Genomic DNA, 144,179 nt, shown 5'->3' on the forward strand with positions numbered 1-144,179 from the left:
TTACTTCCGCATCTCTACCAGTGATGTTTCACTGCCACCAGTTTGCATTCCTTCAGTTCCCAATTAGGACAAAGGAATTCTCACTGCTCTCCCCCTCCCTCTGTCCACTGCCATCTCGGGGGCCAAGTGATCCCCTAATGTCTAGAGTTCTTTAAAGTGCATTGTTCCCTGGAGGGAGTAGAAAGATATACAGGATTCTTTCCAGGAAACTTGAGTCCATGTGTATGTGAACATATGTACCCATTTTTTGTCTGACCTCCTAGATCTGATTTTAAGTCTTCTGGCTCTATTCTCCCTTTTAAAGTCCAGTAGAAAGGTAGATAGCCCAGGTATAAGAATTGGTCATGAATCAATTAATCATTGATAATTAGTGATACCAATGGGACAACTCAGGACAAGTCAAGGAATTCACCCCTTATCAGAGACATCAATGCCAGAACAAAGTGTGGCAGATGTGTCCCATTCATATATTAATTATTTTAATCAGTTTGAGGAACTACATTTTAGGAAGGACACTGATAAGCTAGAAAGGACAGGGAGAACAGGGCTATGTCATATTAGGATCAGCTGAAGGAAAGGGGGATACTTAGTCTGACTTCAGAGAACATGAGAGTTGTCTTCAAGTACGTGAAAGATTGACATACGGAAGAAGGATTAAATTTGTTTTGCTTGGTCATGGAAGGCAGATCTAGGGGTAGTGAGTGGAAGTTACAAAGAGACAAATTTAGGGTTGGTATCAGGGGATGAAAAACCTTCCTAGTGATTACAGCTGTCCCAAAGTAGAGTGGGCTACCTTAGGAGATAGTAGGGGAACCTGTCTCTCAGTGAGAATCTACAAGCCCAGCTGCCTTTTGGTGAGGCAATCAGGGGTAAGTGACTTGCCCAGGGTCACACAGCTAGTAAGTGTCATGTGTCAGAGGTCAGATTTGAACTCGAGTCCTCCTGACTCCAAGTCCGGAGCTCTATCCACTGTGACACCTAGCTGCCCCATAAGGGAATTGTCTTTTAAGTATGAGTTGGACTAGATTGTTGCCAAGATCCTTTCTAACTCTGAAATCCTATGATTCTGTGACTTTTCACACCTAATACTAGGTATTCCATACTTAGACACTTGGACACATCTTCCACATTTCTATGTTTACACATACAAACATATAAATATATATATATACATATGTAAATATGCATAAAGGTATATATGCATATATCAATTTCTAGCTCCATTCTGAGCTAAATAAATAACTTTTTAGTTGTTTGATTATCTCAAAAAAGAAATTACTTTCCATCTCTCTTGTCACGAATAAAGCATATTATTCATTTGTCAGTATGGTCTAACAGAAAGAACACTATACCTGAGTCAGGAGAATCTTGACGCTGATATTTACTATCTGTGGAAGCTTAGGCATATCACTTAACTTTTTCAAGCATCAGTTTCCTCATCAGCAAAATGGAAATAATACAATATTTGCAATACCTACCTCATAGGGTTGTTGTGAGGACAGCACTTTGCAGATCTGAAATTGCTATGAAAGTGTGTAATTATTTTATCTTAATCTAACCTTGTTTGTCCTTATTCTGGTCTAAGGAAAAAAAACTTACTAGCTTTCCTAGGTTCCTTTAAATCTCAGCAAAATTACCCCTTCTATAAGAAGCCTTTCCTGGTCCCCCTGAATGCTAGTTTCTTCCTTCTGTTGATTATCTCCAATTTATCTGTATATAACTTATTTGTACAAAGTTGTTTGCATGCTACCTCCCACATTAGAGTATGAGGTCTTTGAGGGCAGGGACTGGTTGTTTGAGGATCTTTTTGTGCCTTTCTTTGTATCCCCAGCACCAAGCACAGTGCCTGGCATGGTGCTTAATAAATGCTTATTGTGGGGCAGCTAGATGGTGCTAGACTACCAGCCCTGGAGTCAGGAGGACCTGAGTTCAAATTCAGCCTCAGACATTTGATACTTAACTGGCTATATGACCCTGGGCAAGTCACTTAACCCCAATTGCCTTGCCAAAAAAAAAAAATTTGTGTAATGATTAACTTATTGTTCCTCTCACATATAGTCAGTGCTTTAGATGTTAAAAAAAAAACCCTTCAGATTTGCCTATACTTTCTTAGCTATTTGAAGATAATGTGACCTATATTATAATAATACCCAAAAAAGACTTTAGGTCCCTGAACTCTTTGATCCCTTGAATCTTCTATGCATGAGAGATATGTCTGTCCAAAGGAGAGTGACAAGAAAGGTGAGAGCACTTGAAACTCTATTATATAAGGACTGATTGAGTAAGGCTAGGGAAGAGTGACTTAGAGGGCACATGACAGCTGTCTTCAGATACATGAAGACTTGTCATGTGCAGTCATGTTTGGCCCCTAGGTAGAAAACTAGGACCAAAAGGTGGAAATTGTAGGGAAGTAGATTTTAGTTTAATATAATAAAAAAGGGGTAGCTAGGTGGCACAGTGGATAGAGCACTGGCCCTGGAATCAGGAGGACCTGAGTTCAAATCTGGTCTCAGACACATAACACTCACTAGCTGTGCAACTCTGGGCAAGTCAATTAACCCCAATTGCCTCACCAAGAAAAAAAAAAAGATATATTGGTATATAGATATAGATATATAATGAAAAACTTCCTAATAAATTATGGCTGTCAGAAAATGGTATGCTCTACTTTATGAGGCAATGAGTTCTCCACCAGTGGAAAATTTTTAACAGAGGTCGACCACTGTAGAAGATGATGTAGAAGGAATTCATATATCGTAAATGCTTAATGCATGCTCATTGGTGAACTGATTGAACTAAATAACCTTTAAGATTCCTTCCAATTCTAGGATTTTAAATGTGCTATATTTCCCCAAAAGATTATCTTTTTTCATCAAGAAATTATTTTTTTCTTTCTCTGATTCCTCTCTTACCTGATTCCCAAACCTTTGAAAGTCAAAAAGCCTGTGTAAATCCTACTGCGAATCAAATACAAAGATATTAACCAACCTAGCAGATTTCCTGCTCACTTCCGTCCCAGGGCTGTCCAGGGGAAGGGCAAAAGGAATAAGCATTTTTTAAGCACCTACTGTGTGACAAGCACTGTGCTAAGCACTTTACATATTATTTCATTTGATCTTAATCCAAAGGCTTTAGTCTTATCCAAACTGGGTCTAATCTTAGGATCTGATCTCAGTCTGACCAAGTAATTCTTACTCTTTGCTTCATTTTCCCCCAATTGGGGTACTCCAGGAAAAGCCCTACATTTACGCATGGCATATATTTCATATCAAATATGGATAATAGTGCTCCTAACTCTTAGTATCCAAGGTACTAAATTCATAAAGGTATGTACTATATTTCACACATATATGTACAGTTTCTCTCTCTCTCTCTCTCTCTCTCTCTTTCTCCCACACAGAGACACTACTATATATATATATGTGTGTATACATACATATATATATATATATATATATGATGCTTTCCCCAGAGTATTCCCCAGAGTCCGTAAACAGGTACAAAAATACTTAATCTACTGAAATTACCCATTAGATTCCTTTAGGAAATAAAACTTAGAAGGAAGTTTAGAGGTTCTCAAGTCTTAATTCCTTCACTTTGGAAATAAGGATACTGAGGCCCAGAGAGGTTTGCCCAGATTTGCTCAAGGTCACATTAGTAATAGGGAGCTGAAGTGGGATTTGAATTTATAATCTGGATGGGAAAACAAAGATCTATGAAAAGTCTTGAGCCCTGCCCTCATAATCAGGGGCAACTCCAAACTGGGCCTGCAAGGATGGTTCTCTTCATCACCTGCCTCCTCCACCAGTTTTAACTTCGTTCACCTTCTCCAAAACCTGCCATCTTAGATAACTTTTGCTTTTCTTCTCTTCTGCAACAGAGCCACCAAAAGCTATTAAAGGAAGACACCTAAGTGAGCAAGCTTCAGTTGTTACAAGTTCACGCTATATAACTTCAACTTGGCATTTGCTCCTGTTTGAACATGCCATCCGTGTCTGATGCTGCCAGTTCTCTTCTCATGACAATTATCCTTTCCTTTGTCATCAATCATTCAGTCTCTCCTCTCCTCTCCCTCTCCCGCAATGGATGACTACGCCACTTACTTTCTTGAAAATATACAGTCAGAGACTTGGGTCTCCTCAACAACTCTCAGCTTCACATCATCATCTTTATAATCGTTCTCCCTTCATTCTTTCCTACCAATTTCAAAGAGGTACCTCTCAGTGTTCAGATTTCATTATGGGTCTTGCATTCATTAGACAGTTACATTCTTGACCACTTCCTCAAGGACCTTGCCCCTCTCCCTATCCATTCTCTCCCTAACAACTTCAGTCTCTCCCTCTCTGCTGGCTCCTTCCTCTCCACCATTCCCACAGACTTCCCTCCTCTGGATTTCTCCATCATGCCCCAGAAACCTCTTCAGTCTTAGAACTCACATCTCAGAAGAACCCTATGCCCGTGGGGCCCATCCCTCTGGTTGGAAGGTAGAGAGTTCCTCTCTGATTCTCCACTTAAGGAGGAGGCTCAGGCAAGCCATTTTATAATCCCCCTCCCCTTTTCAGTGTCTTTCATGTACTGTCTTCTCCATTAGAACATAAACCCCTTGAGGGCAGAGACTATCTTTCTTTTTGCTTGTATTTACTATATGCCTAGCACATAGTGGGGCAGCTAGGTGCACAGTGCCAGGCCTGAAGTCAGAAAGACTCGTCTTCCTGAGTTCAAATCTAACTGTGTGACCCTGGCCAAGTCACTTAACCCTGTTTGCCTCAGATCCTCATCTGTAAAATGAGCTAGAGAAGGAAATGGCAAACAATTCCAAAATCTTTACCAAAAAAATTCCCAAATGAGGTCACAAGGAGTGGGATGTAACTGAAGCAACTCAACAACTAGCACACAGTAAGGTCTTAATAAATGTTTGTTGACCAACTATCTTCAACCATGTATGGGTTACTCCATCAAAAAAACAAAATTCCTCAAACTGTGGAAGCATATCCACTAAGGCTTCTTATTCTTTGGGGAAAATATTAAGAAATAATATTATTACTGCTCTAAAATTCTTTGTTTCACTTAAAGGCCTAATCAGTTTCAAAAGGAAGATTTAATAAATTACAGGGAGGAACCTTGATTCCCTGAAACTATGAGACTTAGACATGTTTAGGAAAAGTGGGAATATCTTTAATTTTTTAAATCAGAGGCATCTTTTAAAAGGGGAATCCTTAGAGGGAGTGGTTTAAGAGGAAGTAATGATTTGGGGAAGGTTTCTCCAAGGTTTCTCTAATATTGACATTATTGTTGTTCTGTTTAAATAAATCAAAAGCTTGATAATGCCTTTGCTTTTGAGATTACCTTCATCTATTGTATTTATCTTGTATTCACTCGTTATTTACATGTCTTCCCTATTAGAATGTATAACCCTTGATTGCAGGGACTGTATTTCACCTCAAACCTAAACTTTGTACCTAGGTTTTATCTTGTTGTGGAATTTTGCATTTTGTTCCATTGTTATTATAAATCATAAGTAAACATTGATTGGGACAGAGAGATTTAGGGGGATATTAGGCTCATTTGAATCTCTTTCTTCAAACAGTAACACTTGGATAGTAACAAAGTGTTTCTGACAGATATTAGCTAAAAATGTAGGGAACAGTTTTTCTTCCACAAGACACCAAAAAACCAACCTTCCCCACCAAATAATATCCCCTTCCCAATTCCTCCATTTCTATTAAGTATGCCACTCTTAGTTTCTCATCTTTAACTCCCTTGCTCCACTCCTTTCATGATGCCTCCCAGATTTACGCCTTCCTGTCCAAACTATCATGTGGTCTACACCCTTATGAACTCTTTCCAGCTGCTGATATGCCTCTCCCTAACTTTCATCTATTCTGGATATATTCTGTGTTACTTATTTATATGTTGCCTTCCCCATTAGAATTTACGTTCCTTGAAGGCAGGAACTATCTTTCTTTGTATCCCCAGGACTTTGCAGTGGCTAGCACACAGTAAATTCTTAATAAATAAATAAATAAACAATAAGAGTGCTTACTGATAGATTGATACCTACGGAAATTCTAGGTGTCCTGTAGCCTGTGTCCTCCTCAATCCCACCCCGACCAAAAGGGAAAGTAACAGAAAACCCCACAGACAAGCCTGGCTTTGCCTCCTATACAGGCAAAAGCTGGATTTCCTCTTCTAGTCCCAGACCCTCACTCCTTCTTCCTCTAGCTAACCTTCTCCTTCCAGAGTCTGAGGGTCAGCAAGGAATGTGGATGGGAAATGCTCAGCCACCAGCACCTAACCACGCTAGAGACTGTAAGTGCTCCATCAAGAAAGAAAAGGTCCCGGACATCATTTTCAGATTTTCAGCCTTTTTATGAGATCTACCAGACTGTTAATGAGTAAAGTAAAATCAAAGCTGGCTCAATATTGCCCCCAGGTGATTGTTATAAACATCCAAGGCCAGAGAAAAGAGATTCCATCATTTACCACCTGAGGAGTTACACTCCTACATTTTTAAATTGCACATGATGAAATGCACTTACCTGAGATCAACCACAAGTGTTTATAGGAAAAGACAACGAGGATAAAAAGCCAGCCAAAAGACAATCAGAGAATAGATTGCTAAAGGTTTGCTCGACTCAGCAAACAGATAGTTTCAGGAGGAAAAAAAGTTAGAGAAATAACAAGCACAGAGCTTCTCCAAAATCCTTGCAAATACAGTCAGAATTCCTTTCTTTTACATTAGGAGTCCGAGGCTAGTGGGCCTTTATAATCCCAAACACCAGTGTCCTCTCAGCTTTTCACCCCTACCATGGTCTCAAAAAAGCCATCCCAACTTCTTGCCATTCTCAAGCTAGATGGAGTAAATCCTTCACAATCTCAAGGTCTTGGCTAGAAGGCTGAGCAACAAATCCAAATCTCCTTGAGTTTAGCTAAGTAAACCCTTCCTTCAGGTCTGGGAGAAAGAGGGACCTGATGTCACATGGAAACTACTGTAATTGATTCCTTCCTCATCAGTCTTTCTGTTTCCCTATGTTATTTCACTCAGGATTAATCTTCTTAAAATACCCCTTGTATCATGCTACTCCCCTACTTAAGAACCTACAACAGTACACTATTGCCTATAAAATTAGCTCTAAATTCCACCCCCTTGTTTTCAAATATTTCCATAATCTGGTCCCACCTTATCTCCATTTTTCACTACTTATCAATGTCAAGACAAGTTGGACCAGTCTCCTTCCTGTCTTCTCTGAGCCCCAAACTCATTCCCACTCATGTGTTTAACTCATGCTGATTTGGAAAGCTCTCTGTCCTCTCCCCCTAAATTGACAAGTCCTCTGTCCTCTCCTTTTATGTATCTCGCACTCATCCTTCAAAATGAGTCTCACCTCTTCTGTGAAGTTTTCACTGATGATCCCAATCTACATTCCTGCCCTTTCTCTAACTCCACATAGACTTATTGTCTGTAACACACAATTAGCATGTTATATATTGCCATGTTCTCTAATTTTTTATACTACATAATTGAGTATTCTGTTATAAAAGTTTATGTAATGCTGTCATAGATCACTATCATTCACTAATGATGTTATGTTCTATGACTTGTTTGCCCAGCTAGAAAAGTTATTTGTGGGTAGGACCTATTTTATGTTTCTTTCCTATCCTATAGCAGTTTGTACTAGGCACATAGTTGTTGCTTGGTAAATACTTGCTGATTGGCAAGCATTTCCAAAAAAGAAGGAAAGAACATGTTAAATGATGCTTAATGCTGAAAAAATTCTTATTCAAAGAAATGTTAAGAGTTAGGCGAGGTGAACTGAATGTCATTTGAAAAAAAGAAAATCTCAATGAAGAGTTTTGTTCTGTTTTAATGGTCATAGGAGAAGACAAAAATGAGAGCAAGAGGGGACTGTACTAGGCCAGAAAGAAGGAAGAAGGAGAGAGAAATAGCTAATGCATAAGATGAAGAATATACAGTCATAGAGGAAGAGCTGGGGGGAACAGCAACCCATGGGCCTTACTTTTATCTGAACTGGATTAAGGAAGATTGAACATGAGAGAGAGAGAGAGAGAGAGAGAGAGAGAAATTTGGAGTAAATACATTAAGAGGGCAGGGACAAGGGAGGGGATAGGTAAAGGAATAGTCACAAGAAAAAAATAAACTCAATTTTGGGAGGGAAGAACATGAGAGGGGATTGAAAGGAATGGAAGAAAGAGTAAAAATCTGTGTTCAAATGCAAGGTATGGAGAAAAGAAGAGTTGCAACAGAGAGGAAACAGGTTATTTCATTTATAAGATCACAAGCATCAGGCACACTCCATCTCTTTTACCACCTTATTTGCAAACTGAGGAATGAGAGCAGAGAGAGAAAAAAGTACTGGAGGACTGGATAAAGGGAAATAAGCAATTAACAATAAAACTAAATGTGACTGGAATAATTCACCCATAAAAAGAAGGGGATAGTAGAATGGATTAGAAAATAATCAAATAATAAACATTTATTAAGGACCCACTATATGCCAGGCATTGTGCCTAGCATGCTTCGGGGAAGCAGGATATGAGGGGGGATGGAAGAAGGAGCATGAGAGGAAACAAAAAGACAAAAGATAGTCTCTTTCCTCAAAAAATTACATTAAACAAAGGCCCCTTGAAGAAAAAAAAATGTAGTAGAAAATTAAATAACAGAATTCTAAAGAACTGGTATGTCAAAGAACAAAGTATAGAAACAATAGAAAAATTTTAACAAAGAAAATTATAATGAGACGCATAACAAAATTTATGATTCAGCTAAAGCAATTCTGAGAGAGAAACTTTGTATTTCTAAATGTTTTCATTAATAAAAGAAAGAACAAATAAATGAATTAGGCATGAGATCAAAATAACATGAACAACAACAGATCAAAAATCCCCCACTAAGTAACAAAATGAAAATTCTAAAAAATTAAAAAAGAGCAATTAAATTTAAAAGCAAGACCATTGCATTGATAAATAAAACTAGGAGCCAGTTTTTTGAGGGACAAAAATTAACAAAATAGATAAAGTTAGCTAATCTGATTTAAAGAAAGAGGAAAATGAAATAGATGAAATTACCAGAAATTATTTGCCTAATTACATGCTAACAAAACTGATAACTTATAGGAAATAAATAAATATTTACAAGAATACAAGACAATTCATTCAAAGAAAAATTACTTCCAATGTTATATAAATAGGTGGCAGAAAGATCTTTTAATTTATTTCTATCACACAAATATGGTCTTAATACCTAAATCAGGAAGAGACCAATTGGATCAATTATCCCTAATGAGTAGTGATATCTAAAAAACTGTAAATAAAATACAGGCAATTAGGCCTATTAGAATATTATTAGGGGGCAGCTAGGTGGAGCAGTGGATAGAGTTCTGACCCTGAAGTCAGGAGGACCTGAGTTCAAATCTGGCCTCAGACCAAACATTTGACACTCACTAGCTGCGTGACCCTGGACAAGTCACTTAACCCCAATTGCCTTTAAAAAAAAGAATATTATTAGATATTAGAAAGATTTTACACTATGACTATGTTGGGTTTATAACAGGAATGCAGGTTTGGTTCAACATAAAGAAGACTATAAATGTAATAAACTATGTTAACAACATAAATAATAAAAGCTATATTATTAGATCAATAAATGCTGAAAAGATTATTGACAAAATCTCATAACTGTTTCTATTAAAAACTCCAGAAATTAGAGGAATAAATGGACTTTTCTTATTATAATAAATAGTAATCTATTTAAATTCAAGAGCAAACATTATATATAATACAGAAAAGTTAAAGGTCTTTCCAGCAAAATCAGGGACAAAGCATCACCACTACTATTTAACACAGTATTAGAAATGCTAGATATAGTGATAAGACAAGGAAAAGAAATTGAGGGGATAAGCATTGGCAAGGAGGAAATAAAATGATCACTTTTTGTAGATAATACGATGGTAGATTTAAAGAACCTTAGAAAGTCAATTAAAAATTGAAATAATTGATACCCTCAGCAAAGTTGCAGATTATAAAATAAAGCCACATAAATAATCAGAATTCCTATATATAAAAAAGTCAGTAGAAATAGAAAGACAAATTCAATTCAAAATAACTACAGAAGCCATAGAACACTTGAGAGTGACTATATGAATCCAACTATAAAGCACTCCTGGCAGAAATTAAGACAGATTTTAAGAAACATTAGTTGCTCAGGGGTAAGTTTGAGCTAATATTATTAAAATGACAACACTACCTAAATTAATTTATTCATTCAGTATTATGCCAATCAAACTACCAAAGGAATATTTTATGGAGCTAGAAAAAAAATAATGAAATTCTATGGAAGAACAAAGGATGGAGAATCTTGAGGGAAATAATGGGAAAAAATGGGAATGAAGGGAGTCTATGAGCATCAGATTCCAAACTGTACTGCAAAGTAGTAATCATTAAAACAATCTGGAACTGTTTAAAAAAGGGAGATAGGTTAATCAGTGGAACATCTTAGGCGCACAACATTCAGAAACAAAGAAAACACAATAGCCTTATGTTCAAAAAGCCCAAAGAACCAGTTACTGGTGAACTGATGAAATATTTGACAAAAAACTCCTGGGGAAAAAAACTGACAGCAGTTTGCCAGAAATTAGGTTTAGACTAGCACCTCACACCATATTCCAAGATAAACTCAAAATGGATTATATTACTTAGATATGAAAGGTCACATCATTAACAAATTAGGGGAGAAAGAAATAAAATACTTTTCAGTCATATGGATAGGGGAAGAGTTCACCATGAAACAAGTGATAGAAAGGACCACACAAGATAAAATGGAAAATTTTGATTATATAAAATTCAAAAGTTTTTGCACAAACCAAACAAATATAATTGAAATCATAAGGGAAATTGGTAAGTAGAAAAAAATCTTTGCAGCGAGTTTCTCTAGTAGAAGGTCTCATTTCCAAACTATATAAGGAACAATGAGGAACAGATTCAAATTTATAAGAATAAAGGCCACTTCCCAATACATAAATGGTAAGAGTACATGAAAAGACAGTTTCAAAGGCAAAAATCCAGTCTACCAACAACCATATGAAAAATGCTCTAAGTTACTAATGATTAGAGAAATGCAAATAAAAGAATTTTGAGGTTCCATGTCACACCCATCAGACTGTCAAATATGACAAAAGAGAAGAGTAGCAAATATTGGAGGGGCAGTTACAAAATAAGTGTAACAAGTGCATTAGTGCTTTATTGGTGGAGCTGTGAATTGGTGCAGCCATTCTGAAAAGCGTGTTGAAACTGTCCCCTAAAAATTATTAAAATGTTTATACCCTTTAACTCAGCTACACCACTACTGGGCCTATATTCCAAAGAAATCAAAGAAGAAAAAGACTTCAATATAAAAAAAATTCAGAGTTTTTTAACAAAAGTTAAAAAATTTGAAATTGAGGGGGTGTCCTACTATTGGGGAATGGCTAAACAAATTACAGCATATGAATGTAATGGAATATCATTATGCCAGAAGAAATAATGCAGTAGACATTTTCAGAGGAAACTGAAAAGACTGCAATGAACAGAGTAAATTGAGCAGAACTAGAAGACCAATTTATAGAATAATATTATTATAGAGGAGAAAAAACTTTAAAAGACTTTAGAACTTTGATCAACACAATGATAAATTGCGAGTCCAGACGAATTAAGATGAAAATACCATTTATTTTTCACAAGAAAGTCAACAAATCAAGTCAATTAACATTTATTAAGCACCTACTATGTGCCAAGCATTGCGCAAACTTCTGGTGATAGAGAGAAAGGCAAAAACAGGCCCTGTTCTTCTCAACGAGTACAAACAATCTAATGAAGGAGAAAACATGCAAACAAGTTGGTACAAACTAGATAAATACAGGATAAACTGGAGATAACCTCTGAGTGAAAGCATTAGCACGAAGAAGGATCAGAAAAGGTTTATTGGAGCAGGTGAAATCGTAATTTTTAAAAATAAATTCGTTATTTATTTATTTTTAACATTCTTTTTTTTTAAGTTTTGAGTTCCAAATTCTCTCCCTCCATCTAGTCCCTCCCCTATGCACTGAGAAGGCAAGCAATATGATATCAATTATATATGTGAGATCATGTCAAACATTTCCATTTTAGCCATGTTGCAAAAAAATGCAAGAAAAATAAAGTTTAAAATTACACTTCAATCTGCACTCAAGATTCATCAGTTCTCTCTCTAGAGGTGGATAGTATTTTTCATAATGAGTCCTTTGGCATTATCTTAGATTATAATACTGATCACAGCATCTGTCTTTCACAGTTGATCATCATTAAAATATTGCTCTTACTGTGTACAATGTTCTCCTAGTTCTGCACCCTTCAATTTGCATGAGTTCATATAAGTCTAACCAGGTTTTTCTGAAACCATCCTGTTTGTCATTTCTAACAGCAAAATAGTGTTACATCGTAATGCTATATCACAATTTGTTCAACCACTTAAAATGCCAATTTTTTAAAACCAGTTTGATGCAGAGGGAAGTGTATAGAACCAGCAGAACAATTTTTACAATTTAACCAACAGCAGTATTGTAAAGACACACAATTTGGAAAGACAGATCAACAAATTCAACAACCATGATTTTGGAAGACTCATGATGAAACATGCTAATCACCTTCTAACAGAGAGATGATGGACTTAGTGTGAAGGTGAGACATATTTTTTGGACATAGACAATGCTAGAATTTGCTTTGTTCGCATTCGTTATGAAAGTTTTTTTTTTTCATCTTCCAATTGGGGTGGGGAGAAGTGAGGAGAGAAAATAGATTTCTATTCATTGAAAAAAATAATTTTTAAAAAATTTTAAATGAAATAAGAAAAAATACTAGCTTGTTCTCTGCACCTAACTTTAACAGGAGAACTAATCTGAGACACTAAGAGGTGCTGTTCAATCTTTGGCCTGCCAGTATACCAACTTACCAGGTGTCCATGTAGAATTGATCTAATCTCTTAATTGTATAGCTGCCAATTATTCTGCCCACTTTTCCTGATACTGTTTTTGCAATAATGCTTCACCATCAAGGGCAGATAGGTACTCTGTGCCTTTACTTATCTTGGGTATAAACTCCCTGTTAGCCATTTTTATAGTCTTCTTGGAAGAATAAAAAGAATCATAATGATAGTTAAACAGTTCTGATTTCCCTTTCTCTTCTATCATTGTCCCATTCACTTGAGCAATAATTCTATTTTTTTCTTTGATTCTCATCTTTTTAGTACAAATTAAAAGATCTTTTTGTTATTCTTCACTTTCCTCATCAGTCTCAGCACATTCTAAGCTTCAATATTCCTGAAACCATTTTTTCCCAGAGCTGGGTAACATATTCCTTTTCATCCTTGTCCATTACTTGTCCTCACTTCCATCTTCTGGTGTACGTGCTCTCCTTGGTCTCCTCCACCTCTTAAAGGATAAAATGATCGTTAAGGCAAGCTAAGAACGGTTAGCCGATCTGCTCTGGTCAGAGAAAAAGCTCCAACAGATGTATGCATAACTGAAGTCCCCCATAACTACTACATGATGGCACCAGGCCAGGAGTGTGATGTTTCCCAAACTCCTCATCTATTCCCTTTCTGTCCTGGTGGTCTACAGTATACTCTGATGATAATGCTACTTCTGTTTCTGCTTCTGTTGATCTTCATCCAAATACTTTCCACACTATGTTTCTCCCCCTCTTTCTCATATATCTTAATATGTCATACCAATTCTGTTCCTTTTGAAAGTAGTTTAGCCTTCCAGATTCATATTTCTACCAAGTCTCAGGAAAACCTACAAGGTCAAATTTGCCTCTTTCCATAAATATCTCTAGGTCCCCTCGCTTCCTAACCATTCTTTGTGCATTGTGTAAAGAAAACTGATGCCACCGAGGTTTTGGAGACTTCTTTCTTGGGTTTTGTCTCCTGTGAATTTCTAGGCATCTCTTCAGCCAGTCTCCTTCCTATATTTTTGTTTTTCTCTACAGTATTTAGCAAAGGCAGTTTCTGACCTCCCTCTTCCTTTTTTAACTTAAAATCCTTTTGATTAAATTTGCATGAAACTCTTACTGGTAGTCCTTGTTAGGTACATCCTATCTCCAACCAGGAGCACGTCATTCATCTATTTTAAGCCATAGTTCAAAAATCCAAATCCTGTTCTCAGACACTTTCTTAACTAGCTGTTTGTTTCCCAAATCTCTTTTTCTTCTAAAGTCCTTGCCTTTGATCAGTAACAGTGATGAAATTCACCCTAAGTTCTCCAATTTCCCTCCTAGGACTTAATAATTTTTTGACATGATTTCCAGATTCCGTCAGGCACTATCGCTTGTACCCATATGAATGACCAGAAGTGGGATGTGGTCTGACAGATGACTTTTTTTTGCAGGGGAGATATTGTTTTGAGACTGGGACTCCCTATCTCACCCAAACGGGAAACATAGCACTGTTGGTCAGAACAGAAGCTATGGCAACTCTATTTCTAACCTGAGTTGGTTTACTCCTTCCTTAGGCAGCCTGGTGGTTCTGCTCACCATATCGATCCTGTGCTTCCCAATGGGCATTAGCTCAATACTGCTCAAAACAACTAACCCAAGCAACCTACTAGCCTCAGTCTCCTTAGCAGCAGTCGCGATAGGCATGAGACCCCACACCCAGCGAGTCTGCCAAATCTGTTACTATTAGGATAAATGCTCCTGGGAAAGCAACATGCTTCTTCATTATTATTACTGGATTTAAAAAAAAAATAACTTCTTCAATATCCTCAGCACACAGAGTGAATGAAATCAACAACCACGGAGTTGACTCTGTCCTTAAATATAGTAAGCCTTTCTCTCATAGGATTTACAGACTTTTTTAAAAATGGCATAACCATTAAGTATAAGGTTTCATTGAGTCAGAAACATGATAAAAAAATTGACTAAACTGGTTTGTAGGACAATGATAAAAATAACTGACATTTATGTAGCGCTTAAGTTTTTTAAAACACTTTACATGCATTACATCATTTGATTCTTACAGCCACTCTGTGAGGTAGGTGCTATTATTATCCCCAGTTTACAGATAAGAAAACTGAGAATCAGAGAGCTTAAGTGACTTACCCAGCACCCCATAGCTAGTAACTGTATGAGGTCAGATTCAAAACCCAAGGAATTCCTAATTCCAACTCTATCCACTACACCATGCTCCCTCATGATGTATGTGCCTTAGAAAATGCTATTTCAATGGGGACAACACCTAATGGCATCTTCTTCGATTCAACAGTAATTTATTAAGTGCCTATTATGTGGCAGACACTGTTCTAGGCCCTGTTAACACACACACACACACACACACACACACACACAAATTAAAACTGTCCTTGCCCTCAAAGATCTGACATTCTACTGGCAGTAAACAAGGTATTAATAAATAAGTAAATACAACACTAGATAATTCGGGGTGAGGGAGCACTAACAGCTGAAGGGATCTTGAAGGAGGTAGCATTTGAGTTGAACCCTGAGGGAGGCCAGGATTTCCAAGAAAGGGAGATGAACATTCTAGATATTGAGGATAGCATGGAGGTATGAGTTGGAATGAATATTGGAGACAGTAAGTAGTCAGTCAGCTAGCATTTACTAATCGATTCCTATGTGCTGGGCTCAGTTTGCCCATAAAGTAAACAATTTTGGAAAGATAAGCTGGAGACAGATTTTGACGGACTTTATATGCCAAAGAGAGGAGTTTATATTTGAGCCCAGAGACAACAAAGAATCACTGATGTTTCTTTAGCAAGGGTGAGATATGGCCAGAACTTTGCTTTAGGAATATCATTTTGGTAGCTGTGCAGATGATAGACTAGAGAGAACAGCTGGAGGAAGGGAAAACAAATAGAAGTTTCCTGCAATTGTCCAAATGAGTGACATTCAGGGCCTATACTCAAGTAGTGGCCATCGGGATGGAGAGATGCTATGCTAAAGCAGGAGATGCTATGGAGGTAGAATCAATAGAGCCACTTCCATGATTTGTCTGACTGGATGCCTGGCATCTGGTTTCAGAATCATTATCTAAAGAATGCTGCAAACTACAGGTGCTCAGGGGGAAAGAAACCTGCATTTCACTTAAAAGCCATAAATCACAGGTGTGACTACTCATGCAGAAAAGCAGAATTCATCTACTCTACTCCCCCAGGCACATGGAAAGCGTTAAACTTCACCACATTATTCAGGCAGGCCAAGTCAAAATAGGCCCCATTTAATGTAACAGAGCTCATTTAAATGAGCAACCTTGTGTAGTAGGTTTATAAAGTTTCTTAAACAAGCTTCAGTACCCTGCCCACCCCCCAACCTTTCAGCGAACACATTTCTTGGCTCCCAAAATAATTGCCTTTTAGAGTGTTAGGTAAAACAAGACAGGCAAACACACTCTGCCCCGTCTACCAGACAGATTTAAAAGGAAAAATACCTCTGACCACAAACCACCTGAGCTACAGTGCTTCTCTCTAGCCTCCAGTCCTTCCAACTAGCAGAACTTAGGCCTGTGGAGGAGACTGGACACTGAGAGGTACCCACAGACATGTTGTTTGCAGACTCATAGACTGAGGACTGGAAGAGATCTCAGAGGCCATCTAGTGCAGCCCACACCTGAACAGAAATCCCTTATACAACATAGCTCCCGAATCATCATCCTGGCTCCTCTTTATTTCTCCCAAGCTATGATCTTGCCTTCCTTTACAGTGTTCTGTCAAAAATCTGGAATGACTTAGGACATTTACTTTGGGGTATGTAGATAGCTTAAGAAATGTGTACTGCACTTCCCCCCAGAAAGCAGTAAAAGTTTTTACTTTGTAGGCTGTTAAATAAGCTGACCCAGGACACAGTTTTAACTCATCAGAACATTGACTTGTGCCCCAAGTATTAGCAGGAGGGTCCCAGAGTTCCAAAGTCATGACCTATGCCTCTCTCCTCACTGACAGCCTCTCCTACATTGATCAAACATATGACCCTTTGATCCAAAGCCTTCCAAGATAGTTTACCAATATTCAATGCTCAAATTTCCCTGCCAACACAAGTTCTAGAGGAAACTAAATAAAAAAGGAAGGGAAGGGATATCGTATATGCCTAAAAGCAAGTTAAGGTTTAAATAATTGAAAGTCTAATTTGTAGAAACTCAGGTTATTATATCAACCCTTGGTACCACTCCCCAGATTCCCTACTCTCTTCCCTGCCTGTGGTTATATGTACAGTCATACGAGGGACTTGTAGAAGTTGAATCGTCTGCCTCTGGCCATGCAAGCCAGGGAGGTGTCTCCAGATTTTAAAAAAATTTTTTTTATCCTGTTTTAGAAAATCATGGACAAACATGAACATTTACATATTCAAAGAAGGACCGAATAGGATGATTTTATGTAAAGCCACTTCCCAGTGCTTAGCACAGTGCCTAGTGAGTAGTAAGAGCTTCATAAATGCACTTTTTTATACATTTAAAAAACTTAACCTTGTTGATTGGCTTCAGGGGTATAGAACCCTTTGCCTTGTAAAAGGAAGACAGATAATTGCATCTTAGAGTTTTTAAAACTTTAATGTTAAAATTAACATAATAGTACCACCATCACTCTGCTTATCTGTACCTTCTCCAGTTTCTTCTATGTATTTTTAAATGTTTCATTGATGACTGCTTTGTAATGGACTAGGCCCCCTTCCAACTTTTTTTCATTATCTCCTTTGAAATTCTTGGTATTTTGTTCTTCCAGATAAATGATGCTGTAATTTTGTCTAGTTCAACTGGCACTGAACTTATAAATTAATTTAGGAAGTATTGTCATTTTTATTCCATTAGCAAGGCTAAACCAAGAGTAATTAATTACTCTCCAATTATCCATCTTCCTTTTGTATGGGAAATATCACACCACAGATCACCCTTCATGAGGTGAAAATCCTTCTTTAATTGGATTAAAAAGGGAATAACTTCATTGGATAACCAAACAAACCTATGAGGATTTCAAACAAAAGGAAAAACTTTAGCAGTTTTCAGTTAAGCAGTGGGCCAAGCTAAGAGTTAAGGATTTCAGTTTCAAGTATATTAGCTAGGCCCCTAAGGAATCACTGTGGGGAAGGAAAGAAGGGGGAACATGGAAGGGGAGGAAAGTTTTTCTCTCTCTGTCTCTCTGTCTCTCCCCTCCTCCTTCCAACTCCCTTCTTCCCCCCAACCCCCTCTCTCAAGAGTAGGCTCCAAATGGGATTCTCTGATAATAAGTTACAATGATGCAACTTCTTTTCCAATATGGTATGTATTATAGAGCTCTGGCTTTGGAGTCAGGACAACCTGAGTTCAAATCTGGCCTCAGACACTTGACACTAGCTGTATGACCCTAGGCAAGTTGCTTAACCCTGATTGCCTCACCAAAAAGCAAAAAAAAAAAAAAAAAAAAGATATGTATTTCCAAAATAAATGTATCATTTCTTGAAAATTGAATTCTGTGAATAATACCGTATTTATACATACTAGAACTTTTTATTTAAAGGAACTATGTAGTAAAACCTTTTACATATTAAAAAAAATCCTTTTGTAAACAATTCCCCTCATCCTCCCTGCGATTAATCTGTTTTGTGAATTTATAATGACACAGGGTTTTGAATTTTTTTAATTTTGTTTTTGTATTACCTAGCAAGTGAACCATTCCTTATAACAAAGATTTTTTTTTTAAAAGTTAGGAACTTACTTTAGCAAAACTAACCAACATATCAACCAAGTCCAACGTTATATGAAATGTTACACATCAAGTGACTCTCACCTCTGCAAAGAAGAGAGGAAGAGTTATCGTTTACATCTCTTCTTTGGAACCAAGGCTGGTCATTAGAATCACACAAAATTCAGTTTTGAATTTTTGTTGTTATTTCCATCTACATTGTTTGCAGTCATTCTATATATTGTTTCCCTTCACTTCACACTAGTTCATACTGGTTTTCCCATGCTTGTATAGTCTTCATATTTGTCATTTTTCCAGTGCAATAATATTCTACCCCATTCATTTATTCAGCGTGGAGCACAGTGCCTGGAACATAGTAGGTGCTTAATAAGCATTTACTGTCAATAAATTGACATTTATTGACTCAATTTGATTTAGTCATTCCACTAATCAATGGGCATCTTTATTTCCAACACTTTGCTATTGCAGAAAGTGCTCCTATAAATATTTTGATATACATGGGGCCTTTTTTCTATTTCTGACCTCTTCAAATATACACCAAGCAGAGGTATCTCTATGTCAAAGGACATGTAAATTTTAGTAACTTTCTCAGCATAACCACTCACAATGGCTGGATCAATTCATAACTCTACCAACAGCATGCGGTCTTTTCCACAAACTCTCCAACATTGATTACCTCCATCTTCTATCATTTTTACTGATCTGTTAGGTATGAAGTAAAATTCAAAACTGTTTTAATTTGCATTTTCTTTTTTATTAGTGATTTGGAGTGATCTTTCATACAGTTGTTATAGTTTGCAATTCTTCTGAAAACCAGTCATTCACATACATCCTTTGTCCAGTTATCCATAGAGAATAGTTTTTGGTCTTATATTTTTTGTTTGTTCTCTATATGGTTCTCAGACCCTTATCAGAGATGTTTGATGTAAACATTTCCCCCATTTGACCATTTTCCATCTTATTTTAATTGTATTGATTTTGTTCATACAAAAGCTTTTCCATTTCATGAAGCAGAATAAGCCATTTTATATTTTATGATGGCCTCTATCTGTTTTGTAAGAATTTCCTTCCTAACCAAAGTTGTGAAAGGTATCTGATCTAGCTCTCTTCTAATTTATTTATTGGTATGTCTTTTAACATGCAGGCCATATTTTGAACTTATTGAACAAATAGTATATGGTATACAAAAATTTAAACAAACAGCATATGGTATAAAAGCACTGGTTTAAGACTAATTTTTGCCAGACTTCTTCCAACATCCTCAGTAATTATCAAATGAAGAATTCTTCCCCAATTTATATTCTCTGGTTTACCAAAAACTGGGTTGAGTTCAATTGTTTCTAATTCTTCCTTACCACATCTGTTCTACTGACCTACTTTTCTATTTTTTTATCCAGTATCAAAAGTTTTTTGGTATTTTTTTAATTACTGCTGCTTTATAGTACAACTTGTGATTTGGAAGTGCTATTTCCCCTTCATTTTTACTTTTTTAAAAAATTTCCCTTGAAATTCTAGACCTTTTGTTCCTCAAAATGAAGTTTATTTTCTTTAACCCTGTCAAGTATCCCCTTGATATTTTGATGGCTACAGCACTACATCTGTAAATTAATTTAGGCAGTTTGGTCATTTTCATTAATTATATTGCTGTGGTTTAGCCATGAACACTTAATATCTCTCCACTTACTTAAGTCATACTTTATTTCTTTAAAGATTAATTGTATCTATATAGGTCTCGAGTGTATCCTGGTAGATAGATTGACTCACAAATATTTTACAGATATAATCAAGTTTTCTTAAAGTAAGCCACAGCTGTTGGAACAGTTTCATCTGTGAAGGCAAGGGATAGTGGTTAGCTGTACAATCACTGTATTATTAATTTATTGCTTCCCCTAGAGAGTGTCAAAGGACAATCTTACTGAAGGCCTTTAGTCAATCAAAATCCAGTTTACATAAAAAATGTATGTGTGGTCTAATTTCTGAGAATGTGGAGCTATCCTTGGCTAAAGCTTGAACTTATAATTGAATTCTCACAGGAAAAATAAATGGCTGTCTAGGAATCTGATTAAATTAAGATATGTTCCATCTGAGATAACCAAGGCAAGAATTTAGCACCTTTCCTATTACTGCAAACACCACTGGAGACTATTATTTTTATGCAACTGCTTCCTCTCTGCTTTCAATGGCACATGTGTTTTGCAGCTGTCCTCACTTTAGCCAACAAGAATAAAGAATAAATTAAGAGGAAAAGGTCAAATCATCAAGCTGCCTGAATTACACATCAGATGTTTTTTTTTTAACTTTAAAATAAGAACCACATCAAATACATTAAATAAAATGACAAGATTTCAAGGCAAGTTTTTCTCTTTGGAGTTCCCCCCCTTATGCTTTTTAAGTTTAAGGGCAAAGTTCAAACACACAAACCCTTCTTTTATAAATCCACTTTTATTTTATAACAAAAATCACCTTATGATACATTTTATCTGATAGGCAAGACTTTTACTATGTGAATTAACCCAAAAAATTACATCATTTTAAATAGAATTCATAGTTGTAAAAAAAAAAAAAAAAAGACCCAAAGAATAGAGCTAAGAATTTTGGAGGCAAGCTTTTAGGTAGACTGGATGTTTGAGGGACTATATAAACTTTTAATGTTGAGTCATTTCAGTCATGTCACTCTCTGTGACCCTTTTTGGGGTTTTCTTTGGAAAGATACTGGAGTGGTTTGCCATTTCCTTCTCCAACCATATGAACACATCTTTCACTTAAGCGGCTTGATGGCTGAGACTATTTCTTTTTTGTCTTTGTATTCCTAGCACTTAGCAAAGCCCACTAGTACAATGGAGGCAATTGAAAATTTCTTACTGAATGGAATTATTCAAACAGGATGGTTAACATGCCAAATTGTTGTTATTCATAGATACTAATAATATTTCACATGACTTAAGAAGAATTTAAATATTATATCATTTATGTTATTTACTAACTTTGGTCCTCAATCAAGCAAAAAACATGCAGTTAGTCACTGTTGGTTAGTCCCATTCCTTAAAATGTATTGGATCATGGATGTCATGTTCAGATAAAAAATACTTTCAGGAAATGTTCCCCTGAGGTTTAAAAAGCTGGTCTCTCTCTCTTTTCTTTAATTTTCAAGTAACTAGTTCAAGTAAGCTTCCACTACAGTCCTACTCTGATAACTTATCTTTGCATGGAAGTATTCCTGGGTTCTTGGAAGCTATGTCAGAGAGGTTCAAAGTCCAATCGGTCCTATCCTACAGGAAAGGCTCTGGACACAGGCATGGCAATGACCCCCAAAAGGGCTGTATTGGGTCAAGTACAATTAATGTCTTCAGATATGTAAATATGTAAAAAATTCCATCTTTATTTTCCTGATCATCACATACAAGATGTTACTGTTGACTTCACTGTTTCAAAATTGGAAAATGCCCCCCTCCCATTTCCAAAAAGCAAATCCTACTAAGGTGCAGTGATTTAATGATCTAAGCTAGTTGTTCCGCCTTTAATGAATCCCTGAACTTTTCATCTGTTAACTGTGATAATTCACTGATTCACAAATTTGGTGATGGTAGACTAGCAAATGGAAAGCTATTATTGGCCGTGAAGAATGATGCCCCCATGGCATCCTTTGATGAAGTCTGAATTTAAAGTTCTTAGCACCTAATTGTGACTGATAAGGATGGAAGTGTCCCTCCAGGGGCCCCTTGTAATTCTGGAAAACTCTCTTCTGGTATAAACAACTCAAAAAACTACTACTACAGGCTGTGGCACTTCTTCCCCATGGGTATATTCGGGCTTTGGACTGTCCCAATGGCCCCCAAACTTGAGTCAACTGTCTTTCCACCTTTCTATTCTTTAATAAAAGGGATTAATATCACTTAACCTAAATAAAAGTCCTAGAATAAAGCTCTAGACAGGAGATTTCCTAGAATTTTTTTTTCTTAGTTATTAAATAAGCATTTATTGAGTGCCTGCTATATACCAGGCACTGTTCTAAGTGCTGAGGATACAAATGAAGTCTCTGCCCACCAGGACCTCACTGTCTAATTGGGGCACTTTTTCACTCTTTGTATTATATACCCCAGCACAGGACCTGGCACATAGTAAATGCTTAAAAAAAATGCTTGTTTATTGATAAAGAGAACCCAAGACATCTCCAACTCACTCTGGAATCCCCAGGATGGTCCCGCAGCTTTGAGTACCAGGCAGGCAGATATGTATCTGTTGCCTAACACTCAGCCTAGTTTAGTCCAGAGTTACTCATATTTAGAGGCTGATGATCAATTTTTTTGGTCAAAGAAATTAATGAAAACTTGTGTGGATTATCAGTGTTGGTAGAGAGAGTACCAGTATCATTAAAGTCACAAATCTTTTGAAGTAGTGAATGAAATTCAAGTAGTGAGGTTATTTATAAATGCTAAATATGTGGCCTAGTGTAGCTTGCATTATCCCCTTGGGCAAATGCCAATCATCCTTACAATGGGATTTTGCTTTTTCTAATTAGGTGCTTTCAGTATTCTAAAACACTAAATTAAATGCAGTCACATTTCTGTTTCACTAGGCAAATACAGAGAACAAATCAATAAGTTCTGTCCAAAAGCTGGAAAACGCCTAAATGGCTCCCAACTCTCAGAAAAGATATTATACTTGAGAAAAACCCTATGTTCCAAGCTAGTTGATAGAGTAATGTCTCTGCTCATAATGTAGATTCCATCATTATGAAGCGTGCAAGTCAAGTTAAGACCTGATTTGGACGTGTTCTCCTTGAGATAGAGCCATTCCCGGGTAATCGTATTGTAAGACCGCACTGTTAATTGGTCCTCACTTTGGCTGGTCCTTTTGTCGGGTCCAAGTTCATGGAGACAACCTCCCACCAAGTAGATGGTCTCCTCCACAGATAGCATCTGTTGTTTGCGAATGTGGACATCACATACTTCGAAAATAGTCCAGGCATCAGAAGAGGGACAGTACTGCAAAACGTTCATATTCCTATCTAAAATAAAAGAATAAGCAAAATTGTAAACATTACAGATATTGCTCACCACCCACAACACATCCCCATCTCTCTGTACCGAGGCACTTTATTAAAGTACTGGAGTAACTTGGGACAAATCTAGTAAGTTCATTACTGAATCTACACAGCTCCAGCTAAAAAGTATGAGGAAACTCTATTTCCCTCTCAGAACTAGACAAATCTATAAGAAAGATAAAATAAATTATAGAGTGGAATAGAATTGTTGGAAAAATTAGATCTGACTAATGATTTATGGTGACTAATAAATAGAAACATTTTTTAAATACATATATTTCTCAGAAACCTATAGTACCTTTACAAAAACTGATCACATGATGAGCATAAAGGAATCATAAGCAAACGTAAAAAGGCATAAATAAAATATATTAATAAATAAATAAAATATGCTTTTATATTTGCTTCTTTAGAGACAATAAAAATAGTAATTAATACAGGATATATGAACAAAAGATACAGATCAAAATGAAGACTAAGTAATGATATCCTGAATAATGAATATGTGACAAAGGAAAATATTATATTGAAGATAATTTTAGTTATGAGACAATATACCAAAATTTATGGTTCATAACTAAAGCAGTCCTCAGAAGAAAATTTGTTTCTCTGAACACTTATAAAATAGAAGAAAGTATCAATTAACTCAGCATATAATTTTAAAGATTAGAAAAATGAATTGGCAATCCTAAGATAATCACAAAGGAAAGAATTTTGAAAATCAGAAAAGTAGAGAAACTTGAAAAGAAAGGGACTACTGAACTAACGAACAAAACTTATGATTAAGAAAGAGAAAAGCCAAATTACAAAATAAAGAAAATAAAAATGTGAATTCAGAAAAGAGAAATAATAAAGAGAATTATGAGAAAGTTTTATATACAATTATACACCAGCAAAACTCAGAATTCAAATGAAATTGCTGAATATATAGATAGATAGATAAAACACCCAAAGTAACAAAACAAAAAACAGAAATCTTAACCCAAACTCAGAAAAGGAAATAAAGCAAGCCATTTATGAACTACCAAAGCAAAGACTTTGAACCAGATGGATTTACAAGTGGTTCAACATTAATTAGCAAGCATAATTCATGATATAATCCACAAAAATAACAAAAGCCATATGATTATTTTAATAGATGCAAGAAAAGCCTTTGACAAAATATAGTACTCATGTTAAAAGCCCTAAAAGCATAAACATAGAAGGGACCTTCTTTAATATGATCAAAAACATATATATAATGCCAAGACCTAGAATTATCTGTAATGCAGAAACATTAAATGTTTCCCTCCAGTGGCAAAGGATGCTTCTACTCACCACTAGTATTGTATATAATTATAAAAATATTAAAGATATAAACATTGCATAAAATTATTCCTACTTGCAGATGACATGACATGAGGGCATATTTTGAAAATATTAGCAATCAGGAAGAAACTAGATTCAAACTAGCTGAATATAAAATAAATCCATAAAGTTATTAGTATTCCTATACAGTACAAACAAGAACTAGGAATAAACTATGTAGTAGGACCTAATTGGGCCCATTAATGTTAAGTGGCAGCTAGGTGGGCCTGGAGTCAGGCCTGAGCTCAAATCTGGCCTCAGACGCTCACTACCTGTGTGACCCTGGGCAAGTCATTTAACCCTGTTTGCTTCAGTTTCCTCATCTGTAAAATAAGCTGAAGAAGGAAATGGCAAACCACTCTAGAATCTTTGCCAAGAAAACCCCAAATGAGGTCACAAAGAGTCAGACATGACTAAAACGATTCAATAATAACGATGTTAAGTGACTCCTCTGTGTTGCTCAAAGATCTCTAAGAGCAATTGCTTCTTTTTTTTTTTAAGGTGCAGAACCACAGTTTTAATTAGCTAATTGCAGCTACTAACTCCCAAATCTCCTCAATGTTGGAAACCCCCTCAATCCTGGAGCTTCGTCAATTATTCCACTCCCTAAGAGCCTGAGTCATTAGTCTGGGAAGGATATCCACACATTGGAGCCTCAGTGTTGCCCAACGTGGAGTTGGGGGCATTGGGGCAGGTGAAGAGCACCCTGAGGACAACCACTTACTGCACTAACTCCAGCCACCCTGTTCTCCTTGGGAAAGAATGCCTGTCTCAGAATGAAAATAAGTTTAAATACCTGTGCTGGTCAGAATGATCTGCCTTTCTGAAATGAACAGCTATACCTATTGTTTGGACTAGATGTTTGAGAAGAACGCGGCATGCCAAGGATAAATGATACCAGGAATTTCATTTTTTCTTTTCATTATGAACATGATCAACACAAACATTCCAATGTTTTATATATGAAAAGAGGGTTTTACTTGAAACTATGAGCTTCTGTTACATGCTATTCTGTTTTTTAAAATGATTTAAAAAGGAATAAAACTGCCATGTGTTCCCTTCTAAATTTTTGACGGTTTTCCCTGTGTACTTTTTTTCATTACTGATGTTCTTTTCCTTCTTTTTCTTTTGCACCCCTTTAAGTCCCACTAACCCAACCCCCATAGAAGCCCTTCCTTGTCTCAAATAAGATAAATCAAGCAAAAGAGATCAAAGCATTGGGAATACGTGAAAATGGATGTCTCATTCTGCATCTCTCATCTATCACCTCTCTGTCAAGAGGTCTTCTGAAATTGTGACTGGTCACTGGATGGTTCAGATGTCTGAAGTCCTTCAAAGATATTATCATTTATATTATTGTGGTCCTCCTCTAATCTCTTCTTCTGGATCTACTTATTGTATTCTACATGAGTTCATTTGTCTTTGCAACTTCCTCTTTTTTTTTTTTTTTTGGAGGCAATCGGGTTAAGTGACTTGCCCAGGGTCACACAGCCAGTAAACGTCTGAGGCTGGATTTGAACTCAAGTCCTCCTGACTCCAGGGTCAGTGTTCTATCCACTGCACCACCTAGTTGCCCCCCTGATTTGCTCTTAATTCTTCATTTTTTTTAGTTTATCATTTATTTTTAGCATTCTTTTCTTTTAAAATTTTGAGTTCCAAATCCCCTCCCTTCTACCCCACCACATATTGAGAAAGCAAGTAATATGTCAATTATACATATGAAATCACACAATTTCCATATTAGCCATGTTGCAAAAAAAAAGCAAGAAAAATAAAGAGAAAAAATTATACTTCAATGTGCACTCAGAGTTCATCAGTCCTCTCTTCCTGAAAGTGGATAGCATTTTTTCATTATGAGTCCTTTGAAATTGTCTTGGATCACTGTATTGATCAGAGTAACCAAGACTTTCATAGTTGGTCATCATTACAATATTGCTACTAACTGTACACAATGATCTCCGTGTTCTTCTCACTTCACTTTTCATCAGTTCATATAGGTGTTGCTATGTTTTTTTCTGAAACTACCCTCCTTGTTATTTCTTACAGCATAACAGTACTCCATCACAATCATATACCATTCCCCAAATGAAGGGCATCCCTTGATTTCTTGATTTCTAATTCTTTGCGACCACAAAAAGAGCTGCTATAAAAATTTTTGAACATACAGGTCCTGTTCCTTTTTCTTTGATCTCTTTGGGATACAGACCTAGTAGTGGTATTGCTGGGTTAAAGGGCATGCAGTTTCATAGCCCTTTAGGCATAGTTCCAATGGTTGAACCAGTTCACTACTCCACATTTTTCCCTCATACCCTCCAGCATTTGTCATTTCTGATAGGCGTAAGATGGTACCTCAGAGTTGTTTAAACTTGCATTTCTCTAATAGTAATTTAGAGCATTTTTCATGACTATAGATAGCTTTGATTTCTTCTTCTGAAAACTGCCTGTTGATATTCTTTGATCACTTATCATTAGAGGAATGAATTTTATTTTTATAAATTTGATTCAGTTCTATACTCACTATATATTTGAGAAATGAGTCCTTTATCAGAGAAACCTGCTGTAAATTTTTTTTGATATTACTTCATTGTCTGTGGTATCTCTTTAGCAAAATGCAGTTTCCCTGATTATCTCTTTTAAAAAGGTCTGTTTTCTGTTTTTGCTTTTGCTTTGTCTGAGATTATGACTGCTATCTCTACCTTTCTTACTTTCATTGAAGCATGTAAGATTCTGCTCCAGCCCTTTATTTTAGCTGTGCGTGTTGTTCATTTTCAAGCATGTCTTTTGTAGAGAACATATAGCTGGATTCCATTCTGCTGTCTGCTTCCATTTTATGGGTGAGCTTATCTCATTCACATTCACAGTTATAATCACTCACTGTGTATTCTCCCTCAATCTCATTGTCTTCTATTTATTCTAGTCTCTTTCTATTTATCCTGTCCCTCCTCAAAACTCTATTTGCCTTCTAACCACTGCCTCCCTTAATCCAACCTCCCTTCTATTATCCCCTCTCCCTTTTTCTCTTATTCTCTTCTCCTCCTATTTCCCTATTGGGTAAGTTACATTTCTATACACAACTGGGTCTAAGATATGTGGGCAGTTTTCCTTGATAATTTCTTGAAATATGGTGTATAGACTCTTTATTTGATCATGGCTTTCAAGTAGTCCAATAATTTTTAAACTATCTTCAATCTATTTTCCAGGTCAGCTGTTTTTCCAATGAGGTATTTCACATTTTCTTCTGTTTCATTCTTTTGACTGTTTTATCGTTCCTTGATGTTTCAGGAAGTCATTACCTTTGACCTGCCTAATTCTAATTTTTAAGGAATTATTTTATTCAGTGAGATCTTGTATCTCTTTTTTCATTTGGCCTATTCTGCTTTTTAAGTTCTTTTCTTCAATGAATTTTTGTGTCTCTTTTACCATTAGGTCAATTCTGTTTTTGAAGTGCTATTTTCTTCAGATTTTTTATGTTCCTCTTTTACCAAGCTGGAAATTCTCTTTTCATAATTTTCTTGCATCACTCTCATTTCTTTTCCCAATTTTTCCTCTACCACTCATCTCTTTAACTCTTCTCTTTGGTTTTTTTTTGTTTGTTTGTTTGTTTGGTTTTTGCTAGGCGATGGGGTTAAGTGACTTGCCCAGGGTCACAGAGCTAGTAAGTGTCAAGTGTTTGAGGCCAGATTTGAACCAGGTCCTCCTGACTCCAGGGCTCTTTCTGTATCCACCGTACCTCCTAGCTTCCCCCATCTCTTTAACTCTTCCAGAAATTCATATTGGGCTTGGGTCCAATTAGCATTTTTCTTTGAGGCTTTGTTTGTAGCTGTTTTTTTTGTTATTTGATTATTTTTCTAGCCTACTTCTTGACTTTGAACTTTATGTTAAAGTTGGGCTCAGCTCACCTAGGGGTGGAGTGGCACTGTCCTAAGTTTCAGGCTTTTTCATGCTACTGTTTTCAGAGATAGTTCTTGGGATCTGCAAGTCTTTGGTGCTTTGAAAGTGGTGCCATCCTAGGAGAGGTGTGGTCACCACTTTCCTGGTCTGCCTTCTGGTCTTTACCCAGGAAGGGCTCCTGGTCCTCTGCAGCCCAAGGGCTAGTGTTCTCTTTGTGTTGGAACTGTGACAAGGACCCCTACTCCCTTGTGACTGACCCTCCCCCAGCATTCCTCTCCACCTTGGAACTGTGACCCAGAACTGCTTATGCACAATAGAGTTGCCAATCAGTGCCAGCCATTTCCAGTGTCAACAAAACATCCCCTATAATCTCTTTCTGACCAGTTGTCCATCCCCTTTACCATTTCTGGACTGAGAGCCCCCAAAGTTGCTGCTGCTACAGCTACTGTTTCCACTGCCACATGTGTGGCCTCCACATGGGCCTCCACCCCAACATCAGAGACTTCTCCTTTGACCTCTCATATTTTCTTAGGCCAGAAAAATGTCTCATTCTGACTTTTTGTTGGCTCTGCCTCACCAACATTTTATTTGGGGTGTTATTTTAAAGTTGTTTGGAGAGGAATGTTGGGAGACTTCAGCTCACTGATATTGAGAGGAAACGTGAGAATATGAGGTCAAGTCAGTAGCATCAGGAGAACCCTACTGCCCCCAAGAGTACCCCTAGACCCCTGAAGGGGAAACATATCCAGCTGCTCTCTGGGAATTCAATCTGGCATGGAGTTGGGGTCAATCTCACCAAGATACCTGAAGTCAGAACAACTGCAAACAGCAACCACATACCCCAAGAACTTCACCTCCTGAGGAAGTCTAGCCCACATTTGTACAGCTCTAATTGTTAAGAAGTGTTCTGTCAACTGAATCTAAATTTGCTCCCTACAATTCTACTCACTAAAACAAAACAAAACAAACAAACAAAAAAAAAACATTCTACTCACTGCTCCTAATTTTGCCCTCTGGGCCAAGCAGAAAAAAGTCTAATCCCTCTTCTACACAACACCTCTTTAATGACCTCAAGATAGCTATCCTATTAGGGGCACTTAGGTGATGCAGTACATAGAGTGGCAGCCCTGGAGTCAGAAGGAACCGAATTCAAATTTAGCCCCAGATATTTACTAGCTATGTGACCCTGGGCAAGTCACTTAACAGTTCCCTCATACGTAAAAAGAGCTGGAGAAACCACTCCAGCATCTTTGCCAAGAAAATCCCAAATGGGGTCACAAAGAGTTGGACATCACTAGACAACAACAAAGCTACCATATTTTTTCATTAAGTTTTCTTGTATGAGAAGTCTTCTCGTTTAAGACAAGTTGAATATTTGGACATAATTCTTCTAAGACAGTCAGTCTTACATGATGGGGACAGCATGCAAAGCATAGCTTTTGGTGGTTTAGAGGAAAAGCACTAGATTAGAAATCAGATGGCCTGACTTTTACTTAACTATCAAACTTTGGATATGTTCCTTAATCTCACGAGAGATGGATGTTGTAAGGAAAAGATTTGTGTTATGAAAAAAAAATTAATCATAAGTACTTATGAAGACAATGGATTGGTCCAAAGAATTCTTATGAAGTATTCACAAAAAACAAATTATATAAATGGAGGTAAGAGCTCCACGAACCGAGTAAGGCCCATCTCTCTTCTCAATTTCATAACAAAACCCTTAGAAAAAGCTACCTTTATCACCTCCCCTTCTCCTCTCATTTACTTCTTAATAGTTTGCACTTGGGCTTCTGACATCATCATCAATTAGTTGAAAAAGCTCAAAGTTATGAATATTCTATTAATTACCAAGTTCAATAGCTCTTTTTCAATACTTATCCCTTCTTGACCTCTCTGAAGCATTTAACACTACTGACCATTTCATCAGAAATTGGTGTAGTCTTATTAGTAGAAGTCACATTAAAGAGGTTGGATTACCATCTGTTTTGCCACTGCATCCTAAGAACCATGGAGCCTTTCTCTGATTTGCAGCTAAAGCCTTCTATATGTATTATTTCCCCCTATTAAGTATAACAAGGCTGAAAAGTAAGTTGAAACCAGGTTATGAAGGGAATTTAATACCAAAACAGAAGAATTTGTATTTGATCCTGGGGGAAATAGGGAGCCAGTAACAATTATTGAGCAAGGGAATGGTAGCCATAGTGGTAGATATGTGAGTAGTGAGAAAGGGACTGATGCAAGAGATGTGGTGGTGGTAGAACTGACAAGACTTGGGTCCAATTAGCATTTTTCTTTAAGGCTTCGTTTGCAGCTGTTTTCACACTGTTGTCTTCTGAATTTATGTCTTGCTCTTCTTTGCCACAATAGTAGCTTTTTGTGGTCAGATTCTTTTTTTGTTATTTGATTATTTTTCCAGCCTATTTCTTGACTTTGAACTTTAAGTTAAAGTTGGGCTCAGCTCACCTAGGGGTGGAGCGGCACTGTCCTAAGTTTCAGGACAGTGAAACTGGATAATTACTCTTTTACTTTTACCTTTTAATGCTTCTCTTCAGTCTTGTGTTGGAATGTCAAATTTTTTATTCAGTCTTTTCATCAGGAATGCTTGAAATTCCTCTACTTCATGAAATATCCATTTTTCCCCTAAAGGATTCCACTCAGTTTTGCTGGACAGTTGATTCTTGGTTGTAGTCCCAGTTCTTCTGGATAATTTTTCCTCTCTAGATTTTCATGATATGACTGTCTCTTGGTTCTCCCCTCTGACTGCTCCTCAGTCTCCTTTGTGCAGTCATCATCCATACCATGAATGAATGAAAAAGCATTTACTAAGCACTTACGATCTGCAAAGCACTGGGGTACAAAAAGAAAAGGAAGGCAGCTCTGCTCTCAAGGAACTCAATTGTCCCATTGCTAAGTTTCTCCATGAACCTCCATTTTGAAAAAAGACCCAGACCTTTCTCACTGCCTCGCTGTCCAGACCCTGCTTCAGCTGCTTTCTCCCTTCATTCCTGGGACTTCTTTCTCCCTGTGGTGAGTTCCTCCCTGAACCTCCATTTCGAGGAAGCACCCAGAACATCCATGTCTCACTTTCCAGACTTTGCCACCATACTCTACACCCCCCAATTTTTAGCTCCCTTTTATGCATTATCTTCTCCATTAGAATATAAGCTTCCCCAATAGAATATTAATATCCCCAGCACTAAGCAGAGTACTATGCACATGGTAAGTGCTTAATTAATTGACTTAATAGGGGGAAATAATACATACAGGAGGGTTCAGCTGCAAATCAGAAAAAGGCTCCATGGTTCTTAGGATACAATGGCAAAACAGATGGTAATCCAACCTCTTTAATGTTACTTCTACTAATAAGAGTACACCAATTTCTGATGTTGAACCTTCTAACCAGGTCAAGGACGTCTATAGGAAGAACTTTCTTTTCTGGACTTTCAGTCACTGTGGCTAATAAGGAGGCAGAAGATAACTTCTAAAGCAGCTGCCAGGTTGCATATCTACAAGGGTTGATTCTCTGAATATGGCTGTCTGGGCCAGGCTAGCAGTAGGGCCAGTGGTCTTGGGTAGGCAGTAAGGGGAGGAGCGACTGCTATTTCCAGGGCTCAGGGTCCTTGGCTGTCAACACTGGAATCTGAGGAGAAGCAGTAATGACAGCGGTGGCGCTACGCCTACCAACTTTAGGTGAACCCCCAAATTCTGTCCCAGACTCTCTTCTCTCCTTTTTCTATACTCTCCCTTGGTGACTTCATCAGCTCCCATGGGTTTAATGATCATCTCCATGCAAATTACTCCCAAATTTACATTTCCATTCCTAGCATCTCTCCTGAGCTCCAGTGCCATATTCTAATTACCTTACCTATTTCAATCATGGGCATCACCATTTTTCCAGTCATACAAGTTCATAATCTCAGTGTACTCCTAGAATCTTCCCTCTCTTTCAACCCACATAATCAATCAGTTGCCAAGTCTTGTCAGTTCTACCACCACAACATCTCTTGCATCAATCCCTTTCTCACTACTCACATAGCTACCACTGCGGCTACCATTCCCTTGCTCAATAAATGTCACTGGCTCCCTATTTCCTCTAGGATCAAATACAAATTCTTTTGTTTTGGCATTAAAATCCCTTCAAAGCCTGGCTCCAACTTACTTTCCAGACTTGTTATACTAATTAGTCCCCTTCACACAGTACATGGTCCAGCCAAATCCTTACTGATCCTCATTTATACAACACTCTATCTTCTGTTTCCATACTTTCGCACTGGCTATCTCCCATTTCTGAAAAGCATCGGTACATACCCGCTTTAGCTCTGTCTCTTAGAATCATTAGCTTCCTTCAAAACTCAGATCAAGTATTTTTACTGGTGCCTCTATCCTAGCAGCTAGTACCTTCCATTCCCCTACTCAAAAAAATTACCTTAGATTTGTTTTATGTGTATGTGTATTTATGTATATATATATATATATGTGTGTGTGTGTGTGTATGTATATATGTATACATTTATCTAAGTATATGTCATATCCTCTGATCAAATGTAAGCTTCTTGAGGGCAGAAACTGTTTCTTTCCTTTGTAGCCCTACCTCCTAGTATGGTGGCCTGGTACATGGTAGACATTTCATACATGCTTGTTGATTCCGTGGGTAACAATATGTGTGAAATTACACTATGGCAGCAAGGTTCTTACACAGAAGACACTTCTATGATATGGTAATCCCTCCAGCTATTAGGAGAAAACGATCCTTCCATATATATGCCCCTCCATAACTCTCTCTGAGTCCCAGCCCCCACGAAAGTATATGCTAAAATTACATAGGGAGAAACAGAAGGAGATCAGGTCATAGTAAGTGCTTTGATGATGTCAGGAGTTCGATAAAAATCAATGGAGAAACTTCCCAGTTGTTTCAGCTTTTTAAATTACATTATCTTTCTGATCTCCTTATAATATTAGTCACTAAATAATATAGAAAAAGATTGCTCTCTTTGGGAACTCACGTGAGGTAGATCAATTGCAAATGTGCTGAAAAGATCTCCTTAATTAATAAGACTATTTCTCAGAAGAGGAATTTCAAAGAAACATTATACTTCTCAATTCTAGAACTTAGCATATCCTGTAACCCACTGAAGCTATCTGACCCAGCAAAATGTGGAGTCTCCAAAAGGGTGTTCTGAAATTTAATCGCATATTGTAAAAGAGACTGGGTTATTGATTATTTGCTGAAAAATCTGACCCAGCTTAAGAAGGTAGCAGGACATAAACCAGACTTCCAGATCCTGATATTTTTGCTCGTCTATGAAGGATTACTTTAATAATTAATAATTCTTGGTTAAGTGCATGTAATTACCAGAACTGCTAGGAAGAACAACTAAGCATAGGGGATTTCTGAAGGAGTACAAGAGAATACCCGACCCTGTCATCTTTACAAACTCGTATTCAAACCCCCACATATTTATCCACGGCACCAAACCAGACCACAATGGGTGTTCTGGCCTGGAAATTCCAAAACCGAAATCATAGTGGGTGGCCCAGGGGAAGCTAAAGGTACATTGGCAGAAGCAGTGTGAAGCTAGAAACACACCAGCAAGTGTTTTCCAGGTCAAATTTAAGGGACATTTGCTCAGCCAAGGTGGTGGGGAAAAAAAAAGAAAGAAAAGAAATTTCTCAGTGGATCATTTGCCTAGTTTTAGTGCTAGCCTGTCATCTTATATTTTTATGGACATATTTAGCAAAAGGAAAGAAGAATATTTGACATCACTTTAGGAAAATGTAGATTAAATGTCAATGTTTGCATTCTTCCAATTCACGTATGATGCATTGCTGGCTGGTACCCAGCTTGAAAGGAATTAGAATTCTTGGAAATTCACTTACATGGATGATTCTGAGTATTCCCTTTCCCATGAAAACATATTTGCAGGAATCCTTTGGGAGCTATGGACTGTTTTTAGAATACAGAGATGACTACTGCAACCTTACCCCCTAACTAAGCTGGAGGTAAAATGAGTGAGCGCTGGGCATCGTATTTTAGAATTACATATAAAGGAAAAATTGGGGATTTTCTTCTCTACAGTACAAAGACACACTCCTAATGCAACCCACCTGGAACAGCTTCACGAAAGGAAGGGACCACGCTGTTGATACACTAGAGAGGAAACAATTTTACTACTAATATACAGCCTTTGATGCCCACCTCCCTGCAGTACACAAATACACATACACACATCTCACTATCCTCCCCAAGACACACAAACATTTGCATATTCACACAACTAAAGCATTTTAAGTTCTTCCAGGGATCCTTACTTCAGAGGATTACTTCTCCATAACCAAGAAATGTCAATCCAACTCAGAAAAGAAGCTCACAAAATAGACAATTTTTTTCCCCTTAAAAAAAAAAAGCACCACAAAAAAAACCACTTTACTTTTTGAGGCAAGCAGCACAATTTCTCCCACCTATTTGGTGAAAATACAAATATACAGAACAGTGTTCTACACACAGAAGGTTCAACAGAACTTGCTGACTACCCACTGGGAGAACTGCAAGTTAATTAAAAGTTCGTTTCAGTGTTGTCACCCACAACCAAGATAATGCCATTAGGATGGCATTTCTGTTCTATCTGTTCCATACATGAAACATTTAAGAAGGTGTTCTGTTCTCTCTTTCCGATTATGTCAAATGTGTCCTACCTCTGTGACCAAAACTCTGAATGTCCTGCCAGTCCAGTTGTACATTTTCAATGAGCTTTTGTCTTCCAGTGGCATGTAACCAGAAAGAAGTACTCCCTTTGTCAGAGAAGCAATCCATTTCATATTTTCCTTTCATCCTCCATCTGGACACCACCAATTTTATGTTTTATACTTAAGTTCCTACGGGTGGGTATCCCCTGAAAGGCTCTATCATGGGCCCTCTTTTCTTCTTACTCTAGGAGCCTTCATCTGCCTCCATGGGTTTAATTGTCATCTCATGCTGATGATTCCCAGATCTTTAAATCACTCCCTAGCCTTTCTCCTGCGTTATTGATATTGTTTGGTCAACTCTTTGTGATCCCATTTGGGGTTTTCTTGGCAAAGACACTGGAGTGGTTTGCCATTTCCCTCTCCATGCCATTTCCTTCTCTATGCCATTTCCTTCTCTATCTCATTTTACAGATGAGGAAACTGAGGTAAACAGGGTTAAGTGACCTGCCTAGGGTCATACAGGTAATATCTGAGGATGGATTTGAACTCGGGTTTTCCTTACTCTAGGCCCAGTGCTCTATTCACGGTACCACCTAGCTGCCCAGTCACATTATTCTACTAATATACATATTTCCATTGGACTGGAATCAATGATCACATTTTACATAATTATAATTTAGAATAGTACAAATTCAAATGCATGCAACCAATTCACAGAATTCGTTATTTGCACTAATAGGAACCTATCTGTATGTCCTGATAAAGTTTCCAGAGGCAGTAGATATAAAGCATGGTTTCCCCCACAGTTCCCCAATTAATGCCCAGTTTGTTCTACAGAATTGTTGACCCTAATTATAGGGGTCCCACCACCTCCTTGCCCTATAGACTAACCCTATTTCAGTCTTTGCATTCCTATGACCTAAAACTGTGACTAGCACACAGTAGGTCAGTAATAAATATTTTTATTCCTTCCATTGTGACTGGCAAGCAAACATTTGGGCACATCTGGACACTTCTTGCCAGCATCCTTTGCCCCTCTCTAAGCCACAGGTTCTTACACATGACTTTTTTTTTAACCACCTGGCTCACTTGACTTACCTCTGGTAGTGTATCCTCCTATGACATAAATTTTTCCCTTACACTCACAGGCAGAGAATTCAGCCAAAGGATTTGGTAACGGGGCCACAAAATTCCACCAGTCCTGCTCAGGATTGTAACATTCAACGTTGGAAACAGACTGCCCACCAATGGCATACAGTTTTCCACTCACAGCCAGAAGCTTGAAGCTGGACCTGAAAGACAGAGATGAAAGACCTGGGAGTCACAGGAACGTATATGTATGACTAAGACACAGTCTGGAATCTCCTGTTGGGGTTTTAAGAAAAGGCTCTTTTTCTGTGATGGATTGAGGGGAATCCTAACTCAAAAGAGAAAGGTGAACTGGTTGATTTCTTTAAGCTCCTTTCTACCCTACATTTCTACAGGAAAGGAACATCTCCAAAGTAATATTTCTGAAAACATTTAATGAAAGATAATATTTGAAGGCATCATTTCAGTAAGTATCTAAACATTTTTATGTCTCCAGCTCTGTGCTAGAATCATAGGGCCACAAAGCCATAGATTTAGAGATGGAAGTAACCTTGGAGGTCGTCTACTCTCTCTCTGACATTTTACAAATAACAATAGCTAGCATTTATATGCATATATACGGAAAGAGAGAAAGGAGATTTACAAATTGCTTTTCATATAGTTAATTCATTTGATCCTAGCAAGAACCTGTAAGGTAGGTGCTATTATTATTTATAGATGTGGACACTGAGACCTACAGAAGTTAAGTAACTTGGCCCGGGTCATTACACAGCTAATAAGTATCCGAGGCAGTCTTTAACCTCAGATCTCCCTGACTCCAAATCCCAAGCTCTATCCATTGTACCACCTAACTGCCTACCTGTCACCTACATGACACCAAGTAATTCATTGACTTTCCCAATGTCACACTGACGGTAAATAATAGAGTCAAAATCTGAACCCAGGCCTTCTGACTCTAAATTCAGCATTCTTCCTGTTCCATTGAAGACATGCTCTCAATCAATGTTTAGAACTTATGTTCTCCCCATTCACACTGGTGAGTGTGTTGGAAGGGGAGAATTTCCTTCCTCTCTATTTCAAAACCAATCTCTTCATTCAAACCAGTTTAAATACAGAGATGTATATCACACTCATTTATGTAAATGTGTGTGCATACATACATACATATTCACATACTTGCATACACATAGCAGAATTAGCTATCAACTAAGCATGTGGGTAAAAGGGCACTGTTGAAAATTATAAAACAGACCTAGAGACAGTTAATATTGAAACATAAATAGGGTTAAGTTTCCTAGAAATCAGTGAAGAGAACATTCCCTTCACTGAGACTTGCATATTGTGCTTTAGATCCTGAGAACAATTTTGTATGTCATTACACTTCACCTGGGTGGCTGAGTTAGTAGGGGGTCCCTTGGCATCATTTTGGTGATATTTTTCTGATGCCAGCAATTCATAAAACCTGATCATGATGTCATTTTTGTCCATGAAAAATAGAGAACTGAAAGAATTAAGGCAGTCTTGTAAATAAGCTTAAGATTTTACCAGCCCACAATTTGTTTTTACTCTCTACTCCCCAAAGGTACACTGGCAGTAAAGTAAATAAAATTAACAGACATTTTATTACTCATCCAGCAGAATCACTTGCCCTGGGCAAATAGGTGAGTAGTTATTTTCAGAGCTAAATCAAAAGGCAGCCAAAAAGTAAACAATCCTTCTACCTAGCCCCTAAAATGCTCAAGTGCACTTTGGCCTCTTATGAAATGCTTTTTCAAGTTGTCAAATTTGATTTAAGATGAACTCCACCATATGAAAATAGTCCATGTAATTAAGCAGTAATTCTCTAATGGGGAGAGTTAAGAATAATACCACTTGCATGGTGTAGGTTTAGCTTAATTTACTGAGGTCTTACCCTAACACCAAATCCATTACAGTGCAGAACAATGGGAAAAATTGGAGATCCAACAGGAATTCTCAGTCCCCCGGGGTCTTAGACAATAAGGCAAGTACTATATTGAGTGCTTTAATTTTTTTAACACAATATTATTGAAGAGACATTTAACAAATGTTTTTGGCAATAATAGTGATGGTGATGACCCGGCAAGGTCAATGACCTCAGGAATAAAGAATTAAAAAGCAGCAGTGTATGTTTTCCTGATTCATAATTCTGATGAACACAATAACCATGATTTCAGAGAACTAAAGATCAACTCCTGACAGACAGGTGATGGACTAAATGAGAAACATTTTTAGACACAGCCAGTATGGGAATTTATTTCGCTTGACTTTGCATATTTATTTAAAGGGTTTTGTTTTTCTTTCTTTCTTTAGTGGTGTGGGAGGGGAAAGAAGAGAGAGAAAATAAATGCTTGTTAATTGAAAACATAAAATTTAATCTTAAAAAAGTAGGGTGTTCTGGTCACCAGAAGAACTTAACCACGACAATAAGCAGGATAGGGACCACGCTTTTCAAATAACTAGGGATGTTTAACTCGGAGAAAATTTAAGTGGCACATAAAAGCTGCCTTCCATTATCTGAAGGGCCATCATGCGGAAAAGACATCAGATTTGGCCCCAGGGAGTGGAATCAGCTACAGAGACACAGATTTTAGCTAGATGGAAGGAAGAGTTTTCTAACAATTAGAGCTGGCTCAGGAGATGGTGGGATCTCCCTCAATGGAAGTGTTCAAATTGGGACTGGATGATTCCATTGTTGGTAGTGTTGCAAGAGGGGATTCCTGGTCAAGTCTGAGTTAAGACAAGATGATCGGGGGTTGGATGGGGGGAATTTCCAGTTCTAGGATTCTCTGACTAGGTAAAAGCTAATCTTATGTGGAAACAATATCAGCTGTGAAGGTTATTCCCAATTAAAGTAGTAAGGAAGAAAGTGAATGACTAGTTTACAAAGCAAACACAAAACAGTCTAGTGATAACCTGTTTTTCTGAGTTCAAATCCACATTCAGGCCACTAGGCGGTGCTGCCTACCTGTTATCCAGAGCTCCTGCTAGAGCCGAGAAATTAATTCTTTTCAAAGCAAACAGTACACTTAAAATACTGATGATTTTGAACTGGGATTTACGGAGCACAAAAATCTTTATTCATTGCTAGTTATGTGACACATAACTTGTGTTTGGTTGGTGGTCTTTCCTTCCTTCTTTTACATCACTGTCACTTTGCAATAACTTGCTGTCCTCCCCCTCTGACATGGAGCCCTCCCTCATAACAAATTAAATACAAGCAATCAAAACAAATCAACACATTGGCCATGCCTGGAAAAGTGTGATTCATACCACCTTTTTTTCCAGGGTGCAAAGAGTTTGATGAAAGCCACCTTATTTTATGTCCAAACCAACCCGGGTAGAAACAAGCTACCTTGTTATTTTAAGATTCCTAGGATTTCTGCAATGTGTTCAATCCCTGGGGGAAATCAGCTACTTTGAGTTCAATAACCCTATTGTCAGATTAAAGGGCAAACACCAGTGGAGCCCAAGGGGAACACCTTCCCTCTAGACCAAGATAGTTTATTATAAAGTACTATGTGATTTCTTGCTTATTTGAATTATTGACCCTCTGATTACAGCATCATAATCACTCAAGGTTCCAAGTTCTATTCAATATATAACATATGGGACTTAATTAACAAGAAAATACCTTGTGACCCATTAATTTTGTTGAAGGTGTGTGGTTAATGTGTGGTAGTACAACTCTAGACTCAAAACATCTGAGACTATTTTATGCACTTTTTTTTATTGCTCAACTGAGGTATTAGCATTAGCATCTGAGTTTAAAGAGAATTCTTCAAAAGGTCTAATTTGTAGTTTGATAGAACGAAACCAGGTGTTTTCCAACTAGGACCTGCCCAAGAACATTTAGGGTACAAAGGACTGCTGGCCTCCCCACTCCTGCCCCACTCACACCCCTGGCTTCCAGGTAGGGGACTATGGCTGTACTCAAGGTGGAGAAAGGGGATCACAGACGAAGGGTGTTGCCTGACAAATGTCTCTGATGACTTGAATTCTCTCACTTTAGAGTATGAGCCAATCCTGAGGCAGGCCTTTTTCTTCTCTCCAATCTTTTATTTCTATTTATCCTACTTTGCTCCCTCTTCCTGGGGCAGAGACCTAGGCTGGCAAACCTTAAACTGACCAGCATCAGAAGAAGCTGAGACACTTTGAGATCCAGCCTCCAGGGAAACCACCATTAGAGGGAAGGAAGTCAGAAAGTATGCAACTAGGAAAAATCAGGAGAAAAAGAATGAAACTATTAAATATCTCAGGAAGAAGAAAACTCAAAAACCTTAAAAATAAGCAGATAAATCAAAAGGAAAACATTAACAACAGAAGGAAATACGGCCTCCAGATCTAGTAAATGAGTTCGGGGATCTACGAATAAATATTGTAAAACAAAGGAAAATGATCCAACACTTGAAGAGACAAGGACCCTGGGAAACTTGAGGAGAACATGGGACCACAAAAGCAATGAGAATTACGAAAGCAGAATTTAGGACCTGCAGAGTAAAAATAATTGGCGGAATAGAAAAATTTGAGTCTCACCAAAGAAACAAAAAAGAGAATAATTGATTGGGAATGCAAATACTCAGAAGTGGAGAACAGTCTAGAAGAAGAGAAGGAAATAATAATAATAATAATAATTTAGAATATGCTCACTATGCAAGTAAAACATACTGATTTCAAAGACAGAATGTGTAGAGACTACCTTAGGTTCATAAGTCTCCCAGAAAAACATGACAGGATAAAAAACCTTAACACCATAATTCAGTAAATAATAAAAGAGGACTGTCCAGAACTTCTGAACACAGAAAATGAAATATCAATTCAAAGAATCATATATCAACTCCAGAAAAAACACAGGCCTGCAAACTCCAAGACATATAGTGGTTAAATTTAACAATTCAATTCAGAAACAACAAATTTTGCAAGAAAAAAGACACTCAAATATAGAGGAAAGGACATTCAAATGATGCAAAACTACTCTAGGCCCACCAGAAAATGCAATGGGGAATGGAATAATGTGTTTTGAAGGGCGATAGAACCCAGAGGGACCTACTCTGAAATACGCATTTGAAACACTCTTATGTACTTCTCAAAGACCCCAGACAACAGAAGTGCAGTAATGCAGCAGCCGAGAACAGCAACAGAGAGAGAGGAGAGAGCAGAAGACAAGTGACTTCTTTGCAAAGGTACACAAGGAGACGGGGTGAAGACAGCAGTCAGGTGGAGATGACAGTGGAGAGGCAGGTCTGTGACAATAAAGAATTGTGGGGCTACACTGTAAAATGGGAGGGTGCATGAAAGGGGGGTGAGGAGCAGGGAACAGAGGGGAAGGTTATGTGCCAGTCAAATCAATGGCTAACAAGGAAGGGTAGATTACTCCTATGGACTCTGAGGAAGAGAAGAGCCTTTAGCAGAGTGGGTAAGGAGGAAGGGGAAGGGTTAAAAAAGGGGAGGGAAGGGAAGAGAGAAGTCCTGTTCTGGTGGTGGTAGCAAGTTCCACTGATGAATGCTCCTATGGGTGAAGAGAGATGTTCTTGACAAAGGGAGATGAGACCTTGTGCTGGGTGCTGTCTAGATTTGGTACTTGAAAAGACAACCAAGGGGCAGCTAGGTGGCGCAGTGGATAGAGCACCGGCCCTGAAGTCAGGAGGACCTGAGTTCAAATGTGGCCTCACACCAAACACTCGACACTTACTAGCTGTGTGACCTTGGGCAAGTCACTTAACCCCAATTGCCTAAAAATTTAAAAAAAAAAAAAAGAAAGAAAAGACAACCTGTCCTACCTCAGGAGGCAAGAAGGGGGAGAAAGGGAAAGTTGGAACGCCTGGGGGGAACTGGCACCTGGGAGAATGGGAGGTCATAAAGCCAGGGAGAAGATTTTGAGGCAAATGAGGAAAGAAGGTAACCAGGGGGAGAATCTAGAACAGTGGTAGGCCAAATAATCAAGGATGTGGTGGGGTCCTACCAAAGGGCAGTGACCTCTCTGTCACCTGCAGGAATCTGTACTGCTCCGTGAGTGAGGCACAATGAAAGGGGGAATCTGTGGCATAAGCTCTAAAAGGCAGTGGCGGCGAGTGCCTAGAGGGGAGTGCCTAGGCTGGATATCTCAGAAACTTTGGTTGCAAGAGGAATATAGAAAACACAAAGAGACTAGAAAATTCAGAGGCATGAAGCAGAGAATGAGGGTCTAGAGTAGACAGATGAATAATGAAGAAAGTGAGAGAAATCCTCTTTGGAAAGGGGCACAAAAATGAAATTGAAAAAACTAATGAACAAGACTGGTTGACGGGGAAGAGAGGAAGGGCAATCTACTTGACAGAGAGGAAAAATTAAATAACCAGCTAAAACAGGAAAGAAAAAAGAACTAATAAGCAAAACTCCAAAGGGAGAAGGGAAACAAATGGGAGATCAGGAGTGAGGGGAAGAGAGCTAGTAAGAATAAGGCCACCTTAAAAAAAGATGATGTTAAAGTTACTGAAGAGACATAGTATTCTGTTAACTGTGGAAGAGAGAAAAAAAAGTTGTAAACTTGAAAAAAACAACACTACAGACAAATGAAGGAAAATATAAACTTATTCTTATAACCTTAAAAGTGAACGAATGAACAATCCATTAAAATAAAGTGACAGATCAGATTTTAAAAAAACAAAACCCTACAATCCATTGCTTACAAAAAAACACCTTTTTAAAAACAAAGACATACCCAAAATAAAACTGTATTATGCCTCAAATGAATCCAAAAAAAGCAAGAGTTGCAATTATGCTATCTAACAAAGCAAAAACAAACTTAAAAAATAAAGAGAGGGACAGCTAGATGGCTCAGTGGATAGAGCACCTGCTCTGGATTCAGGAATTCCTTAATTCAAATCTGACCTCAGACACTTGACACTTACTAGCTGTGCGGCCCTGGGCAAGTCACTTCACCCCACTACCTCGCCAAAAAAAAAAAATTAAAAAGAAAAATAAAAAGGGATAAACAAGGAAATTACATTACACTGAAAGGAACCACAGACAACAAACCAATACCAGAAATAAATGTATATGCTGCAAATGCCTTAGCATCTAAATTCACATAGGAAACATTAACTGAACAAGAAGACATCAACAGTAACAACAGCGACAGGACACTTCAATACAATTCTCTCAGTTTTGGATACCTAACAGTAAGATAAACAACAGGGCCAATATGGAAATGAGTTGCTGTCGAAACTAGAGTTAAAAGACTTATGGTATGTTCTACAAGGGACTACAAAAGAATATAAATATTTCTCAACACTACATGGAACTTTCACCACAACTGACATTGTATTAGGGCAGGGGTGGGGAACCTGCAGCCTCCAGGGGATTTGTTCTGTGAAGTTTGGGTTCAGTCAAAGGGCAGCCCTTGAGGGCCTAGAGGCCCACATGTGGCCTAGAGGTCATAGGTTCCCCACCCCTGTATTAGGGCATAGAAATACTGCAAACAAACGTAAAAAGGCAAAATCAGCAAATGCATCCTTTACAGACCATAACCCAATGAAAACAGTCATTGGCTCAGGGACCACAAACAAAAGATACAGACCCAAAGGAAGACTTACTAATAAGTGGATCAAAGAACAAATCATAGGAATAATTACAAATTATGTAAAAGAAAATGATAATGATAAAACAATACATCAAAATTTCTGGGATGCAACTACAGCAGTCCTTACAGAGAAAATTACATCTCTACAAACATACATTAAGACAATAGAAAAAAAGAGAAGTTTAATAAACTGAATGTATATATTTTTTTAAATTAGAAAGCCAACAAACCTAAAATAAGCATAAAAAAGAAGATATTAAAAATTAGAGGAAAGATAAACTATCTATTTTTAAAAACAGAAATGATAAATAAAACTAAAAGCTGTGACTATGTTATGAAGCTATGTTTGAAAAGATTAATGAAATTGATAAATCTTTGGCTAATCTGGTTAAAAAGAGAGTAGGAAATTAAATCAATAAAATAGCAAATAAATAAGGTGAAATCACAACTAAACCAGAAGAAATAAAAAAAAATTAAAATACATTATGCCCAGTTACATGCTAATAAAACTGAGAACACAAAAGAAATAAAGGAATAGCTTCAAAAATATAAAATATTCAAACTATCAGATTTCAAGATAGATATCTTAAATAACCCAATATTAAAAAAGGAAATAGATTACACCATAAAGGAATACCAAAGAAATAAACTTCCAATGGATTCACAGAAGTATATCAGACTTTTAAAGAACAATTAGTACCCACACTTCACAAATTATTCCCCCAAAATGAGAAAACACCCTATCAGAAACCTGTCATGACACAAAAATCATCTTAATACCTATCCAGGGAAAGATAAAACATAGAAAGAAAACTGTAAATCAATACTATTAATGAATGTTGACTCAAAAATTCTAAACTCAACTTTTTGACTCAAAATCCCATTAAAAAAACTACAGAAATTTTTCCAGGAAGGCATTCATTATGAGCAAATAGGACTTATACCAGGTAAGTAAGTAGGATTCAACATTAGGAAAACAATCAACATAATCATATTAAAGACCAAAACATCCCAAACCACATAATTATCTCAACAGATACAGAAAAAGCTGTTGACAAAGTACAACACTCATTTATGCTTAAAAAAAACTACAAAATATAGGCATAGAGGTTACCTTTTTTAATATCATAAAAAGCATCTTTGTAAAACCAAAAGCAAACATCATATGCAATGGCAATACACTTCAGGGTGAGGAATTTGCAACCTTGAGGCCACATGTAGAGGTCCTCAAGTGCAGCCCTTTGACTAAACGCAGATTTCACACAACAAATCCCCTTATTAAAAGGATTTGTTCTGTAAAACTTGGACTCAGTCAAAAGGCCATACCCAAGGATCTACAAGGCCACATGTGGCCTCAAGGCCAGGTTTCCCACTCCTGCAACTAGATCCTTTCCCAATAAATATGGGAGTAAAGTAAGGATGCCCACTCTCCCCTACTATTATTTGAGATAGGTCTGAAAACGCTAGCAACAGCAATAAGACAAGAGAAAAGAAATTTAAAAAATAAAGATAAGGTAAAAAGAAGATAAAACTATCCCTGTTTGCTGATATGACGGTATACTTGGACAATCCTAAAGAATCATCAATGATACTAATTGAGACAATAACTTCATCAAAGTTGCAGGCTACAAAATAAACCCCCCCCAAATCAACAGCATTTCTATATGATAATAACAAAACACAAGAAACAATAATATAAATGGAAATCTCATTCTAAATAACTACAAAATGCATAAAATATCTGGGGAATTGATCTACCAAAGTACATAACAGACTTGCATAGATTCAATTACCAAGTTCTCTTTAAGGGATAACTAGGTGCCTGCTAGGTGGCATTGTAAATAGAGCACCGGCCCTGGAGTCAGGAGGACCTGAGTTCAAATCTGACCTTAGATACATAACACTTATTAGTTGTGTGACTCTGGGCAAGTCACTTAACCCCAATTGCCTCACCAAAAAAAAAGAAAAAAAAAGTGCTCCTTAAAGAAAAAATAATAATGCAGACAGCTAGAGGAATATTCAGTACTCATGGCTAGGCTGTGCCAATATAGTAAAAATGGCAAAACTACCAAAGTTAATGTATACGTTCAATGCTATATCAATAAAATAACCAAGGGGATACTTTATAGAATTTGATAAAATAATAACAAAATTCATTTAGAAAAACAAAATATCTAGAATATCAGGGGAAATGATAAAAAAAAAGCAGTGATAAGGGGGACTAGCACTTTCAGGCTTCAAACTATTATTATAAAGTAATACTCATCAACACCATTTGGTATTAGTTTAAAAATGGAGAGAAAGATGAAAAGAATTCTATAACCCAGTGTCTGATAAAGTGGAAAACATAAGTTACCAAAGGAAAAAAATTCTTATTTGATAAAAATTGCAGGAAAGCAGTCTGGCAAAAATCAGGCTTAGACCAACACTTTTACAACATATTCTACAATACATTCTAACTGGATACATGACATTATTAAAGATCATACCATTAAAAAAAAAACTAGAAGAGAAGCAGATCATGTACTTCTTACAGCTATAGGCAGGAGATGTATTTTAAACAAGAGACAGAAGCAATGACAAAAGATAAAATAGATAACTTTGATCACATGAAACTGAAAAGCTGCACAAACAAAATTAATGCACATAGAATAAGAAAGGAAGAGGTCGAATGGGAAAAAAATCTTTGTATCAAATTTCTCTGATAAGAGTTTGGTATCCAAGATATTTAAATAATAAATATATGAGTCTAATAGTCCTTCTCCAATAGATATTGGTCAACAACTATGAACAAACAGTTCTCAAAAAAAAAAAATTGCAAAGTGTTTCACAACAACATGAAAGAATGCTCCAAATCATTAATAAGAGAAATGTGAATCAAAACAACCACGAGGTTTCACCTCACACTCTGTAAATTGGCAAAAATTTTTTAAAAAATAGCAATAGTCAATGTTGAAAGGGTTATACATACTAATACACTATTGGTGAAGCTGTGAAATGGTACAACCATTTTGGAAAGTAATTTAGAGTTACGCAAATAAAGTGACTAAAATGTCTATATCCTATGAACCAGAGATTCCATCACTGTGTTTATTCCCCAAGGAAGCCATTAATAAAAAAAATTATCTCCACATAAACCAAAATATTTACATAAGCATTTTTATGATAGCAAAGAATTATAAACATAGTAGATTCTCATTGATTGGAGAAAGGCTAAATAAATTGTGGTACATGAACGTAATGGAATATTCCTGTGCTTTAAGAAATGATATAGTATATTAAGATCTACAAGAACTAATGCAGAGTGAAGTAAGCAGAGTGAAGAAAACAATATACACAATGACAATATAAAAGAAGAGAACCACATGCAAAAAAAATCAACATGAATGTAACTAAATTATAAACCTCAAGCATGATGCAACTCAAGAGATATGCGAGATTGTCCCCAACCTGTCCACAGATGTTACACGTTGCACATGTTTTGGGACTTTTTCAATGTTAATCAATTCTGCTCATTTTTTTCTTATTCTTAATCTCCCTTATCTCCTTGTCTTTCTGTCTCCATCTTTTTGTGTCTAAAAAATATTATTTATTATATAGGATGCGTTTCTGGGAGGAGAAAGGTGAGAGATGCTGGGGATAACTACAATGGTGTCAAAAACAGAAGACATCAATAAAAACTTAACTTTTTAAGGAAACGTATGGGTAACAGTAATAAAATTCTAATGTGTTTCCTAGTAAGCATTGTGGTATATATGGGACAAGTAGGTTGCCCAATGAATAGACTACTGGGCCTGGAAGTCAGGAACACATATTCCTGAGGTCAAATCCAGCCTCACACACTTACTAGCTGTGTGACCCTGGGCAAGTCACTTAACTCTGTTTGCCTCAGTTTCCTCATCTATAAAATGAGCTGGAGAAGGAAATGGCAAACCATTCCAGTATCTTTGCCAAGAAAACTCCAAACGGAGACATAAAGAGTCGGACAGAACAACAATAGTATATTAGATGATCTGAATTTGAATCCTCACTGCCATTTACTCCCATACATGTATGACTGACCTTAGGCAAGTCATTAAACTTCTCCAGGCCTTAGTTGCCTCATCTGTAAAATGGACTAGATCACCCTGGTCCTTTCTATTCTCCTGGAAGATGATTCTACCTAGAGGCCTACTCACTAATCGGTGAGTCCCAGCCAGGAAGCACCATATCATGGGCAACGCCAGCTGTTACTTCATTTCTTGCTCCACCTCCTTTCCTTCCCTTCCCTCCCCTACTGCTCCTGGTCCCCCACCCTTTGGCGGTTCCCCTTTATGTTTTGCCCTTTTCTATTAGATTATAAATTCCTTGAGGGCAGGAGTTGTGCTCTCATTACAGTGCATGCTTTTTCTATTTACCTATCTTGCATCTACATCAATGAGCCTATGAACTATATGTTCAGGCTTTCAGAAGATCCTGAATGATGGAAGAAATAATCCCTTGGGAATTTCAGATAAATATAACCTATCAGACTGGTCATGTGTGGCTGCAGTGACTGTAAGAACCTAAATCAAAGGAAAATCTAAACTTTTCTCATGAAATGTCCTTCTTGGAAAGTGTGGCTGGGTGCCTCCTTCTTGCATAAATAGAAAGGCCAAGTAACATTAAGGTCCTACTGTCTAGCTGGTTTAGCTCATGTGTCTTACTGCCCCTGGCTTGTTCCTCCTAAAGTTAAGGGAATAATCCTGATCTCCAGGGCCGATGAGCAATGTGCCAATCACAGCAGAGAAATGAGTTGATGAAATATCCCAAGGGCGGCATCTCCAGTTTATCACCATTCTTTGCAATGCCACCAAGGGCTGATAAGTTCTATGGGAACATTTGGATCTGGTGCTTACCTCTTTTGGTTCATCGAAGCCACCTGACTCCACTCATTTTTGCAAGGGTTATAGCAATGGGCAGCAGAGATCTCCTGGCTGGTGATCCTATAACCTCCCACTATGAAAAGGTAGTTGTCCAAGATGGCAGACCCATAACCCCTGACATTCACCAGATCAGGAGGCAGCTGGTTGGCCAAAGGCAACCACCTCAGGGCAGCCTCATCGTATCTAAGCATGGACCTCGGCTCTCCCTGGTGGGGATGGGGCGCCAGGGGCCCCCCTAAGAAGTCTCCCAGGGCTATGAGTACGGCTCTTCCTTTCATCCTGCCCTCCCTCAGCTTCTGCTTGAGATTGGCCTCCCCTGGAGCCTCTGGAGGGGTGACCAAAAGGTGGAACTGGGGTCTGCGAAGCACCTGGTGGTAGTGGGCAGCCATGAAGCTCAGGCAGGCCCCCTGGAGGTCTTGCAGCCCATACACCTGTGCCAGGCGGTGCAGCTCCAGGCAGTTGTCCAATCGCACCTGGGACAGCAGCAGCTGCAGCAAAGGGGTGACCTGCAGGAAGGAAGCCACTTCCACCAGCTCCTCCAGCAAGCTGCCTTCCTCTACCTCTTCCTCCCCTCCACTACCCTTCTCTCCCTGCGGGCCCAGAAACCAGCCAGACCCAGTTCCTCCAGTGTTGATGAAATCCAGCACGAGCTGCAGGCCCGGGGCACTGAGCCCCCGCAGCTGCTGCACCTCGGGGCCCCCCGAGTCCGGTCCCCCAGCTTCCCGCATGCCCGAGCGGTACAGGGCGCGAAAGTAATCGCTCTGCTCGATTAGCTTCTTCTTGCTCACGGGGTAGCAGCGGCCCTCCAGCAAGATCTGCACCATTTCCTCGGCAGACATGGCCGAGGCAACCGCCGCAGGGGAAAGGGGGGTAGGGGTCCCCGTGAGCCCGAGGCGAAGGCCCTCCCCCCGCCCCCACCTGCCCGGTTCCGGGTTCGGCGCGGGGAGGGCTCGGGAGAGCCCTGGCTCCGCCCGGGAGGGGAGGGGAGGAAGTGCAGCTTTCCGACGAGGGTCAAGCGGGAGGATCCGCGACAGCCCCTCCTCTCCGCTCCTCCTCCTCCTCCTCTCCCCTCCTCCTCCTCCTCTCTCCTGCTCCTCCTCCTCCTCTCCCCTCCTCCTCTCCCCTCCTCCTCCTCCTCTCTCCTGCTCCTCCTCCTCCTCTCCCCTCCTCCTCTCCCCTCCTCCTCCTCCTCTCTCCTGCTCCTCCTCCTCCTCCTCCTGCTCCCCTTACTCTTCCTCTCCCCCTCCTGCTGCGCCTCGTCCTACTCCTGAGGCTCCTCCTCCTCCTGCTCAGGCTCCTCCTGCTCTTCCTCCTGCTCCTCCCCCTAGCTCCCGCTTCTCCTCCCCCTCCTTCCACTCCTCCCCCTCCTCCCCCCTTGCTCGGCCTCCTTGCAGCTCCGACGGCTAGTTCGCTCTCCTCCCCCAGCTTGTTTCATCTCCTCGCTCCCTAGAAGGTCAGGTTCGGCTCGCACCGCCGGCCCCCCGTTCCGAACAGCCTTCGTCTGCCTCCTCCCCCAGGACCCTGGCTGACAAAACCCTCGAAAACTCTGGACCTGCCCACGTAGGACCGGGCTTTCCTAGGAAAGGGAAGCAAGGACTTCCAGGCGAGCCTCCACTCCCCGAAGCTGCATCCAGGCGCCCCATTAGCTAGTGCCCGGGAGAAAACAGTAGTAGCGGAACCGACCCGCGGCATCTACCTCTAGTCTGCGGGGCCGGCCTTGGCAGGCGTGCTTGCCCAATACGTGCCTACGCTGTGCCCCCTAAAGCCCCCAGAATCTCTGCCGGGGTGCAGAGAGAAAGTAGGTCTGTGGAGTATGAAGGGGCAAACCTCTTTCCTAAAGGAGTAAAAAGGAGGAGGGGGTAGAAGGAAGAAAGGGGGTAGGGAGTCAGTAAACACAAAACAGAACCGAACCAATGTAGGCATTGAGGTGGGACCTTGTGCCACAGGATTTGGGTCCTTGAACACAGTTTCTCAGAGGGACCTAATATAGTCCAATCTGTGCCTGTACGGGAATCCCCTCCAGTATCGTCTAAGACGTCTACAAAAGCCCTAACAAGTCACCATCCAGCCTTTGCTGAGGATCTCTAGTGAAGTCCAGAGGCAGCCAGTTCCATTTTAGGACAGCTCGAACAGTAAAAATATTTTTCCTTAGATGGGGCTGAAATCTCTCTGGAACTTCCACCCCTTTCCTAGCTGGCCTCAGACTCAGCAGATAAAATCTGATCCCTCTTTCACATGACAATACCTTAAACACTAAAGACCAGTATCCCCAGGCCTTCTCTTCTCCAGGCTTTTCCTGTTCCTTCAAGTAATCTTTAAGCACTTTCAAAATCCTGGTTGGCCCCCTGGCTTGTCAATGTCCTTCTCCAAATGTATCACCCAGAACTGTCCACATTCGCCTTATTTTGGCTGCTGTACTGCACTGGTTGTATTGCACAAATGTGTTAAGTCATTTATATGTGACACTCTGCCTTCTGATAGACCAGGTAGTGAAGACTGTTACAGGGACAAAGGACGCCAGGGGTGCCTGTGGCATCCAAAAAGACATTTGCCCAAAGCCATGGAAACAGGGAAGTTTGACTTTGGCACTGTGAACTCTTTTTTTTTTCCCCAATCAGTAAGCATTTTTCCCATAACATAGTATTAATTTTTAAAAAATGATTGCACATGGAACTGCAAATCTATCATGTACAACTTACTATTCCTTTTAAATATATAATAAAGTTATCATGTAAATTTCTTCTTTTTCCTTTTTTTCCCTCTCCTCCCCAGAGATGGCTAGCATTAGACACAAATATGTGTGTGTATGTAAAATGTAAAATCATTCTATCCATACTTCTATTTATCAGTCCTTTCTCTAGATGCAGATAGCGTCTTCCTTCCTATGTCCTTTATAGTTAATTTCGGTATTTATAGTAGTCAAAATGTTCTTAAAGCTGTTCTTAAAGCAATATTGCTGTTACTGTATTCCACGTTCTCATTGTTCTGCTTATTTTTTGCTCTTCTTATTTCCTGCAAGTCTACCCATGTTTTACTAAGATCACCAAGCTCATCATTTCTTATAGCATAGTAGTATTCCATTACAATCATGTACCACAACTTAAGGCACTGAGAACTCTCAGAAAGAGACATGACAGAGAGAGTCCCTCTTGCTGAGCCCTAACAGTGGCTAACAAGAAATGTGGAGCTGGGTACTCTCCCTGTGCATCAAACTTGTGGATTTCTGCTGCAGATGATAGTAATAATTATTAATAATAGTTGGCATTTATGTAATAATTTAGGGTTTGGGAAGTGCTGTGCATATTTCATTTGATCCTCACAACAACCCTGTGAGATAGATGCTATTATTAACCCCACTTTACAGATGATGAAACTGAGGCAGGCAGAGGTTAAGTGATTTACCCAGGGTCACACAGCTAGCCAGTGTCTAAGGCTAGATTTGGACTTGGGTCTTCCTGACTCCAAGTCTCTGGCTGTATCCACCAGCCTTCTAGCTGCGTAATCACTTGACTACAAGTTTGGGAGTGACAACCCTCTCCCAACCGTAGGAATACTTATGTGACACCCCACCCCATCCTGACCTCTTTGCTTGATAAAAGCTTAAACAGACTATGGAGTGATCTCTTCTTGATGGGGAAGTAGAATTAATACTAGAAGGACCAGGTGCAATAATTGATGCAAAAATGTTATAATTTTACTTTGAAATAAACATTTTCATCCTATCTCTATTTCCTTTGCCTTACGGATAAAATAAATGTACTGCGTCAGCTAACACATCTTGGTCCTTCAGGGTGTTCTTGAAATAAGATCTTTCTTAAAGGAGAGAAACCCTCTCCTTTGGCTGCCAGCCAAAAGGGGCCTGTGCTCACATTTTGTCAGTGATACAACCCTTCCAATTCCAATGATATTCCAGTTGTTTGACATTAAAAAAAAAAATCCATAAGTTTGTAGCCACCAAATCCTTTTTGGTGTGATTTAATACAAGTATCTTGCGGTAGCAAATGGGAAGAATTTTTTTTTCCCCTTTAAAGAGACAGGAGATATTATTCCTAAGCTTTGTGAGCTGATGTGGTCTGGGGAAAGAGGCCCCTCTAGGTCTCCACAGGGAAAAGAGCATGCAAAACAAATGTCATGCTCTAGATTAGTAAGAGACAGTAAGTCACACATTATCATTATTTTATTGCCTTGAACCAATACATAAATGCATGAACACCCTTTTCACAAGTAAGGGCTGGAAACTCTTTTCTTGCTATGGATGCCTTCATCAAAAAATCATAGGTAAAAATGTTAGAACTGAACCTTAGAAATCACCTAGGCATAGGATCATAAATTAGAGTTGGAAAAAGCCATCGGGGTCACCTAATCCAACCGCTTCATTTTATAGATGAGGAAACAGAAGTCAGCTGATTTGCCCAAGTTCATACAGGTAGTAATTAGCAGTACTGGAATCTAAATCCAGGTTTTCTGTCTCTAAATCCACCAATATATCACTGTATCATACTAACATCTTTAACCCAAATTTCACATTTTAAAGATGAAGAAACAGCTTCAGAGAGGTTAGGTTAAACCCAAGATCATATAGGTAGTAAGTAATTAAATTTTGACTTTCTTACTCCAAGCCCAGATGACTGAAGCCTTCCGATATGAGGCTCCCCAATCAGTCATCATGTCCATCAATATGAAGAAAGTTTGGGATGACATGACATTGTGGTAGAAGCCAACTGTGAATTTGGGGAAAACATCTTCTCTCCCAAAAAATTAACCTTAGAGGTCAAAGAAACAGAGTTGTGGGGTTGTATAGAGACAGACCCTCAGGCTGTCAGGTAGGATAAGCCTGACTGATTTCCATCTTGAAGGAGGCTTCCACTCTTTTAAAGATTTCTCGCCAATATATCTGACAAGATTAACTTTACAGAAAACAGCAAACTTGATCTTTGGCAACTTCTTAGACCCTGTGATTAACAGTTCTAACCCCAAGGTTAACACATCCTCCTCCAAATCATCGAATATCCTGTCAGAGCTCCCAAATAAGAAATGTGGCTGAGCAGCCTCAGCCTTTTTTTTTTTTCTTAATTTTTTGGCAATTGAGGTTAAGTGACTTGCCCAGGGTCACACAGCTAGTAAGTGTCAAGTATTTGGTCTGAGGCCAGATTTGAACTTAGGCCGGTGCTCTATCCACTGCGCCACCTAGCTGCCCCTAGTCTCAGCCTCTTTTTAACTACCTGTAATATAACCCTAAGGCTGTATAAAACCCTCCAAATGTATGTATCTGCCTGTGTTCTGCGGGTTGCTATCCAGCTGACAAGTGACCATCAGCTGATGCTAATTAAACTTTTTATCTTTTAGCCTTGCCTCTTGATTTACTGACCTCCAGTCAAATGTACTGAAGGGGGAGGAGTTATTCTTCAAGAGGATCTCTGGATTGAGAAGTTCCCCAATGACGTTTTGGAGGCAACAAAACTGAATTTGTGGTTCCTTGTTCCTCAGAAATGTTTAGCTCATCTCACCTTCAAGACGGGTTGTATCAGAGTCTGTAGGATTGTAAAGCATGTATATTTACTACTAACCGTGTGCTAGTGTTGCAGGGGGTGGTATGTGTTTCTTTTTTCATGTAATAATGTACCTCAAAACTTCTTTCAGACTTCAGCAGTCTACATTCAAATATTTTCATATGTCCAAGAATGCAGTTAAGCTGGAGAAGAGGGGGCAGCTAGGTGGTACAGTGGATAGAGCTCTGGCCTTGGAGTCAGGAGGACCTGAGTTCAATTCCGGTCTCAGATACTTGATACTCATTAGCTGTGTGACCCTGGGCAAGTCACTTAACCCGATTGCCTCAACAAAAAGAAGAACAAAATGGAGAAGAGATAGTGTTCTGGGTCCCAGGACTTAGCTTTGACTCTGCGCCTTCCTTTTTCCTCCATTTCTCTACATGGAAGATTTATATTTTACATGTGATTAGAACTTTGAGGGGCATCTAAGTGGCTTAGTGGATAGAGTACTGGCCCTGAAGTCAGGAGAACCTGAGTTCAAATCTGCCCTCAGACCAACACTTGCCACTTACTAGCTGTGTGACCCTGGGCAAGTCACTTAACCCCAATTGCCTTATTTAAAAAAAAAAAAAAAAAGAAGAAAGAAATGAGGTAGAGGAGCCCTCTACTACCAGAGATTAGGGGCAGCTAGGTAGCACAGTGAATGGAGCTCTGGCCTTGGAGTCAGGAGGACCTAAGTTCAAATCCCACCTCAGACACTTGACACTTAGTAGCTGTGTGACCCTGGGCAAGTCACTTAACCCCAATTGCCTCACCAAAAAGCCAAAAATACAAAAAAAAAAAACTTTGAATAGTAAGAATTTAAATAATGCAACCACTTCACAGGACTCATAACTTGCTCTTAGGGGGATTTAGCTGTCTAGTAAATTACCTTTAGCCTCAAAACTATACAAAAATTCATTCAGAAACAGTGGGGGCGGGCCTCTACTGCTAGCTCAGGACAACAAGACGGGAACCTCCCAACATGACAGGCCCTGAATCCTAAGGCAGTGAGAGCACAGGTCTCCTCTGAAAAATCTTCAGGGTGATTGGAAATGGATATCACGGATAACAGAAGTATCAAGGACTGGGAGCAACATGCTTAGGTAAGGTACTGCCTAGACTGAGATAGGCCAGATCCTTGTCAGATCAAGTCAATTACCATTTATTAAACATCTACTGTGTATTAGGCATTGTGCTAGGTCCTGTGATCCTAAGCTCCCCAGCACTCTGTCCTAAAACTCCATAAAGGACCTTGAAGATCCTAAAAAATCCTATGAACCTAAAAAATCCAAGGTGGATAGGTAGGGTGGGGTGACAAACCCCAGGAGGTAGATGCCAAGGCAGGAAAATAGGTAATCCAAGTCAAGGCTAAGCACAAAGCCTCATTTCAGGAACTAAAGCTGGAGAGATGAATAAACAAGAAGACAAAGGCCACTACAAAGAATTTTAATAGGTCCTGAGATACCTAAAAATTCAACCTTAAAGGAGAGAGTCTTGTCTTAAAGGCAAAGTCACTGAAGCTTCTTGAGTAGGGAAATGACACAGTTAGACCTGTAATTAAACTTATAACCACCTGAGGAACCTCAAGGATTAAAATAAAGAGAGGGGTATGTGTGTATTCATTACCATAGTATAATATCTGGTTACCCTTTAGGACTAGATACTTCAACCTCTCCCAGATAAAAAGTATTAGTTAACAAAGTCTAAATAGGGACATCAGAAAGTAGTGAACTCTCTTTGTTCCTTTAGAATCTCTCATTAATGGAAGCTTTTGTTCCCTGACCGTCATAGATACATCCCTGACTGGTGTTTTCTGGACTGTTTTAAATGGACCAAGAGTCACGGTGAATAAACTAGTGTTAGAAAAGCAGTAACCTAGAATTATCTGAGCAGGATCAACCTGGACTAGTGTGCTTGTCCGACAACAAGAATCACTGGCACTTCATGCTTTTTTGTCATTTGACATGATGATATCATCATTTAGGAATGGAAGACTCTTAAGTGATGAGATCGTTCATAAAACTCTTACAATAGGTTTTCTGTTGAGGTAGAATTGTGAAGTCAAAACACACAGAAGCACTCTTCTTTATCCTCAGCTGGCCTATTTACCAAAAGACCATTATAACACTAGACTAACTTCCTTCATGACAATTTTGCCTGGATATTTCTAGATATTTCTAAATTTCTGGATATTTCTAAAACAGGGGTCTTAACCATTCTTAGCACAAAGGCCTTACAAAAGCAGAGACCCAAACTGGATTTGACCCTCAGGCTAAATTCAAAAGACAAACTCACACTTAAATGACAAAACCTTAAAGAAACAACAGAGATAACTGTTAAGTTATGACTTTCTTGCTATTTCATACGTTCTGTCTCCATGCATTTTTATTGGCTGCGCCTCATTTCTGGAATTTTCTCACTTCTCATCTCTATCCCCTGGCTTCTCTGGTTTCCTTTAAGTACCAGCTAAAATCCCATTTTCTTCAAGAAGCCTTTCATACTAGAGGAATCTCTTCCCTTCGAGATTATCGCCAATTTATCCTGAATATATCTTGTTTATACATAGTTGCTTTCATATTGTTTCTCCATTAGGTTGTGAATTCCTTGAGAGCAGGGACTGAGTTTGTCTTTCTTTGAGTAATAATAATAATAGCATTTATTAAGCACCTGCTATGTGCCAGGCACTGTGCTAAGTGTTTTACAACTATTATCTCATTTGATCTTTACAACTACCTTTCAAGGTAGGTACTATTATTATTCCCATTTTACAGTTGATAAAACTGAGGTAAACAGAGGTTAAGTGATTTGCCCAGGGTCATACAGCTAGTAAGTATCTGAGGTCAGATTTGAACTCCGGTCCTCCTGACTTCAGAACAAGCAATCAACTGAACCATCTAGCTTTGTATCCCAGCACTCACCACAGTGTCTGGCACATTGTAAGGGCATGATAGATGCTTGTTGAGTTGACTTATACTTTCCCAGGAGGTTGAAACTTAAAACCGTCAATATATAAACTAATTGTTAGGACTATTGATCTGAACTGTCCAAATAATTCCTTTTGAGTCCATGTTCTCTGGCAAGCCTGGCTACCCTACACCACTATCAATGGACCCAGGAACTCTGTATCTCTTAAACTCAAAAGGTTGCCTCCCAGGCTAACATTTCCATCTTGGGGATCAGGAAGGAAATAAAAATGAAGAAGAAGGCAGAGACCTAAGGCCCAGGCTGTACATCCTTCTATTTCTACATTTCTTCCAAGAAGTGGAGAAGGGCACCAGCCCGTCTAGGGATAGAGTCAAATAATCCTAAAACGATTTGCAGAGTTCTAGGAAGAGAATAAAGCGACCAAGGGCAGGTCAGTCCCTTTTAAATAACCACTAGTTCAGGGATTGTTCTTGTTTATGGACCAAAAGGGGATTGCTTCATTATCCCTGAGCAGATGCCTTTCAGCATTCAGCCCCTACAAGTCCTGAAAGTTGTCAGAGTTGTTTCATGGCATGCTTCCTGGAAACCTTCAGGCTCACCATAAGGCATGATCTGTAAAACTCCCAGACCATAGAGGGGAAGAAAATTAAGTACAATTAAGTGTACAACAAGTATTAACTAATCATGATCTCAAACTAGTGGCTTCAAATTAAGATTCTCCAACAACAGGAAAACTATGATAACTAAACTAAACTAGCTAAACTAAATAAACTAGCTAAAAAGTAGCAAGATTAATCTAGGCAAAACAATGAAAAAAAAAGCCCCACATCAACTTGTTCCCAGATTGTCATTGGGCCTGACTGTATATACCATCAACAGTCTCCTGATTTTGTACCTTCCTCTCCCAGCAATGTTCTACCCATGCCTAATTTGTCTGGCCCACACACAGTTCTTACTAGAGGAAGGAAATCTATTCAAATAAGAAAACATTACATGACAACATATGAGAGGCACAAATTGCTTTGATAAAGGAAAATGTTGCCAACTGTGGAATCAGAGAATTCCTGAAGCAGAGGGCTGTTGAGTAGGGCTTTAAAGGATAGATGGGAATTCAACAGACAGAGGAGTGGTCAGATAGGGCATTGTGTGCACAGGGAATAGTCTGAGCAAACTACAGGATGTTTTCATGGGACAGAAACTACTACAATTTGATTGGAAGATAGAGTACATGTATGGGAGCAACATGAAATAAGGCTGAAAATAGTCTGATGGTACCAGGGTACTCTATATGATATGCTTGTTGTTCATCCTTTGTTTTTGAAGAGGACCAATGACATCATGGGATGATGTCTTGACTGGTGGGTGAATTGGATTTAAGTGAGACAGAGTTGTACAAAGACATCAGCTTCACTGTCTCTTTCAGAGTCATCTAAGTCCAGCATCAAGATAAAATTCAGGAGACTGGTGATGGTCCAGGATGCAGTGGATGACCTTGGCATCTTCAATATCTGACCAAGCTCTAAACGCTCCACAAGTCCTGCTTCAGTTGCCTTTGGGGCCATTGAAACAAATTGTTCTCAATCTTCCCATTCCACCAAGAAAAGTCTCCCCATGCTTCGGTAGACATCCCCCTCACTCATCAGTGAGTTTGAGGCCCGTCAGTTACCCTCAACTTAGTTTAGCCCTTCTGTCCAGATGTTTTACAGGGGTGTGACCAGCTTCTTGGAGCCACAGGTGAGAGTTGGGTGAAAGGTAGATACCAAAGGTGGATAAGTGGCCCTGAGAAGAGCTAGGCAAGCCCTCACAGCAGAGGAGCTAGTCCTCTCTCAACATCCCATATACCCTAACCCTAAATTTGTTTCCTCATCTATAAAATGGGGATAAATAATAGCACCTACCTCCCCTGGCTATTGTGAGGTTCAAATGAAATCATATATAAAGGCTAGCTCTTTTTACTATCAACCTTTTCCCCTCTCTCTTTTTTATTCTTTGCTCCAAGGGATGGTCCTCTGGGTGGAGAAGGGAAAGGATACATTTGGAAAGGACGATGAAGCAAAATTTCCAAAGACATGTACAGAAGATGGAAACCAGGCAGGAATGGAGGATGAATGAATATGAAAATATAGCAAAGCTGTGTACAAATAACCACTCCTTACTGCCTGTGTGCCTCCAGCCAAGTTCTTTCCCTTCTCCCAGCCTGATCCCCTCCCATGATGGAAGGAGTTGGATAGGAGGTCCAACTCTGAGGTCCCCTGAAGTTCTAAAGCCCATGATGACCCCAGAGATAGAAGGGACCTCAGCACAACCGAATCTCATTCCCTAGACCCCACAGTAACAAGCCTAGGAAGCTGGGACCTAGCCTCCTCTGGGGAAGGGTAGCCTTTCCCAAGTCTGGGACAGCTGGCTGCGTTGGGAAGCCCTTTCTGCCATCCAGCCTCACTCTGTCTCTTTGTTAGCTCATGGCTCAGCCCACACCTAGGGCCAAGCAGAGCCCCACCGACCCTGGGTCTGCCACAAAATGTGTATCCTTCAAAGACTTCAAATCCTCCCAATCACCTCTTGGAGGGTTCTCCAAGTGTTCTCTCTCTCCAGCCAGAGCAGTCCCAGCTCTATCTTGGACACCTCAAACTGGATGTCCAATAGACTTCATATTCAACATGTCCAAAGCAGAACTCATTATCTTCCCTCACTAATCACTCCCCTACTCCTACTTTTCCTATTACTGTGGAGGACAACATCATCCTTTCACACACCTCAGGCTCCCAACCTAGGGGTCATCCTGGACTCTTCACTCTCTCTCAACCCCTCCTCCCACATCCAATAAGGTGGAAAGACCTGTCCATTTCACCTCTTTCTGCAATATCTCTGGTTAATTTCAGGGACAGCGAAGTACTCTAACCAGATCCATGCATAAAGAAGACTAGTTGGGCAGATGTGAAGAACTGATTAGATATTGGGAGATATTGGAGACAAAAAAAAATTTACTAGGAGGTGATTGAAGGTGAATAGTTATGACTTACTAGGTGCAAGATGGTACAGTAGTTAGAGCCCTGGGCCTGAAGTCAGGAAGATCTAAGTTTAAATTCAGCCTCAGATACTAACTAGCTGTGTGACCCTGGGCAAGTCACTTAACCTCCACCTACCTCAGTTTCCTCAACTATAAAATGGGGATAATAATAGCACCTACCTCCTAGGGTTGTGATGATCAGATTTTATTTGTAAAGCACTTAGCACAATGTCTGGCACACTGTAGGCACTTAATAAATACTTGTTTCCTTTTTTCTTCCCTCCCTTCCTCCTTCGCTTCCTTCCTGCCTTTCTTCCTTTCTCCCCTTCAGGGACCTGTATTAGTGTATTAGTTGGCAGAAGGACTAAAGAGATATATATACAAGAGCTATCTCAAAGGTAGCATTGAGAGGACATTAACACTGGATATGAGGGGTGAGGGAAATAGACGAGTTAGAGAGAACAGCAACGTTTTGACCGCAGGAGGCAAGTGGTATCCCTGACAAAAGCAGTGAAAGCAGGAGGAGGAAAGATTTGGGGGAAAGATAAACTCTTGAGTCTCTGAACTTTGAATAAGACAATTAATTACCCAAAATGTCTAAATTAGAATGGTATAAAACCTAGGGGAAAATGGGATTTTTGAAAACTGTGTTAGAGAAAGTGCCTATTCATAGCCCACATTTCAAATATTTTGCCAAAAAATATAGTTATGCATTCTGTTCTTTGAAAAGGAATTTTTATGACAACTTTATTTCTGAGTTTGTTTTTAAACAAAAAAATCACATAGTTTCATACTATTAAAAGATATCATATGGGACTGCTAAAGTCAATTACATGTAGCACTCAGTCTTAAATTTTTCCCTTTTGGCTTAAAGTTTATAGACTTCACCCAGGCAAAACTTCCATTGACTTCAGTCATTTGAATGTTTAATTTCATTTATGCCAGTATCTGCAACTCAAACTATGCGGACTGCAAAATTGAGTCTCCTTAGTTAACATTTCTCACAGAAGTCCAGTCTATTGGATGCTGTTTTGGATTTTATATTTAACTATGGAGACCTTGGGTTTTTAGCCCAAATCTACCACTCAGCTTCTAAGTGACCTTGGACAGAGTCCCCCTCTGCAAAATGAAGCTAATTACAACCTGCACTTTTCCCAGAGGAAAACTGTGAGGATAAATGAGGCAATAGTCTTCTGAGTTTTGAATTCCTCCCAAAAAGGTTCTGTATAAATATAAGGAATTATTATTATAGCAATATAATAAATAGCATTTTGCAGTCTAAATATATTTGTCGGGATTCATGCAGTGTGACAGAGAGGCAGTATGGTAGGGAAGCATTCCAGATTTGGAGTCAGAGAACATGGGCTCAAATTCTGACTCAGCCACTTACTACTGTATCTGTATGACCTTCACCTCTCTAGGCCTCAGTTCTTCATCTGTAAAATGAAGGAGTTAGACTAGATTGCTTCTCAGGCCCCTTGCAGCTCTAATTCTATGACCCCGTGATCCAATAGCTACATATAATCATTTGTGCTGAGTTGCATTTGTTTCCTGGCTTCTTCATTTCATTACATACGATCACTAAGTATTGCTGCTTTGTTTGATAATTTGTCATGAGATTGGACGTGCCCATTATACCTGTACATAACTGAAATCTCTATCCTTGATGTCCACACCCCAGTCCAATTGCACTCCTTCCTTTCCAGTGTAGCTGGTCATAAGGAGTAAGACATAATGCCTATATTTTTAATTATGGTTCTGGTCTTTGGAACTTTCATATTCCATCAAAAATAGCTTTGTATTCTTTTTTTATCCCTGTTAGACATCTAAAGGGTTAATAACTGAGAGCCCTCTACTATAGGAAGGTTTTGGATTGTTCCATCGTCCTTTCAGGGAAGCTGAGAACTTTGAAGAACGATTTCTTATCATAATAGGAATAGTGTATCTTTTCTTATAAAAAGGGAAAGTATGTTTAGTATAAGTATTTTTAGTCTTGGTAAATCACGTTAGATATGGGAGTAATGAGAAAACTGAAAGTCTGTTCTAATAGAGAACAATGAACAATGGAGAGTCAATCTTGAATGTCAGCTTTTTGCCTTCCCTTTAGAAAATGCTATTTCCCCCTTCCCTTCGAACAGGTGGAAGAATCTGACTTCTGCAGGTAAGACCGGTTTGTTTAAAGGGTATGTGGGAATACAAAGGTCTATCTTACCATTTTGATCTAGCTATATGGTGATTATGCGTGATGCAATACATATTTGCAGGAAAGTACAATGTTTTGTTTTTTCAACTGTAGTTATAACAAGAATCACAGGAAACTTAAAAACAGGCATCTGTTTAACTTCATTGCTCCTTTTTGCGTTAAGAATCTATATGCTATATAATGTTAACTTGTCTATTGTTAGTAAACAGCAGGAAGAAAAAGCTGTAAGGAATGACTTCTAAAAACTGCTTGTTGTATTCTGAAAAAATGTCACTAGACAGGAGGTTAGAGAGAGAATACTACGTCTGTACTCATTAAAAAAAAGGCTGTGTGTCACTAATGAGATAATGCATGTAAAGTCTTTGTAAATCTTAAAGCACTAACAAAATGATCTATTACTCCAATTGTAATCATTATTAGACATATTGGAAACTAACAAAGCAATCCTTTTAGTATGTTAGAGTTCATCAGCTTTGGGGACCATGGGATGGAAGGCCGCTCCTGTGGTATTGCCTTTGAAAATGTAACTGAAGCTATCGCTAATAGCAGACACTTAAATAATAATTGAATTCCCCTGCTGCCTTTGGCCTCCCATTCCTCAGTCAAGAATAGCAATGTTCCTACCAAAGTATGAGTGTGCACTAAAGAAAAGAGTACTGTTCTCTTGCTTCCAGCATCCTCCAGCAGACACAGAAATCAGGCAGGTGTTAAGAAAATGCAGTCCAATGCATTTGGGTAGGCATTAAGAAATCCGCTCTTCCTTTCAGTTTTCAAGGTAAGTAACAACTCCTCTTCGTAGAACTGTGGACATCTCAGCAGGTTTGTCACATGAGGCTGCAGCATCATTTGTTTCTTGGTTTGTTGTCTCTGGAAAGAGTGAAGTTCGTAGTAAACTTTTTCATTCTTGGTTTGTATTTGTTTAAATAAATGAGATAGCAATGCTTTTTTGGAGCAGAAAACAAACCCAAGCACTGTAAGGGCAAACACTCATAAGGGCAGAGAAAGCAACAAATTCAAGGAAAGAAATAAGGTTAATAAGTCTGCCAAAAAAAAAAAAAACAAACAACTAGAGACAAATAACAGTTCATCTGTTTTGTCTGAAGTGAAATCTCACCAGGATCATTCTGTTATCTGAAGCTCAAGTCAGCAAAATACTGTGTTCAGAGAGCTTTCCTATGTTCCCCATTTGTCCTTATATTTCCGTAGTAAAGGTTTTCTGTGACTGTTCAATTTCAGGGAAAGAGGGAGTACACTGCAGAGGCTCTATTTCTCTGTGACTGAGTGAAAAAACAAGGTATCAAGGGAACGCCGAAGTGAAAACTATCCAGAAAGAGACAGCAGGAAACGAACCATTCTCTTGGGAGCTCATTTTGGAAAGAAAGAAAGAAAACCAAATGCAGGTCCCTAAACTGACTTAAGCTTGCTGGCAGCCGCACGGCAAGAAGTCTGGGAGAAATTCTCCCTTTCTTAGCAGTGGCCCCACCACGCAAGAAATTCCTTCTTAAACAAAGACTTGTCACATCTTTCTATGCTGGAAAAGAGACTTGTCTTGAACTTTTCATATTGAGGAAATGCGTGGCATGGTGAAGGCGGCAGCAGAAGTGCTGTGGGTCCTGAGTGTGAGTGTGGTGTGGCGTTCGGACGCTCTCTGTTCACCCGCTGTGTTTTACAAGGATTGCTGGATCCGACGCTTTCCAGGTTTCCTAATTGACCTGGAGGAATCTCAGAAGTTTGGAGCCCGGTTCCTAAAGTATTACTCAGAAAGCACAGGCCAGAAGTGTGGGAGGAGCTGTTGTCTTACAAAGGATGGTAAGTGTGGGTGGTATGCCTGAGCAGTGAAAATAATATAGTTCCTCATAAACATAGTTGCTATGTAGCTTAGGAGGATTTTTTAAAATTCTGGATTATTTTTAGGTGAAGAGGAAGATACCAATTTATGAAATAAAAAAAAAAAGATAGAATCATGCCTCCAGTTTTCACTCGCTAGTACTCCTAATTGCAATACTCTTAGCTAGAAGATCATGGAAGGAGGAAGAAGGGGGAAATTTTGCCAAATCAAAGGGGGAAATTCACATCCAACTGCCAGCCATCTACAGGTAGCAATAAATCAATAAACAAGCATTTATTAAGTGCCTACTATGTTCCAGGAACTATACTAGGTGCTGGGAATACAAAAACAAAAAGGAAACGTTCCATACTCTCGGAGAACTTATATTCTATTGAGGAAGACAATATATACATATGTATGTTTATACAGAATAAATGCTAAATAAATTCAAGGTAGTCACTAGCATTTGGGGGATCAGGAAAAGTTTCATGTGAAAGGTAACTACCGAGAAAGAAATAAGAGATAATTCAAGACAATGGTGAAGAGAGAATACTTCCCAGGAATGTGGAACTTTGTCACTGCAAAGGTACAGATAGAGGAAGTGGATTGTCAAGTGTGAGGGATACCGGATGACAAAAAGGCAGGTTTGGCTGGCCTGTAAAACAGAGGTTCTCAAACGTTTTGGTCTCAGGACCCCTTTTGACTTTTAAAAATTACTGAGGACTCCGAAGAGCTTTTGTTTACAATGGTTATATCTATCACTATTTACCATATTTGAAATGGAAACAGGAAACTTTTAAATTTATTCAATTTATTTTAAAATAACAATATTGGACCCTTTACATGGCTTCTGCATTGCCTCTGTTGCAGTATGTTGTATCATCTGAAGAATATGAAGAAAATTCAGCTTCACACAGATATGTCATTGGAAAAGGCAGGATAATTTCTGTAGGCAAATAGCATCTTGGTATTATTATGAAAATAGTTTTTAACCTTACTGATCCCCTGAAAAGGTGTCAGGGACCCTCAAAGTCCATAGACCACACTTGAGCATTGCTGCTATAGTAACTGGAAAGTATTGTAAAATGAAGTTGGAAAAGTAGTTTGGAGGCAGGTAGTGGTAGGCTTTAAAAGCTAAACAGAGGAGTTTATATTGATTCTATTAGCAAAGACCCACTAAATTTTATTGGGTAAGGGAGGGACACAGTCAACCTGTGCTTAAAGAAAATCATCCTGGCAGTTACATGGAGAATGAATTAGTTGTGGGTGGAGATGAAGCATGGAGAACAGTAAGGATTGCATTGCAAAATTGTAGGTGAAAAGTGTTAAAGGGAAGAAGGAAAGTGGCAGCTAAGTGAATAGGGAGAAGGGAAGGGATGCAAGAGATATAGTGGAGAGAGAATTCCCAAGATTTGAGAACTAATTGGATAGAAAAGGAGAAAGTGAGGAGTAAAGAGTAACACTGAGGTTATAAACTTTGGAGACTAGAGGGATGGTGGTTCCCTTGGAAAAAAAAAATAGGGAACTTCCAAAGAGGAGTTTGGGGAAAAGATGATGAAGTTCTGTCTTGGACATGTTGAAATTAAAATATCTATGGAACATTTTGTTTAAAATGTACAACAGGCAGTTGGTGATGCAACTGGAGCTCAGGAAAAAGACTGGGAATGAATATATAGATCTGGGAACCAGCTGCATAGAGAAGATAATATAATATAATATAAGATAATATAAGATAATAACCAATTTGAACTGATGAGGTCATCAAAGGAGAGAGTGCAGAGAGAGTAGACCCAGAATGGCACCTTGGGGAACACCTACAGTTGAGGGGGTGGGGGGCAGGAGGGGTATGATACAGTTGATGATCAGCAAAGGGAACTCATAAGGATGACGAGATGGATAGGAAAAGAATCGAGAGAGAGTAAAGTCATAAAAATCCAACGAAGAGAGAATATCCAGGAGGAGATGTTGGTCAACAGTGTTAAATGTTGCAGAGAGGTCAAAAAGATGAGGTCTGAATAAAAACTGTCAGATTCAACAGTTAAAAAATCACTGGTAACTTCAGAGAGCAATTTCAACTGAACGGTAAGTTTGATGGCCAGATTGCAAAGGGTTGAGAAGTGAGAGGAAAGGAACTGGAGACAATGGTTTTTTACTAGGAATTTGTCTGAGAAAAATAGTAAGACATAAGATGATAGCTTAAAGTGGAACAATCAATCAAGAATTATATATGAATAGTCTACTGTGTGTCAGACACTGTGCTAGACACTAGGAATCCAAGGACAAAGAACAAGCTTACATTCGAACGATGGCGATAAGTACATATAAAAATATATAAAGCATGGACTTAAAGCGAATAAATATAAAGCAATTAAATACAAAGTTTTGGAACAAAGGTGATTAGCTTTGGGGAGATCAGGAAAACTTCGTGCAGAAGATGGTGGATGAGCTTATAGATACAGGGAAGAGATGGCTATATAAGTTAGAGATAAGTAGAGTGCATTCCAGCTTTGGGGGATGGCCATTGCAGAGGTACAGAGAGAGGGAGTGTCCTATGCGAGGAACAGAAGGAGGCCAGTTTGTCTAGATGCAGAATAAGGAAGAGGTAGTAAGGTTCAATGGAACTGGAAAAGATAGGCTGGAGACAGATGGTGTAGAGCTTTAAAAAGCTAAACAGATGAGTTTACAGTGTGTTAGAGATAATTAATAGGAAGCCACTGGAATTGGTAGGGATAGCATATCTAGTGAAGGTATTTTAAGAACGAGGGAGTTATGGTAGATGGTAAGATTCAGCCTTCTCATCAATGTCTATTATAATTATCACACTCATCTCCAAGCAATGGCATTTTTCTTTGTTCTTCTTTTCCCAAACACAGGTTATTTGTTTTTTTTAAATAACTAGTCAGCCTTAGTTTATTCTGGGCTCTAAGTATTTGGCTACTTTTCTGTACTCATTTTCAATTACTATCCTTGCTCCCATCTTCAACAAATGTCTTTTAAAAATATAAGTTGGGGGGCAGCTAGGCAGTGCAGTGGATAGAGCACTGGCCCTGGAGTCAGGAGGACCTGAGTTCAAATCCAGCCTCAGACACATAACACTTCTTAGCTCTGGGCAAGTCACTTAACCTCAATTGCCTCATGCAAAAAAACAAAACAAAACAATGTAAGTTGGCAGTAATTTCCTGTGAACACAGATTTTTTAGTTAATTTTCCTCATCTTTTCTTCCTCATCTGATTTCTCCTTTAGGATTTCAGAAATATTCAGGATTTCATTCTTACTACACCATTAGATTGTCTCTTTTATTTCAATCCTCTGAAATCTGCACTCCCCAAATCTAAAGTACATATCATACTATGTCCAGCTTTCTTCCTCTTCTCTATCTCACTCACTACCACCACTGTCCCCTACCACCACCCTCAGTTTTTTTTTCATTTCTGCAATAAGTTCTTCATTGGTTAGAATCAGATCTAGAATGGCAGCTCCTCTTTTCCTCTCTTCCATCTTTTGAAAGTTGAAATTGTCATTAGGATAGGTAATCAATTTATCAGGGTTTGTTTTTGCTGTTGTTTATTTTGCTTTGGTAAAGAGAGCTTTAGCAGATGTCCAGATAATTGGAGTAATCCATCATTGCAATGTCATGTTTCTGTAACAGGTTTGTCATCTGTTTCCTCAACTCATCTAGTTTCTCCTTCTGCCCAGGTGGATACTCTAACAGGAATGAACATTCTGTCTCTCTATTTATGTTCTTTATCATGTTTCTTTCCTTGGGTTCCTGGATTTCCAAATATATACATATACATATATATGACATATATATATATTCACATATAGTGCTATACCACTCCTTTTATATATTTTGCTCCTTTTGGAAAAAATGTACCCTTCTAGAACCATATTCTAGTTATGAATTCCATTCTACCAAGTCCCAGATATCTATGAGATCAACTTGCCTCCTGTGTTAAGACCTCTGATTCACCCTGTTTATTATTCATATATCGTGCGTGGTTGATAATGTGCCACAGGAAGAAAGTTGTCTTACATTGAAGGGATGACAGTTTTTTTTTTTAAATTTATCTTAAGAGAAGTAGACTTCAGCTTTAGGGGTGACTCATTTAATGTGGTTAGCCTGGGGAAGAGATTTGTGGAGGGAGGTATTATGGGCTGTCAAGTGGAAGAGGGCAGAACTAGGTACACTGGGTAGAAGTTGAAATGAGGCAAATTTAGGAATGATCAAATGAAAAACTTTCTCACATTTAGTCAAAGGTAGAATAGGTTGATTCCAAAGAAACTGGTTTCCTTATCGATGGAAGTCTTCAAGCAAAATCTAGATGACCACTTGTCAGGCATGTTGTATGGGAGATTTTTGGTCGAGTATAGGTTGAACTATAAACTAGATGGCCTCTAAGGGCCCTTACAACCATGAGAATCTGTGAAATTTTAAAAGAATGCTTGCCCAAAGAGGGTAAACTCATTACATATCTATGCTTTGACATAGTAGATAGACTGCTGGGCCTGGAGGCCTATGTTCAAATCCTTCCATTGGCACTATCTGTGAGACCATGAATATGTCCCTTAGGTTTTCTGAGCCTCAGTTTCTCCATATATAGAATTGGAAAATACACATACCACAGGATTGTTGTAAAGCTCAAATGAGATAATGTATGTAAATACTTTGCAAACTGGAAAGAGTTAAAAAGTGACTTTAAAAGGAGATTTGTATTAACTGATGCAGAATGAAAAAAAAAAAGAACCAAATGAAATATTTATAAAGTGCTTAGCATACTGCGTATAGGCATATGCAATAGGCATAGCATTTGCCTACTGGCAAATAGTAGGGGCTTAATCTATTCTTGTTTCTTTCCTCAGACAATCTAGGACCCTTTACCAGATGGGGAATGTTTTCTCTCTGAGCTTATCGGAGAATTTCTTTAAAAGTTCCCTTAAAAGTGATCTCAGATCATATATGGTCAGACTTTGGATGTAGAAAGGACCCTAGAGAAAATATAGTCCAAACTTGCATTTTCCAGATAAGAAACCTGAGGCTCAGGAGGTGAACCAGCTTGCTTATCTTTCAGGACCACAGAAATATGGGTATGACAAGAGTCAAGTTCATAATGTCATTCAGAACTGAGCTCTGCTATATAAATGAGTTTATCCTTTGTTCTTTGAAGCAGCATAAGCAGGGCTGAAGTGAAAGTCTTGTAGGCAATAAAAGAAAGTTTCAAATATTCAGTCTTTTCACTTTTTTAACAGCTCCCTGCAATCTGGCTATTTTCTTCCATGATCCCATCCATGACAATGTCAACTGCCTTCATGTTTACTGCCCGACCCTGGAGAGTTGCATCTTACAGCCTAGGCATAGTGCCATTCTGTACAACATCACAGCAGGTAAAGATTTATAGGGTATTTCTTGATTTTAAAAGACCACTGGTGAGATCAGAGTAGTAGCTCACTGTGGCTGGTGATAGACTGTCCGTAAAACAGTTTTCCAAGGAATTGCTTTCCATAAAGCAAACATTGATTGTGAGATATCCAGGGAGGAAAATTAATGAATAAAGACTGCATTTAGTCAAACACCTAAGTTCCCTTTAGTTTATTAAATATAATGATAAAAAGTCCATGCCAGGTTAAAAAAACAAATCATAAACACTGAAGTATAACCTTACATTCAAATAGCATCCTTCCTCCAAAGAGAACAAAAGACTTTAACATAATATCCTCCTCCATTTATGCTAAACGAACTGAACAAAATCCAAAGTTGACATTTTATTGTAGGAAATAAAGATTTTATTAACACCTTAATAGAAACTAATTAATTTAGTTGGAGGGAAGTAAACCAGTTAGATCATTGTTTAATTAAATTATTAAATATAGTTTTAGTAATTCAAGTTGAAAAACTGAGCAGGCATTCTGAGGATGTAGAACATCCGAACCATAATCCTGGAAAGGTAGAATGTTTGGGCATAGGGAATTCTCTACCAGCTTTTCCCAAAATGTGCTTTGCCCCTCTTTTTGATGTAATAAAAATAAGGGTTCCATGAGAAAATCTCACGGCTCGGTTTGATAGTAGTATAGGAAGCATAGACTGAGTAGTTACCTAAAGCACACAGATATGCCTGCAAAGATTCTTGTGGCACTCCACTGGACACCTCCTGCCCAACTAACACTGAACCATTCTTGACCAATCTGAGTCCATCCATTCAACCATTCTGAGTCTATCTAATTATACAATTACCCAGCCTATAAATAAATAAAGAGGAGAAAACTTTGCAGCAAAATAGAGGAAATTTAGCTATGTTTATTGAATAAATTTCTACATATAACTATTTTAATATCATTTCACATTCAAAATTTATAGTAAGGAATGTAATAGAATCATAGATTTAGAGCTGGAAGGAATCTTAGAGAACATGTAATCCAACCTTCTCATTTTACAGATGAAGAAACTCAGGCCTAGAGAACGTAAAATAACTTTCATTCTTTCCTTCATTCACTCATTCAAGGTCACACAGCTGGTAGGTGGCAAGGGCAGGTTTTGAACTCAGGTCCTTTAACTCTAAATCTGGCATTATTTCCACTTCATCATGCTTCTACTCCATAGGCCTCACGTCATCTTATTTTACAAGTCTTCTCTTGTACTCACAGACCTTTTCGTTTATTTTTTCTGATTTATTTCTGAACTCCTTTGGAGCATGCACCTCAGAAAGACTATTAGAAAAGGTATCCACAGCCAGGTATGAAATTTTCATCAGTAGTAGGTCAAGAATGGCATGGTATGAAGACCATCTTCTTATTTAGGATTTTAAAAAAGTACTATTCTTCATCTGTTAAATTGAAAGGGTTAGAAGAGATAATTTCCAAGGTCCTTTCTAGCTCTTCATCCTAGGATACTACTGTATCTTAAAAATGAAATTCATTTCATCTGTAAAAAGGAAGACTGAATGGCCTGTAAGGTCTCCTCTACCTCTAAAACTATAGCCTATAAATATCTAGTCTAAACGACTAAGAGAATGGTAGTGATGGTGTATCACTGATCTAAAAAGGATTGCCTTGGGTGTGGTAGGAGTTAGGGACAATATAGAAGAAGAATCTGATTTGGGATGTGTTCAGGATGAGATGGTACAATGGAGAGGGAACTTCGTTTAGGTTTAGGAAGACCAGAGTTCAAATCCTATCTCGGTCACTTACTGGCTGTATGATCGTGGGCAAGATCCTTAACCTCACTCAGCCTCAGTTTCCTCAACTATGGCTTCTAAGGTTCTTTCTGGCCCTAAATCTATAATCCTATGATCTGTGATCCTGTTGCACCAGGCAATTTGAGGCACTGCCTTCTCATATCCAGGCTAAACATCCCAGTTCTTTCCTCCTGTGTGTCATGGTCACTAATCTTCTCATCACCCTGGTTGCTTTCCTCTAGATATGCCCTGGTTTGTGGGTGTCAAAACTGAACACATTACTCCAAATGGAGTCTGAACAGGGATAGAATACATCAGAATGGTCACCTTCCTCATTTTAAGTATTGTATCTCTCTGAATGTAGCCTTCTGCGGGGGGGGGGGCTGCTATATAATACTGCCTACTCATGTTAAGGTCATAGTTCACTAAGGTAACTTTACTGTAGCAGGAGTGAGGGATAGACATTAGATTTGGAATGAGAGGGTCTGAATTTGAATCCTGCCTACTATTTGATCCTGTACAAGTCACTCCAAGCTTATTTACTTACCTGTTAAATGGGACTCATGATGTCCAGACTGCTGACTTCAATGGATTATTATAAGGAAAACACTTGTGAACCCATACTGGTACTTAGTAATTGCTATTTTCTTTTCTAAATGCTCAAACCCTTGGAGTACTCTAGAAATGGAAGGTATGTTATTAAAACCACCTGGATCCTTATCACATGAACTGTCTAACTAAGGCTTTCCCCATAGGTGCTTGTGCAATTGATCTTTTTTTCTTCCTGTTTACATTTTATCTTAAGATATTTAAGCTGTTAAGATCATTTTGGCTCCTTACTCTGTTTTCCAAGATGTTTCAGTTTCACCAATCTGCAGATTTCATAAGTATGCTATCTGTGCCTTTTTTAAAGTTATTGATAAACATGTTGAATAATTTAGGAACAAAGACAGATTAATGGGGCTTTCCCTTCCATTAACTCATTGTTTCTAGTTATTCAACTACCTCAAAACCACCTAACTGGATTTGTATCCTGCCCAGACTTTCCATCTTGATCTAAAGCATATTATGAGAGATTTTTCTCAAATGCTAAAATTCAGGTAAACTGCTGTATTAAAATATACTTACAAACAATTTACCAGTTGATAAATGGTCAAAGGATATGAACAGGCAGTTTTCAGATAAGGAAATCAAAGCTATCTATAGTTATATGAAGAAATGCTCTAAATCACTATTGATTAGATAAATGCAAATTAAAACAACTCTGAGGTACCACCTCACATCTATAATGTGACAAAAAAGGAAAATGATAAATGTTGGAGGGCATGTAGGAAAACTGGGACACTAATGCACTGTTGGTGGAGTTGTAAACTGATCCAGCCATTCTGGAGAACAATTTGGAACTATGCCCAAAGGGCTATAAAACTGTGCATACTCTTCGACCCAGTAATGGCACTGCTGATTACTAAGAATTGGAAATCGAGGGTATGCCCATCAATTGGTGAGTGGCTGAAGGAGACGTGGTATATTATTGTGACGGAATATTATTGTGCTATAAAAAATGACAAGCAGGATGACTTCAGAAAAACCTGGAAAGACTTACATGAACTGATGCTAAGTAAAGTAAGCAGAACCAGGAGAAGATTGTACATAGTAATAGTAATATTGTACGATGAAGAATTGTGGATGACTTAGTTATTCTCAGCAAAACAATGATACGAGACAATTCCAAAGGACTCATGACGAAGCATGCTATCCACCTCGAGAGAAAGAGTAGATATGGTCTGATTATACACTAAAGCAACTATTTTGCCTTTTTTTTCTTTCTTTCTTTTTTAGTCATTTTGTACAAAATTACAAATACAGAAATGTTTTACATGATTGCACATTTATAACCTGTATTAGATTGCTTATCATCTGATGGGGGGGAGGGAAAGGAGGGAGAAAAGGATAGAATTTGGAACTTAAAAAAAAACCCAAATGTTTAAAATATGTTTTAACATGTAATTGGGGGAAAATAAAATATTATTTAAAAATTTTTAAATGCACTAACCTAACTATAGCGTTACTCTAGTCTACCAGTAACCTTGTTACAAAACAAAATCAAGTTAATCTGATATGATTTTTTTTATGAACCCATGCTGGGACTCAGTAATTGGTTTTCTTTTCTAAATGTTCAAAAACCATCCCTATTATTAATAATTAATTTTTAGATTTTTCCAGAAATCAAAGTCAAACTCATCAATTTATATTTTTGTAGGATCTACCTTCTCCCCCTTTTGAAAACTGGAATATTTATATATCTCCAATCCTGTGTCACCTCTCTGAGATTTTTTTAAAGATCACTTGTAGTTGTTGAGCAATTATATTCATCAGGTCTTTCAGTACCCTGGGATGTAGTTCACCCAGGTCTGATAAGTTGAACTCATTAGAGGCATTTAGATGATCCGTTGAGTAGAAACTGATGAACACAAATCATTCTGTTATATTTAACCAGATCTTTCAATCAATGTGGGAATCATTCTATAAGTTGCAATGGATTTAAATTTCATCAACATGTTTCTAGCCTTTTGGAATGTAAGTCACAATTTGCAAATAGTGTTAGTCACAGTGGTAAATTTATACAGTGGTAAATTCTAAGAAACTTTCTCAAATCCAACACTTCTACAATTCTTCCTTTAAGTCAGAAAGACAATCAATGACATCTTCTTTGCCTTGCAGGTATTGATCCAGATTTGCTTGCTTTTCAAAAATCATCTACCAAAGATCCAAGTACACGTTCTTCATTTAATAGACAGAACAGGCTAACCAATGTAAAGGCTGCTAATTTAGAAAAACACAAAACTATCATGGTAAGCCCCATGTTACTGTCAGTAGAGGCTCCAGCTTCAACCACATATCAAGATCTGGTTGTAAATACCAGCAATACTAGTTTTTCCAATGCCACAACCACAGAGTCTTGGACAACATCCATTCCACTGAATGACTTAGTTACTACACAGATAAATATGGCTTCATCCAGTCCTGATCTCCTCAATAGTCTGGGTAATAGGACAATTTCTCCTGCATCTAAGACTATAGAAACAAAAATACTTTCACACATGCCTATTCCACAGCATCTCAACAGTAGCCAACAGCTCTTGAATGAAACCAAATGGTACAACAGCCGGAACTACTCTTCTGAAAATGAAGAAGAGAGGACAGTTGGGGAATCCGTGACTTCAAACACACGGCTGGTTCCTGTAGCACTCAGCACATCAATCATCCTCCTTTGCTCTTGTCTGGTCTTTCTTGTATCAGGATGCTGCCAGAAACGACAAGGCCATTATAAGCCAACACACAACGAAACGCACCACTGAAAAGGGGAAGGTTGTAACGACAGTTAAGGGTGCAGGGATGATGGAAAACTTTTAAAGTTTACTTCATTATCGACATTGGTAAAATATAACGTGGGTTAGTAGAAAGAAGGTTGGATTTGGAGTCAGTGAGACCTGAATTTGAATCCTGCTTCAAAAATTTGCTAGGTGTGTGACCTTGTGTAAATAATTTATTCTCCCTCAGCCTCAGTTTCTTTATCTGTAAAATGAGGTAATTGGACTCGAACTCTAAGATCCCTTGTAGCTCTAAATCTCTGATCCAATTATCCTACTTACTAATTTATCAGTCATTGCACTAATTATTTTTTCTCACCACATGTGATTTCATTATAAGGAACACGCAATGCAGATAAGTGTTTTCTCTGCAACTTAGAAAGTTATAAAGATCCTCTTTTAGTTATACTCTAAAGTGATACTCTTTTGTTAGGACAAAAAAATCAATGCTTTAAATATTTTTTCCATAAAAATTGAAATAATTAAAACTCCATGTTTTATCAATAAGCAGGGAAGAGATAAGGAGAAAAACCCATTAGGTGACTCAGTTTACATCTCAGTCAAGGTAAAATCCCTATGCTATGTGTTCCCCTGCTGCGCTTTTCCCTGGGTCTAGAAGGCCAGTCGCTCAATCTCCCTCCCCTCAAACCACACCTGTTGAAATCCTACTCATTCTTTAAAACCAGTTCAAATGCCACCTCCTCCAGGAAACTTTACTGATCCTCTCAGTCAGACTTTTCCTTACTCAGATGTCCTGTAATATTTTATAGACATCTTTTTTGTGCACTTATCACCTAACTTTTGTATTATAGTTATTTGTGTATAAATCATATCTCCCTACTAGACTGTCAGCTTCATGACGGCAGGGACTATATCTTAAACTTTTTATCTAACCCAAAATCTAACTCTCAGTAGGGTATGGATAAATATTTATTAAAATGAATTATTGAGATAACACCTTGATACTCTCATCAAGTCAGCCATCTTTCCAAGCTTTGTATATTTGGCAAATTGGATAAGAATGCTTTCTTTGTTTTCACCCAAGCAGTGGATAAAAATAGTGAACAGGAGCCTCAATACAGATTCCTATGGCATCTCACTAGAGATTTTTGCAGGTTGACATAGATCTATTAATTAACATTATTTAGCTATAGATGTATTACTTTTATATTATAGTTTTATATATACATATATATATATACATACACATTATATATACATACAATGTGCAACCCTGACTAGATTGTGATTACTGGTAGGGCAGGAAACATATTTTATTTAATCTATGTATCTCTCTTACTGTTTAACACAATGTAAGACACAAATGTGGATGCTTAATAAATATTTGTTGAAGTTGTTTATAATTGGCATAGATCTTCTAATGGTGTGAACGATTCCATATCCTACCCTTTTTCTGAAGTACTCTATTACAATGATTTGGTTTCACATGTTTCCTGGTCTTCAGGTTTCTTTTCCATTCTCAACTGATTTATCTTAACCAATAAGAAATAACCAAACAGCAGTGCTTCTTAGCTTTAGAATTTAGCAGTAGAGCTCCTAAGATTTCCATTTGTTCATTCATTATTCAAGAAATATGTATGTGTGTGTGTGTGTGTGTGTGTGTATGTTGAGACTCTTCCCACCCTCTTAATATGGAGGCAGCAGCAGGAACTAGGTTCATTCTTCTGGAAAAAGGAGTGACTTCGGAAATTACTAGACATAGTACAAAATCCAGGGTCCTGTGAGCTAAAAAAGCAGGGGAGGAACTGTCCCTCAGTTTCTGTTTCCCTCTATTCATGACCCTGATTCACCTCAAAGTTACATTCCTATTTTCAGCTCTGTGCAGAGCACTGGTTCAGTACTAACTCCCACGGTGGCTGTGATACTGAGCTGGGTTAATTACCTCATGAGGCTCCCACAGCATCGGCAATATTTGTCTAACTGAAGCTTCCTGTGAATCACCATCACACTGTACCCAATGACCAAGTCCTTAACAGTCTGCTTCTTCTTGATCTTTTAAGCTAGAGATGCGGTAGCCAGTATTAGTTCTATCATCCTGCTTTGGACTAATTGTGTCCGCTGGCTATTAAAGGTAAATAAGCTCATCAGCTATAGTTTTAGTTGGGCAGACCCAGAATACTTTTGAAACTGAGAGCAATTTCCCCCCAGTGATTCAACATACCACCGTATGAGTTGAGGGGGTAGCCCAAGAGGACGAACTACAAAAAAAAAACAAAAACAAACAAACCCAACAGTTTCTTTGGGCTCTAGTTTGGGCTGTATATAAACGACGCTACCAGTTAGATATGGATAAATCTAAGGGACAGATGAGCTACCACTGAGGCAAGAAGAAGCTTGTAGAATGTGACCCTTTGTACCTCCACCAAAGCATAAAGGGAGCCTCCAGGATTGTGACCCCACGAAAAATAAAAACATCTAACTATCAAAGGGCTAAAAATAGAGTTTTAAACATAGTCTGACACCTCATCATGACATGGAGGTGATGCTGTGCTTTCAAATGACAGGCAGATGGGACCATGCTGGAAAACCTTCAAGTATGGATCTGCTGCCCAAGGACCAATCTAACTAACTATATATGGAGAGAATTGTCACTAGAAGGTTGGTGCCAATGAGTTCACATAAAGAATTAAATCATGCCCATATTTACATTTTTGTTCTGGTAAAAGAGAACAGAAGACGTATTGTAGTTGCAACAAAATGGAAAGATAGTTTGCTATTTTTTCTCAAAACTGTACATAAGAGTTGGAGGAGTTTGTTAACAAAGCACTCAAAAAGAAACATAATAGTCATTTCATGAGGATGCTTGGCTTTTTTTACACTGCAGTTTTCAGTACTAATCTCAGGAATAAACAAAGAAGCCACCACAAACATATCTGCAGTTTTTGTCCTCAACATATGTTACAGATAGCTGAAAAAGAGGAATTTTATAAAGAACTTGACCAAGTCCTCCAAACTAAAATCAACATATATTTTGATACACCATCATTTCATCAACAAGCATTTATTAAGCATCTTCTATGGACCAAGCAGTGTGCAAAGCACTGGAGATACAGAGAAAAAAGGAAAGTCCCTGCCTTTATTTTTATTTTTTACTGTGCCAACGAATACTGCTGGGCACATAGTAGATGCTTAATAATGTTTACTGATTGATTGATTGATTGATTGATCGATCCTTAAATTGTAACTGGGGAGACAGATTGTAAAGATAAAAGGTGTATAAAAAACAGAAGGAAGGCATTAGCTGTCGGTGGCATTTAAACTGATTCTTGGAGAAAACCAAGCATTCTAAGAAGCAGAAGTGAAGAAAGAAAACACCCCAGATGTGGGGAACAGCCAGTTCAAAGGCATAGAAACAGGACAGAAAGGGCACACTGTGTATGAGGAACAGTAAAGCAAGGACATTGGTGAAGATGTAAGAATACTGGAAAGGTAGGAAATGGTCAGGTTGTGAAGACTTTTAAAAGCCAAACAGAAGTTTCTATTTAGTTTTAGAGGCAACAGGAAATCCATGGAGTTCATTGCTATTTTGTTTTCTTTTAATTCAATTTTCTTTTATTTTCAGTTACAAAATCTCTCCCTTCTTTCTACTCCTTCACTCATTAAGAAGGCAAGAAAAACAAAACCCATTACAAATATGCAGTCATGAAAAACAAATCTCCAAATTAGCCATTTTCTAAATTTTTTTTTATTTTTTTCACTCAAAAATTTTTTAAAAAGAAAGAGAAGAAAATATGCTTCAATCTGTATTCTGAGTCAATCGGCTCTCTATCTGGAAGCGGACAGCATGTTTCATCATGAGTCTTTTGGAAATTATGGTTGCTCATTGTGTTGATTAGAGTCTTTCACAGTTGATTGTCTTTAGAATATTGTAACTGTATAAATTGTTCTGATTCTGCTCACCTTACTTTGCAGCAGTTCATTCTAGTCTCCTCAGGGTTTTCTGAACTCATTCCCTTCATCACTTCCTACAACACAATAGTGTTCTATCACATTCACATACCATAACCTGTTCACAGCCATTCCTTAATCAATGGGCTTCCTCTAAGTTTCCAAATCTTTGTTTTGTTTTGTTTTTTAACAGTATTTTATTTTTCCAATTACATATAAAGACAAATTTTAATATTAATTTTAAAAATTCAGAGTTCCAAAGTTTCTCCTTCCCTCTCTCTCCTCCCCTGTCCTTAAGATGGTAAGGAAATTGATATAGGTTAAAAATGTGCAATCATGTAAAACACATTTCTATATTAGTCATATTGTGAAGGAAGAAACAGACCAAAAGAAAAAAAGCACAAAAAATAAAGAAAGTGAAAATTGTATGATTTGATATGCATTCAGACTCAATCAATTCTTTTTCCAGATGTGGACAGCATTTTTCATCATGAGTCCTTTGGAATTATCTTGAATCACTGTATTGCTGAGAACAGCTAAGTTTTTCATCATACAATCATCATACAATATTAGCTGTTACTGTTTACAATGTTCTCCTGGTTCTTCTCACTTCAGCATCAGTTCATGTAAGTCTTTCCAAGTTTTTCTGAAATCTGTCTGCGCATCATTTCTTACAGTATGGTATTCCATTACATTCATATACCACAACTCGTTTAGTTATTCCTCAATTGATGGGCATTCCCTCAATTTCCAATTCTTTGCCACCACAAAAAGAGCTGCTATAAATGTGGGTCCTTTTCCTCTTTCTTTGATCTCTTTGGGGAATAGACCTAGTTTCTTTGGGGTATATATCACTAGATCAGATGGTATGCACACTGCAATAGCTTTTGGGACATGGTTTCTTAATTGCTTCTCAGAATGGCTGGACTTGTTCACAGCCCCAACAGCGCATTAACATGCCTGTTTTCTCATACCTCTCCAACATGTCATTTTCCTTTTTTGTTAGCTTAGTCAATCTGATGGGTGTGACGTGGTACCTCAGAGTAGTGTTAATTTGCATTTCTGTAATTATTATTTAGAGCATTTATATGACTATTGATAACTTAGATCTTTTTCCTCTGAAGATTGCTTTTTCATATCCTTTGGTCACTTATCAACTGGAGAATAGCTCTTAGCCTTGCAAATTTGACTCAGTTCTCTATATATTTTAGGAATAAGACCTTTATCAGAGAAACTTGCTATAAAGACTTTTTTCCCTTGAGTTTCCTACTTTTCTTCTGATTTTAGCAGCAATGGTTTTATTTGTGTAAAATCCTTTTAATTTACATAATCAAAATTACCCATTTTACCTCCTGTGAACCCACCTCTTGTTTGGCCATGAATTCTTTCCCCATCCATAAATCTGACAGGTAATTTCGTCCATACTCCACTAATTTGCTTATATCAGTTTTTATGTCTAAATAGTGTGCCCATTTTGAGCTTATCATGGTATGTGGTGTGGGATGTTGGTGTATGTCTAGTTTTTGCCAGACTACTTTCCAGTTTTCCCAATAGGTTTTGTTAAATATGAGTGCTTGCCTTAATAACCGGAATCTTTAGATTAATCAAACAGTAGGTTATAGTGCTTATTTGTTTTTATATATAATCTGTTCCACTGATCAACCTATTTCTTAGCCAGTAACAAATTGTTTCGACAACTACAGTTTTGTTGTATAATTTGAGATCTGGTACTATTAGGCGCCCCCTCCTTTCCAATTTTTTTTCATTAATTCCCTTGATATTCTTCATCTTTTGTTCCTCCAGATGAATTTTCTTATTTTTCTGGATTTATAAAGTAATTATTTGGTAGTTTGATTGATATGGTACTGAATAAATTTAGGTAGTATTATCATTTTTCTTTTATTGGCTTGGCCTACCCATGAGTAATTGATATTTCTCTAAGTATTTAGTTCTGTCTTTATTTCTGTTTAGTGTTTTGTAATTGTATTTATATAGTTGCTATATGTATGTTGGCAGGTAGACTCTCAAATATTTTATGCTGTATGTATTTATTTTAAATGGAATTTTCCTTTTTATCTCTTCCTTCTGGATTTTGTCAGAAACATAAAGATATGCTGATGATTTGTATGGGGAAAAGACTTGAGGCAGCATGACCAATTAGACTAATTGCAATAGTCCAGGTGAGAAATGATGAGAAACCAAACTAAGATGGTGGCTACGTCAAATGCTGCAGAGAGGTCTGGATGAATGAGGGTTGTGAAAAGGTGAAAAAGGCTGTGAAAAAACTTGGCAATAAAGACATCATTGGTGACATTGGAAAGAGTGGTTTCCATAAACTAACAGTGATGCAAGGGGCTGAGAAAAAAGTAGATGAGAAAATGGAGATAATGAGCAGAGATATCTTCTTGGAGTTTGACTATGAAAGGGAGAGATTGGGGGGTAATACTTTAAGGACACTGTCAAGTGAATTGTTTTGTTTTGTTTTTTTAAAGCATGGAGGAACTCTGTCTGTAGGCATTAGGTAAGGAGCTGGTAGATAGGAAGAGAATGAAGAATAGAGAGGGGGCACAATTACCAAGGGAAATGGAATTGGATGGATTCAAGGGCACATAAACAGGGTCTTACCTATAGTGAAGAGGGCCACCTCCTCATCAGAGACTCCAGTAAAGCAGAGAGTGGGGGATGATATCAACAGGCGGTGAGATGGAGATAAGGGGAAAAGGGAGTTCATTCAGGGAACTAATTAATTAAAACAAATTTAACACCAAGAGAAGGATAACACCAAGCGTCACTCTGTTAGAGACTTCTACCATGCCTGCTCCCTCTATAGGCATTACAGTAGAGCCCTTTTGTCATGTTGACATTGAATCATTAAAACTATTCTTTAAGTTGGTCAGTCAGTTATAAATCCACGTAAGTATACTATAATGTGGTCCATATCTTTTTCACAAGAATAATATGATAGCCTTTGTCAAATGCCTAGCTAAAATCTAAGTAAATTACCTCTATGGTATTTTCCTGATCAACCAGTTAGTAAGAAAGAAAGAAAGAAAGAAAGAAAGAAAGAAAGAAAGAGAGAAAGAGAGAAAGGAAGGGAGAAAGAAAGAAACAAAGAAAGAAAAGAAATAAACTAGCATCTGTTCTTTATCAAACCTGATTCTTTGTAATTACAGTTGACCTTTCTGAATATTTACTAATCGTTTCTTTTGTGATCCATTCAAGAATTTTCCTGAGTTGAAGTTAGGTTCACTGGCCTATAGTTAGTTCCCAGACTGTTCTGTTTTCATTTAATTTTTTTTGAAGGAGGGTGGGGACAGGTGCATGTGTGTATGAATTAGGACATTTCCCCTCCTCCAGTCCACAGTACCCTTCCCATTTTCCATGGTCTTCCAAATATCACTGAAAGTGGCTAAGCAATCACAGCTGCCAGTTCTTTCAGGACTCATGGATGCTTTTCATATGTTCCATGAATTTAAGAAGAACAAGTAAGTAGGTGCTTTCTTATTTCCTTATCTTGGGTATCACTTCCTTGTTGAGTCACTTTTGTCCTGTCATTCCAGTACAAACATCATTCTCTTTAACAGTTCAAACAGAAACAAAATAAAGACTTGAGTGGCTCTGCCTTGCTTCTCATCATCCCATCTACATAGGCAATGGTCCCATCCTTTCTTTGTTTTCTTCCCCCCAATATACATAGAAAACAATTTTTTTTTTTTGGTGAGGCAATTGGGGTTAAGTGACTTGCCCAGGGTCACACAGCTAGTGAAGCGTCAAGTGTCTGGTCAAAAACCAGATTTGAACCCAGGCCCTCCTGATTCTGAGGCCAGTGCTCTACCACTGCGCCACCTAGCTGCCCCAGAATAATTTCTTTTGTTGTCCTTCGATTCCCTGGCCAGTCTCAGCTCATTCTGAGCTTTGAAACCTCTTTCACTTGCCCTGGATAGGTGACAACAGTAGGTAGAGTGCTGGACCTATAATCAGGAAGACCTGAGTTCAAATTTGAACTCAGGCATTTACTAGCTATGTGACCCTGAGCAAGTCACTTAATTACTGTCTGCCTCAGTTTCCTCAACTGTAAAATGGGAATAATAATAGAACCTCCTAGGGTTGTTGTGAGGATCAAATGAGATATCTGTAAAGCTCTTAGCACAGTGCCTGGCACACAGTAGGTGTTTAATAAATGCTTGTTCCTTTCTCTTCCCTCTATCTTTTGTACATGCTTTTAAAAAAAATCTAAGTTGGTTGGTGTTTCCTATGCATTCATATCATTCCCTTCAGATAATTAACATTATCTATGTTCTACTGTATTTTTTTATTAAATATTTTCCAATTACATTTTACTCTGGGGGCAATGCTGACAGCTGCAAGTTTCCACATATCTGACCCTTTGAGTGAATGCTGGTGTCAGAGACAGAAAGACCTAAATTGAAATCCTTGCTTAGATACTTTTTTTTTGGCTAGGCAATGGGGTTAAGTGACTTGCCCAAGGTCACACAGCTAGTGTCAAGTGTCTGGTCTGAGACTGGATTTGAACTCAGGTCCTCCTGACTTGCCACCCTCTTAGATACTTATTTACTCTATGATATAGGCAAGTTATTTAACTTTTCTCAGGCTCAGTTTCCTCATGTATAAAAAAGGAATAATAATACCTGCTTTACAAGGTTGTTGTAAGGATCAAAAGAGTTAATACAGGTAAAGTGCTTTGCAAACCTTAAAGAATTATGAAAATGCTAGTTATTATTATTAACTATTGTTAAAATTAAGTGGCTAGGCTACTACTCCAATCTGGCCTATTGGTGAGAAATTAAAATTTCCTTAGCCTGGCATTTATTTACTTTAAAAAAAGTTTACAAAAAAAAGTCTAATTTTTGACTCTGCTGTTTTGTTGTCACTTTTCTCCCCACCAGGAAAAGACCCTTTATAGAGACTAGGCCTCACTATTCCCCTGAGTTAGTCCTCTTAACTTCTGGACACTTTGGTGATGTAGAACCTTCCTGATTAATGGGTGAGTGAGCGAGTAAAAATTGGCCTAAACTACTATCTATCTAGCCAAGCCCATACCATGTTTCATATCCCATCTAGTCATCCAACCAAGACAGTAGGACTTGCACTGCCATCAAGCTGTAGGCATACCCACATACGCCCACCTCCTCCTATTGCCCTGAGGAACAATATTCAAATCACAATTACTACTACCTTACTTTGTGACAATCTACTGCCACATGGTTCCACTCACAATCTCTCTGATTGCTTTAACTAAAAATCCCTTCTCTGGCCATCACTTCCCTATATGAATTGTATCTCCCTGTTAGAATGTAAGCTCCTTGAGGCCAGGAATTATTTCATTTTTATATTTGTATCCTTAGCACCTGATGCAACACCATAGTAGGCATTTAATAAATACTTGTTGATAAGAAAAAACCTGCTTATCAACTTTGGCAAGGAAATCAGGTAAAGAACTTCTTTGTCTTCTGAAGATTAAAATCAAATCTCTTGATATCCTCTATTTGGATTAGATTCTGTAAGCATTTATTAAGCACCTACTATATGCTAAGCACAAACACAAGGACAAAAATGACCAAGACCCTTAAGGAGATTATATCTTATGTCTTTTGATTATCCAATAGCCATGCAACTATGCTAAATGTTCAGGCAATAATTATTAAGGATTTATGTGAGAAATGACTGCATTTCACTAACAAAAAACTCACTATCCAGCCTAAATGATAAAAAGTCCACAGAGATCAATTCTTCCCAATAAAAGGTCCAATAGAAAGGTCACAACTTTCTTCCTACTATATTGGACTTAAAATTATATTTCTGCTCTTTCACAGACATAATGAATCTTTTTAATCATACACATCTCCAGTGATGTCTTTTTGTGCTACTTCTCATGCCTACTAAGTCCAGAGTGGACTTTTTTTGTATTCCTTTACACTACTTATAATTTTGACTTCCAGCACCACGGAGTTCCACAATTCACAGCCGTAGAACTTCAGGAAAATTTTGCTGGTCACGACACTAACTTTTGCAGTAGTGAGCAATTTAGGCTCAAGGAAAGCACGGTACAAATTTTCCAAATTCAATCCAACCTGATCTCGGTTTCAAAGTTACAATATTTAAAGGGCCATAGTTCTAAAATAACAGTTTTACATTTAAACCTGAATTAACTAATTATTCCTGAAACTATAATTATTAATTACCAGCAAATGCAACGTAGAGCCTGCAACTCTGGCCATCTTCTTTAGGATATCTTGCATGATTTTTGTAGCTTGAAAGAATTCCCATTAAGCCTCAATTAGTACTGCCTCAGTAATCAATTCATTATTATGTATGCTTCCATATGCACTAATTATATAATAGTCTACCAAACTCTGGCCTCTTCTATCAATTTTTCAATTTTCGATACTTTGCTTTTCTATCCTATTTTTAAACCTCTGATTTCTTATTTTTATCACTTCACAATTTTTCTTTTATATTCCAAAATGTAATATTTCTTAAATTATGCTCAAAAACATAACCCAAGCCAAGTAATTATCCTATCTTACAAGTGGTACATAAGTTAAAGGAATATAATATAGTGCTGGAGTTTTTTTTTCTCCTTTTGGCACAGTGTCATATTACAGGGCCATTATTATATAAACTGCAGCCTGTCAACTTAAATCTTCATTTTATGTGAATCTTACGGTCAATTATTTTGGAAAGCCTTTTGATTTCTATTCATGTTTCTACTCCTCTGTCAGAAATACTTCAGTCCTGAAATCTGGGTTGTGGTCAACAAGTCCCTTATTCTGACTCTGACTTTTTTTTTTTGCATTTGCAAGAAATGATTTAAAGATTTAAAAAATACAGACTGTAATCAACACTATTTTCTTCCTATCGGTGATTAGTGGATTTTAAATTAAATTGTGTCTCTTCATACAGTTTATTTGTATCTCCAGCTCCTAGCACAGTGCCTGGCACATAGCAGGTGCCTAATAAATGCTTGTTGGCTGACTGTATTCCAAATTTTAGATGCAGTTACTATTTCTCCCTTTTAGCATTACTTACTTACTATTTGGCAGAGACAACAGCTTAAGCCCAAAAAATTCACAAATCAAAAGCAAGCAACATATATCATATTAAGGGAGAGGAAATGTAATCTGCAAAGTTTGAAATAATGAAAAAAATCAAAATTAACATTAGGGATAACAATTTCACTTTTAATTATTACTAATTATGGGGCATTAAAAATTAGCTAAGTGTTTATATCTTTAAAAGTGTGAAGTAATTCTAATTCTAGAACAAAAGAGTAGTTTTTAATATATTATTTAAAATTTTGTACACATCATCACAGAGATCAGACCATCCAATACCTGACAACAAATTATGACTAAGCAAGAGTTTTTTCCTCCCCAACGCTGCAACTACATCAAATTCAGTAGCTTCTTTACTGCTTCTTTATACTGAGAAAGGTTATTTTCGGTATCACCCTCATTTTTAAGCGCAACAACAGATTTTCTGTAATTCCCAACTTCTTGAGAACCAAGCAGCTCCTCCTGTGTGACTCCAGCAGTTTTTTCTGAAGCCTTAATTCGGAGAAGAGTTTTCAGGATGTTCTGTTCCGAGCGGCTCTTCTCCCACACATATTCTTCCATATCTGCTTCAGTCTTCTTTTTCTCCCAGTCTTCGGTTTTCTGGAAGAAAACAGTTTTGAACAAACATTCCAAATCCCTTGACGCAGATTTAAAAACTTGAATTTTAAAAATTTATTGCGTGAAAATTGGCAAGCCACCTAACCTTTCTCTCAACCTCAGTTTCCTCTTCTGTATTTCTGCAATATTTCAAAATCTGTGACTGTCAGGGTGAGCACCTCCTACACCCACACTTACGCTATCTTTCCTATGAACTGTTGGTTACAAAAATTTGTCACCCTGAAGCAAGTCCTGCTTCTAAGCTGGTGAGCCTGGTGCTCAAGCCATGGGTATATAGCCTGCTGCCAAGGACTGAAATGAAAGCTTGCTAGGACCTAGAAGAAAGAGCACATCAGTGGCAGTCTTCAACCCCATTTCACATCCTTAAAGTGGGGATGATAATAGTAATGCTAATGATAATGACAGTAATAATACCTTGACTAGCTATCGTGGTCAGAAACTTCGGGCAATACAAGGCTGCGAGGGGAAAATAAAGTCACAGGCATGCCCTTTCATAGAAGTTTTCTGCCAGTCTCTCCCAACCCCATTGCAACAGTGGCTACAAGGGAAAGTTTAAGGGTCTGCAATTCTTTTGAGTGAATTTAGGAGTAGTAAGAAACAGCCTCAAGACTGTATGTCATCCAGCCTCAGGGCTGTAAGTATGACAACATGGAAAAGGAGGCATTGGTAATGTTAAGAATGTTCTGGGTGAGCATTCACGTGATATCAGATAACCAAGTCAATGCAGGTATACATGAATGAGAAACTTGGGACCTTGACAATGTGTTTGGGACTTGGCAGGAGATCTTTATTCATTTTTGTTTTGAGGTAACACTTCTAAGAAGTTGACTTCTTTTTATAAATTATCTTCCTATCACACTGAAATGCAATACACAAATTGCAAATTAGGAATAGTTTTCCCTGCCAAACTTTAGTTCTTAAAAATTGTTAAGATACTGCCAACAATCTCATACAGCTTTTTTCATGTCCAGGCAAATGAATTTTTTTTCTTAATCAAGACACAGAGACAACAAGTACCTCATACAGGTATAGTGTTTCTCACGCATAATGGAAACTAAGTGCTGCACCTGGCCACAACTAGAACACAAAATTTATCCTTATTTTCTGGAGTCATGTCCTAATTTCAACAAAAAGATCATTGTGAGGTCTTACACATCTTTGAATTTCTAAGGCTTTTCAGCTGATAAAAGTTAAAGTATAATCATTATATTTTTTTTTAGAAAGTTCTCTCTTCCTCTTAATCTGCAACATTTTTTCAGATAGATTTTTATAGTTATCTTTTATTTTTGTATCATCTAGATTTCCCCTTGTATTCTTCCTCTTCTTACCTCCTAGAGAGCCTCCTCTTATAACAAATAAACTTTTTTTTAATAAAGGAAAAGAAAAACTCAGGCAAAATAGATCAACACATGAAAAAAAAATCTGATGCTACTTGAAATATTCCACTTTGGACCCTGATCTCTGCAAAGGAGCACGAAGATAATTTCCTATATCCCCTTTTTGGGGCCATGCTCGTTCTTTATAATTCTGCAATATTTACTTTCAATTGGTTTGAGGTTGCTGTTCATTCCATAACATTGAAGTCACCAACTACGTTATTTTCTTGGCTCTGCTAACTACACTTTGCATTAGTTAACATAAGTCTTTTTATACTTCTCTGGACTCATCATATCTGTTGTACATTACAGCATATTAACATCCCATTAGATTTATGTACTATAATTTGATTAGCAATTTCCCTATCAATAAACCTCTGCTATGTTTCCATTTCTTTGCTACCAAAAAAACTGCTACAAATATTTTTTAATCAATCCTTGGGGTATATACCTAGTAGTAGGATCTCTGGGTCAAAGGGTATGGACATTTTAGTCACTTTATTTACATAATTATAAAGTACTTTTCTGAATGATTGTACCAGTCAAATAGCACCTCCACCAATAATGTATCGATGTGCTTATCTTCCTACAACTGCTGATATTCCTATCTTTTGTCATTTTTGGCATTTTGTTGGGCATGGGAGGAAACTTCATAGAAAAAAAGTAATTTTGATTTGCATTTCATATTAGTAACATGGAGCATTCTTTCACATAGCTGCTAAGAGTTTGCAATTCTTCTTTTGAAAATTTTTTGTTCACATCTATGGCCACTTCTGTATTGGAGAAAATGACTAAATGAATGATTAAATGAAACTAAAATGGCTTTCAGTCTCACATTTCTGTTAGTTGTCTTTATGTTTTATACCAAACCTTTATCACAGATTTCTGATAGAAAGATTTTTCTCAATCAATTGCTTCCCTTATAACCCCAGACACATTAATTTTGTTTGTGTAAAAGTCTTTCAATTACATGTAATCAAAATCTATTTTATCTTTCAGAATTGCCTCTCTATTATTTGGTTAAGAATTCATTCCCTTCCCATAACTGTAAAAGGCATATTATGGCTTTTTTTCCAATTTTTTTAGTTGTGATCTTAATTTTATGCTATGACTCCAGGCACATATCCATTTTGAATGTACTATGGAATGTGGTTTAAAATGTTGATCTAGGACCCCTTCCTACCAGACTACTTCTCATTTTTCTAGCAAGTCTTATCAAGCAGAAGGTTCTTTCCTTGGTAATCTGTGTTTTCCAGTTTATGGGTTACTGATTTCTATTTTTCTTATTCTTCCTTATCAGTCTGTTCCAATTATCTATTTTTCTATTTCTTAATGACCAAATGGATTAGATGATTGTGGCTTCAAAATAAGAGTGAAGACTGGAAGTCCTATTCCTCCATCATTTCTACCTTTTTTCCCCCATTATTTCCTTCGACAGTCTAGATCTTTTGTTTCTCTAAATGAATTTTGTTATTATTTTATATAGATCTGTAAAACATTTCTTTGGTAATTGGATTGGTATAGCATTAGATCTCTGCAAATTAACTTTGGTAGAATTGTCAGTCTACAAAATGTCAATGTTTGTTAACAATATTGAAACAAAAAAGGGACTGTAACTGGATTAGGATGCAACACAGCTGTTTGGGAAATGGTGCTGATTCCTAAGTGTTATGTTAAATTACTAACTTTTACATATTACAAAGTTTTTTTGTCTTTAGCATTTACTGCTGGTATAATAGTAATATTCTTTCTTACGACGGTGACTCTGATTCTTTGGAAACTTTTCCCCACTCCATGCCAAAATCTAACTAAAGGGAAGGCAAGGAAATAAACACTTACATAGCACCTACCATATGCCAGGTACTGTGGTAAGTGCTTTTACAAATATTCATTCATTTGCTCTGTATCTATCTTATTAATCAATTACTTAAGAGAAAACTAACCCCAACCCTCATCTCCTGTTCTCTAAACTCCATTCTCCTCAACACACTCTCACCCATATCCTACTCCAAACCTGCCCGCTGGATCCTCTGGAATTCTCATTTCAAAATGAACAAACTTCCCTTCATCCTGACCTCTTTCTCTCACTCTCCTTCTACCTCTTAGCCCTCATTGAGCCCTGGCTCCTTTCCTCCCTCCCACCCCGGTTCTGCTCTTCCCCGGCTGACTTTTCACACTCACACACCCAACACATTTGTCTTGGAGGAGAAATGCCTACTTCTACTTCTAGACTCCCTTCACCACCATTACTCATCAACCTTTCCTCCTCAGAGGTTCACAGTATCAAAAATTTCCAAAATTATGGTGGTGGTTGTGTCACACATTGTTAACTACTGTTCAGCACCTGACTCACTTTCTTCTTCTCCTCCCCATCTGCTGCTCTTCCACTGGGGGACTTCAACATCCAGGTGGATACTCTCTGTCTAATCTGTTCATTCCTGAGTCTCCTCCAAAACTATGATTCACCTCTCTGAGACTCCACCTCAACCTAGCACAGGCATGGTCACACCCTTGATCCTGCCACCACCCGCATATTCCACTTCCCTAATTAAATCTCTCCCAGTGCCTCACCCCTCCTAAACCCTCTCACTGTCCTTACTGTGACCTCCAATCCCTCCGCTCTTCATTCTCTGGCCATTACTCCTACTCTAATTTCACTTCCCTCCCTTTTCTACTCTTGACCCTAGAGTCAGTCAGTTCAATTCTACGCTGTCTTCTATTCTCAAATCCCGTGTCTCTTCGTCCTATCATTTCTCATTCCCTGCACTGTCTGAGCCAACCAAACTGAGCTTCTCTGTTCCTCACACAGGATACTCCACATCCATCTTCCTTTGTTGCTTTGGCCATCCTCCATGGCTGGAATGCACTCTCTTTACCTGAGCCTTATAGAGTCCCTCTCTTCCATTAAGATGCAGCTCAGGTACCATCTTCTGCATAGTCTTCCCTGATCTCTGCCAACTGCTAGCACCCTCCTTCCCAAACTATCTTGTATTTAACTATTTTGACTGTATTTGTACTTATTGACTTTATATTTATGTGGTTTGTTTGCATAGATTTTTATATGTACTTATTGTCCTCTCCATTAGAGTGCAAGCTCATTTCGAGTAGAAATTATTTCATTCTTTTTTCTTGTAACCCTAGAGCCTGGACAGTGCCTGGCACATAACAGGCTCTAATAAATAACTGGCTGATTGATTGGTCAATTGATCCTCTCAATCTATATCTCCCTTTCCTCCCTCTGCCAAACAACTAGAAACAGCTGATTCACTACCTTTCCTCACACTCCTTTGTAATCTGGCTGCCAACCTCATCATTTGACTGAAAAAGCTCTCTCTAAAGTTACCAATGACGGGGCAGCTAGGTGGCACAGTGGATAGACCACCAGCCCTGGAATCAGGAGGACCTAAGTTCAAATCCGGCCTCAGACGCATAACACTTACTAGCTGTGTGACCCTGGGCAAGTCACTTAACCCTACTACCTAGCCACCAAAAAAAAAAAAAAGTAAAAAAAAATAAAGTTACCAAAGAACTCTTAATTGTTAAATCTGATGGTTTTCCTTATCAACTTTTCTGTAGCATTTGACACTGCTAACACCCTTCTTCCTGGGTTTTCATGATCCTACTCTCTCCTGGGTCTCCTACTACCAGTCTAACAGCTCAGTAAATCTCCTTGGCTGGGGCATCATCCATGTCACACCCTCTACCTCTAACTTGGATGTTCTCCAAGGTTCTTCCTAGGCCCCCTACTCTATTTTCTCAGCGAACTCATCAGATCCCATAGGCTTAATTATCATCTCTATGTAGATGACCTATATATCTTGCCCGTGTCTTTCTCCTGAGCTTTAATCTCACATCACTAAATGCTTACTGAACTATAAAAAATAATGTCTCAGGGAGAGTATATAGAGCTTGGCCCTTTTACTACACTGATATGCAAACTGCCAGGAGAGGAAATTTACCATGCCAAAGCAGGCTGGCAGCTTCGAGTCTCAAGAGTTGTCTACAGCACTGAAAGGTTAAGAGACTTGCACAAGTCTGGTAAATGTTAGAGGTGACACTAGTGGGTAAGTCTTCCAGGTTTCAAGATGGGCTCTCTAACTGCAATTCCATACTGGGTCATGTCTCAAACTCAGCACTTCTCAAGCAGAACTCTTTTCTCATTCTTGCATGTCCATAACCTTGGCCTTCTCCTTAACCCTTCATCCATTCTCACTTCACATTTTAAAAGTCACCAAATCTTACTTTTTCTACTTCCACAACACCTCTTGCAGTCAAGCTCTCCACTCATATAGTTAACATCTTAGTTTAGGCCCTCATTACCTCTCACCCAGATTACTTTCATAGCCTCCTAATCAGTCTTCCTGCCTCCAGTCTCTCCCTGCTTTATTTCATCTTCTGTACTGCTAGCAACATGATTTTCCTCAGCATAGATCAAACAATGTCACTCTCTTACTCCCAAAACACCAGTCAGTCCCTGTTGCCTCTAGGATCAAATATAAACTATATTTAGCTTTCAAAGTCCTTCACTAATTTGTCCAAACCTATGTTTCCAGAGTCATTCATTATAATCACTCCTTCTTTTGAACTCTGTGATCCAGTCTAACTGGCCTTCTCTCTGCTCCTTATACACACTCCATCTCCCATCACCTGGCTGTCCCCATACCTGGAAGGCACACCCTCTTAACATCTGCCTGAGAAAAACTCTCCCTTCCTTGAAGAAAGCTCAATACCTGCTTTTCCTGATACCCTAAACTGCTAACAGTCTCCTTTTCACGCTACCCTTATTTAAAGACATAAATGAATTTACTTACATTTACTCTCCTCAAATCTATTTTACATACATTTATAGGTATCCTCGTTGTCTCCCCTGTTAGAAGTACTCTCCTTGTAAGGACAGATTCATTCACAGTTATTTATATCTAGAGTGCTCAGCACACTGTAAGTGTTTCATAAAGACCTACTGATTAAATGATTGATAGACAATTAAGAATAAACATCAAAATGAGTTGAAAAGGACTAGAAGACAAGACTCTCCTTCATCAAATACTAGGTGGTGCTTCGAATTTCAAATAGGAATTCCACTTTAGTAAAGGAAGAAAAGACTGAAATTCATTAAAAATTCTATTTAAATGCATATTTTCATGGCTCATCTGGATTCTCCAGCTCAAAGTTTCTTCACTGATGGGACATGTTGAGAAAGGATCAAGAGCCAAGTTTAATACAGCCTTTCTTTAATTACATCTATTCACTCCAGTCTTACGTTGCTACTCTGGCACCAAAGCAATTAACCTTCAAGATCAAAGGCTTCTCACGTGAACCCAGAATGCAAGCTCATTTGGATTCTAGGATGGAGAACCAGAGAAAGAGTCTGGTAAGTCAACTTTCACTGCACTTATGCCTGTCATTTCCTTTGGCACAAATTTACTTTACAGGCTGCTGGCAAAATGGGAAAGACACAAAACCGCTTGCCATTTATTGTTTTGAGTTAATCTGCACTTGAGGGTGAGCTCTACTCACTATGCTATAAGTCCCAAAAGGAATTTTACTTCTTCAAGCCAAAATTACTTTTAATTTATAATGTCTCAAGCAAGAGTAGCATTTGCCTTTGCTACCACTCAAATGCAGTGGAGTTTAAATCTAGCACCAAACTCTCAGTAGCTGTGTGACCTTGGAGAAGTAATTTCACTTGTTAGCCTCAGTTTCCTCATCTGTAAAATGGGGATAATAGCACTTACCTCCCAGGGTTATTATGAGGATCAAATGGGATATTTGTAGAAAAGTGCTTAGCACAGTGCCTGGCAAAAAGTAAGCACGTAATAAATGCTTGTTCCCTTCCCCTCCCACATCCTTCCCTCTGTGTTTTAACTACCTTACTTTCAGTGCAACAGGTATTAATGACATTCTGTACCATATTTGTGTTAATTAATTAATATTCATAAAACACTCAACTGAGTATTTCTTTATAAGGCTTTGTGAAAAGTTAACCTTATTTGATTAAACTGTTGCTAAAATGTTAAATATTCAAAACAGAGTAACTTACCCATGATTCATGGTATAAAACTGTTAATAGATACATGGCATAGTCATAATTCTGTCTCTGTAAAGGACACCTTTAAAAGAGTAAGAAAAACAGTGATTAAAATCTCAGTAAGCTGAATTTTTACAACTGTGTATGTACTAATCTACCCTTCTTATTCGTCATCAACATTTTAAAATTCATTCCTGTGCTTGGAAACTTTTTACATAGCTGATATACAAAGCTGATGCTTTATTATATTATGTATAAAACAAAGTATTTGCTTACTTGGGTTACTTTCATTTAATTCAGAGTATCCACTTGCTTCCTTCTTTAATGAAAATGCTTTGCCTAGTAATTGTTTTAGACATAATGAAATTTTAAAAAATATCTCCAAATAGAATTCCATACCATTCATTCTCTCAGTGATGACTGCCTCTAGAATTACATGAGTAAATTGTTGAATTCACTAAACTTTTGTCTACTAATAGTCTCAACATTGAAAAAAAAATTATTTTCTCAAATCTAACTTTGAAAAGCTAACTAGAATACATAATGTTATTTTTTTTTTTAGTGTAGATAATCATCAAGGATTAGGTAATCTTTCCATAAGTTTGAAATGTGTGAATCCCGTTAATTTTGTATAAGAAAGCAATGCAGAAAAAGAAATAAAATATCATTTGGTTTATTTAAAAATAGAAATGTAACTTTTTTTTTTAAACCAGGCCTGTGGTTTCACTGGTGCAGAGCAGTAGTGTTAAACTTAAATAGAAACAGGGACCACCAGACCATACCTAAGTATCTCTGTGGGCTGCATATTGACTTTAAAAACCACTTATGTTTATATATTTCTTTTTTTATTAATTAATTTATTTTGTTAAGTATTTTCCAATTACATTTTAATCTGGTTTGGGCCACACTCAGAGTGCTGTGGGCCAAATGCGGTGTTTGACACTTGTGGTGTAGACAACTCCTGATGAGGACACTCCTCCTACCAATACTCTGCAATTTACAGTCTTAAGAAAGTTGCCTGAGGCACTGAGAGAGGGTAAGTGATCTGCCCAGGGCCACAGAGCAAGTATGTGGCAGAGGCAAAACTTGAACCCAGGTCTTGCTAACTGTGAGGCCATCTTTCTATACACCACACTATGCTGATGTAATTACCATGTAATTACATGTAATACCATGTAATTGCTTGAATTGCAGTATCACTCTAGTCAAAGTTTATTTACAGCCTTCTATTGGAAATAATTATTGCCACTAAACACAGACTACAATTGATGTTATAATTTATGCTGGAGGGCAGCTAGGTGTTGCAGTGGATAGAGTGCAGGGCCTGGAGTCAGGAAGACCTGAGTTCAAATCCAGCCTTAGACATTTCAAGCAAGTTATGTAACCCTGTTCGCCTCAGTTTCCTCATCTATAAAAATGAGCGGGAAAAGGAAATGGCAAACTAGTCCAGTATTTTTGCTAAGAAAACCCCAAATAGAGTTACAGCCTCAGACATGACTGAAATGACTGAATAACAAATGATTTATATTTGTAAACACTCAGATACTCCCATCATGCTAAGGAGTGATAAGGGCTAGAAGAGCTTCAATTACAGGCCTCACGATGGATTTATGTATCTCTCTCTCTTTTTTTTTGATGAGGCAATCAGGGTTAAGTGACGTGCCCAGGGTCACACAGCTAGTAAGTATCAAGTGTCTGAGATCAGATTTGAACTCCGGTCCTCCTGACTCTAAGGACAGAGTTCTATCCACTGCGCCTCCTAGCTGCCCCAGATTTATGTATCTCCTGTCCAAACACTAGCCTAGGTAAATTTGGAGAGGCTCATCAAAGGATCCTCTGGCTACAACTCCTCACATGGATTTTCTGCTAAGATATGGTGAGGGCTGGTATATGTGCATCAGTGAATGAAACCCCTCGACTCTTTTCTCCCCATATGAAACCTTAGATTCTTAAAGTACTGAAGTAATGTTAAATATAATAACGGCATTAAGATAATAGAACTTAATCATTAAAACTTAAAGAATTTTTTCCCTTAAGTTATAGAAGTTGAATAACAACCACATATTTATTTTCCTCAAGAAGGGAAATAGAAGTAAAATGTCAGAAACCAATCACTGCCAATAATTAAGGATCCAGTAAAAATCCACCACATAACCATTCCTTGGGCAGTACTCCCAATACAACAGTCTAGGATGATGAAAATACTTTGGTGTCTTTTTCAAAGCTGATTATGTTTTAATGTTCCCTAACAAAGACAATGAGTCAACAATGAATTCAAATAAGTTAACTTTAAGTAAGAAAGCTTGGCTATTTTATGCTTCCTATATAAGATTTATATTTCTATTTAGTTCAGGTTGAACAAAACCTTTTAAAATTGATCATTAGCAACTTTATTGAAATCAACATATTGAAAATATCCAAATGTTTGGTGACTTAGAGAGAAAAAATCCAGATGATAGGATCCATTTTCTACTTTACAACCGAATGTTTGGCAGAGTGTAGCCATAACCTTCATACTGAATTCAAATCTATTTGGATCATTTCTACTTTAACCCTACTTCTACCTATCAAAACTGATCTAAGTTCAATTTCTTCAGCCAAAGTAAACATTATTGATAAAAAACTTTCATTCTGGCCCCAAAACCTTTATTACCTCAAGAAGATACAATGATAAAGGAATCTATCAGGGCAGCTAGCTGGCGCAGTGGATAGAGCACCAGCCCTTAAGTCAGGAGGATCTGAGTTCAAATCTGGCCTCAGACCAAACACTTGACACTTACTAGCTGTGTGACCCTGGGCAAGTCACTTAACCCCAATTGCCTAAAAAAACAAAACAACAACAAAAAAAAACAAAACAAGGAATCTATTACTAAGGTAAAATATTTAAATTATTGCATATTTTAAACTAATATTATTGTTACTTTTTTTGTATTTATAAAAAGTTTACAAATTAAAATGACCAACAAATCCTACTTTCATCTTCATGAAATGAAGATGTTCTCACTGACTAATGCATAATAAACAGATAAACTTAAAAGAGCAGTACTAGCTAAGCCCAAATCTGAGGCTGGTGTTGAGATAAAATGACTGTGCCACAATGATTTCTTTTGGAGAGGGGCAAAGCCCTACAAAGAAATGGCTGATAGAGTGAAGTTTCTGCCTTTACCTGTCAGTAGTGATGGTAAGCAAATCTGTGTTCTTGCAGTACCGCCCTCCAACGAGTTTAATCAATTTCTTCTTTGCATGGTCATCTAAATTCAGTTTGGAAAGTCTAACCTAAAATGCCCAAGAGGGAATTTATTCAGAAAAATTAGTTTAGATGTTTTTAATACCAACAACAACCAAAAGCAGGTGATAACACTACTCAGATTTAGATTTTTAAGTCAACTAGGATGGAATCAGTCAGACTCTTGCTCTAAAGATAAAATCATCTGTTGGCATATAATAATAGACTTATCCTATTACTCACAGCAAAAGGATAGGGAGCAGAATCAAGTCAAGTTTCTTTTGAGTTTTCTGGCTAGTCTATACACTGGCTACTTTCCCCAAAAGATCCAATGTCGAGTTTTCTAGGAAACTGAGAATTTCCTTCAGGAAGTTAGTCTACTCAGTTCTCATGGGTTTGGAACAGTAAGACTAGGATATAGCAGTAAAAGATAATATGTAAAAACCACACAAATATTCTATTATTCCATGGTCATAAGATCCTACAATGAGGGCTGAAAGGGACCCCTGCAGCCAATTAGTTCAATTCCTTCATTTTACAGGTGAAAAAACTGAGGCTCACAGAGATTAAGTTACTCGTTCAAGGCTACACAAGCAATAGGCATCGGAGGTAGGACTTGAATCCAGGTCCTCTGCATACAGACCTACTGATCTTTTCTCTAGAACTAGGGATTGTTCCATTCTTCAAATTTTTATCCCTAGCTCAGTGCCTGGCACAAGTAGGAGCTTAATAAATGCTTGTTGACTCTGATGGATTACCAGACAACCAGAACCATATTACTCTATCTAGTTTAGAGGCATTCACTTAACTGGGATAGGTTACACTTTGAAGAAAATGAGAAATAGAACCTAAGGGGAAAAAAAAAGTCAAAAGACTCGGTGTAACAATCTGAAGAAAGAGCACCTTCATTCTGTTTTATAAATATGTGGTCATTCTCTATTCAAGGCTGAACAGAAAAAAAGCCTTGAAGAAGAAAAAGCTTGGTGAAGACATATGGACTAATTTTTTGGAAACAGCATACTAAATGCAATTGGATTCTCCTTACAAAGTGATTTTTTAAAACAAACTAGACTCCTATTTATCTAGAATGACTTGGGTAATGTCTGTCTGGAAGGAGGGAAAAAAGATTAAGTGACTGCCTTTCTCTACCCCTTTCACTAATTTTAGTAGATGTCATTTTTAAAAAGAGATAGGATATATTTTTTGGTTTGTTAAGAACTGCCTAAATAAAATAGGTTTTATTAGAAACACCTTTTAAAATAATAAAGGGGGGAAACAACAAAAAAGGCAAAATGAAAAGTTTTTAAAGGCACTTGGTAATAATATTGACCTTTAAAAAATCTGCCAGCCAAGAACAATGAATATGTTTGAAGTACTTTGAAAACATAAAACTTCTAACAAATATTTAATAACCACCATAAGTTGGGCATTTGTCTAAAAAATATAAAGAAAATGTATATGTGTAGCTGCAATCCTTATTATCACAGTATTATTCATGTCAGTACTTATTCATGTTCACATTAATATTTTAATGCTTCAGCTAAATTACATAAATTTTATACCATAAACTCATAAACATTTCAAAGCAGCTTCATGGCACACTTACGCCACCTGCTAGCCCAAAAAGGCATTGCACCATCACTTTTACCTTGATCACACTGACATCAGCCAGCATCTTTTTCATTGTTTTAACAAAACTACCAAAAAAAAAAGTTTTTAAAGTTCCTCTATTTCAGAGTATAAAAATTCATTTATTAGTATTATACCAAAGGTAATATGGAACATTTTAAACTCCTTTCAAGTTTGACAGGCACAGGTATTTGTGTTTTCAAAAAAGCCATTCAGCAAGATGTAGGAAAAAAATGCCTCTCTCTCTCTCTGTATATACATACACACACACACTCACACACACACACACACATTTCACAAAAGCTAAAATATTTTAATTATTTCTTCTTGTTGATACTGGGCTACTGCTATAAAACTCAGAAGGTCAAGGAAATGAATAAGAAACAAGATATTTATTTCCTTCCTCTGTAGTAACAGTTCTAATGTCTCAAGGGCTATTTATAATAGATACCAACAACAGGTTCCTAACAATAACACGATCCTATTCTAGAGTGAACTTATTTTTAAAAATAACTGTATTTTAATGTAATTGGTTTGCTCTGCAATCTCTTGTATTTAATTTTAAGCATTTAAAAACATTACTCTTCATCACCCTAGTGATGAATACGATACCCCTCGCCAACTTTTACCTCTAGTTTCTCATTCCCTCTCACCTCAATCCTACTTTTCCTATGTCCCACCCCTTCCACTGACCACTCTGAACTCCCCTTCCATGAATAAAAAAATTCCTTTCATTTTTGTCCTCCAGGCTCCTTCCATCTTCTCATGCTCATATTCACCCTAGCCATCCTTACCCAGCACTGGCTACACTTTCTCTCACACTCCTGACACCCTGGTCCTAGGAGCCAGAATTCTCTTTGCTCCCCACTGCTACTTCTAACACCCCCTTTACTGTCACCAGTCAGCAGCCTGTCATTTTTTGAGATTCACACCACTGGATGACTCCCCCCTGAAGCAAACCCTTCTATGGGAAGTCCCTTATCATGAGAAGGCCCAGCCCTACTGTTACACTTCAGGCTCATCCTATGCCTTGATCTTCTAACCCCTCTACTCTCCTCCAGGCCTTTCAGCTCCCCTTTATATTTTGTCTATAATGTATTAAAATGTAAGCTACTTGAGTAGGGACTATTTGTTTTCATAACCCCCAGCACCTAGCATAGAGTAAGTCTTTAACAAATGCCATCTATCTATTCACTCATCAATTTATCTATCTACCCATTCCACAATCCAGATCCTAATATCAATTATCTTTCCCCCAAGTCACTCTGCCTCCTCTCAAAAAATTCAGTACCCCAACTTGACTGTCCTAATATTATACTTTCCTCAACTACTATGATCTGGCTTCTCTCCACCTCAAACACAGGAATGGAGACATCCTTGTCATACCCACAAGTGTTCTACTTCACCTAGAAAATCTCTTTACCAGATCATGTCTTCCTATCACTCGATCTCTTTCTAACCCTCCCAAACCTAGGCTCTGACCTCGCCTGGGATCACTAATCCCTCCATCCTTCAGTCCTCTTATGGGCCATCTGCCTTGCTCTAACATCCCTTACCTGTCTTTTCAATCTCAAACCTAGAGTTAACCAATTCAACTCTATACCGTCCTCTGCTCTTGAATCCATTGCCCCTGTCTTTTTTTATGCTTTTGTCTTTTCAAATCCCAATCCTGGATTATTACATCTGCCTGCTTTGCTCCTACTACTAATGAAATGAGCTGAAGGAAATCAGGCATCTGTGCCTGGGTCCACTACAAATTTACATTGTTGGTGTTTGGTCATTTCAGTTGTGTCCGACTCTTCGTGACTCCATTTGGGGTTTTCTCGGCAAAGATACTACAGTGGTTTGCCATTTCCTTTTCCAGCTCATTTTTACAGATAAGGAACTGAGGCAAAGAGGATTAAGGGGCTTGCCTGGGATCATACAGCAAGTAGGTGTCTGAGGCCATTCTTGTCCTCAGGAAGATGAGTCTTCCTGATTCAAGTCCAGTGTTCTACCCACTAAGCCACCTAGGTGCCCAAATTTGTGTTACCTAAACTCAACTGGGTCTTCACAGCAGAATGACAATCCTTTTACTTCTGCCAAATGGTTTCTCTATCCCACTCCCCACAGGGACAGTTCTAAACTTTTTCTTCTCCCCTCAAGTCTTCCACACTACATCCTTCCCATCCTCTCAGCTGAGGACCTCACCTAGTACTTTACTGAGAAAATCAAGACCATTTGCTATGAGCTCTACATCTTAAAACCTGTTGACATCATCCCTTACTCTTCCTTTACTGACTTCTAATACATTGCAATTAAGGCCAATCTCATTATGTGTATTCTTAATCCTCTCTTATCTTCTCCAGTGGATTGTGTTTTCTATAACTAGGAATCTCTCTCATTAATCTTCAGGCTCTTCCTATCTCCTAGGTCTTCCGCTGCTGCTTAGCCCAAGGTGATCAATACTAGAACAAACTCTGGCTCTACCTTATCACTCCCTCAAATTCCAAGCCTCTTCTCCCTTGCACAAACTCTTGGAAAAAGTCATCCACACTTCTTTTCACACTCACTTCTTGGATTCCATTATCATCATCATCCTTGACTAAAGCTGTTCTCTTCAAAGTTTACTAATGACTTTAAAAAGAAAAAGAGAGAAATTATTCTTTATTAAAGGAAGTTATGAATGATTTTGCTGGAATACACTGGGAAGATAAAGAAGCTTTAGTTTTAATAGTGTGCACTGCAGGAAAACTTGTTCAAGAAATTCATTCTAAAGTCGAAGTATTAGTTCAACGTCCAATATGCGATTTCATGATCTTCACCGAAAAGTCTTCCACAATATTGTATGTACTCAGTAGTATACTCAGCTGAAATACTTAAGAGTGCTTGATGTCGTTATCATTTCTCCTCTGCAGGATTCTGGTATAATCCCACGAAGCAAACCAGCTTCATTGTAACAGACGAGACCAGACTCTTATGTCCGATGGCCTCTTTGTTGCTGGCTACCTCTCTTCTCACCACAAATGTCTCTTTCTGATGCAGGACCATCTCTCTCCGCTCTGCTACAGGAAGGAGCAACCTCATGCTCTCTGGATGGAGCAGCATTAAAGCTCTTCTAATACCCTTCTCTATCTCCAACCTGAAAATCTTCATGCCCAGAGTAAAGATTTTCATATCCACCATGACAGTTAATCATAGCCAAAATAATCACAATAATCCTCATATCCATAATAACCTGAAGGATATCCCTTCATCCCCTACCTCCCTAGCATTCATTGACTTCCTGATGAAGGGGGCATGTGAGGTGAACTACAACAGCAGAAATTATCATACAATGTTTTTCAGCTGCTTGCATCTGGGCTTTGCATTCTTACCTTTTTCGATTTGGATTAGCAAAAACAATTTCAGCATTTTCTCCGCTCTATGTTTTTGCTTTCATTGCCTTCACATTTGTTTCATTTGTTTCCTTGTCTTTATAGTACCATCTCACTCACCTAACTGAATGAATGCATAATCTTTTAGTTGCTTCACTCATTCCAATTTCCCAAACTGATAAAATGTTTTTCCGTCTTCTTGGCAGAGATGTATACAAACAGCACATTCACCTTTTAGGAAATGGCTCAAGCCCATCCAGACTGTGCCCCCATCTGCCCCTCATTCACCAATGTCTTTGTCTGAGCAGCAATTCTGTGACCTTCACACTCATGGTTCTTTTTTCCTGTCATCCAGCTGGTTGGCACAAAGTGACATCTCTAAGGCCCCTCTGTAATTTGCTAAATCCTTCAAGAATAGACCCAATAAGAAGTCCACTATTGATGACTGAAATGCAAATGCTAATGCTCTCCAAAGCAAATTTAATGAATATTATATGGTTTAACAGCCTCCTGAGCTGCTCTGCACAGAAAGCTACAAAAGCAAATACTCTATTTAGACCAGTCAGAGGATCCATCATTAAGTACAGACCCTAAAGAGGCACAGCTTTTTCCAATAATGGAACAAGTTCATCTCCAAACACGTATGGGCCAATGAAAGGCTGCTGTCCAGAACACAATGAATCTAGAGGGGGTCCCCCATACTTCCTCTGTCCAGTGGTCACATCAATTGTGTAAACCAGTCTTTCCAAGACTGCCTTAATTTTTACCACATCTAATCCATGGATAGAATCAGCCATTTTGGGTCCCTGTTGCTCTCTCTACCTATGTGTCATGACTCCACATAAAAAGGTATTTTTGTTTTGAACGTCGCTGAGAGATATGAGAGCAGTCTTTAAATTGCTGAAGTGGTGCCAATGCATATTCTTCACAAAATTCTTTTAAAACTTCACCTAGATCATTGTGAGCAACTAAACCTACAACATAAATTTCATCTAGTTTTTTGGTGTTTGTTTTTTTTTTAAGCAACTTTCTGTAGTAAAACAGCATCAAATAATGTTTGGAAATGCTCAGAATGAGTAAATATAGAAGAAGTATTCATAGGTTCTTTAGTATGATTCTCCTTAACATGTTTAGTAGCCATGTTTCCAGACACATCCCCATTGGGATTGCCACCACTAAACTTGTCTGAAAAGATTAGGTTTTGGGAATTGCAAGCTTGCTACTTCCTATATCCAGTACAAATGGAGTTGTTGACATAACTCTGAAATGCTAAATCTTATGAACTTTTCCCAATCCTTATCCCTCTCAAACTCTTTGCAGGACCTGATCCTGGGGACCACCTGCTCTCCTGAACGCTCTCTCATTTCTTGAGTTTTCATAATGTATTCTCTTGAGTCTTCTCCTACCTGTCAGACCGCTCCTTTTCAGGTTCCTTTGATAGTTTATTCTCCATATTATGTCCCTCAACTGTAAGTGTTCCCCTGGGATCTTTTCTCAATCTTCTTCAATTCTCTCTCTAATTTGGTCACCTCATTAATTCTGAGGGCTTTACTTTTTATCTCTATGAAAATGATTCTGAAACCTCTAAGTTTCTCCTAAGCTCTAATAATACATCTCCAACTGCCTACTGAACATTTCAAACCGGCTATTCCAGAGACATTTTAAACTCAACATGTCCAAAATGGAGTTCATCTTCTCCAATCATTTTTCCTATATTCTTTATTACATCTGATTCATTAATATTATTATTGATATCTTGTTGTTTTGAGGCTAGGTCTCCCCATCTTGCCCAGGCTGCAGCTGCCACTTATGGATTGATCTCCCTGCTGATTAGCACAGAGACTTCAACTTGCTCAATTTCCAACCAGGGCTGGCCTGTCCTTCCTTAAGCAGCCAAGTGGTGTCGCTGTTCCTGGGAGCACAATGACAGCAGACTTAATATGAATACTTAGTGCAGAGTTTAGCCCTGCTACAGCTCAGAACCCTCAAGCTCAAGTAATCCACCTCCTTCCTCCTCCCCAAGAGCAGGGATTGTCATGGATCATGAAGAGTCATGCACCCCCATGCCTAAAGATATCTTTCGTTTTTATATCACCCAGAAAATCCCTCCCCATCCAAGAAAATCATTCCTTTTTAACAAAGAATAAAAAAAGAGGAAAAATTTTTTTGGCATAACAAATCCATATAACAACCATGTCCAGTATTATATACAGAGTCTGTAAAACAATCTAGATTATACTACACAAGTCATTAAAATATACCTTTTGCCCTAGGAATAGCTTTACTAGGCATAAACCCACATGGAAGTCAAAGACCGAAATAAAAGCCTTATGTATGCAAAAATATTTGTAGCAACACTTTTTGTGGTAGCAAAGAACTAGAAACAAAGTGGGTGGCCACTGACTGAAGAATGGCTGGACATATTGTAGTATATGAGTGAAACTGGTCATTTACTGTGCCAAAAGAAATGACAAAATATGAAAAATTCATAGAAACTTGGGAAAATTTGTATGAATTAAAGAAAAGAGAAGTCAAAACACTAAAACAATTTACCCAATGACCACAATAATGTAAAGTAAAACAACACTAGAAAGACATCAGATACATTTTGCTTTTCTATCACCTTCATTTCAATGTGCCTCTCCCCTTCCACTTAGGAAGCAATTCTTTGTATCAGAGAGTTTTTAAAAAGGAGAGAGAAGCAGGTCAGCAAAACCAATCAACCAATCAACTGAGTCTAATAGTACATATAATATTCAATACCCACAGGTTCCCCCACCTCCGTAAAAAAGGGAAGGAAATGTATTTTTTCAACTCTTTTCCAAGGACAACCTTCTTGGTTATTATGATTACAAAGCTTTCATTTTTTTTGTTCTTTCCATTAACACTGATGTATCCATGTTATGTACCTATTCAATCAGTTAACAAGATTTTTCCATTCTGCCTCCACAACACATCTCATGTTTGTCTCTTCCTCTCTATTCACAGAGCCACCATTCTAATTCAGGCCCTAATCACCTCTCACTTGGATTATTGCAACAGCCTCCCAACTGGTCTCCCTCCCTCAAGTTTCTCTCCTCCCCAATCCTTTCTCACCATAGACAATAAAATTATTTTTCTAAAGCCCGGGTCTGACCATGTCACTCCAATAGGCAATAAACTCTAATGACTCGCTACTGCTTCTGGGATCAGATATGTTTCTCTAGCTGGTTTTTAAAATCCCTTCACAGCCTGTCCTCAACATACCTTTCCAACTTTATTGTATATTATTATTCCAGTCAAATTGGGTCCTCTGTATGTTCCTTACATACAGTATATGTCTTCTGGTTCTATATTCTCCATGTTTGGAGTCTACTCTCTGAACCTCTCATTTCTTCAGAACTCGGCTCAAACGTTGCCTTCCACATAAAGTCTTTCCTGATCCCTTCAGATACTAGTGTCTTCTATTCCAAAATTATAGGCATTTATTTTGTATACATTTGGCAGTTAATAATATATGTACATGTTGCTTCCATCCCCCATCCTATCTCTCTAACCCCTAAATTCAAGTCCCTGAATGCCCTTGAGTATAGGGGCTATTTCATTTTTGTCTTTGCATCTCTACAGCCTACTACAATGCTGAGAACACAGCAGGTATTTAATAAATGCTTGCTTACTGAATGACTACTTACTTCCCTGCACTGGTTCACATAAGTCTTCCCATGGTTCTCTGAATTCTTCATATTCATCCTTTCTTATACCATAGTAATATTGCTTCCCCTTCATTTACTACAAGCAACACTTTATTCAGCTATTCCTCACCTAACTGGCATCCCTTTGTTCCCAGTCCTTTCTTACCACAAGTACTGTTATAAATATTTTGGTGCATATGGGGCCTTTCTTTGGAGGTCTTTGACCTCCCCGACAATATATGTCTAGCAGTGAGATCTCTGAGTATGAGTATTTTAGACACTTTTTTTTAAAAAGCTACTTTTCTTATTTTTAAAAAATAATTTGAAATTGCCATCCAGAAAATTTTATCTAGATGTAAGGAAAGCATCTGACTTCTTTCTTGTGGAAAAGATGCAGCAATGTGAACTAGACAACAATATGGTGAGGTAGATTTGGAACTAGTTCAATTACCAAAAAAAGAAAAAAATTGGACATTAATAGGTAAATGTCAACTAGGAGAGAAGTCTCTATTGAAATATCCCAGTGATTTGTGAGTAGCCCTTACTCTTTAACATTTTTACCAATGATTTGTACAAAGGCTGATACACACACAAAAATACACACATTTCAAATGACACAAAACCGAGAGGGATAGTTAATACGACGGACAATAGAATCAGAATTCTAAACAATCTTAAAAGGTTAGAATGTTGGGTTGACTGTAATAAGAGGAAATTTAATTGGGATAAATATAATCTCACACTTAGGTTAAAAAAATCAACTTTACAAGCATAAGATAGGTAGGGGGTGTACTTTTTTTTAAAAGTTCTCTTACCTTTAATGTTACAACTCTTGCTTTGGGATTATAAAGAGATGGTCCTGCTGAAACATAACTAGCTGTCTCAATTTCGATGGGAAAATGCTTCTCACATTTCTCATCACTGTCCAGTGCACTCGGCCAATCAGTGCAGAAATCTGGGAATTTTAAAGTAAGTTTATTTCAAATATGATTATATAGAGAATATGGAGTCCCCACCAGACTCTGATAGCCTTAGTTTACCAAACTGCAAAAATAATAGTAACTTGCTTTATAAAATACTTTCACATATATTATCTTATTTGATACTCAGATTAACCTTGTCATCAAATGAGATAATGAATTGCTTTGCAAATCTTAAAGTACTACAAAAATGTGAACAATGATGATGATAATGATGATGAGCCAAAGCAGTCGATGTTATCCCCATTTAATGATGAAGAAAATGAAGCTTAGAAAGCTTCAGTAACTTACTCAAAATCACACAGGTTGTTAATGGCAGAGGTCTGACTAGTACCCAGGTCTCTAGGCTCATAGTTCCACATTCTTTCAGCTAAAGAACTTCTCTTCCTGAGCTCTCACCCTCTGTTCATGGCCTTTCTTTATTTTCTCTTCATTCCTAGTCTTACTCTTCCTTTTCTCCCTACCACCCAGTCAATTGCAATCTAATACACAGTCAATTCAAGGACACAACTAATATTTTACAAGACTGTGAGGATATTTTGGGATAAAAACTAATTATAGTGAAAGCAGCATACAAGTATTATTTTACGTTGCTTAGTTAACTTGGCAGAGGTTTAAAGCATAAAGAGCCTCTTCCAGGCACCTCCCTGTAATCATTTCCTTACCTCTCAAAGTTGAAATTCTAGCTACAGGCCAAATCTTCCCTTCAGAACAGGTGGAACTTTGGAAAGAGTATGTTTATTCTCTGTTCTTTTTTTGTGCTATTTTCTGGGTATGTTTGGCCTAGGGCCTAAACTATTGATTATAGCCAATGAGAAGTTAGAATCCAATAGTGAAAGCCTACCCCAGACCGAGGTGGGAACAGAAACACTAGGATTACCTTGCCTCTCTGAAGTTCTGTTTTGTTCTTCTGTCTTTACTCTTTAGGCTCTTCTAACGGGTGGTTCCCTCTAGTCATTCCACTTTGTTATCACCTCAACCTACATTTTTTTACCATCCTTGAATTCATTTTTTCTGAAAAGCCATTCACAAATTTGCCCCTGGGTATAACCAGTCTACTAACTAAACCTGGAGGTCCTCGTCCCTTTGGAAGGTTCAACATATTTCATTCTTGTGGTTTTACTTTATTGCTCTTTGACAACTATTTCTTCAATTTGTACTATATTAAATTTTATTTAGTAATGCTACTTTCTAAATATTTTATTTTGCCTTTTTACATATGGATTTTCTATATCAACTAAACTGTTAGTAGCCTTAAGGTAGCATCATGATTTCTAATTCTTTTTACTCCTCAGAGGGTCTAGAACATAACACTATAGTAAATAGTGGCTAATAATAATAACAATAATAATTAGCATTTACTTAGTGCTTTAAAGTTTGTAGAGTGCTTTACATATTTAAATATTTAATTGATCCTCACAACAACCCTATGAGGTAGGTGCTATTATTATCCCCATTTTATAGATGAGGAAGCTATGGTTGAGAGAGATTAAGTGACTTGTCCAGGGTCATACAGTCAGCTAAGTGTCTGAAGCAGGATTTGAATTCAAGTCTTCCTGGCTCCAAGTCCCATACACTACCCTATTGTGCCATCTAGAGCTCAGCCAATAAATTCTCTAAATACAACTAAAGGACTGCTAAGAAGCATGGGAGAAATAATATCAAATCAAAAGAAAAGAAGAAGTTTAACAAAAATGAAGAAAAGCTAGAAGGTTTTTACAATGTGTTAGTTATTTTTTTTGCACTGTTTACACAAACATTAAGGTGACTGTTTTCTTAAATTATCACTTACCTTTAAGAGCCTCACAGTGCTTTTTAATTGCTACAGGAGTCAAATGCAAGAAATTGGGGATCTGAAATGAATTCACATTCAAGAAAATAAATTAATAAAATATCTTTAAAAGACTTTAAAAAAAGATTTGTGGAAACTAAGGCATACACCTCAATGAACTTTCTGATAAACAACCACATCTACTACTTTTCTCCTTCAGGTTGCTCTCAATCTCTGCCATTTGGGTTAGGTTATTCAACCAGTTCAGAATATACCTAATACTCCCAATCCAGCCCACAAGGTTATGGAAGGAGCCTTTATCAAATGCTTTGCTGAAATTCAGTTATGCTCTATCTACAGCATTTTTATAACTGACCCGTCTGGAAATCCTGGCAAAAAAAAAGGAAAGATGGTAAGTCCAGGGTAGCCTTTTTTGCTTTCTTTTGTGCAGAAATTACTCTATTAGATCAAACCATCAATAAGCATTCTGAAGCATTTAGAAGACACTGTGTGATACAGAGCTCTTTTGTGACCACTGACTGACTTCTTCACAATGACAATACTCCAGCACATGAAGCCCTTTCTATGGAGCCATTTTTAACCAAAAAACCCATCTGACTCAACAGACACAGCCCCAAATTGTTTTTGTTTATTTATAAATTTCAAAGCAATTCTCAAACATCATAAGTTTGTCACCTAAGAGTACTTGAAAGAACGCCCCTCTGATGACAATTCAAAAAGAAATGTCTGAAAATTCTTCTCAGCAATGGCAGTTTCACTTGAATAAAGCATATGGCCTCCCAAGGTGACAAACTGCATGACAGATATGACAGATAAATCCTGGTATGTTGTTTTAAAAATAAAAACCTTGTTAAATTGCAGTCACACCTGTTTTCACTACATATACTGTTAACTGTTGTTATATCCACCTGGTCCCTTACTTCAAGCTAATTTCCTATGTATTTCTATTCATAGGGACTGGAAATAGGGACTGGACTTGTGATTTCATTGATTTGGGGAACTCCCAGATGAGGCAACTCCCTCAACCAATGCAAGTCAGCAGCTTCTCTTCAGCTCAAGAGTCTTAGAGAATTTTTTAAAGCATTGAGAGGTGCAGGTGTTTACTCAGTCACACAGTCAATGTGTCAGAGGCAAGTCTTGAACTCTGGTCTTCTGGACTCTGAGGTCAGCTTTCTATCTACTAGGCCATGTTCCTTCTCATTATTCATACTCTCCAATACGCATACACATGCAAAAAATCTTATCAAGCTCTCCTGTCATCAGAAGCATTTATAATTTCTTAGCTCTCACATAATTTCCTTAGATAGCTTCAAACATTCCCTCTCAAAGTCAATCCAAAATTTTCTAGAACAACAATTACCATTAATTTTTCTCCACAGCTCATTTCCAGCATTCTCCTTCAGCCAACTTTTTTCTAAGAGCCAAAAAGAATCTCATTTAATAATACTAACAATAACCCACATTTGCATAATGCATTAAGTTTTGTCACTATAATCCTGTAAGGTATATAGTACAAGTATTATTATACCCATTTTATAAATGAGGACACATGCTATGAGAGGTGAGATGACTTACTCAAGGTCACATAGGTAGGAACTATCTAAAGTGGGTTTCAATTCTAGCATTCTCAATGCCAAGTGCATGCTCTATGCTACGCCAGTTTAGTGGATATATAATATTTATAAGAAGAAATGGTCACCAATATAAACCACCTTAGTAGCTCTATTTTCTTTACAAAAATAAAAAAACCCTACAGCTCAAATACCATTAAACAGATAAAGGATTTGTCCATATATTATAGTTTTCTATTTATCAAATTATTAGTATGGTACGTCACACTGTTTCAGAGATGAAGAAGTTGGGGCTCACTTGTCTCATCAATACTCTACTGTCTTCCTAGAGGGTGAGAAAAAAGAGAACTATGTGGACCAAGAATAGAATTTTCATATTCTCTCTGACAAAACTTCTTCTGCATACTTTACCTTCCTAGTCCCATGGCTAATGCAATAGAGATAAGTAGTCTACACAGCAGCTCCATTTAGTGAACTGAGATTCCTTTGGCCCTGCCTCCCTGGTATAATTAAGAATGTACTGAATTTATTACATGGAAACATATTAAAATTAAATGTATGTATATCATACCTTAGCTAAGTTACTAAATGCAAGTGAAAATCCCTTTCTTTTTTTTAACTAATAAAACTGAAACTCATTTTACCTTCACAAGTTCTAGATTTCCTTCCTTGGCCATGGGCACTCCTTTTTCCACTGGATAGCCCATTCGAATAGGAAGAGGCACAGCTGAGGGTTTAAATGGTGCTGCAGCAGGGTAAACACTCATCCAGTCCTGATCAACTGCCATCTTTGTTGACCTAGGATTTGGAACCTAAAGAATAAACATAAGTATTTAAATAGGAATGTTTAATGTTTAATGTTCATGTTTAATTTTTTCTTTTACCTTTGACCCAGCAATAGCACTTTGAGGGCTGTATCCCAAAGACATCATAAAAATGGGAAAAGGACCCACATGTACAAAAATATTTATAGCAGCTCTTTTGTGGTGGCAAAGAATTGGAAATTGAGAGGATGCCCATCAACTGGGGAATGGCTGAACAAGTTGTGGTATATGAATGTAATGGAATATTATTGTGCTATAAGAAATGATGAGCAGGCAGACTTCGGAAAAACCTGGAAAGACTTGTATGAACTGATGCTGAGTGAAGTGAGCAGAACCAGGAGAACATTGTAGACAGTAATAGCCACATTGTGTGATGACTAACTTTGATAGACTTAGCCCTTTTCAGCAATGCAAAGATCTAAGACATCTCCAAAAGTCTCATGATGGAAAATGCTATCCAGATCCAAAGAAAGAACTATGGAGTTTGAATGCAGATCAAACATACTATTTGCTATTTTGTTTCTTCTGTTTTATTTTGTTTCCTCTTTCTTGCAGTTCCTTCTATTGGTTCTAATTCTTCCTTACAATATGACTAATGTGAAAATATGTTTAATAGAAATGTGTATGTATAGCCTATATCAGACTGTGTGCTATCTTGAGGAAGAGGGGGAAAGGAGGAGGAGAAAAATTTAAAACTCAAAAGCTTATGGAAGTGATTGTTGATAAATCAAAATAAATTAATAAAAAAATTAATTTTTTTTCTTTTAAAAAAGTAAAAAAAAAAGCAGCAACAAAGTAAAGTAAAATATTTGCAATGGGGAGAAGTAACTTGGGTTTTAGTTTCAGGAATTTTGTGAAATAAGAGGTACCATTTATCCCTTTTAAAATCAACATACCAGAATTTATCCATCCCACTGAGGAAGAATATTTCACTAAAGTATCATTCCCCCTGTCTCCTCAAACCCGAAGAAGACGGCTTCACCTTCACTTCCTTCCCAAAAATTATTCCTCTCCATTCATTAATTCACATTATGAAAACACATTTTACAATTGGGCTTATAGTTTCCTTTATTTGAGGCAAAGAGGGCAATCCTTGAAGTAACTAGATTATCAACATATATATAAACATTTAGATTTCCCAAAATTATTCCTTAAAAATTTATTGGTAAACATTACCTTTATTGCTTACCTGTTTTCTGTGTTTTTCATTTTTTGATGTTTTATTGCTTTCTGTTTTAACTACAAGGCAAAATAAAGAGTTTTAAAAATTCATTTCTTAACGTAGCTTAACTTTAACTACAAACTCATAATGGTAACTCAAAGTTACTTAATATTTAAAATTCAAGGACAATAGAGAACAGCAAAGATGGAGAAGTCAAAGGATGCAATGCAGGCAACTCCTCTCTAAACTACCACAACAAAGACTTTAAAAAGAGCATCAAGCCAAGATATGATTGTGAAATCCAAGGAAAAGATCAAGAGTCATTTTTCTGGCTGAGATCAGCACAGAGAGATAGACAGAGATCTGAGAGCAGTGGGAATGATCTAGCGAGGAAGAGGCCTGGCAGAGCTTGCCAGCACCAACACTGAATTGGAACCTATGACTATATGCCAGGGTAAGAAGCAGTCCTCAAATCCAACTAGGTTAAGTCTATTGGGGACAGGAACAGATGCCAACTGGCAGCTCTGCGGTTTGTACCCCAGAGATGGGTGACAGATCCAACTGAATAGGCAATCTACACCCATAAGTGGAAGGTCTGAGAGTGGGCAGTGGGTAAGGAAAAGGAAAAGAAGAAAGCAGAGTTATGTGATTTTGACCTCAGGGCATGTCAAATTAATCAAATTACTAGCATCAAAAATGAAAAATAATTCACAACAAATGAAGACTCAAGGAAATCATTAGAAACTATTGTACCTAACACTATGCCTTTAAAACCAAAACTGTGAGCTGCGAACCTAGAATTCTCAGTACTCTCAGCACATTTCCAAAAGCTGACTTGCGAGGTTCATTTAGAGCACTGCGGTACTAACGGTATTGTCACTCAACTCAATGAAGATCCGTAGGCGTAAAGGCAGCAGACGGGCAGGAGAAGCTGCCATGAGTAAGTTGCTGATATGGTAAGACTTGTATCTTCCTGTGCTAGGTAAACTGTACAGTTTGTCTGCCAGCAATACATTAATGTGCTTTCTGATTACGGGTAAATACAAAAACTATTCTGTGGGTTGTAAGCTGAAAGTGATTGTGTTTGCTGAACAGCATGGAAACAGTGCTGGGGAAAGATAGTAAAAACTGTCTTCTCACTGAAAAGTGGGTGAAAAGTGGGTATGAGACTGGTGGAAGCTAAAAGAAAAGTAATACCAGTCGAAATTTTTTTTAAAGCTTTTTAAAGCTTCACATAATGGTTGCACCCCACTTTTTTTTGCAAAAGATTTGCCATAAAATCTGCAATGATTACATGGTGAAATACAGTAAGACAAGAAAAAGAAATCAAGCAAATAAGCATGGGCAAAGAGGAAACAAAATTGTTGTTTTTTGAAGATATGATTAAAGAATACTAGACAGTCAACTAAAAATTAATTCAAGTAATTGGGAACCTCAGCAAAGTTTCAGGATATAACATAAATCTACATAAACCATCAGCATTTTTGTATTTTACCAACAGCAGAAAGATAAAATGAGAAATCTCATTTAAAATAACTACAGAATGCATAAAATACCTGATAGTCTATTTACCAAGATACACACAGGAATTTTATGATTACAACTACAAAATGTATAGAAATGAAGACAACCTAAATAATTAGGGAAATAGCAATTGATCAGAGTATAGATAAGCCAAGATAATGACAATGTTACCTAAATTAATTCAGTATCATGCCAATATAACTACCAAAGAACTGTTTTATAGAAAGAGAAAAAAAATTAACAAAATAGATCTGAAGGAACAAAAGGTCTAAAGAGAAATAATGAAAAGCTGTGGAAGGAAGGGAGCTTACTAGTAGCATGTATCAAACTACAAAACAAAATATCAACATTACTGCTGAAGAAATGGAGAGGTCATTGAGTGGAATAGATTAGGTAATATAACCTATGGAAGCAAAGAACAGTAGTAATAACGGACAAATCTAAAAACCCCAAATACCAAGGTGGAAAATTACTATTTGGCAAAAACCACAGGGAAAACTGGAAAGCATTCTGGCAAAAACTAGGTGTAGACCAACATTTCACACCATATACCAAAATGAGTTTTAAATGGATACATGACTTAGACATAAAGGTTGACATCATAACAAAATTGAGAAGCAAAGAATAAATTACCTTTCAGATCTATAGATAGGGGAACAACAAGAAATAGAAGGGAAATGGTTGATTTTAATTATATAAAATGGAAACACTTTTGCACAAAAAACCCAATGCAGCTAAAATTAGAAAGGAAACAGGTTACTGAGGAAAGAAATTTTTGCGGCAAGTTTTTATGAGAAGGGGTTCATTTCCAAGATGTATAAGGTATTGATTCAGATCTTTAAGAATAAAATCACTCCCCAATTAGTAAGATGGTCAAAGGATATGAATAGATTGTTTTCCAAGGAAGAAATCCAAGCTATCAATATCTACATGAAAAAAATGTTACAAATCACTAATAGAGAAATGCAAATTAAAGCAACCCCGAGGTTCTACTTACCACCCATCAGACTAGCAAAGCTGACAAAAAGGGAAAATGACAAATGTCGAAGGGGCTGTGGTTAAACAAGCAAACTGATAAATTGTTCACGGAGCCATGAAATGATCCAGACATTCTAGAAAGTAATTTGGAATTGTTATTCCGCAAAAGTTACTAAACTAAAAATATTTCTAGCACTACTTTTGTGTGGATAAAGAATTGGAAACTAAAGGAATTGCCATCAATTACAGAATGGCTGAACAAATTATGGTGTGCTATGGTCCACGGAGTCACAAAAGGTCAGACACAATCTAATGAACAACAATGAACAAATTATGGCATATGAATGTATTAGAATACTATTGTGCTTTAAGAATGGAATGAAGTACATATTAACTGTTTCCTGTGTGCAAAGCACTGGGGATACAAAGAGAAATATAGAAAGTTCCTACTCTCAAGAAATTCACTTTTTAATGGGGAGACAATACATATAGGTTTCAGCTGCAAATCAGATAGGAACGCCTCGTGGTCCTTAGGGTGCAGTTGCAAAGTAGATGTTAATGGCTCTTCTTTAACATTATTTCCATGGAAAACAGCATATGAATTTCTGATGTTGAACCATTTGACAAGTCACAGAGCCTTGAGAAAGGCAGCACCTCTTCCTACAGCCCTCTTCACCCACTAACGAAGGACTTTGGCGACAAGTACTTTCTTTTTTGGATTTTCAGTAGATGTAGCTGTAGCATTTGCAGTTATTGTATAAGATTTGCTTCTCAGGTTGATGTCTGGGTGTACTGGGCTGGAAATATTACTATTTTCTTCAGCTCAGGGTCCTGGAATGTCTCCATTCACGTCCAAGGTGGTGGCAGTGGCCTGACTTGCCTGGAACATGCTGCCACCTGTTTCTCCCTCAGAGTGCCTTGGTTGGCAACTGGTAAGGATGGTTTCCTCCTCTTCCATAAGAGTTGCTTCCCTCAATGATGGCTATGAAGTCTGAACATGAAGCAGGTGGTCTGGGGGGTACTGCTACTCCTAGCTCTCCTGTGCTCATGTTAGTTGCTCTGAAGCTGATGGTGATGGTAGGGATGAGAAAGGCAGACCCTTTTTCCATAATAATTTCTTCCTTTGATGATAGCTGTGGGGGCAAAGTTGGAAATAGGTCTGGTGGTTTGGGGGGCACTAATATTCCCAAGACTCCAGAGTTCAGATTCCTGGACCATCTCTACCAGAGTCTGAGGGAAAATGGTAGTCATGGTGGTTTGACAACTCTAGCATGTTACTTCTCTTCAGGCGCCCTGCTTCTTCAGGTAGGCTGGCTTGCCTAATCTGAGAGCAGAAGTTGGTTAGCAAGTTGGTGAAGATGGCTGTAGGAAGAGGTGCTGCCTTTCTCAAGGCTCTGTGACAATTTGCCTGTTGATGGCAACCGGTCAGCAATTGTTGCTGGTGGTAATGACAAATGTGGGCCCCCTTCTTCTGCACAATGTTTTCTCCCCTTAATGGTGGACGTGAAAGTTAGGCTGGAAGCAGGTCTAGCAATCTGAGGGACAATGCTATTCCCAAGGCTTCTGGGTTTAGAGTCTGGTGCTATCCTTCAGTATCAGAGGGGAGATGGTGGTCAGGACGGTGTGCCCTAATCTCTCTCCTAGGGAAAGAAACTGGGGAAGATGTATATAAACTATAAAAGAGTAAAGTGAGCAAAACCAGGAGAAAAATTTATACTATAACAACATTTAAAAACAAACAAGTGATCAGTGTAATAACCAACCAGGATTCTAGAAGACTGAAGATGAAACATGCTACCAACCACCTGACACAGAGGTGATGGAATCAGGGTACAGAATGAGGCATATGTTTTTTGGACATGGCTATTACTGACGTTTGTTTTGTTTGACTACGCATATCTGTTACAAGAGTCTTGTTTTTTTTTTTTTCTTTTTCTTCCAAAGGGGAGGGAAGCTGGAGGAAGGGAAAAGTTTTTTATTAATTATCTCTTTAGGAGCAATAGTTAAAATTCATTAAATCTAGTGAGAGAAAAGTCAAAAGGAGGTAGGAAATTTTCTGATATTCATACAGAATCATACATTTAGAACTGGAAGGGATAATAGAAGTCATCTCTTCTAACCTCCACTCTCATTTGGTGGATGAGAAAACTGAGGCCCAGAGAGGTACAGAAGTAGTGTCAGTGGATTCATACCCTAAGCCCTGACACCAAATCCAGTGATCTTTTAGTAATTACCTGAATCATAATTATACTACACTACAGGAGTAGTTAGGGTAAAGTAGAAAGAATGGACTCGTATGGTAAGTGCAATATTCTAACCCTTCCTCCATGTAAGCTACTTCCTTAAAAACCTGTCATTTGAAACCTGATTGGTTTAGGAAACTAAAGGTTCAAGCTGTTACCAAGATGACTTCCTGGTCACCCTGGTCACAAAACAGTCAAAAAGAACTCCAGGGTGCTCTGATGTTTGTCTGATAAACAATGAGAAATTCAGGCACAGGAACCTCACTTAGGTGAATGAACTCAAGAAGTCCTCAAGGCCTGTCCTGGTTGAATATCCTTCTCCTGCTCTGGCTAGGTACATTTCCTTTTGTTAACTGTTGAATGACCTATGATTATCTTATTTTAATCCAATATCCAACCTAGATTACCAAAGGATTGGCCTGAGTCAGGGTCAGCCCAGAACTGTAGGATCAGTACAGAATGATCTTACTGAAGTAGAAGATGAGCAGTGCAGAAGGTCAGCCCAGAAGTTTATGCTTCTGGTGGTGTTTTTGGTAATGCCTCTAGAGATGGTAGCAGTTTAATAAGAAGTGTCCTCGCCCCATCCCTGGGAGAATGAAAAGTAAACTGCCTATGGCCATTCAACAAGCAGAGTCTGATGTAAATGTGCTAAGAATGATAACTTGAAGATAACTGAATAAGTCTTTTAGGCTCACCAGTTGTGTAGGCCTACCAGCCTAGTAATTTAAGCCTCCTCCAAGTTCTACTATGGGATCTCCTCAGAAATCATTTTACCTACAAAGCAGCCAGGAGGGACTGGATTTTTTTGGAATGAAAGGGATTTTCAATCCCTTAGAATAAAGATATTCTAATTAGAAAAATAGAAAAGGAATAGAAAATAGAAAAGGCAAATGCAGGAGAAGTGCCTAAGGACCTAATGACTTTGAAATCCTAATGGTTATCACCTAAATTCTCAGTGGGGAGACTATGGAAAGAAGGCCCCTTCCAACTTTAAAGGAGAGAATATTTGTGAATGGGCAAAGAACTGCTTGGTTTTGAATGGCTTTTCTAGAAATGAACTGCAGCTAAACAAACAGTCCTCAATCTTATAACAGTAAATAGACGGTCACCATATTGAGTAGTGGCATGTGGGACCCAAACACTAAAAGAATGCAAACTGAGGCAGATCTCTAGAACTTTGGAGTTGTCTAATAACTGTATTAAAAGAAGAAACTGAGTTTGTTTTGTTTGGTAATTGAGAAGTTTGTTCAGTCATGTCAGACTCTTTGTGACCCCATTTGGGGTTTTCTCAACAAAGATACTGGAGTGGTTTGCCATTTCCTTCTCCAGTTCATTTTATAGATGAGGAAATTGAGGCAAACAGGGTTAAGTGACTTGCCCAGGGTCACACAGCTAATAAGTGTCTGAAGCCAGATTTGAACTCAGGTAGACGAGTCTTCATCATTTCAGGCCCAGTACTACATCCACTGTGCTACCTAGCTGCCCAGCCCAGTGGCAGAATTTTGCCAAGTGGACTTTTTTGTGATTCTTTGGTATAAGTCACTTGGGGAGGCCCTTGAAAGGACAATGTTTAATTCTCCCCAGGAGCCTAGAGTCACTTCTGGAATTAGGGAAATGGACAAGTGTTGGCTTTAATTTGCATTTATCTATTTATTAGTGATTTATACCATTTTTTCATATGGTGATTGATAGCTTAGATTTATTCCTTAGAAAACAAACTCTTGGGGCAGCTAGGTGGCACAGTGGATAGAACATCAGCCCTGGAGTTGGGAGGACCTGAGTTCAAATGTGGACTCCGACACATGACACTCATTAGCTGTGTGACTCTGAGCAAGTCACTTAATCCCAATCACCTCACCAAAAAGAAAAAGAAAACAACCTCTTCATATTCTTTGACCATTTATCAATTGAAGAATGGCTTTACGCTTATAGATTTGAATCGGTTCCTTATTTATCCATAACACTGGGAGGACTCCCTGCATTGAACTTATGAAAGCACTGAGACATGAGTTACACGTGATAGATAGTCAAGGATAGTGTACAATCTGCATCCTTTAAAGAAACATCCACATCAATTAAATTGCAAATTCATGTACTTTAGTACCTAACTCCAAAAGAGTACTTTACATAGAGGCTGCTAAACACATTTTGACTGAAAAAAAAAAAATCAAATTCTGCCAGACCTATTTTCTAAAATTCAGGTTAAATACCTGTTTATATACATGAACAAAAAGCAATAAAAACGTATGGCAGACAATTTGCCAGTTCCCATATTCAATTTACCCTAATCCTAGTTCACCTCACTTTGTAGATGAAGGGCTGTCATTTGCAAGGGATATTAATCTTGTTCTTATTTGGCATCCAAGGATTTGGAAAAATGGGAAGTTGCAGAGAAAAGGCAAGTTTCAGGGCGACTGGCCTCCTGGCTATTCCATGAACAAGACACTCATCTCTTGCCTCTTCCCATTTTCCGCTCACTGTTCTCTCTGCCTGAAATGCTCTAACTACTGACCTCCCTTTCTTCCTTTAAGTCCCAACTAAAATCCAATATTTTACTGGAAGCCTTCCCCATCTCGTTTTAATTCTAGTGTCTTCCCTCTATTAATTATTTCCAATTTTCCTGCATAAAGCTTGTTTTGAACATATTTGTTTGTATATCGTCTCCCCCATTAGATTCTAAATTCCTTGAGGGCTGGGTCTGTCTTTTGCCTTTTTAAATATCCTCAGTGCTTCAGCAGTGTCTGGCACATAGCAGATGCTTAATAAATGATGACAAAGGGTAATAAATGAATGATTTCAACTGCCATGTAAGAATGCATTTCAATTGGTTAAGTAAAAGTGGAACAGGCTGTCTCCAGAAATCACAGGACCAAAGATTTAGAGCAGGAAAGGACCTCAGGGGCCATTTAGTGCAATTCATAGGTCTTCTTTCAAGTCAAAGCTTAAATCCTGAGGAGGATGGGAGTTAAATCCCAAAGGAAAAACCCTGGAATTTCCCACACCGCCAAGACTCTGACGGTTTGACTGAAGCTATAATCCCATCAACTGGCCTTTGACTGTGGCTACACCCAATCTCCCAATTCTATTACCCTTAACCTAGCCTAGTCCTCCCTATGGCCCCCAACCATTTCCCACACTTAATCCTAGCTAGGCTCCATTGTCTAGGTCCCAGGAGTTCGGTTCACCCCAGTTTACGGGCCACTCCCATCCAGATCTCCTTAGGCCCCTCCTCCCGTCACCCCAAACTACTTGGCTACTCCTAGATCCCTCCCACAGGCTTTCTGTATATAAGGTCCGTCTTGTCTCCATTAAGATGCTCTGATTCCTAAAATCTAGCCACTGCTCAGATTTGCACAATCTAACCCATAGCCCATAGATGCTCAGATTCCTTCAGAGTCTGGCTAATATGGCCAATCTTCAATAAACCTTGTTTTTAGCTGAAAGAAGGCTTGGGTGGAATTTTTTCGGGCAGGGCTCCAGTGTCGTGATCTTGGGATTCCAGAACCCCTAACCTCCAGACCTCATCAATCCCACTTTTTACAAGGAAGCCTTTCACAGTCCTCCTTAATTTTGGTGCCTTCCTTCTGCGAACGTCTCCAATTTGTCCTGTATATACCTCGTCTGTACGGGGTTGTTTGCATGTTGTATATCCCATTTGATTGTAAGCTTCTTCAGGGCAGGGGCTGTCTTTTGCCTTTCTTTATATCCCCAGGGCTTAGCACAGTGCCTGACGCATAGTTGCTGCTTAGTAAACGCTACCTGACTGACACACTGTCGCTCACGCTTCCGAGCCACAGCTCCCGGGTTTTGGAACCCGGTTCAGTCCTCCAGCTACGCCGCGGGGGGCCCCGGTCAAGCTCTAGAACTTCCCACCCGATCCCCTTCGGCCCCACGCCAGCCTAGGAGAGGGAGCGCCGACCTGGGGGTGATGAGAGTCAAAGTCTGGAAGGGGACGGGGATGGGGAGGGTTGAACTCACGCGTGTTCGGAACATTCGGGTCACTGACCGGAGACAAAACCGTAGCGAAAGTGCGCAAAGTCCAGGGCCGGGGCCGCATACCATGCCAGAGAGGGAACACGGGCGCCGCCATAGTTCCCTTCCAATGCCGGGGACGGCAAGCCGCGAAGGACATACGTAGTGACAAAGCGAAAGGGGGCGGAGATTGCTGCTGTCTGTCTCCGTTTCCTGATGCAGAATCCTAGACCTGCCTGTGGAAACGCTGGGAGAAGAGGGTATGAAAGGAGTCAAACCTGAGTGCTAGCATGATCGTCCTCATCTTCATCATCAACCACATTTATATAACGCCTTAATATGTACAAAACGCTTGGGTAACAAAAAGTTGGGGGACGTAGTTGCGAGTAATGCAAGTTTTATCCCCTTTTTAAGGTGGAGGACGCTGGAACTCGAGACGTTGTGACTTGTCTATTTGTCTAAAAGTTAGTGTGCTGGAGCTCCTTTGGAATGCAAGTCTCCTGATTCTGATTCTTTGCGATATAAGTGTGTGTATATGTATATTGGTATAACAAAGGGCATTAATTCTGGAGTCAGAGAAAAGGAGGGAGGGAGAGAGAGAGAGAAACAGTGGGGGAAGGGAGGAAGAGAAGAAGGGGAGGGAGAGAGGAGAAACAGGAGGAGAGAAAAGAAGGGAGAAGGAGAGAAAGGAAAGGGAAGAGAAGAGGAGCAGTGAGAGGAACAGAGGGAGGGGGAGAGAAGAAGGGAGGGAGAGAGAGAGAGAGGAGGAGAGAGGGAGAGAAAAAAGAGAGGAAGGGGGACAGAGACAGAAGGGAACAGAAAGAAGAGAGGAGAGAGAAGGGTATTGAACATGGCTGGAGAGAGGAGAGGAAAGGCAAAGTGCTGGTGCTGAGTATAGCAAAAACAAAATAAGGGATAAAGAATAAGAAGAGGAAAATAGAGATCAAAGATTTTGAGAAATTGGATTTAAAATTGTTAAAAAAAATTAAAAGTAGAGAGTTATTAGCCAAAAAAAGTATGAGACAGCATCAAAAGTTAGAACATTTCATAGCATGATAAATCTAGGGCTAGAAGGGGCCTCTGAGGTCCTCTAGTTAAACTTTGTCATTTTACTGATGAAAAAACTTGGGCTATTTAAGTTAAACGGCTCACTCACGGTCTCGGAAGCAGTAAGCATCAAAAGCAAGATTTGAATGCAGATACTCTGACTCCAGAACTCTTTATGCTATACCATTGCTGTATATGCTGTTATTGTTCTGTCCTTTCAGTGGCATTCAACTCTTTGTGACTCTCTTTGGGGTTTTCTTGGAAAAGACACTGGAATGGTTTGTCTTTTCTTTTTCCAGCTCATTTTACAGATGAAGAAACTGAGGCAAACAGGATTAAGTGACTTGCCCAGGGTCACTTAGCTAAGAAGTGTCTGAGACCAGATTTTAATTCAGAAAAATGTCTTCCTGACTCCAGGTCTGGTGTTCTATCCACTGAACCACCTAGCTGCCCTGTTACTAACTGCCTACTTAATGTGCCTGTTACTGGGGAAACAAATACAAAAAATAATATAAAATGAAATGATTAGTCCCAACTCTAAAGGTACTTAGATTCTATGATTCTTTAGATAAAAGCACCATCTCCTTTTATGAAACTTCTGGTTTTCTATACTGAAATCAAATTCTTCAGTGTGTTTTCATAGGTTATTTCAGGAGAGGACAAACACTGGAAGGGTCAGTCAAGCTAGAAAGGTTTCCTGGTGACAAGCAATTTTGAGGTCTATACTAGACAAGCACCTACAGGCTTATTTGTTAGGAGATTGTTCTCTAGGTGTTGAGAGGACACCTTTAGTCATGGCAACCTATGGAAGAAGGAAAAGAATGCTCTCAGTCCTGTGCTTCTGCTTAAGCGATGGTGGTAATGTTGACATTGTTATTAAACTGTTGACACTCTAAGTGTGAAATCCTTGTCCAATGACTAATGAATAAGTTCATATACACTAGAGGAAAGGAAAAAAATCAGGCCCTGCCCTCAAGGAGCACACATCCCAACAGAATGGACAACATACAAATAACTGCATACATATAAATAATTTGTATACAGAGTAAATGAAAGGTAATCCCAGGGAAGACACTAGCAATGAGGGAAGAGGGAGGAGGGCCTGGGAAAAGTTTTTTGCAGAAGTGGGATCTGAGCTGACTCTTGAAGGAAGGTAGAAGATGGAGGTGAGGAGGGAGAGCTTTCCAGGCATGAGGGTCAGCCAATAAAAAAGACTCAAAATCCTGAGATGGAGCGTTGTACCTAAGGAATGGCAAATAGACTTGTGTAGCTGGATTATAAAGTATGTGGAGGAAAGTAAAGTGTAAAAAGATTGAAGAGGTAGGAAGGGAGGTTATGAAAGATTATGAAACGTTTCAAATTTTAGAAAATTTTCTATTTGATCCTTAAGGTAATAGGAAGCCACTGGAGTGACTTTGTGACCCAGGGCTAGTCACTTAATTATTGAATGGGAAGGTGGTAGGGATGGTCTGTCCTGTGATTTAGGAAAACCACTTTGGCAGCTGAGTGGAGGAAAGACTGGAATGGGGAAAGATTTGAGGCAGGGATAACATCCGGAGGCTATATCAGAGCAGAAAATTATGAGAGCCTGCACCAGGATGGCAGTTATGTGAGTGGAGAATTAGGGACATATGTAAGAGATGTGAAACTGGAAATTTTAAGACTTTGCAAAAAAAAAAATCAATATCTAAGGACAGTGAGAAGTCAAAGATGACAGTAAGGTTTCAAGCCTAAGTGACTAGGAGGATGGGTTATTACTGAGGGAATTAATTTTTTATACTATATCTTATATTTGATTTTATACTATAACAATGCTGTTAAATCTGAAGCCTCTTCTCTCAGGTTTGAGTAGAGAAGCTTATGTGTGCTAAAGTCCAAACTTCTGCCACTCTCTCTTATGTCAGATACCAAGGATACAATACTGCCAGTTAAAGAAAAATTCTGTTTTCTATACACACATAAAACATTGTCTCAGCATGTCCTGCATGGTTTGTGAGATGTTCCTGAGAAGCTAGAGCAACCTAACCTTGTCCTATCTTTAACAATTAAGGGAGTCTTATTGAATTCCCCAGTTGCTAGTAAGTCTTCCTATATCAGGGACCAGCTCTGGACCTGCAAATTTATAAAGGCATTCCTTAGAGATAATGAGAGGTAGTTCTCATGACATATGGGAGGTACGCCCACTTTCTTTGATGCAACCAGTAATGATCTTTCATCTCTGTGATGCTGACCAAAGAACAGATGATTTCTATTCTTTGTTCTATGCTTACAAAAATGTATTATACCCTCAATTCGAGGTCTCTTGGCCAGAGGCAAGGCCATTTGACCCATTCTTTATTATCAAGTCACATGCCCCTCATAATAAACAATGTCTTACTTGGAGATTTGCCTTAGTTTCAAACTTGATCAATTTCAAACAAGACATTACTCTATTGCCCTGGATAGTAATAGGGAAGTTAAAAAAGAGGAGAGGGGTGTTGAGATAATAAGTTCAGTTTTTGGATATATAGTTTAATATGTTTACAGGACATTCAATTTAAGATGCCCAAAGGGCAGTTAGTGATAACGGACTAGAGCTCAGGAGAAAGACTAGGGCTGGATATACAAATTTAGGAATTATCTTCATAGAAATGATCATTGAAACCAACAGAGATCAGCAAGCAAGATAGTAAGAGGGAGAAGAAAAGAGGGCCCAGGACAGAGCTTTGGGGAACATGTGGAGTGAAGGAGTGACAAATCAAGGATAGACTCCATGGTTGCAAATTTAAGTGACTGCAAGGATGGTATTGCCCTTGTCAGCAACAAGGAAGTTCAGATGAGGGGTGGGTTTGGTAGGAAAGATAATGAGTTCTATTTTCAACATGTTGGGTTTGAGATGCCTATAAAGCATAGTTTAAAATATGTGATTGGAAGTTGGTAATGTGGGACTGGAACCGAAAAGAGAGACTAGGGCTGGGAATATCCATCCATCCATCTATCCATGTGCATATACACATGTATTTCTAGCCTGATACATATATATGTATGTTAAGTGATTTGCATAAGGATAAAAATTAATGATATCATTTAATGGAAAACTTGGTTCATCTTGCCTTACAAGATGAGCATAATTACCACTATAAAATAATTGTAGAAGAAAAAGTATATGAAGAGCTTGACAAGATCCTCACAATTAGGCCAATATAAACATTGATACCTAGTGAATTCAGTGCAAAGTAGAACTGACACATGGGATAACCACCCAGGAACACCAGACTCACTGAGCCACTGCTAATTCTCATGCTTTTCCTCTCAACATGCAGCATTCTTCAAAAATTATAATGGGCTCACATATAATTCTAGTTTTGAGGTTTCAGCATAAATGCATGAAGCATTTAAGTGCTTACTATGTGGAAAACATTGTACTAAGGGTTAGAGATAAAAAAAAAAATAGACAGTTCCTGTTTCAAAGGAGCTCATTTTCCAGGGAGGTGGTGGTTGTTGGTTATCCTTCGTTGTCTAAGAGGACCATGACGTGATGAAGATGATGCCATGACATGCAAGTGAATTGGATTTAAGTGAGGGAGGGCTGGGCAAAGTCACCAACCTCACTCTCTCCTCTGAGCCTTCTGGGTCCAATGGCAAGATATAGATCAGGACTGGAAATAGCCCGGGATGCAATGGGAAACCGTGGTCTTTTTAAGCTAAGGTCTTTCCCAGGTCTCAGTTTGACTGAGGCAACACCCATTCAGTGATTAAAGCTAGGTAAGAAATGAGGCAGCAAATGGTCTCAATTACGTAGTAAAAATATATATATATATGTATGTATATATATATATATATATATACACACACACATACACACACACACACACACACATATATGTTCTGATCATTTCGGGACAGGAAGACCCTGAGGGTTTCTGACCAAAACAGAAACAATCGCTATTTACATTCATTCTGAACCAATCATGGCCCAAACAGTGATCAAATGTGGCTTGGCCTGGGATCTATAGTTGGTCAATCAATGAAAGCCAGAGTGATTTGGGCTTAAGGCAAGAAAAAAATCTCGCCCATAAACCCCAAGATATCTTGCTAGGTTTCAGCAATCACAATTTACATTCCTTTGGGCAGAGTGTCTGCAGGTAAGGGTATGATACCCTCTGTGGACAGAGGAAAGAGAAAGCTAGAAGGAAGGAAGGAAGAAAAAAAAAAGAAAGAAGGAAGGAAGTTCTAGTTCTAATGGGGCAGCTTCTACTCCTACTCACAGAGGTTGTTGGTTGTCTTTCGTTCTTGAAGAGGACCCATAACATCAAGGGAGGTGATGCCAAGACATGCAGGTGAACTGGATTTAAGTGAGGAAGGGCTTTGCAAAGTCACCAGCCTCACTTTCTCCTCTGGAGCCATCTGGTTCCAGTGGCAAGATATAGATCAGGAGATGGCCCTCAATGAGGGAGACAACACATATGAAAGGTTCCAGCTGGAATCAGATGGAGAGATCCCATGATCCTTAGGGTATAGTGGCAATGTAGGCATTAATGCTTCTTCTTTAATGATATTTCACCTGATGAAGTGATATCAGTTTTAATGTTGAATCATTTGACATTACCAGTCAGTCAATACACATTTATTAAGCTCCTTCTTTATGCCTGGCCAAAGGACTTTGTTGGCAAGCACTTTCTTTTGTGGGTTTTCAACAGCCATGGCTATAGCTCCTAGAGGAATAGTTTCTAGCTGCATCTCCCAAGTGGTGGCTTACCAAGATGATGGCTGAGGGCATCTGACTGAAAGCATTATTATTCCCAAGATCCTTCGCTCCTGTGCTGTTTCCATCAGGATCTGAGGACAGATAGTAGTCAAGATGGTAGTGGTGGTTTGATGTGCAGGGCATTTAGTGCCTTCCGTGTCTCCCTAAGGATCGCTTGTTGTTCCATGTGGGCTGACTTGCCCGCCCTAGGTATGGGGATGGTTGAACTTCTGACCACCAGAGTCACTTCCCCAGATGATGGTCATGAAAGCTGGGCTGGAAGCAGAACTGATGGTCTGGGAGATACTTCAACCCTTAGGGCTCCTGCATCCATGGTACTATTGGTGGAGTTGGACCGCAGCTACCCTTGGTGACAGTGAGGAGGATGGGCCCCCCTCCACAAAGATTTTTCCCCTCAATCATGGACCTGTCCCTATGGCCTGGAGGATACTACTATTCCTAGGCTCTTGGGCTCAGGGCCCTGGACTTTCTCCACCAAGGTCTGAGGTGAAATGGTGGTTAAGGTGACAGTGGTGGTTTTGATTTATCTAGCACATGAGGTCTCCTGTCTCTCCCTCAGACTTTCCTAATGGTTCTCTCCTATATAGCATACTCTGCCATTACGCCTTAACACCTTTTCAGTTGCTTGCAATGAGTGGTCTCTTGCCTGTGCATCAGTATTCCCCACTCCACTTTATCCTGATCTTGCTTCTTTTCTAGTTGGCAGTTAGCTTTATGAGAATGTTCATTAGACCTTCATGGTTATCTTCAGAGGGGCAGCCTGCTAACCTGATGCTCCTTTTGAACCTCTTCTCAGAGATATCTATTTATACCATCTCTTACCAGCCCAAATTGGCTTTCTGTTTGGTAGTGTTTATTTATGTAGAAAGAGAGCAGTTATTTTGGCACCAGCAAGAATGTAAGACACTCCCTACCCCCACCCTGGTTGGCTAAGTAAAGCTCCCAAGGCGCATTGCACATAGACCCTGTGGATATTGAAAGGAATATATTCATCCCAAGATTATAAAGATCTCACAGAATGCAGCTCATTAAGAATAAAAAGGGGTCAAATATAGAATTAACCAAAGCCTAAACGCTTCTGTTGGTTGTGGATATAATATACAAAAAAAACCTAAAAGCCAGAAGAGGAAAAGTAACTGCAATTAGATGAGAGGCCAGCAGATGGGAGCAGAGGACCAAGAAATAACCCTTTCTTTCTGAGTCAGGCTATTCCACTACTTTTTGATTTTGTAACCAGTGCTAAAGAGATACTTTGAAGTTGAAAAGTACTATTCATCTTTCATTCCTAACTTTTACCATTATTCTCTTGAGATGCTAGAGTTTTTCTTCCTCCATTTTGCTGTGCAAGTTAATGAAATGTTTTCTGCTTTAAACTAATGAGTTTCCCGGTTGATTCAAGCAATCTACTGTTAAAGGGTAATATCTTATATCAAAGTAATGTGGTTTGGGGAGGACAGTACTCTGAATCTCAACTCTTTTGGAGAAAGTTAATTTCTTTCTTTGAGGTCCATTTTTCTGGGCATCTACAAACTGATTCAGAGCAAAGCACCCCTCCTAGCTATCTTCCAGTTCTTACTGACTCATTATTTCTTTTCCCTAAGCCTTAATTATCAGCTGTACAGAGAGGTGTGTTCTAGATTGGCAGTTGGGATGGATGGGGGTGGAAGAGGGAGGAAACCTATTACTTCATTTCAACAAATATTTGCTTGTTTCTTGAGAGCAGTGTGGGGACTGCTGCTGGAAAGGTGTGGGAGTCTCCAGTTTAAATCTTGCCTTTGACATTTGCTGTATGATCCCTGGGCTAGTTGCTTTGCCTCTGAACCATTGTTTCCTCATGTGCAAAATTAAGATATCTCCTTTGCTGTATTGTCAAGATCAAGTAAGATAATGTCTTTAGAAAACCTTTAAGCTCCATATAAAGAACTATTATTTTTCTCTACATCATTACTGCTTATGCTTTTTTTTTTTTTTTTTTTTTTTACTGTGATTTCATTGATATAGGAGTTCCTGGTGAGGAAATTCCTCTGCTAAAGCAGATGAGCACCTCTTCTTCCACTTAGAGGTTTTAGAGGGTTGTTAGAGGTTCTTGAGAGGTAAGGTGACTTGCCCAAGGTCATATAGTAAGAGACTTGAACGCAAGTACTCCAAGCTCGAGCCAAACTCTATTCACTGCAACACTACGTCTCCTATTATATAAAACACAGTGATAAATCTAATTTTGTTACCAGAGGACAAAAATAATGGCTATATTTGTGAATAAATACACTTGTAGTGACAACAGTGTATACAGGAATTCAGAGGAGACATGACTAATCTTTCTGAATTTATCTGGAGATGAAGGAATTGAATTAAATACTGAAGTTCCTTTACAGTTTTAGTATTCTATACTTTTAAAAGCAGTGAAATATAATGGAAAGAACATCAGACTAGTAAAGCAGTGTAATATAATAGAAAGAACACTGGCTAGGGGAGTCAGTAGATCCTAGTTCCAGACCTGATTCTACCACTAACTGGCTACCTACCTGATGAGAAATTCTGGCTTAGGTTTGTTGCCACCACTGTGCTCAGAAAAACACTGCCCCTGTCTCTATTTTGAACTTCCAGACATTGTTGCTGGAAGCTTGGTCACTCCATGCTGCTATAGTCTGAAAAAAAAAACTGAACAAATCAGTTTCAATTTTGACCACTGGTTCTCTGACCTTCCAGATGCAGACAACCTTATCTTTCCCTTCTGCTAATTTGTGTCCAGACGTGTATACCTTTATTTTCCCTTCCTTTTTGTAAAATTCTGTTGTATCCATCCTGCTTATGTATTCACATTTTATATAATATTAATGAAACTGATGCTGTGAGCTCACTGACTTTTGTATGATTAGTTGAGCCTGAGCTCTGAGAGAAATAAAACTAAAACTATCTCTGTGTCACTGAGTGGGTGATTAACAGCAGTACCTAATCAATGGTTCCTCATATAATTTTGGTCTCAATAACTGAGTAAAAATAACCAAAACTAACTTTTACATAAGGTTTTAAATTTTACAAATCAATATACACATATTATCTCATTTGATTCTCATAATGGCTCCATGAGGCAAGTACTATAGATACTCATTCTATAGATGAGGAAACTGAGGCTTACAGAGATTGTCATTTGCCCCAGAGAATACAGCCAGTATTTGGTCAGAGTTGGGATTCAGACCCTGGACACTCCTTGCCCTGTACCAACACTGTAAGACATTTTGTGTTAATTCTGTGAACCTGTGGATTGCACTGGTCCTTAAGGCCTATTTCAACTCTAAAATGTGGTCATTTTGATTTGGTAGACCAATCATAGCACAATAAGTAATAGGGTATAATTAGTAGGCATGAAAGTCAGAAATTGAAGCCACTTCCTAGATGTGTGACCTTGGGCAAGTTACAACCTCTATGAGGTTTCTTTTTCAAATGTGTAGGTTATAGTCGGTTAATAATAGTGAATGAAATTGATACTTACAAAAGTGCTTTGTAAACCCTTTCCACTATAGAAAAAGCACTACACACAAAAAAGAAAGGCAGGCATTGTGACTTCTAAACTCAGTCATGAGATAGCATTTCTGTGTCAAGCCAACTTTTTATGAACTTTGGCCTGTTTATTGGGGCTTTTAAGAGTTAGCAAGAACTGAAATCCTTCGTATCATCTCAATGAACACTTTCCCTCCCTTTTCTTTTTCTATAATGCTAACATACAATAGTCACTCACTTCTCAGAAATGCTTGGCGTATTACCTTTACATAGTTTCCTCTGTAGTAATTCCACAGCTGGGTCAAGATACTAACTAGCTTTGGAAAGGTCTCCTGAGTTGAAGGGAAACCCAGTATTGAGAAGAGAGCTGTGATGAACGGCTTCTTGACCTTTGGCTTTCCAGAGATGAGGACATTCCATAAAGAATACTTTACTCAGTACTTAAAATTTCTTTATTGCTAAGATCACAGAAAAAAGAAATAGTCTCGTTTATTTATTATTCTAGCCCAGATCAATTCACTTATTTCCTGCCCCTTCAAGACATTCCCCCTCCAATCCCCAGTCATGGCCCCAGATGCTTCCAAACATGAAAGATTACTATATTGCCAATAGTAAATGAACCTCTCACTCGTCAGTAGAAACTCTGCTTTCACTTTCTAGAAGCACAGGTTTGGTCATGCTATTCCAGTGGTTCCCCGTTGCCTCTAGGGTAAAAGATGACCTTTTCTGTTTGGCATTTAGAACTCTTCACATGCTGACTGATTACCCATTAGTCCTCCCCATCCCCACCCCCTTACCCACTCTGTGTTCCAGTCAAATAGTTCTCCTTGCTGTTACCCAAACACAATATTCTGTCTTCTCTCTGTATGCCTTTGCAGAATCTGTACTCACACCTCTTGGAACCCTTAGCTCCCTTCAAGGCTCAACTCAAGTGATACTACCTTCAAGGCAGCTTTCCTGATTGCAGGTTGTTAGAGGAGCTCCTTCTGCCTCTGTTTGTATTAATTTTGTGTGGATTCTCTTCTGTATTTACTATCTACAAATACAAGATCATAGATTTGGTGCTGGAGGGGACTTGAGCAATCATCTATTCCAATTCTGTTTTACAGATGGGGAAACTGAGACCTGGAGAAGATAAATGTTTTGCGTAAGTACACACATACAGTAGCAGAGCTGCGATTTGAATCCAGGTACTCGACTCCAAATCCATTATATATTCCACTATACCATGTTCTTTCCCCACAGTAAAATGTAAACTCATTATATGCCAGGAATGTTTCATTTTTATATTTGTGTCTCTAATATCCAGCACAGCACCTGTCATGCAGCAGGCCCTTCAGTGATTAAATGCTTAGTTGATTCACTTCAAAGTGACAATGTCTTTTACATTCAAGATTCAAGATAGCTCAGTTATAGGACTTGGGGATATAATTTGTCACTAGAGTTAAGCCACTGGCAAAATAAATAAATAAATAAATAAAGCTTTGCAAGAAAATCAAGCTATTTACCACTTCTAATAGTTACTTAAAGTTACTTGTCCACCTAAATTGTGGCCTTGTACATGGGGACATTATTCAAGAAAGGATAAATTCAAGTTATTATTGTGTTTCATTGAATATACTTATAAAAAACATTTCCCCCATTTAGAGAGTATGAAGAATAACATTATATAATGCACATTATATAATATATAAAGATAATAAAATAGTAAACAGTAATATTCAGAATAAATATAAATCAAGATCTTTTTTTAAGTGAGGCAAAAAGATCTAAGGTCTTGTTAGGCTATTTGTTTAAATCACCATAGAGTAAATCAGAGAGCTATGATCTAGCATTCAGAAGTGAAACAATACTCAAAAGTTCTCTAAAAACTTTGGGTCTTGGAGTTCCCATTTAATTCTCAATCAAGTTTAACGTTGTCCTGGCTTATTCATCTTTAAAGCAGAGATCCTGCCATCTCTATTAAGGAGATTTTAAAAATTCACATATTTTACACACCGTAGTTCACTGGAAAGAGCCCAGAACTTGAGGTCATAGGATCTGAGTTCAAGGTCCATCTCCTACTAACTACCTCTGTGATCTTGGGAAGGAAAACAACATCCCTGGATGGTCTAGATGACCTCGAAGGTCTCTTTTAGCTCTAGATCTGTGATTTTATGAATACTATGGTAATCATTATTAAATGAAATGATTAAGTTTGCATAATAGACACAGGCTTCAGACAATTCTTCCCCGAGTCCATTTTGTAGACAATGGGTAGATCATGGTGTACAGGGGAAAAAAGTAAGTCTTTGCCCAATTTTGTGTGGGAACCCAAGTTTTAAACTGGTTTGTATATTTTTCTTAAGCTTAAACCTGATCTACCTTCCCATTCCCCTACTGATAAAAATACACACACTTGACAGTTTGGGTAGATACAATTAATTCTCACCTTATTTCAAATAACAGACACACCTTCATTGCAAAACAAACTTTCAAGGTTGTTTTATTGGCTTCCTAAGCAAATGAACAAAAGTTACATGGCATGGAATCATGTGTTTTCTTTTTTTTTTTCAGGAAGGTTTCTTCATGGCTTTTTTCCTTCTTCATGATCACAACAGTACAATCATTTGGAGCATGGCAGCTAACCCATAATTTTTGCCACCAAAAGAAGTGAATCTCTCAGTTTATACAATGCTGTTCTAAACCCATTTAACACACTAAATGCACGCAATAATGATGTCACGTCAAATAATGCTGTTACGCTTGAAAGAATAAAATTCTTTGCTTTGACATATGGGTTTCTGTTTGCTTGGCTTACTTAGCTATCTAAAATTCAGAGAAAATTAATATAAACCTTGCCCAATTCATTCAGTCGATCACTTTTACACAGGTAGTTTTCTAACAGTTCTTTGGTAGACAGACAGTTCTTTGTGTTTAAGATAAAATGTTTTACAGCCTTCAATCCTGACAAGCTGTTTTGAATTTCCTCATTTTTGATACTGTCCAAGAGAACTCCTCTGATGTCTTTAGGCTTTCCTGGCACACCAAAAATGATAAGTAAACCCAGACAATCCTCACCTATCAAATTACAGAATTCTTCCATCTTCTCAAACCGATTTTCCCCCGTCGAACACACATCTAATACCGCTTCCTTGCCCAGCAGGTCACAGGGATTAGATTCATTATGGAGAGCTGTGGACATCTGTAAAGTCTGTACAGCCAGCTGAAATAGGATTTCCTTATGAGATCCCCAGAAGGTCCAGATCCAGTCAGCTCCAAACAACATGGCCTGATTCTTGGTCATTTTGTTAGTAGTAATCTTCTTGTCCATTCCATTTTCGTGACAGAAACTAATAAAATGAATTAAAAAGATCTCATTCAGTGTGTTGGAATCCGGGGACAGTTTACTTTGAGGATCTTCAAATCCAAGATAGTCCTTCAGTTTCTGAGCAGCATAGACCACAGCTCGACTGAAAATGTCACACACAGCAAAGAGATCAGGCTTGTCCTTCCCAGTCACTTCTCGGGACGACTTTTGGCCCATCTTCTTGGCAATCTATATGACTTCAAAATGTCCAGAATGAGATGCCGTCAGGATAGATTCTTTTTCACAAAGTAAGCTTTGTAGATAGTCATTGAAGCCACTGGTCATCTCTGTTTTCCAACCCTAAAACACTAACTATATAGCCTGACATAGGTAGATAAACAAATTAGGCTTCCTGGTTTGTCAGCTGGGTGTATTGTTTGGACCGACTCAAACTGGTTTAACAAGGCTTAGTAACTAACATCTACACAAAGCATCCAGTCTTCCCTAGAATTCCACACTTTGCTTTTTTCTACTTTATACTCTCAATATTTGCTTCCCAAACAGTTGCAAATTTTTAGTTGAATTCAGATTAGCACCTTAATTCCTTTTATACCCTTCCTTTCATAGTATCTCTTTTTACTTCTAGAAATTGCAGGTGAAGACAATGAATATATTTTTCATATTTCTACCCCCATGCACTATGACCACCCATCATTAGTCCAGGTGCCTATTTTTTTTATTACTAGCAATAAAATATCCGAAGTCATAGTCTCACATTTCTATTCTTTGGCATGTATTATATGTTTCTACTGATGTCACAAAATAAACCTTGTAGGTTATCAAAAAGATTAAAGAAGACTAGAAATCAGAGTACATGGAAATTTCCAATTGACTTTTATTTGCTATTCCATAGAAATACCCAGTAGTGCGCGCTTTTATAATTTTCTTTTTAAAAACAGTGTCATAAAAATTGTTAGCTAGATTGTACTAAATGAAGTTAATTTGGCATTTATATTATTCTCCAGATATTATTATTTAGGGCCATAACAAGAAGTTGGTAAGGAATTTTCCAATAAGCAAAATGCATGGCCATTTGTATTTTTATTAAAATATGAACACAGTAAATTAATAACAGTTTCTGATGCCATTATCAAATAATGAGTGGTAGAGTTAAAGGTAGCATAATAATATTCTTATCAACTCACGGCAGTTATAAATAAATAATCTAAAACTACAAGACCTAGGAAGAATCTCCTAGTGACAAATGGAAAATTTATGTCTCTGATATTTAAATAAAGTTTGCAATTTATGTATCCTAATAGTATTTATGAACTCCATTAAAATTCTTGAGCAGGACTACTTCCCAAGTTGTCCTACTGAATAAAGGAGTAAATGTGTACTCATTAGCCTGACAATTTATGTACATACATTATTGGTTCAATAATTTCCCAAAACCCTTAAAAAAATATAATAGTAGGCAACGGTTTTATTTGTAGTTTTCTCTTCTCTTTCCAAAAACATAGGACCACTGAACTACAGAACAGCTTAGACTCCATTTAACATCACAAAACTGGCATCACAAACTACTTTTCCAGTATAAGAATACTAAATTGATTGGATGGAACTTTATTTTGGGATAAAACTTTAGGGAAATTACCCATTTTAAAAGCTCCATTCATTGGTAGCAGGAAGGGTTTACAATTAAAATATACTAGGCAACCTACTGGTAGGGTTATGATAAGGAGTTTAATACTATAAAGTTTTTTTTTTAATTTTGAAATTCTTTCTAAATGAATCCTTTGGAATAAAAAAAAAAGCTATTCTAGTTGCAGAATAAAAAATAGCCCTCAAGTTCTTCTTCTTAAGTAAAAGAATCCAAGATTTGAAGTCAAAATCTTAAATAGCATAATATTCCAACATATGGTAGAAAAATAATTCTTGGGGATTTCGGATTTACTAACTTAACTTGTCACTAATTTTGTCACAATGGTCAACACTGTCAGCATTTGGTAAGATGATAAAGTCCCGAGTTGAAAAAGTCTAATCTTTCCAGGAACCAGCTGGTACATATACAAATGGTAATCAATACTTGTTTAAAAACAACAACAACAACAACAATCTTTTCATTATCTTCCTATGTCATAAAATAAAAGTTCTGTTTGCTATGATTTAATATATTTAAGTGTGTATACATGCTTAGAAAAATGTACAAAAATAAGACAGAAATAGTAAAAAGGCATGTAAGGATATAACTGTGACATTCAGGTGAACACATTTAATAGTTAAGGAATTCTATGTATTGATGTTGAGAAATTTATCAGTAATCACTTAATTTTTGTTTAAAAAAGCCACAGTAAATGAAATGGAATACTTTACTTAATAGCTCATTTTCTTCCAAAGTCTTCCATTAATGTGAAGAGGAACAAAATGGTAACATCATTTAAAAAGCAATATTTTAAATATGTCACAGAATTATACATTAAATAGAGTAAAAACCATTATACTACCACTCAACAGTGTTTCATTGTTCATGGCAACTTCAGAATAGACACCTACCCCACCCCCTCCCTTGTCCCCTTGAAAAAAATATCACTTCTAAACAAGTAGAAGTGAACGCAATAGAAAGAACAATCTGTAGCCCAGCACATCTCCTGAATGTGTTTCTGAAATGGGACAGAAAAGAGGACTCTTAATGGGTATCCAGCCGTCACTGTCACTGTCACACATTGGAGTCTTCATCTGTAATACTAGCACTAGGAGAACGTGTGGCAAAGTCTTTAAACATGTCATCTTCTTTTAACATGTGCTGGAAAACAAAGAATGAGAGTTATACAAAATGTGAATCAAAAGCTCAAGAACTGTATAATTTTAGATTTGTTGAGGTCAGGATATCCAAAAAGCATGTTAGATACTTACCGTTAAATTGTTGATGCCTTCTGAAAATGCCCCAATTTGCCTTACTGTTCCTTCTGAATCTTCCATCTGCGTGAAACAAATCATCCAGAGGTTTTTGGATTTCAGACAAATGCAGCAATTACCAATAATCAAAGTAGTAATACTACATGTTATACCTAATGAATTCTTCTGGGTATGACCATATACTTGGACTTGGGTCCAGAAGACGTTGTAGTAATATCAAATGGGGCAAACTGAACCTTCACACACAAGTATTTTCTCCTGGAATTAATCTACAGCAAGCAATCACTATAAACATCAGCATGCACACACATAATTAGTGTCTTAAGAAGAGCTTTTAAATATAGTCAAGTGCCCAGCACTTAGCCCAGTGCCTAGCACAGAGTAGACACTTAATAAATGTTTATTGAGTGAGTGAAGATCATTACATGGAGAAAGGTGGTCAACTATTAACCAGCTATGTATAGGTAGAGCAGGAAGAGGAAAAGGACTTAAACTGTATCCACAACGATATAAATTAGCTATAAAAAGAATATCTTTATAATAAAAGGTTAGTAAAAAATGTATGAAAAGGCAAGAAGATTAGAATGATGGACCACTCAACTCACTGTTCCATCGTTTTGTCTTTGACAAAGACACCAAAAGATTATTATTTTTTTTTTTGTTGAATGATCATGATTTCCTTTCATTCTGAAAAGGTCAAGGATGTACCCTGAATATTTCTGGCTTCCCTTAATTTCTATTCATATGATAATGAAGATGATAAGCATTTATATAGTTCCTACTATGTTTCTAGATACTTTTAATACTAAGTGATTTACAAATATCTTATTTGAGCCTCACAACCACCCTATTTTTCAGCTGAACTGAGGTAAACAGGTTAAGTGACTTGACCAAGGACACAGAGGTATGAGTGTCTTTGGCGAGATATGAACTCGGGTCTTCCTGACTCCAGGCCCAATGCTCTATCCACAGTACCACCTAGTAGCTGCCATCTCAGACAATTTAGTCAGATGGAGAGAATAACTTTGACATTTATCCTGGGAATAAAATCTGTTAATAGCATTATTATGATCTATGATTATGACACAAAAGAAATGTTATTAAAAGCTCTAATCAAAACATAAATATGATTATAACTTATATTAGAACTCATATGCCAGTTAGTATCTGAACAACTCACATTCTCATTTACCTGTTCTAGTCTGTCCAAATCATCATCATCATATAGACGAATGTCCAAACCAGGACTGTATCCTTTCTTGGCTGCATTTCGTGATGCCTGTCCCAATTCCATTGGGCATATATATTCCTCCATATCTTCTTGTTTCTTTTTTCTTAGATTCCCAAAATTGCTGAAGGTGAGTTTCTTTGGCTTTAAAAGAAAAATGTGAAACCAGTAATTCAGTAAAATCATTTAGGGGCTCATGAGACCTGATATATTCATTATTTAATTATAAGCCATTTACAAATAAGAAAATTGATGATTAAACCTGGGCCCAATAAAGGAATGACTGAAGTCCCTAACTTCATGCACCCAAAGTTGAAAAATGAGCTTTGTCTTAAATTTCATAATGATCCTTAGATGGACATGGGTAAGGTAATCATCTGATATATCTTTTCTTTATTTGGCTGGTAAGGACAAGGGTTTGTAATTAGATCTTTATCTTTATTTAAGCTTATTAAAATATCCTGTTTGGAAAAATAAGACAAAGAAATAGCCTGGACTGGACCCGAATCAGATATCATTTAAGAATCCACCTAAGTTGGCAGACATTCCTAATATAGTTTTTTAGCCTATATCGTTTTTAACCTTCTTCCAATATAAACGCATTGCTTCATTTCTCTGGTGCCTCTTGAAACCTTACAGATAGCTGCTCACTGATTAAGTACATCTAGCAGCTGCTGTTAAACAAGGAAACACCCTCCTTATCTTCTGGATATAGCCACATAAGAGACTGGAAACCATATAATACTTTGTTCTAGGCTATACAGTATCCTCTTTAACAATATGGTGATTATAAAGCACTTCCTGAATGTTTGTACACTGTAATTTTGGTGAAATAACAAAGGTTTAATTGACTAAGGTCTCTTATATCAGTGATTCACATATGTAAAATGCTACTCTATGTATTATTTAGGTAACTCAATTACAAACTAATATTCTCTATTCTTATGAAAGGAGTAAAGCCCTATTAACAGGACGCCCTGATGTGATCCCATAGAATCTTGGTTGTTTACACACACTCAGTGGTGGGAACCTAAACTTACTTTCACTTTGGCGGTAGCTGTTAGAAGTACATAATCTGGTGACTCCATCGCCTCACGCTTCTGACGTTGAGCCTCAACACCAATCAATAAGTTGAAATGGGTGGCCAAATGCCGTCTTAACAGTGTTTTATTTGGTGGAATGTTTAACAACTGAGCCATTGTTTCAACATTAAAACGAGGCTCCAGAACCTGTAAGCATATTTTTGTCAATGATACTAAAAACCAATATTCAGGATGTAACATCTATACATACATAATCAATAGAAAAGCTTTCAATTACAGCAAAGATTATTACATGGAGAATGGTGGTTAGGTATCATCCAGATCCATATAGGACAGGAAAAGGAACTGGATTTAAACAGTATTTACAATTATATAAACTAGTATATGAGTAACTCTAGAGTAAGATTATTACCCACTAAAATGTAACAATAAGGAAATTTATAATATCTAGAACCAGCAATCAAATCAAGGCTACCATTATTTCTGGAAAGGGTACTGTTCTACTCACTTTCCCTGTGACTCCTCGGACCAAAATATCCTTCCTTGGTCCCCTAATACCCCAAGGAGATAAAGGTAGAGGGCAGAAGCACCTGGGTGGTGAATATCCTGGGGCACTCCAGGAATCTGAAAGTTAGTACAATCTCTGATATCTGGACAGGGCCTGGCAGGGCCACACAGGGGACAAAGTCAGCTTGTGCAAGGAGAGGTGGTGTATTCCCTCTCCTTGGAGGTCTTCACTCAGATGGCACTTGTCAGGCCTGGGGTAGATGGCATGGATTTCTTCAGTAAAGGGTGGGTAAGACTAGACTCAAGCCCCTTCCAACTCTTAAGATTCTATGATTCTTCCCTGAAGATCTCTAAAAATTTGAACCTGTCTGAGATAAGTAGTTATATTTCTCCCTAAGAGCAGAGGCATGGACTAAGTGATTTAAAATACTATGAGGATTCATGTTACCAAACTGACACCATACTACTGATCAAAACACAGAAGAAATAAGCACATGCTACATATATAACTTTTTAAATGTCTCGTACTTATGTTCACCAAATATATCAAATACATTTTAAGTTGAAACACAGCTTTACCATGAGTCCACCATGCACACCACTCCCTCTCAAATTTGGCGCATACTCTGCCAAATCTACAGAACGTAGCCATTCCATCACTCGATGATTGGTCCATTGAGAAACTTCTGAGGGAGTGATGTTATTCTATGGGAACAAGCAACCACTGACGTTTTAGTTGTTGACATACAGGTTCAAGTCTTAATTAACCCTTCCTTTTTTGTCAATAATTCCCACCCTGCCTGTATAATCAAATCCCCACATCCAGGCACACACCCTTTTTGGGCTGCAAATGTACTTGCTATTTAGAACAAAGATTAAAGTACATTTTAAAACATTTTAAAGACACAGATAACTTAAATTTCCTTTACTAAAAATTATATATATTTATACTACATATTCCAAATTATTTCACTCATTATATACACGTCCCATATCTATGTATTAGATTATAGTAAAATATTACCATTACTATTAAATGTATTGCTTTATTGAAAAAGAAATTGCCCTATATTGCCTAAGGCTCCTGACTCCCTAGTCCAGCATTCTAAAAGCAGAAAGTTGTTATTGTTTGTAATAGAGGGTAGGAGGGTGGGGAGGGAGGTAGATATCCTACAAGGGTCTCTTCCAGATCTAAAATCTATGACAGGTTATGATATGTTCCAAAGAACAGATTTTTTAAAATTATCAACATGGAGAACAGTCATGTAAGAACACAGATTTAGAGCTGGAAGGCACATCAAAGGTCATCTAACCCAATCTTCTCATTTTACAGATGAAGAAACTGAGGCTTAGAAAAATGAAATCGTGTGTGTGATAAGTAGCATGGTTGAGATTCTAACCTAGGTCCTCTAACTTTAAATCCAGTATATATGGAATTGAGAAAATGAGAGCAGATATATTGGGTTTTTCTAGTTACTTTTAGGCACTGAGATACCTGGAAAGTACAAGTAGACTTAATAGCAAATGTTACCTCATCTGATGGTCGCCTCCGTAGACAGTTGGGTTCAAAGTTATTTATCCTTAGCACCTGGATGGCTCTTTTGATACTAAGATGGTGTAGCACACTAACAACCTTCAAAGACAACAAATCATCCTTGGAGGGGAAAAGGGAAGAAATACTTAGTACATATGCTGGATTATAATAAGAATCTTTCCTTTATCAGGAAAATCAGACTTTAAAGTCAAATTCTCCACTTTCTTCTAATCTCACAAAATCAAGTCCTCCAAGTTAGTGGAGTATCCAGTGGCATATTTCCAAATTCTCTAAGTACCAACAATCTTTTGACAAAGCATCTGTTAACTACCACTAAAGGCAACCGCAAGATCAGATCTCCTAATCAGAGCTCTTAACTAGTGGAGAAAAGGAAGGTTCCAATAGCTATTGCTGTTCCAAGAAAATTCCCTAAACTTTTGGCTATTTACCATTTCCCATTCAATCCACAAGAGAAAGGTTGAAGAACTTGGCCCCAATCTTTCATGCTAGGCTTTGAAACAATTTTAGAAATACACTGCTAACTAGGGTAAAGACATTGGGGAGAAATTGATCAAAGTTTCAAAATTTCCTCTTCATTAATCAATTAATCACTGAATCATAACACTTTGCAAATCATAAAGCTGTATGCAAATGCTACCTATGATGATGATGATGATGATGATGATAATTAGGTAGAGATATAAAATGCAGATGCCGCAGAAAAGACTTTATTTCAGGGAAGGTAATTTTGAAGGCAGTGCTAAGATAAGCACCAGACCCACCCCAAAACACCTGCAGTATATGAAAAGGAAAAAAAGTCATACGAGGCACACCTTAGTGATAACAGATGTGATAAAAAGGAGAAGAAATTAAGCTTTTTAACTGCTTCAAGGTTGTTATATTTTAAAAGAAAAAAAGAGAGCAGGCATGGAACATTGATAACTATTTTCAATTCCTGCAGTTGCCAGTGAAGGAAATTCTAGGTTTAACTAGATAAATTTTCTTGAAAGATAGTATCTTGATATAAGGATATAAAAACACATTTAACATATTACTAGACAAGGACTTTTTTATCCATGGCATGACATTATAACTTATACTCTTATTTTTATTTTACTAAATGCTGTCAGAAGGATGTAAGACAAGATGGTACATCTGTTATCCTTAGATATCACTGACACTTGATGAGATGTGGCTCTTGACTAGATTATAAGAAGGAAATGGCATATATTATTCAAGAGCATAATACTGGAAAAAGAGATTAGTAAAGTAACATTAAACATTAAAAATTTCCAGTGAGTAAATTCTTCAACCTAAAATTTTACAAGGAGAATTCTACAGGCATCAAGAGAGGTGTGCCACTCTCAGGAACAAAATTCTGAAGGCATAAATACAAACAATTCTAAGAGAGAAGGAAAAGTGGAAGTTATCTAAAAAGACTCACATGGGAGTGAAGAAAACTCATCAACCAACTCAGATATCTAAAAGACATATGGAAAATGGGACCAAGGGCAGGTCACAAAATATGAATGCAAAAAGTAAGATGATTTTTTGAGAATGTCAGGAATGCTAAAGCCTAGAAATAACAGGGTCTTATCATGAATGGCATTATGAGGGTAACAAAATGGGCTTTGACAGCTTTGCTGGTGGCAAAAGGAAGAATTACTTACAACAGTCATATAATGGAGCATCCGACCATCTACCCTTCCTTCATCAAACTGAGTCTTATATTGGGGAAGACCAATGTCATCCAACCACCCTAAAACAAACAAACCAAGACTATTAGTTCTTCCTCACAAAACTATGTGATATTTATTAACAATTTATATAACAAGGTCTACTTTCCTGCAATTCAAGAAACAAAATTAGCAGGAGCTTTTATGAGAATCATAAAATCTTACTAGTAACCCAGTTGAAATCCAGCTTTCCATGATTAGTTTCCTCTTCAGATCCCAGGGCTTGTAGAGCTAGCTGTAGCTTCTTTCGATGAAGTGAATGTTTAATTCCCAGTTCCTAGAGGAATAAACAACCAATTTATTTCACAGTTCTAGCAGAGAGAACTGGATGATTTCAACGAAGAATGAAAATTCATTTTCCCCAAAGTGAAGTTTTAAAAATCCCAGGCCTACAGAGAATCAGAAAAGTAATTCAGTCTTGTTGGCTGATTAGAACATGTAGCTCAGTCCTTGGAAAGATATTTTGTAAAACCACACCCACCAGGATTAGAGTATTTTACATGTTCACTTATATTGTAGGTCTCCTTCACAGAGCAGGACCTACACATTACAGAGCATCTGTAATGACAATTTTCCTCATTATTTTATTAAAAACATATTAACACTTCCAATCTGTGATTTCATTGGTAAGGATACTCCCTCCATCTATGCAGATTACAACTTCTCCGTGGCTTACTAGATGTTTTTGTGAGTTATGCTGACCAAAAAATTCAGTAACTAGTGGCTGCCTTTCTGGTCATAGGCTTTTATGAAAATTGCTAGGTAGGATTCTCTTCACACAGTAATCACAGACACAGAACAATCATAGGCACTGTTCCTGAGCATATAGAAAAAACTTTTCCAGCTTGGTAGGACCTGCCAAAGTTTGCTCTTTACTAGCAGGGCCTTCAACAATGCAAGCTCACCCCTATAGCACAAGGAGTTTAATGGAGCCTGAATCTGAAGCACAGACCTTTCTTACAAGGTGGAGTTTAGAAATGACTATAGGAGAGGCAGGATGACTGGGGGTGGGGTGAGGAAGGGGCTACAATCATGACACTGCATTGTTATGTTCATGCCATTATTTAACATTTAATGCTCACACTGGTCTAGATGGTGCCTAGGACATCATAAAGACTTAGTCCTTACTCTCAAAGAGACTAAATCTTTTGACAGGATATGGATATGAAGCAAGACACACAAACTTACTCAGAAACTTTAGGTTTCCCCTCTTCTTATCTCTGTTCTAGACTGTGAAACCATAAATATATATTTTTTCATCAGAGAATAATTTAGGTAAGCAAAATAAAACAAACAAAAAACCTTCACCTTTTCTAGATCTTGCTGAGAAGCCTGCAAAAGAGTTTGCCCAGATGCAATCCAGTGTTTGCCTGAATTCATGTACGAACCTAACCCTTGGTCCAA

General features: G+C 38.0%; 5 protein-coding genes across 10 annotated transcripts in view; 1 reads left to right on the forward strand and 4 right to left on the reverse strand.

Annotated features, from left to right (window-relative positions):
* Nucleotides 1-21,152: 21,152 nt before the first annotated feature.
* KLHL42 (kelch like family member 42) lies at nt 21,153-50,180 on the reverse strand. The gene is made up of 3 exons (XM_027844491.1): nt 49,228-50,180; nt 36,781-36,974; nt 21,153-23,724 (listed from the first exon to the last, which is right to left on the reverse strand). Exons 1-3 carry the CDS (start codon nt 50,091-50,093, stop codon nt 23,273-23,275), a joined length of 1,512 nt encoding a protein of 503 aa, XP_027700292.1. The 5' UTR covers nt 50,094-50,180; the 3' UTR covers nt 21,153-23,272.
* Nucleotides 50,181-64,467: 14,287 nt separating this feature from the next.
* On the forward strand, nt 64,468-75,369 carry MANSC4 (MANSC domain containing 4). The gene is made up of 3 exons (XM_027844276.1): nt 64,468-64,729; nt 70,000-70,134; nt 74,643-75,369. Exons 1-3 carry the CDS (start codon nt 64,492-64,494, stop codon nt 75,278-75,280), a joined length of 1,011 nt encoding a protein of 336 aa, XP_027700077.1. The 5' UTR covers nt 64,468-64,491; the 3' UTR covers nt 75,281-75,369.
* An 11,124-nt stretch (nt 75,370-86,493) lies between these two features.
* MRPS35 (mitochondrial ribosomal protein S35) lies at nt 86,494-127,033 on the reverse strand. Its single transcript, XM_027844312.1, has 9 exons — nt 127,013-127,033; nt 121,234-121,453; nt 112,538-112,587; nt 111,169-111,336; nt 108,954-109,014; nt 106,997-107,136; nt 97,466-97,575; nt 94,312-94,381; nt 86,494-86,877 (listed from the first exon to the last, which is right to left on the reverse strand). Exons 1-9 carry the CDS (start codon nt 127,031-127,033, stop codon nt 86,608-86,610), a joined length of 1,110 nt encoding a protein of 369 aa, XP_027700113.1. The 3' UTR covers nt 86,494-86,607.
* Nucleotides 127,034-132,988: 5,955 nt separating this feature from the next.
* On the reverse strand, nt 132,989-134,992 carry REP15 (RAB15 effector protein). Its single transcript, XM_027844336.1, has one exon. The coding sequence runs from the start codon at nt 134,043-134,045 to the stop codon at nt 133,335-133,337; it is 711 nt and encodes a 236-aa protein (XP_027700137.1). The 5' UTR covers nt 134,046-134,992; the 3' UTR covers nt 132,989-133,334.
* Nucleotides 134,993-136,368: 1,376 nt separating this feature from the next.
* The window catches only part of PPFIBP1 (PPFIA binding protein 1), a 208,328-nt gene continuing 200,517 nt past the window's right edge, over nt 136,369-144,179 (reverse strand). For 4 of the 6 annotated variants that reach the window (XM_027844331.1, XM_027844334.1, XM_027844330.1 and 1 more), the window contains 9 exons: nt 144,084-144,179; nt 142,941-143,052; nt 142,710-142,798; nt 141,037-141,159; nt 140,085-140,210; nt 138,996-139,184; nt 137,920-138,099; nt 136,725-136,790; nt 136,369-136,614 (listed from right to left, as the gene is read on the reverse strand). The exon at nt 144,084-144,179 is cut by the window's right edge and continues 55 nt beyond it. In XM_027844331.1, the coding sequence (XP_027700132.1) occupies nt 136,528-136,614; nt 136,725-136,790; nt 137,920-138,099; nt 138,996-139,184; nt 140,085-140,210; nt 141,037-141,159; nt 142,710-142,798; nt 142,941-143,052; nt 144,084-144,179 (1,068 nt within the window). In that variant the 3' untranslated portion in view covers nt 136,369-136,527. The remainder of the gene's footprint in view (nt 136,615-136,724; nt 136,791-137,919; nt 138,100-138,995; nt 139,185-140,084; nt 140,211-141,036; nt 141,160-142,709; nt 142,799-142,940; nt 143,053-144,083) is intronic. The other 2 variants (XM_027844335.1, XM_027844333.1) reach the window with 1 other exon arrangement.

Source organism: Vombatus ursinus, unplaced genomic scaffold (genome assembly GCF_900497805.2).
Source record: "Vombatus ursinus unplaced genomic scaffold, bare-nosed wombat genome assembly UNPS02014941.1, whole genome shotgun sequence".
In the NCBI taxonomy this organism is placed as follows: domain Eukaryota; kingdom Metazoa; phylum Chordata; class Mammalia; order Diprotodontia; family Vombatidae; genus Vombatus; species Vombatus ursinus.

Excerpts from the sequence above, each read along its gene's own strand:
- KLHL42 (XM_027844491.1), bottom strand. The coding sequence starts at position 50,093 with ATGTCTGCCGAGGAAATGGTGCAGATCTTGCTGGAGGGCCGCTGCTAC. Across the intron at positions 36,975-49,227 it reads GCTTCGATGAACCAAAAGAG|GTCCAGCTTCAAGCTTCTGG; the intron begins GTAAGCACCAGA and ends TCTGTCTTTCAG. Across the intron at positions 23,725-36,780 it reads AGGAGGATACACTACCAGAG|ATAGGAATATGAACGTTTTG; the intron begins GTAAGTCAAGTG and ends CTTTTATTTTAG.
- REP15 (XM_027844336.1), bottom strand. The coding sequence starts at position 134,045 with ATGGGCCAAAAGTCGTCCCGAGAAGTGACTGGGAAGGACAAGCCTGAT.
- MRPS35 (XM_027844312.1), bottom strand. The coding sequence starts at position 127,033 with ATGCCCTCAGCCATCATCTTG. Across the intron at positions 121,454-127,012 it reads TGCCCTCAGCCATCATCTTG|GATTCTGCATCAGGAAACGG; the intron begins GTAAGCCACCAC and ends AGGCAGGTCTAG. Across the intron at positions 97,576-106,996 it reads CAAGAGTTGTAACATTAAAG|GTTAGACTTTCCAAACTGAA; the intron begins GTAAGAGAACTT and ends TGGGCATTTTAG.
- MANSC4 (XM_027844276.1), top strand. The coding sequence starts at position 64,492 with ATGCGTGGCATGGTGAAGGCGGCAGCAGAAGTGCTGTGGGTCCTGAGT. Across the intron at positions 64,730-69,999 it reads CTGTTGTCTTACAAAGGATG|CTCCCTGCAATCTGGCTATT; the intron begins GTAAGTGTGGGT and ends CTTTTTTAACAG. Across the intron at positions 70,135-74,642 it reads TCTGTACAACATCACAGCAG|GTATTGATCCAGATTTGCTT; the intron begins GTAAAGATTTAT and ends TTTGCCTTGCAG.